Source organism: Tiliqua scincoides, chromosome 1, assembly GCF_035046505.1.
Source record: "Tiliqua scincoides isolate rTilSci1 chromosome 1, rTilSci1.hap2, whole genome shotgun sequence".
Lineage (NCBI taxonomy): Eukaryota > Metazoa > Chordata > Lepidosauria > Squamata > Scincidae > Tiliqua > Tiliqua scincoides.
The window spans coordinates 226,553,431-226,697,609 of NC_089821.1; the positions used below are offsets into that span (position 1 = coordinate 226,553,431).

The following is a 144,179-nucleotide window of genomic DNA, read 5'->3' on the forward strand; positions in this document are numbered from 1 at the left end:
ATGGAAAGGCAGAGGCCAATACGGTTGGTTCCAGCCGCGTCGCAGGAGTTGCCATGAACTGCCTCAGGGACTCCGGCTCCGGATTTTGCCTTGAGGTTGACTCCTGAAGCCTTTTCCATAACTGGATGTAGCCACAAGGCAGTGGAGGTTTGGGATCAGAGTTTTCCTTCTCTCAGATGAGCTGCCTTCCCAGGCTGAGGATTCCCATCAACCCGGTGGCTGTTTAGTTGCCTCTTATGACAAGTACAGCTAAACTGAGGGTCTATTCTTATCCCCAGCCCCCAGGGGAAATTGGTTATTTATGGGCATAAGCTCCCATGTTGCTTGGAATGAAAGATTAGTGTGGGTTCCATAACACCACCCAGCCCTATCACTTGCTCCAGGAACATGAGCTGTGATGGAGACTGGATCTAGGAGGCATGCATAAATGCCATGGTAGCATCAAGTCTAATATACTAAAAATATTGAAATGAATGGGGACCCACCGGAAATGGGCTCGCAACTCACCTAGTGGACTGCCTGGTCCCAACCCACAGTTTGAGAAATACTGGATCAAAGTACTGTAAAAGGGATGATGGAGGACCTAGGCATGGTTCCCATAACACAATAACAAATGGGTAAAAGGGAAACCTGAAAAATAAAAATCTCATGCAACTTTTTAAACTAGGCAATCCTATGGTTATTGACCTAGAAGTAGGTCCTGTTGAATTAATGTGTACTGAAGACTGTGCATATTAGTTTCCATGATAGGTTTTCACTGCTCTAGTTCTAGTCAAAATATTCTCTTCAGCAGTAAAGCCCATCAGTGTATCTCTCGAGGTACTAGGAAAATGCAAACCTAGATCAGTGGTATTCAGTTAGCAAGCTAACTTTAAAGCAAGCAGGATCCTCTGCCTAGAAATAGAATTATCTAGTTCTGTTCCTAGATTCTTGTACAAAAACCCATCTATGAGCCCATCTCTTTGCAATCCAGTGATAATAGCTTTCCTTTACTTTTTTAAATGAATAAAAAATAACTTGTGGTCAAATTGATCAAGGCCTTATAAATTTCAGCCAAGAAAACACAGGCAGTGCGCTGCTTACATCAGGAGGAGACAGAGCAAGGTTTTATTTGTCAGCTTACGTTTGCTGGCATTCTATATTGTAGCAATTTGTAAGGACAGAATTTCCAAAGTCCTCAGACTGAGTCAGTTGTATTATGTAACGACAAAGCAACTCTAGCTATATTTTTGTATACTTGTGGGAATTATGATCTGTTTGGGTTAACTTGATCAAAGTCTACCAAGTATTCAACAACTTTTGAGAGCAGCCAACAGCTGAGCACAAATGAAAGAAGCAAGACAAGATGGACAGGAGGAAATCAGCTCTCTATGAATGGCTTAGCGTGGTCCAGTGTACCTAGATAGCAGTACCCTTCCTTCATAGGGATCAGTACAGTGAAGGGAGGATTATAGAAAAATGCCCCATCATTTGAGACAGTGTTAGCACATGAACTCTCAAACATGCACTACGCATGTATGCATGCTCCTAAATATGTATGTCTATGGAACATGTCTTTGGTCATGATGCACACTCCCACAAACTCACCATAAGAAGTGACTCAGACTCTTGGGCAAGAGATGCTCCCTTTTATAGAGGGTGGGGGAATAAATTCCTATGGGATCTTTTTTGAGGTGAGCTAATCAAAGAACCTTTCTTTGTTATTTGATGGCCTTTGATGGCTTATCCCAAACATCACCAAACAGGATGTGGTGATGGTGACTGGCTTGGATGCCTTTAAAAGGGGATTGGACAAGTTTCTGGAGGAAAAATCCATTACGGGGTACAAGCCATGATGTGTATGCGCAACCTCCTGATTTTAGAAATGGGCTATGTCAGAATGCCAGATGCAAGGAAGGGCACCAGGATGAGGTCTCTTGTTATCTGGTGTGCTCCCTGGGGCATATGGTGGACCGCTGTGAGATACAGGAAGCTGGACTAGATGGGCCTATGGCCTGATCCAGTGGGGCTGTTCTTATGTTCTTAAAGGATCCTTCTTTTGGGCCTGGGCCTGGCTGATGGTATGGTAGCTGGCTCAGGAGGTTCATTGGTTTACTAGCCTGTCTCCTTGATTGAGTTTAGCCATGGAGTTGGTGAAGATAGCTAGTGTTGGAGATACTTCTTTTGTTAGCAACTTGTTTTTCCTAAATCAGGAAGGTGGCTTTTGTTATGGGGCTAAACCTGCTGTACAAATTGCCCATGGAGAAGACAAGACCATTTTTGATGATCAGACCAATCACCCCTACCCAACTCTTACAGCATATGTCACCCTGTGACAAAGCCATATCCTCAGAACTTGTTTTATCTTTAAACTTAGCAGGAAACCGAAGTTTGGTTGATAGGATCCAGCAGTCTAACCAGGGTCTTGCCTTTTCAGTGCTTTTTATATCATTATAAAACTCAATATTCTATTTGCTGTGCAAGCAGGAATGCCTTGGTGCTGAATGGTATTAAATTTGGCATGCAAAATCAGCTTGGGGAGGGGAGACACTGTGGTCAGATTTCACAAAAATAGCGGAGTATCAACAGTTTGCTTTGACCTGCAGGGTTTGCAATGCTTGCCAAATAGTTTTTTGCCCACAAAAACACTCCTTCAGTTTCTCGTTTTGCTTGTTTAGGTTATATCAAGATGCAAAAGTATTAAAAAGGTTCAGCTTTCCAGCTGTTTGGTGAAAGTTCAGTGTGGTTTTTGAAACTTATAAGGTTTTACCACCCCATTTTACATGGGTAGCACATCTATTTATTTCCCTTATATCCCATTTTCTTCCATCATAGAACTCAGGAAAGCATAATGGGATTCCCAGCCTATCTCTCATCCAGGGTGGACCTTGACCTGCCGAACTTCAGTAGTATATGTGCTTTTAGACCATAGTCTGGGCCAATCTGCTGGCAAATAGTACAGCACATGTCTGATAGGAGTTCTGTGGGCAGGACCAGAAGAGGGAGTCTAACAGGCCAATAGAATTTAGGAGACCTTCCAAGAGAAGGTGGAGGCTAAATAGTAAATAAGCACAACATGGAAGACTGTAGAATGCATTTATGGCTGACATGGCATGGGAATTAAGGTAGGTACTGCAATTTATAATAGCCATCTTTTTAGTGCATAAATGAATTTATGAACACCTTAACTCTTCTCTTAAACTGAAGTTTGTTTTTCAATCTTATAATTGCAGGTTTATGTGGAATATTTATTATTATTATTATTATTATTATTAACAACAGCATTTATATACCACTTTTCAACAAACACAAAGCGGTTTACAGAGAAAAATCAAATAACTATGTCTCAATAGGGCTATCAAATAATTCCTGTCCCAATAAAAAGATGCAAAAAACACCAGCAGGCAGCCACTAGAAAAGACAGTGCTGGGGTGAGGAGGGCCAGTTACTATTCCCCTGCTAAATAAAAGAGGAGCACCCACTTGAAAAGTGCCTCTTACTCAGTTAGCAGGGGTTTACCCTGCTATACAAGAATGCCCTGTACTTTGCTCTTTGGGTGGGTTGTGCAAAGTGGGAAGGAATGTGTCCAAAAGTCTTGCAGATTTCTTGGTCTCTTTGTCTTTCTAAAAACAATAGGGATGAACAGCTAATTCAAGTAATTGAATCATTAGCCGGAAAAGGCCACCTACGGTAGATACTCAGGTATAAGTCGCTCTCACAGATAAGTCAAGGGCAGGTTTTGAGCCAAAAAATCATGGAATTTTCTATGTCCCTCGGATAGGTCAGGGGTGGGGGGGGGGTTAAACTTAGGGGGTATCTGACTATAATTTTGACTGGTTTTACCCAAGGCCAGATCCACACAAATAACCTACCAGTAATTGTTATCTAAGAACTGAACAGTCTCCAATTTATTAAAAATATAGTAAAACATCATAAGATACTTTTATTCATTAACTTTTTAAATTCTGGTCTTCACAACCTTTTTGTAAACACTTTCAGTAAGTGCACTGTAAACAACATACCAGTAGAACCATTAATCAAATCCTTCTTTAAGGTGGTGTGTTAAGCCAGAGGCTTTACATGTAACATACAACACGTAACTGGGAGTGTGCAATTCAATTCACAGCAGAGAGACAAGCAACAAGGACTGAGCGTGGGCAAGCACATCTACACATAATTGCAACCTAATTTACTCAGAAGTAGACCCATTGCTTTTCATGGGTGTTATTCTTAAGTAATGGTGCACTGACTTGTAGCCTTGGACTTGGTTTCAGATGGAAATGAGGATGACGTCCTGGTGTTTTAAAAACCAGACTCTGCAATTTTCCATTGCAAAATGGAAGCAGGTTGCAGATGGGTTGGGTGTGATCCTGCCAAAGAGAATGAGGCTTGCTTGATTTAAATGGAAGTGTTGTGACCTGGCTTTTTTCTCAGGAGGAATGAAAAGGTTAACTTTGGCTACATGTTACAACCTCATTGTCTTGGAGGCTAATAGCTCTTAATTATCTCTGCATTGTCCTCTTGCTCTCCTCTGGGCGTCTCTTGATTGCCACATGTGCCTGAACATCCCTGATGCCTGAGTGACCCACAGATGAGGCAAGGATATATGATTTACACTTGATTTGTTGGCAGAAATTTCTCACCTTATAGGCGAGTATCTACGGCAGTGGTTCTCACACTTTTAGCATCAGGACCCACTTTTTAGAATGAGAATCTGTCAGGACCCACCGGAATGTCATGACCGGAAGTGATATCATCAAGCAGGAAATTTTTTAACAGACCTAGGCTACAATCCTAGCCACACTTTCCCAGGAATAAGTCCCGTTTACTATCATTGTTAAAAGCATATACAGAGTAACCTGTTAAAAGTACAGATCTGTAACATTTCTCCAATGTAGTCACATGCCATGGTAGCATCAAGTCTAATATATTAACATTGAAATGAATGGGGACCCACCTGAAATTGGCTTGCGACCCACCTAGTGGGTGCCAACCCACAGTTTGCAAAACACTGATCTACGGTATTTCTGTTGTCTGGTAAGTTACAGGACATATTTTGTATAAAAACACTCAGGAAAAAAAATTGCATAATCTCACTCAGTCTGAATGGCCCCAGCTGCATATGAAGAAACTGTGCTGCTTCCAAGCTATTAAATGGACTGTAGGACTGAAATAATATTTTAAAGGTTCATTTAGTTTCTATTTTTTGCTATTCAGCAACTTTAGAAATTTTTTCCCCCTCCTTTTTGGGCTCATTTTGCAAAGCCAACAAAAAACCACATTCATATCATCCCTTAGGGAGACCAAGTGTCAGCCAGATATAAACTGGAACTGTTAACATATTTTTTTTTAAAAAGGAGGAAAGTCCAGGACAGCCAATTTTTGAATGGAAAAAGCCATTCTATTTTAATACTACAATGGAGTCCTTTGATACACCATAAATCTGCAGTTGATTCCACTATTGGAAAAACTTTGAAAGGTGTGGGACTGTCCATCTGTCCGAAGAGATTGCCGAATGGTCTTGTGTGTGTGTGTGTGTGGGGGGGCTTTTGTTGCACTGAACTGTTGAGAAAAGGTATTTCTAAAGTATGGCTGAAGCCAAATCTCACATTCCCACCCCAAATTCTGCCCCTCTATCAGCACATCCCCTCCATGCTGGTGTGCATCATCTCAGCATCCACCATTTTTTTCTGCTGCCCCCACTTCTGCTAAGCCAGCTGGTTGGGGAGAATCTGGGAGCTGAACCACTCTTCCCCCCACTCCTCCCCATCTTGTCAGTTTGGGATATGCAGTGACAGAGGAGCGGCAGTGGAGGCTGCAGCCCTTTTCTCAGCAGCAGGAAAAGTTCACAGTGGCACTGCCATCCTTGATGGTAGCTCTTTTGTTTTCCAGTCACTCTCACACATACTCCAGTTATAATCACACTTATCCTCATTGCCAGTTGACTTAGGATCATCTCCTTTGATTCCTCATTTCAAATATGCTTGCAGATTACAATTTGAGGCCATTTCCCTCCTCCCAAGCTCCTACTATTATTCTAGTAACCGAGTTCTTTTGGCAACTTCCCAGAATGGAGATACATACAAAACAGACTTCACAATTGCATTATATAAGCACAAACAAAATTAAAACCAATGTTCACAGAATACTGGATTCTTTGGGGGCTGATGTGAATCCAGCCATAAAATTTCCTCTGTGAAGGAGAACAAGCAGGGAGAATGTTCTGTGTGCGGTGATGACAAAGAATGTACAAAGCTACGTTTTTAATGCGGCATCTGACCTTCTGAAGGGTGTATTGTTATTGGGGTGAAAACAGTTAACATCTCCCCAGGAATGTTTTCATTTCTCCCAGATACTAGAAATTTCAAGCAGGTAAAAGAGTCTTTCTTAGCTAAGGAGACCTGAGTTGCAAACGCTTGATCAAAAACAGGTGCAGGGTTACTGGCCTGAACAAAAGAGTTACAGTCCACTTTGGGTAAATACTTTGTGGGGATATGCGGGGTGGGGGACGGGGACAGTCAGGGAAATGTGTATATTCAGAGTAAAAGAAACACAAGTGCAGGGTTACGTTTGGAGAATTCAGAATTACGATTTCTGCCATGAGGTTTAACTGTGCTTGGAAAAGCTTTTGAAAAACTCTTGAACAATGTGCACCACTGTGAACTCAGGAGCAATGTGCATCACAGCAGTCTCTCACCCTCTGGCACAGAGACAGGCAGTGTCCCTCAAACAACTCAGAACAGGCAGTGTGCTGTCTTGCAGAAGATCACTACTACACAGTCATGGTGGATACACACGACCACCTTGTTGGTGGTAGCTCTTTGTTTTATTGAATTCGGCAGCTGCTCCCTCATTGTGGCAAATCCATCTCCACCATCAACAGAAGCTGCAGCTTTTCAGACTCTGTAAACTAAATGTAGCACCCCTTCTCCACAGTGCATGAACGGAGAGTGTGCCCCAGAATCCTTTGCATCACGAGAACTAATCATATGTCACATTCTAAACACGTGCAGGTGTGTGTATGATCAGTGGGGTGCACTCCTGAGTTCATGCTGGGTGTCTGCTGGCCATGCTCGATGGTGAGTAAGAGCCCTGATTCCACATTACTTCTGTGTGAAAGGCACATGATGCAGAATCTGGATACCCGTTTACAGACATCCCCCCCCTCAATTTGGTACAGTGCCAGGTAAATGTAACAATAATGTAGCTGAATTTGGGCTGCTGGAACTGAATAGTGGATAACTTGGATAGAATTTGACATAGTCACATTTTTGCAAAGCTTTCTGGCCCAAATCTCAACATCAGCTTTTGTCACATTTCAAATCTGGTTTTCCTTTGCTCTGTAGACTCTTGTTTTTGAAATATGGCCACTCAGAAGTTTCAGGTTTACGTATTTATTTATTTTTTACCCTGGGATAAGTATGTGCCCCTTTTATCCAACAATATCAACATATGGAGACTCTGATTCTGACATGCCCTGTTAATCCGACCTTTCTATTTCAGTCACGCTTGTCCTCTAGGAAATGAATCAGATCAGCATTACAAAGCCACTTCTTTCTGGCACCAGGCAATCTGTTTTCAACCTAAAATGTACTCAGCAAGGACAGTTTATCTGTCTGTGATCTGCATCTTGGGGGTCAGTTCATCAAGGCATAAAGACATTGTCAGGGTCCCCCTTGCCTGGGGGAGATCCGGGAGGAGCAGACTGTTTGCAGGGCAAGAGGGGGGCTTGAGAGAGGAGGAGGAGGCAGATCCTGAGGTCAGCTGTAGGAGGAACACTGACTGGGAGAGCCAGGAAAGGGAGGAAGGGGGAAGAGCACAAGGCCCCAACCTTTTAGCCATCCCAAGGAGGAGGGGAGGGGTTTGGAGGGGCCCTCACCAGCATAAAACCCAGCCAGGGTGTGGACTAGGCAGATGGCTGGAGCAGAAACTGGTCTGCCTGCGAGCCAGAACTCACTGGGAGCCCAGAAGCCCCAGCAGGTGGGGAAAAGGACCAGGGTGATGCAATCCCCTTCTCCTGAACTCCTTTCTGAGGCCCCAGTGGCCAGGTTGTTGCTGCTGAAGTTGGAAGCCCTGGTACCCCACTGCTTCCTCTCATGACTCAGAGGATTCCCCACAACCTGGGGCCCCACAGACATGTAGGTGAGGTAGCCCAAAGTGTCTAGTTTAATCTCTTTGAGCTCCATGAAGAAGATATATAGATAATATATCTTCAGTTTGCTATGTCATAGCATAGAAGTTTGCTTCAGTTTGCTATGTCATAGCATAGAAGGCCATGTCACTGCAATGTTGAATGTGGGGGTTCATGGATCAACTGAATGTGAGGCCCAGAAGAAGAGCACACCTTTTGATCACCCTGCAAAATGATTTTTAAAAGCAGATGGGTTTTCTGCCTTCCAACCAGCAAATTTCTGCAGTGTATTCTCAGTATTTGTGGAGTTGATTGGGGGAGGGGGGATTATTTGATATGATTGACAGGTTATTATAGAACCTGTTCATCCCTCCTCTCTTGCTAGGACAACAAAAGAATGCTGGGAAGAAGGAGTTGGGATCCAAAAACAAATGGGAGCTAATTTATTCTCTAACAGTGGTTTGGGAGTGCTGAAATTAACTCTCATCTTGATGCATGGATGGAAATCAGATGACTGTGTTCTGCTTCCAGACCTCTTGCACCATAATTATGGAATTAGAAGGGTCTGGCTGCCCTGATGTGAGCTCACTGCAAAGCACAACAGTACATCTAGAGAAGCCAGATGGACGGTCCTGCTGTACAATGTGTGTTTGTTTAGAAGGCGGAGCAGCAGAGCCTGCAGATATACAAGTAAGTACAGATGAGGTAATGAACTCAAGTTGGGTATAGGAAGGCAGTTGAGGATCTATTAACTATTCCTTTCTTTTTCTGTGTGTGTCAGGAACAGATAGACCCACAGGTAAATAGAACATTTCTGGTGGATTGATCAAGGCTAAGCCACATCCAATTCGTGAAAAGGTGCAGTGAAAGGCAACCACTGGAGCAATTCTCCTACAAGGGAAGATGTACATATTTAGGCCTAAGGAGGGACATAACTGAGGTTTATAAAATGATGCATGGTGTGGAGAAAGTGGATAGAGAACTTTTGCTCCCTCTCACAATACTAGACAGTAGGTCATCCAGTGAAATCCAGCAGATTCAGAACAAATTTAAGCACTTCAGGCCATTTTACAAAGTATGCTCAGCTTCAAGATGTGGTGGTGGCCACTATCTTAGATGGCTTGAAACAAGGGTCAGATACATTCAGGGAGGAGAGGTCCATCAGTGGCTACTTGTCATGATCACTGCATGGAAATGCCACATTCAGAGGAAAGATGCTAGTGGCTATGACTTACTGGGCTACTTGAAGGTATCTGGTTGGTCACTGTGCGAATGAGAAGGCTAGACTAGATGGCCCTTCAGTCTAACCTAGCAGAGCTCTTATGTGGTTACTCAACTGGGCTTGAGTCCAAATTTATATTACCATCAACACAAAACACTGCATGTTAAACTTGTTCTGTGTGGACTCTTCCTCCATCAGCAACAGACCCCCATGGCAAGCCGTGCCAGGTTCTTTCCTGGGCTAGTCTCCAGTTCATCTCTCTCTCTCTCTCTCTCTCTCTCTCTCTCTCTCTCTCTCTCATATGAACATCTGCACAAGGCAGGCAAAACAAAATATGGATACTATGGGAGACAATCATCAGTGTCGCAAGTTTGCTGGGAACTGAAATAATCATGTTACATTAAAAGGCAGTGATTGTTTAGGGCTACTGATATCAGAAAACCAAAGTGGCAGATAGTATTTCACTGCAATATGAATTCAAACCTTGCCTGGGTGCTAGGGGATAAGAATAGGCCCTCAGTTTGGCTGCACTTGTCATAAGAGGCAACTAAACAGCCACCGGGTAGATGGGACTCCTTAGCCTGGGAAAGCAGCTCATCTGAGAGAAGGAAAACTCTGATCCCAAACCTCCACTGCCTTGTGGCTACATCCAGTTATGGAAAAGGCTTCAGGAGTCAACCTCCAGGCAAAATCCGGAGCCAGAGTCCCTGAGGCAGTTCATGGCTGAACACAGTCACGTTGTGGCAACTCCTGCGACGCCGCTGGAACCAACCGTATTGGCCTCTGCCTTTCCATTGGACCATTTCAGCGACATGGAGAGGGGGAATTTGCTGCATGGGTAACAGCCTAGCCTCCATACCTACTTTACCCAGGCTTCGCGCACTGGAGAGGACACTCTGTTCCAGAACCACCATTCAGAGTGCGATACCATAGTCTTCCAATACTGAAGGATGCCAACATGGACAAATTCAAACTTACTGAATGGTTTACTGTATACATACAAATTAAGTACTTCTCAATGTGTGTGTTTGTGTGTGTGTGTGTTTTAATCACATTCTGTGTAGTTCTGTAATCAGGACGAAAATAACAAAGGACGAAAAAAATGTAAGAATCTCCCATTTGCAACAATGTAATTAAAACTTAAAGCTTGGGGTTTGAGTGGCACTTTGAGGGTTGGCTGCAAGGCACAGTGGATGTCTTCAGATGTTCATGGTCAAGTTGATAAACTAATAAAGGGGAGAAAAATGCCATGTTACAATCGATCAATCCATTCACACTCTAGAGACAAGACTGCAGCCTCTTCATATTCCGAATCAGTGATGGGAGGGGGAGCATTGTAATCAAACTAATTACACATTGGTTTGGGGTAGGTAGGAAAATACTGAAAGGTCTACAGTGCCCCCATCAGCAACTCAGCAGCAATGATGCATCGACAGAGGAGGTTCAGTGGGCTACTTTTGTCCACATGTGGCCTCTGGTCATTTGCCCTGGCAGCCATGGTCTGCCAAACCACAGAGCAGCTTTCCTGCCTTTGGTCCAAGTTTTATGCTGATGGATCACAAGATCTGTCAGCATAAACCCCAGATAGGGTTGGGCTGTTGTAATTACAACTTACTACAACTCAGTGTTGTAGTAACACTTAGTTTAGCTCTGACAAATTGCTGATTTACTCCAGAATAGAATTTCCCTACTTGCCTATGGCAACACAATGTCATTATTTTTAATCTGGGGAAAGATGGGCCTTCCTTGCATCTTGTCCTTTATTTGGCATTTAGCTGCAGCTTGGGCCAAAGGCCTGGTCAAAATTTTGTCAGGTGAAGAATTACCCAGTAGAACTCTAGGAAGCAAACCCCTTCAACTGGTTCCACTCATATGCTAGAAGTAAAATGTGTCCAGTGAAAAGTGAATGCAAGTTGGAAAAAGGGGGGTGGCAGAAGAGATAAAAGAGAACTGAACCGCAAAAATGAAGAATCATTTTGAGAATCCTGTACCTAATACTTTCTACAGACTTTCCGGTAAGTAAATTTCAGCCTTTTGCACTTGGGTGCTTACCTCACTTATATTCAGGGTAATGCTGTCTCTGTTCTTCACACTTAATGCTTGGAATACTCCTGAAAGAACAATCAAAACATGACAGATCAATTTTACCTTAATTTCAGTTAGGATCTCAAGGCCAAAACTCTGTAGCAGTAAGTGTCACAAACATAGGGCTAAACTGCATTGCATGTTAAATGAGTAGTTTGGTTTCTTGTAAATTTCTTTCTAACATCAACAGCATGTTGATGGGGGGAGGAGAATCAGGACTGGGACTGAAACAGGAGAGAATGCTTCCATCCCCACAGTCTCAATCTGGATGGGGGAGGGGGGTCCTTGATGACTGATACTTACCCAGGGGGAAGCTCCCAGTGACGCTGACAATGACAATTTTGCCATTGGAATATGGGAATTATGTTGTCAGAGAGTGCCAGAGATAAACCTTCTTTCAAAGGAGTACTGTAATGTTATAGTTACAAAACAGAAGAGTAGCTCCCATAGCTACAGAATGCCTTGGGGGGGGGAACGGGGGGGGGACGGGACAGATGGACTGACAGGCTTCCAAAGCAAATAATGAACCAAGCCAGATAGCAGCCAGGAATTGCACCTACTGTCCATCATATGTTAATGAGAATTATGAAGACAGGTTTTCAGAGACAATGAACAAAGGTACCAAGAAAGTGAAGATAACTCACGGCTTGCATTTTCTAGGCGAATGAGGCAGTTTAAGAAATCATCAAATTCAACCTGATACTGGTCATCAGAGTATCTAAGAACCATCAACTGAAGCAGATAATTGTTGAGCTGAAATCCTTAAAGAAACAGAAATAAGAATGTCTCAAATAACTTACTACAACTACTACTTGTCCACCCTCTACTACATGTGGGTTGTGGCATTGGTGTAGAATTTGGCATCTTAAGAACTCATTTTTAAAGTTATTTTTTTGTGCTCATGGTTATGAAGAATTGATTAGATTCAAGCTTAGTGAAAACTGAAGGAATGAAAGAGGGGCTTTGGATTGTGATTTCAGTGCCCTTTTAGACTCCTTGTTATATATCTGTTTCTCAGACTGTGGGTTGGCATCACTAGGTGGGTCACGAACCAATTTCAAGTGGGTCCCCATTCATTTCAATGTGTATTTTATTTTTAATATATTAGACTTGATGCTACCATGGTATGTGACTGCATGTGGGGAAGTGTTACAGATCTGTATTTTTAACAGGCTACTATGTACTGTATATGCTTATAACAATTAGCCAATGGGGCATTAGTGTGGACAGCATTAGTGTGGACAGGATTGCAGCCTTTGGGTTGCTCGGGGAATTATTTTTTAAACAGATCAGCAACTGCTTGGGAGCGTTATCTCTTTTTAATTTAAATAATTTTTTAAACTTATACTTATTGTAAACTTTTAATTTACTTATTTAATTAATTGATTTGATTTTACTTTGTCATATGGGGATGTTAAAAATTTTCCTGCTGATAATGTCACTTCTGGCCATAACATCACTTCTGGTGGGTCCAGACAGATTGTCATTCTAAAAAGTGGGTACTGGTGCTATAAAGTGTGAGAACCACTGCTCTATATACATTTTCCAGGGATGTCAATCTTATTTTATACAGAAGGCTGAAGTTATACTTTTTGGGCGCAATCCTAACCCATTTTCCAGCACTGGCATAGCTGTGCCAGTGGGGCAGGTGCTGCATCCTGCAGTTGGGGGGCAGTCACAGAGGCCTCCTCTAGGAAAGGGAACTATTGTTTCCTTAGCTCGAAGTTGCATTGCCCTTGTGTTGGTGCTGGAAAGTGGGTTAGGATTGAGCCCTTCTTTGGTTAAGCCTTAAAAGTAGCAAAGAGGAAGACCCCGGATTTGAAGTGGGGTTGCAGCACTTGGGGAGGAGTTAATCTTTTCATCTTTTCTCCTGTGGAATTTACCTGATGAAAATTGCTTCCCTCAAGCTGATATTAGCCATCGTGGCTTTTAAGAATAATACCATCATTATATACCATTTGATGCAAAATATCATCCATTGCTTGTGGGGCAATATTCACTGCATTTATTTTTCTGGCCATTATTATTATTCATTCCATGTCATGACTATTACTATCTCACCCACCTCACAGGGTTGTTGTGAGGACAAAATAAGGGGAGGAACCATGTACACCACCCTGAGCTGCTTAGAGGAAGGGTGGTATAAAGAGTGAATTAATTAATTAAACAATATAATTAATAATTTATTATTGTTATTGCTGCTGTTGTTGTTGTTGTTAATAATAATAATAATAATAATAATAATAAAGTCATATGAGGTGACAAAAATTTATGGGCCCCGGGTGTCAAATGACCTAGCTATGCTTCTGAAGAGATCCAATCATGGATCTCTCGCGTCACATGGGAACTGTTTGTCCTTCAGTGAGGCCAGCCTTCCAAGGCTGCCGCTCCCCTGGGCTCCTTGGAGGCGATTGTGTCCCTGCTGCTCTCCTTGTTGCATACAAAATGCTGTCCTATTCAGTGGGCCAGCCATTGACAAAATGCGTACCTGCTGCTTTTAAAGCAAGACGAAGTTCATAGGAAGACATGGTGCCGGACCGGTCAGAATCAAAATGCAGGAAGATACCCTGACCAAAACAGAGAGAAAGAGAGTGAGAGTTTGGCAAAAAATAAACATACATGCTATAAAGCACGAAACTAATTTCTAGGTTTCTTTCTTCAGAAGTAGTGAGTTTGCAAAATCATACAAGATACTTTGATTTACTCTGAATTGGTTTACTTCTGGATAAGAATATATAAAGCACCAGTTTTGTTCATTGCGACAGTGTAATTCTCACCAAAGCAAGTTCCATTTGTTTAAGGCACAGTAGATCTGGGACGATCTTTGTTGTGCCCTGGAAACCATGATGCAATGTGTGCATTCTGGAAGTACACTCATGAACCCATGTTTATGAGCCCATGTTTATGACGCATTTACTTGCTAAGGATTTGTCTGCACTGCTTGGTCACACGACATTTCAAGTGTCTTGCCCAAAGCTACATGCTCCAGTCTTAAACACTAATGGATTTAACTGGATCTGGACAAAAGAATGATAGTGATGCTTGCAGTCAGTATAGACACAATCAATAGGATGATTATATTATACAGAAACATGGTAATTATATTTGCAAAGCACACCCAAACCGCCCTTTTGCTGTGGTCAAAAGAAACCATGAGTAAACCATTTGTGACTCCTCGTGAAAAAGAAAGTGGTTACATGGGTCACGTAATGATTGCAGAAATCTAGATATGATATGCAAATGCTCCTGTATATTTGGGCTTCATTTTCTGGTGCGTTCTTACTGACCACAACAGATTCTATTTTCTGATTGGAGAAGATGAGCTTCAGATATAAGCAGTGGAAACTCAGTCACTCATCAAGAGTGTTTTCTCTTCATGAGTCAGGAGTTGTTTTTTGTTTGTACTAACAGCTGCATGTTATGTTCAAGATTTATTTTGCTTGGCCTCCTTCTAAGGAACATTTCTGACATGCATTCCCTCAAAAATAGTTTTTGTCCTACGTTTAAAAAGAAAAAAAAGAATGTCCCTGTAAATTATTGTGGTTTGCACTATAGAAAACAAAGAACGTTTCCTATAAATAACTAATTTTCGGAGAACATCCTTATTAAATCAAAATGTTATGCTTCTTAATAAATTGCTGCTCCCAAAACAAAAAAAAGCTTAATAAAACAGATAAAACAAGAATTATTGCATCTCAACTTACTATCCACTTCTTCAGTTTGTCCCAAAATATTTTGAACTCGTTGAATTCCAGTTTTCCATTGCCACTGGACTGATGCCGTCCACATTAAGGGAACATACTGATTACATATGTTAGCTTAGATTTATGAGTTATTTTCTTTATGCAAACTTATGTAACTTGGTCCTGTAGATCTGTGTTAGCTGCTGTACAGTACTTGGTGTCCTTCTGACAAAGCAGTAATGCTGTGTTCTATATCTGACTAGTGAGGTGGACATCCTATGGTGCTTCAGTTAGCCCAAGCTACTCTCCCTGACTACAAAGGAAAAGGGGCACAGAACCGCAGCAAGGCCTGGGTTTGGAATATGACTGGTGCAATTGAACATTATAGGCTAGCTCTAATTTGTCCTTCATTTTGGTCCTTGTGCCACTCCACTGTGAATGAGCCTCTGCTGTAATACACTGAGCCACAATGGTCAAAAGAAACAAGACTGGTGCCTGGACCTGTATTTCACATGAAACAGGGGCTTGTAGGCCAGAACTAGACATTATGGAGCATGTGCTCCTGCCACTGAAAGTAGCAGCCCAGCCCTGCATCTCCTCTGCCTCTCTCACCAGCAACACTGACTATTATACAAAACATATGACACCATCACATTGAAAGCTTCCCCACCCGCCTTGCTCTAAATCTTCAGAAACAGTGCAATGAATGAAACTGTGCAGCAAATCCTTGACTTCCCCCTTCATGAAAAAACTTTAACTTGTAGCACAATTACAGTAGAATGGAAACTTTTTAATGGAACTGCTGAATATTTGGGCTGGACCTGGATTCACAAAGTTTCCATCCTCCTCGAACATACGCTGGCATGCGGTTAGTGGATAGGATCTGTTTTTGATTATATCCGCAGTAATACCACTTTTAATACTGCTGATGTGGTCCTGGAAAATAGAGTGCTGTCAGGCAGCCCAATCCTGAGCTGCCCAGAGCGCAGGGCTGCCTCAGTGCCAAAAAGGCTACTGCAGCATCCTGAGCGCAACCAGGCAGCCCACAGCAGCTCCTCAGGGGAATTTCCGCAATGGAGCTACTCGATTCTGCAGCAGCTCCTGAGCCACAACAGAATCGGAGAGTCCTGTGTAGGGCTGCACAGCCTCAGGATCCAGTGGAGCCAATCTCCACCAGTCCCACCCTCCTCCTGCCCCACTTCCCTCCCCCTGCCACGCCTTCCCCTCCCCTTCTTCCCACCCTCCCCCTTCCTCCCCCTGCCCAGGAATGCCTCCTCCCCACCTTCCCCCCCCCCCACAACCCCAATCACCTCTCTGCCACCCAGCAATCTGGGCAACTGTCAGGCAGCGAACCACTGGCCACCCACGGGTGCTGGCCCAGTGCATGCTTGCGCTGGGCCAGCTGCAGCGCTTGGCTGGCCCTAACCCTTGCAAACATGCTTTACGACATGTTTGCGACAGTACGCACTGGCGACAAGCCGGCGCATCGAGTTCAGGATTGGGCTCTGAAACAGCACCATTGGAGGCAATTCCAACACTGTTGTAGAATAGATGTGTTCATATTTTCACACTCTGACTGCAGTGCAATAGGATGGAGCCTGATGTGTAATTGACCACTGCAACCATCATTCCTCCTACATGTCAGTGGTGGAAGATGATGGTAAGAGCATCTCCCACGAGGATGAGCCAGGTTGTGACTCTTCCTTTGAAACAAGAAGGACTCATCCTTCTTGTTGATGAAGGCATCTAGAGTAGATTGCCTTGCCTACTGTTTCATTTTCCATTCATTTCCTGGTAGTAAACAACTGGCTCCATGCTAGCCAGAACACATCATTGGCTTGTTGGCTCTGTGCTAGCTGGAATACACTGTTCTCATTGGTACAGAAAATTCTAGCCACAATATGCAACTCCTATTGGCTGAAAGCACAGTGCAGACAACTTTCTTTTGCACACCAAACTTCTGAATGCTTTTATAGATTTTCACCTTTTTTTATGGCATTGTAAAAATTGTATCTAGGATTTGAAGTGTGCTGTAATGAAACAGTGTTATAGGAAGCAACTTTATAGGAAGTGTACTATACGTGTTTATAATCAAACATGAAATGCAGTTAGAACTTCAGTGTCATGCCTCACTAACAGCCCAATCCTAGCCACACTTTCCTGGGAGTAAGCCCCATTGAATCTAATGGGACTTACTTCTGAGTAGACATGCATAGAATTGGGCTCTTAGAGCCCAATCCTATGTGTGTATACTCAGAAGTAATTCCCATTTTAGTCAAAGGGGCTTACTCTCAGGTAAGTATGGATAGGATTGTGCTGTAAGTATTCATCCAATGCATAATAATAGCCAGCATTTCTTTTAAGTCTGAGAAAACAAAGTCTTGTAGAGATGAATGGATAGTACAACTCTTTTGATGAAGGTTCCTTGTCCTGACAAAATTTGGAAAGGCAGAATAAAAAAAAATGTCTCCCAAGGAAATTCTCACACTCTGTTTTGAAGGATACGTCCATTAGGGAAATGATGTTTCGACATGAAAGGAGACATATTTTCTTGAATTTGATATTATTTGCTGCAAGAGAATTGCCATAACAGTTAAAAATTATATTCAGTGTCTTGTTCAGTCCTGTCCCCCAAGAACTTTCACTTCCCAGGTTTGAGAATAGAGCTACTATCCTCAGTTGTGCCAATGAAGCGAGATAAGAAATTAATTTTCAAATGGAACCAGAGGAGCTATAAATTTTGATGGTACTTGTCGTTATTCAGTGCTGTTTCTTCAAAACTGTCAGTATGGATCACTCCCAGCATGCCCATCTTTTAAAAGAAATGGCTCCGGAGGAGTGAGATAATCCCCCTCCAACTCCAAGAGAGTTGCCCATGTCCACCCAATCACCTTCTGCCCAGCTGCTGCTCTAATAGTGAGAACTGAGAAGAAGTTAGAGCAGCAACTGGGCAGAAGGTTATTGGGCAAGTATGGGCAGGTGCCAATTTCTACCTCTCACAACCTCCCATTTGCAGAAGTGATTGGGCCACCCCGGGGATTAACAGGCCTCAGCAGATTAGACAGCCAAGCACACCTGATCAGATTTCAGAGGGCCAGTAGGGTTGTAAACTGCCTAGTCAGGCAGATCAGTGGCATCGCTGAAGCCAGGTTTCTTAAGGTCATGCCCAAGGATTCCCCATGTGTTCCAGCCTGGCTCCCCCAGAGAATGCTTCAGTGTGTGCTCAAGTTCTTACCTGCCTCCCTGGGAGTCAGAGAGGTGTAACGGCCTCTGGAAGTCTGTGATTTCCAATAAGCACAGCTAGGGACCAGGGAAGGAGATGTGTTGGGGCATTTTATGTGACCTTATTGTTTGCCTGTAATGATGTGCTTATAGTTTTGCTAAAATCTGTACCTTAGCATTGCAACCACCTTCATTTTTTTCCAAAGTCCCTTGTTTGTTTATTTATTCCTTGATTTGAGCAACCCCCTTCCCATCCTATTTCAATACGCAGCATTTTTGTGTTTCAATCCTTCTTCTGCATGTTGTGTGGCTGAATACAGCCAGAATTTTGCCCCAGTCCCCCCTCCCTCATCTCTGCCTGACTTTGTCAGCATAGTTTTCCAGAAGTTGCTCTTGGCATGGGGTAGATCAGGAAAAGGAGAGAGATACTTTTCCCCCCACCCCATCACCACACACTTACTTTTTTTTAACACGGCATTCAGGATGTATTGAAGTTCTTCTGCACTGATCTCCATGTCCTAAAATTAAAGAAATAAAGACAGCTTTTAGACACACTAGGTTAGTGTGTTTAAAATGACATCTATTTTTATTTACATTGATCTTTTCTCCCCGTCCAAATTTGCTGTTAACAACCATTAAAAAATGCCATTAATCATAATTAATAACTAATTGGTCAACCATAATCAAATCAATCAAATCTAACAAAACAGAACTTTCTTATGTTCTTTTGGTAAGGAGGAGGGTCACTATCTGAGCGAACTCTGTGGTATCCTCACAGACACAGGCTCAGAATGAATTCAAAGGTGTTAAACATAAGAAGAGCCCTGCTGGATCAGGCCATAGGCCCATCTAGTCCAGCTTTCCGTATCTCACAGCGGCCCACCAGATGCCTCAGGGAGCACCCAAGACAACAAGAGACTTGCATTCTGGTACCCTCCCTCACATCTAGCCTTCTGAGGTAGCCTACTTCTCAAAACAGGAGGTTGCACATACCCATCATGGCTTGTAACCTGTGATGTACTTTTCCTTCAGAAATTTGTCCAATCCACTTTTAAAGGCATTCAGGCCAGATGCCATCACCACATCCTGTGGCAAGGAGTTCCACAGACTAATTTTACAGGCTGGGTAAAGAAATATTTTCTGTTTTCTGTCCTAACTCTCCCAATACTCAATTTTAGTGGATGTCCCCTGGTTCTGGTGTTGTGTGAGAGGGGGAAAAAAATCCCTTTATCCTCTCTATCCATCCCCTACATAATTTTGTATGTCTCAATCATGTCCCCCTCTCAGGTGCCTTTTTTCTAGACTGAAGAGCCCCAGACACTGTAGCCTTTACTCATAAGGGAAGTGCCCCAGCCCAGTAATCTTTTTGGTTGCTCACTTCTACACCTTTTCCATTTCCACTATATCCTTTTTGAGATGTGGCAGCCAAAACTGGATGAATTATTCCAGGTGTTGGGCTTGTAGTTCTCTCTGGAACTCCTTGTGTCTTTACAACACTCCTTGTATCTTCACAACACTCTTCTATCCAAAGTATAACTTTGGTCTCTCTTTTCTCTACCATACTATCACGTCAGGAACACATAGCCTTCTCCAAATGGTCTGAGCCCAGCATGAAATGACAGTATGTCCCAGAGCCCCTTCACCATGGGGTTAAGTTCAAAAGATGCCAAGGAGAGTTCTGCCTAAACAACAATGTTATTCTGCTCCCTCTTCAACACTGAAGTCACTTGTGCTCTTCCCCTCAAATTCAAGTATTGGGGAGGACCCTCCAGAACATTGTTGGGTGAAGAGTGGTGGTATCATAGGACACCAGAAATGCCTCCCACTTATGGGGCACAAGTGCCTTTCTATTTGTGCAAGGCACCTTTGGATACAACCCATTCTTTCCAACCCGACCATGGCCTTCCTGAATTCAGAGCACTCCCCTTGAGCCTTCTGCAACAGGACAGGAGGCTCTTGGATGCTGTCGGTTGGCATGTACTGCCTCTGGCCTAGATGTACCCCATGTAAAATGACAGACAAGGTGATGGTGCTGCCTCTGTGTGGGCCCATTAAAGGATTTGAACTCTGAGAAATACCTGGGATGTCAGTCCATCCTTAACTAGCATTATTTTTTTGGTACTACAAATCTAAGCACTTTAGCTAAGCTACTGGGTTGTCATGGAATATTAACAGACATTCTAGCTGCTCATCAAGAAGGTGTGGTTCACAGAACATGCAACTTCTGTGAAAGATATGAAGAGGCTGCACCAAAATGTGAGTGCCAACTGTTTAAATGTCTGTGTCAATGCGTGGATGAGACGGTGGTGTAGGGAGGAGGGGTTTAGATTCGTTAGGCACTGGGGAACGTTTTGGGACAAGCGGGGCCTGTACAAGAGGGACGGGCTCCATTTGAACCAGAATGGAACCAGACTGCTGGCGCATAACATTAAAAAGGTGGCAGAGCAGCTTTTAAACTGATCCCTGGGGGAAGGCCGACAGGAGCCGAGGGGCATCCGGTTCGGGACTCCTCATCCCTATGGGATGAGGATGGGGAGGTTAGAGAACAACAAGACAAAGGCAGGGTAGGAGAAGAAATTGGGAAAGGTAGGGTGATGGGATGTGATAGACGGTTTGGCACAATGAGAGGATGCGGGGACAAAGGAGCGAATAAGCAGCCCATCCTGGGGCATTCCGTGTATAAATGCTTTTATGCAAATGCCCGAAGTCTACGAGCAAAGGTGGGAGAACTGGAATGTCTGGTGACAAGGGAAAATATTGACATAGTGGGCATAACGGAAACCTGGTGGAATGCGGAGAATCAGTGGGATACCGCAATCCCGGGCTATAAACTCTACAGGAGGGACAGGCAGGGGCGTGTTGGAGGTGGGGTGGCCCTTTATGTTAAGGAAGGGATAGAATCCAGCAAAGTAGAGATTGAAGGTGGGTCCGACTCCACCGTAGAATCTCTGTGGGTTAAATTACCAGGCTTGTGCAGCAATGTAATACTGGGGGCGTGCTATCGTCCTCCAGACCAGAAATCTGATGGGGACCTTGAAATGAGGAAACAGATCAGGGAGGTGACAAGGAAGGACAGGGTTGTAATCATGGGGGACTTCAATTATCCTCATATTGACTGGGTCAATTTGTGTTCTGGTCACGATAAGGAAACCGGATTTCTTGACGTGCTGAATGACTGTGGCTTAGATCAGCTAGTCAAGGAGCCCACCAGAGGACAGGTGACTCTGGATTTAATTTTGTGCGGTACGCAGGACCTGGTTAGAGATGTAAACGTTACTGAGCCATTGGGGAACAGTGATCATGCTGCGATCCGTTTTGATGTGCACGTTGGGGGAAGAATACCAAGCAAATCTCTAACAAAAACCCTTGACTTCCGACGGGCGGACTTCCCTCAAATGAGGAGGCTGGTTAGAAGGAGGTTGAAAGGGAGGGTAAAAAGAGTCCAGTCTCTCCAGAGTGCATGGAGGCTGCTTAAAACAACAGTAATAGAGGCCCAGCAGAGGTGTATACCGCAAAGAAAGAAGGGTTCCACTAAATCCAGGAGAGTGCCCGCATGGCTAACCAGCCAAGTTAGAGAGGCTGTGAAGGGCAAGGAAGCTTCCTTCCGTAAATGGAAGTCTTGCCCTAATGAAGAGAATAAAAAGGAACATAAACTGTGGCAAAAGAAATGTAAGAAGGTGATAGGGGAGGCCAAGAGAGACTATGAGGAACGCATGGCCAGCAACATTAAGGGGAATAATAAAAGCTTCTTCAAATATGTTAGAAGCAGGAAACCCGCCAGAGAAGCGGTTGGCCCTCTGGATGGTGAGGGAGGGAAAGGGGAGATAAAAGGAGACTTAGAGATGGCAGAGAAATTAAATGAGTTCTTTGCATCTGTCTTCACGGCAGAAGACCTCGGGCAGATACCGCTGCCCGAACGGCCCCTCCTAACCGAGGAGTTAAGTCAGATAGAGGTTAAAAGAGAAGATGTTTCAGACCTCATTGATAAATTAAAGATCAATAAGTCACCGGGCCCTGATGGCATACACCCAAGGGTTATTAAGGAATTGAAGAATGAAGTTGCAGATCTCTTGACTAAGGTATGCAACTTGTCCCTCAAAACAGCCACGGTACCAGAAGATTGGAGGATAGCAAATGTCACGCCTATTTTTAAAAAGGGAAAGAGGGGGGACCCGGGAAACTATAGGCCGGTCAGCCTAACATCCATACCGGGTAAGATGGTGGAATGCCTCATCAAAGATAGGATCTCAAAACACATAGACGAACAGGCCTTGCTGAGGGAGAGTCAGCATGGCTTCTGTAAGGGTAAGTCTTGCCTCACGAACCTTATAGAATTCTTTGAAAAGGTCAACAGGCATGTGGATGCGGGAGAACCCGTGGACATTATATATCTGGACTTTCAGAAGGCATTTGACACGGTCCCTCACCAAAGGCTACTGAAAAAACTCCACAGTCAGGGAATTAGAGGACAGGTCCTCTCGTGGATTGAGAACTGGTTGGAGGCCAGGAAGCAGAGAGTGGGTGTCAATGGGCAATTTTCACAATGGAGAGAGGTGAAAAGCGGTGTGCCCCAAGGATCTGTCCTGGGACCGGTGCTTTTCAACCTCTTCATAAATGACCTGGAGACAGGGTTGAGCAGTGAAGTGGCTAAGTTTGCAGACGACACCAAACTTTTCCAAGTGGTAAAGACCAGAAGTGATTGTGAGGAGCTCCAGAAGGATCTCTCCAGACTGGCAGAATGGGCAGCAAAATGGCAGATGCGCTTCAATGTCAGTAAGTGTAAAGTCATGCACATTGGGGCAAAAAATCAAAACTTTAGATATAGGCTGATGGGTTCTGAGCTGTCTGTGACAGATCAGGAGAGAGATCTTGGGGTGGTGGTGGACAGGTCGATGAAAGTGTCCACCCAATGTGCGGCAGCAGTGAAGAAGGCCAATTCTATGCTTGGGATCATTAGGAAGGGTATTGAGAACAAAACGGCTAGTATTATAATGCCGTTGTACAAATCGATGGTAAGGCCACACCTGGAGTATTGTGTCCAGTTCTGGTCGCCGCATCTCAAAAAAGACATAGTGGAAATGGAAAAGGTGCAAAAGAGAGCAACTAAGATGATTACGGGGCTGGGGCAGCTTCCTTATGAGGAAAGGCTACGGCGTTTGGGCCTCTTCAGCCTAGAAAAGAGACGCTTGAGGGGGGACATGATTGAGACATACAAAATTATGCAGGGGATGGACAGAGTGGATAGGGAGATGCTCTTTACACTCTCACATAATACCAGAACCAGGGGACATCCACTAAAATTGAGTGTTGGGCGGGTTAGGACAGACAAAAGAAAATATTTCTTTACTCAGCGCGTGGTCGGTCTGTGGAACTCCTTGCCACAGGATGTGGTGCTGGCGTCTAGCCTTGACGCCTTTAAAAGGGGATTGGACGAGTTTCTGGAGGAAAAATCCATTATGGGGTACAAGCCATGATGTGTATGCGCAACCTCCTGATTTTAGGAATGGGTTAAGTCAGAATGCCAGATGTAGGGGAGGGCACCAGGATGAGGTCTCTTGTTATCTGGTGTGCTCCCTGGGGCATTTGGTGGGCCGCTGTGAGATACAGGAAGCTGGACTAGATGGGCCTATGGCCTGATCCAGTGGGGCTGTTCTTATGTTCTTATGTTCTTATGATAGAAGCAGAGCTCTCAGAACATCTAAGGTTTGAATAATATACTGCAGATTAGCATATCATTAACAAATAGGATGCTTGCCTTTCCATTTTCATTTGTTCTTATGAAACAGAAACATATTTGCCAGACATGGAGGCCTTAATCTTAATATTCTCAACTGCTGTAGTAGGTTTTGTGCATGTAGCTCTATGCAAAACTTTGTGAGCCATGGAGATGGTTGGCACTGCTAATTTTACCACGTTAATCCTATTGTAGGTTGAGGGGAGATGGTGTCTGGAGTCACTGACAGTGCTCATCATCAGTTCAGAGCTGGTGCACACAATCCAAATCCAGCAAGGAATATAGCACATTAAGGGCCCAATCCCATTCCCTGCCAAACCATAGCATGCAGCATCATCAATGGAGCACGTGCTGCATTCTATTGTGGGAGGGATGACCAGATGACTCAGGTAAGTAATAATCAAATTCACTTACCTTTTCATAGGCCGCCTGGCCTTCAATAGGTCTCCTCAGACCTATGCCTGGTCATCAATTTGGGGCATTACAGGGCGGGGAAAGAGTGATAGCATCTCTGTGTGCTCAGCTGCCACCATGATCCATCCCCGCCCCATCTGCAGCACCTTAACTGCTGCCACCTTAACTGTTCCAATGGGGCGTGAAGGAACTACTGTCACGTGCATGGGGCCATTGGCTGTTTGTGCTGGTGGCCCTGGCCTACATGACAGTGGCACGGCTTTCACACTGTCAACCCAGGCTTTACAGTGGCAGATCGCAAGATCTACCACCATAAGGGCCCACATAAGAATGGGATTTAAACAATAGATTTTGGTTGTAGGTTTGTGGTGTTTTGTTCACTGTGCATAGCACATCGCTTTTTGTTCTTGTGGACCACAGAGCAACTGAGGGTGCAATCCTAACCAGCTTTCCAGTACTGACATCCCTGTGCCAATGTGGTGTGCATGGCATTCTGCAGTGGAGAGGCAGTCAAGGAGGCCTCCTCAAGGTAACAGCATGTTTGTTACCTTACCTCGGGGCTGCATTGCAGCTAGGTCAGTGCTGGAAAGTTGATTAGGATTGCACCCTGAGTTGTATTTGCTACTGAACTGCATTTGCTACTGTACTAGTAGGATATGATTTTGCTTCTCATTTTTTTGTGTATTGTTACCTCTCCTGCAATCTGTTGGAACAACGTGCGGAACTGTTTCTCTTCTTCAGTTTCTTGCTGAGGTGCAGTTGGTTCAGGAAGCTAAAACAATTGGAAGATCATAAATGGAGAAATAAAAAAAGATGAACATTTAAATATACTTTAAATATACAGTTCCTTATGTCATTGCATTCTAATCCAATTGGAATTTGAAGAAGAAGCAAGCTCTCCAACATCTGCTGAACAGGCCAAGGTATGCTTTCTTTTCAACTGATGTCATAAATTCAAATGAAACGAAATAATCTCAGTTAATCTTGGTGCAAACATAATGTACCTGATCATGCTGATTTGACCACTCATTAATTTAACGTTGGCAACATACCTCTGGTAGATCAATGTTGACATTTCCATCCAATTCCCTGTGAGGAATAAACATAAATTCAATTTTTAAAAAATTTCCTATGACATTTCCTATGAAGACTTCCCATTTGGAACTTAAGAAAAAGATTGCAGACAATCAGTGACATTCATTAAATGGGGCAAATGCCCCAGGCACAGAGCCTCGCGTGCCTTTAGGACCCAGCAGAAGCCTCTCTGAGCATAGGGGAACCTCAGAGATGCTTCCCCAATGCGTCCTGGAGTTGCATGAGGCTCTATCATGTGGGGCGGCAACATGCCATGGGGGGTGCCACTACCGCGGGGGGCGCAGGGCTGAAGAGGTCTGCCATTGCATACAATCCAAGTTAAGTGTAACTAAGGCTTAGTTTTCACTAAGAGGTGTGAGAGAGGTGTGATTGCAGCAGGATTCTACTGATCAACAAAACCAATATCAGATGCTCGAATGGAACAAGATCATTTATGGTTTTTCTTTCCATGATGCCACAATTCTTCTCTGAAATCAATAAAAGTTAAGCAAATGAACCTGAGTGTGGGATATTACCATATTCTTTGTAATTTAATTTTTGCATGGAGAATGGAGTCATAGCTGAGTTAGGTACGATGACAGTATTTATACTGCACTGATTACAGTACAGTCATTGTAATAATTGATGCCTTTGTTTTCATGAACAAATTATTCATATAGGGGAGATATGCTGAGCCAAAGGTTGAAAGAGAGGCTGAAGACAGTTGGCTCTTTTCATGGCTATAACTATGTCCAGTGCTTCCTAATAAGACTGTAATTGTTGGTAGCGTATGGGGTCATAGCTGAGTATTAAAGCACACATGCCATTCCTTTCTTGCATCACTGGATAGGGCTAAGATAAAGTGACTGAAACAGTGGAGAGTTGCTGCCATCTAGCTTGGTACTGTAGAAAGTACTGAGTTAGATGGACCGCTGGCCTCTCATTACCAGGCAGTTTCATATGTTCATATAAGATATTAATCATCGTAATATAATGTAATTTTTGCATAGAGAATGCGGTAATAACTGATTGGTATGATTACAGTGTGTATACTGTGCTGATTGCTGTATTTGAGTCAGTGGTTCTCAAACTGTGGGTCCAAGACCCACCAATGAGTCGTGACCCAATTTTTGGTGGTTCACAAAACTGACAGGGCAGATAAGGCCTTGTGAATCAAGGGTTAAACAAGCTGCTACCTGGGAGGGCCGCTACTGTCCAATCCCCATTACATATAAATCAGGCAGCAGCCTCTAGGACCTCTATACAGTTTGAGAACCACTGATTTGAGTGGTAGTGGCTGTCAAACAGGGTATCACTAACCTGAAGTCTACAAACCCCTGGCCAGTTACTATTTTTAACAGTGCAACAGTTTGAAGAGCCAAGTCCAACTAGTTCCCTTTCCCTCTTCCATGAATAACACTGTCTACAGGGGAGGGCATATGTGGATCAGAGCACACCAAAAAGAATCTCCTCTCACTGGTATGCTCCAGCCCAATGTGCTTCATACATTACTTGAAAGTTGCCGTCTTGCAGTCTGCAAGATGTTTCCATGCTATTCCTAGTCTGCAGGTTTAACTCCTACAGTTTAGAGAGGATTGCATGGTGAACCTGTCACATTAGAGCAGGGGTATCCAAACTTTTTGGTAGGAGGGCCACATCATCTCTCTGATACTATGTCAGGGGCCGGGGAAAAATAAATTTACATTTCAAATTTGAATAAATTTACATAAATGGATATATATTAGAGATGGAACTTATATGAATGAATGAATGAAGGTCTTGCGATAGCTCAAGGCCTATAAAAGACCTTGCCCAAAACAAGGCCAGCCTTTCCTTTGCTGCTGCTGCTGAATCACAGGCATGAAACAGCAAGCAGTGGAGGGAGCCCTGGTTCCAAAACTCACGCGAGAGGTCAAACTGTTGGCCGTCATGCTGAGAGCAGTAGTGCTGGGCCAGTGCGGGCTCCAGCAAGTCTCTGGAGTGCCAGAGGCTCATTGGAGACTGGGGGCTCCCTGCGGGCCAGATTGGGAGTCCTCGAGGGCCGCGAGTGGCCCCAGGGCCGGGGTTTGGGCACCCCTGCATTAGAGGAACCCGGGCAACACTAGCTTGGCTCATAACCAAGCAATCTGTCCTTGCCACATGGGCAGACGTTTCAGATATCAATGGGAGTAGGATAAGAACAATCAGATGATGGTAGTAACTGCACAACTCCATGTAATATATGAAGCAGCCCTTAGTCCTCCTCAATGTACAGCTTCTTCAGAAGGAAGGAAGTTGGAAAATGTGGGGACTGAGCAAGCTGGAGTACTTTAAGTGAGAGGAGGACAATATCCAACTGTCTCCTTCACTTCAAGCTACCCAGGGGCTGCCAGGATGCAGGGGCTGAATTAGGCCGTGGGCCTCCAGGTGCCAACAGACTTTCGGTAGGAGGAAGTAGAAAACACTCATACCTTGAAAATGTCCCTCAGGCTGGATATGTTAGAAGGTCATACTTACTTAGTGACAGCTTTCTTCTCAGAAAAGATTCTCAGGGAGAAATCCGCCTCTTGATGTGGCTCAAATGTGGTAGGGATAATAACATAATCCCCAGGTGGTAGATGGAATCGGTCAGAGACTTCCCTTAAGTTTATATAAGTCTTGCTCCTGGCCTTGGAAGGATGGTAGCGGAAGAAATCCTTTGTCAAGTGTTCATCTTTACTGGGGCTCTGCAGTTGGATGTCAAATGAAGCCCTTAGTCATTTTGTCAGCTTGGCAGAAATATCAGATGCTCTCATTCGTACACACATCAGCTTGTAAACTTTGGCAGTCTAATTTGATGGAATGCTGGTCTACTACCCAGCCACTGAGGCCACTGGCTTATTCATGAGCTGTCATAATGCCAGATGCAAGGGAGCGCACCAGGATGTAGGTCTCTTGTTGTCATGTGTGCTCCCTGAGGCATCTGGTGGACCACTGTGCCATACAGGAAGTTGGACTAAATGGGCCTATGGCCTGATCCAGTGGGGCTTTTCTTATGTTCTTAAGTTTACTTCAGCTACAGCAAAATGAATACTACTCAAAGTCGTATAGAGACAGAATAGAAGAAAATCTATGGTACCAGTTCTATGCCATATCTCTGGTGAACTTTGTCAGTGGTATTTTTTTGTAAATATATGAGATAGTAACCTGACTGGTGTTTCCACCACCAGGAGCTGGTGAACAAAAGAAGTGTTCCGATTTTGTGTACAAGCAAAATACCCCTTCCATTTAGAGGGTGCTCCTGAAAGCAGGAGTGCTAGCCAGAAAACTACTCACAGCATTTTATGAATAAAACCACAGTGAACTTTAAGTGGCAGAGAGACAGCAAAAGAAGGATCCTTGTGTGTGCGCTCAGAGAAAAGCTGCATATAAGAGCCAGAGCCAGTGGGGAAGCTCATCTCAGATTTAAGCGGGAACCCAGTGAAAGAGGGCCAAGACCAGCACTTGTGGACTTTGAGCCATTGGCTGGATTGGGAGCCCAGGTCTACCCAACTGGTAGATCTGGGCTCCAAATCCAGACAGAAGCCCAGCTCAACCTGCCCACCAAACCTTGGTCAAAGAGGCTGCAAGTTAAATTGGGAGCCCAAGTCAACCTGGCTGGTAGATCTGGGTTCCAAGTTCAGGTGGGAGCACAGGTCTAAACAGCTGGTAGACCTAGGCTCCTGACTGAACTTTAAGCCATTGGCTGGAATGGGAGCCCAGGTCTACCCAGCAGGTAGATCTGGGCTCCAAGTCCAGGCAGGAGCTCAGGTCTACTCAGCTGGTAGACCTGGGCTTCTGCCTGGATTTGGAGCCCAGATCTACCATCTGGGTAGATCTGGACTCCCATTCCAGCCAAACTCACCGGCACCCTGCCCAGTGGGCGCTCCCCTTCCTGATTTTGCTCCCCAGCCCAGCAGGAGCCCTTTCTTGCTGCCAGACAGTTTGGGGGGGACACGCACCCATGACCCTCCTGGATCCACCCCTGTATCTCCCACACCAGGATGTGTCCTTTCAGGCATCTGGCATGACCCTTCCAGGGTAACCCTCACATTTTAACAGAGAGAAATACCTCATAGATAGCATAACCTATTGTTAGCATTTCGGCTCCCACTTTCTTCAGTCTACGGCGGTCCTTTTGCATCAGAGCGGCTATAAATGTGCATTCATCTTGACCATCATCCTTTTCTGTCAACTGGAGCTTGATCTGTGGATTTGTCCAAAATGTTTCTGGAAATTAGACAATTTTGAGAAAAAATTAAACATTTTTTTTTAATGAGCTGGCAGAGAAAATGCATCTTTCCCCTCAAGCACACTGTATTCTCTTTTTTCATGGTAATCACAAGCCCTTTAAAGAATGGACCTTTAATAATTACATTATAAGTAATAATTCTGTTTACTGCAGTGTGTTTGGAATATGCCAATTGAGAACCTGGTTATTCATTCTTAATTCCTTCTCCTGAAACAGCCTCCTGATCAAATCTTGTCCCTTGCTGTACCGCAAAGATCAAATCTTGTAGCCACCACAAATTAGTTTTCTGCCATTACCACTACTAGAATTTCATGTGGATTGCCAAAGTAGATCAGCTTTGCTGCCTTTCATCAGGACTAGGCAGTCTGAGGCTGGAGAGTAGAGATTTTCAGTGGGGCCTTAAGACACAGTCTCTTCCATGGGTACTGTGGACTAGTTTTCTTGAAAGGACTAGCACCACCACCATGTTTTTCTGATGTGAATAGCCCATGAGGGCTAGGGATTTCTATCTCTGCTTGAGTTCAATCAAAGATACGAATCTAAGACCACCTTGCAGATAATGAAGACACAGTGTAGCTTTCAGTGTTAAACAGGAACAGCAGCATCAAATCAACATTAATGTTTACATTTGCACATAAGAAGCAGTGTACAGAATATGTTTCTTGCCTGTGTGAGCAGACCTGGCCTTTCCCAGGTTCACACCTCCATGGACAAATGACTGGTGACTTAACTACATAATCCTGGATATGATTAGAAGTACATTTTGAGGTTATTCTTGTGATTTTTCCAGCTGCTACCATTTGGGAAATGGGTGCCAGCAATAAGCAAAAGCAATACTTTTGCTGACCTTTGTGTGAGTTTTCACCAGGGAAATCCCAAGCTTGAATGGGAACAAAATATACCCAAATTGATAAGGCATTTCAGCCCCAACAACTGGGTATAGGTCTCAGTTGAGCTACTGACTGCTTAAGGTGCTTGGTATGTTGGTCATGCAATTATGAAGAACAATGGGAAGGGGATCAGGTCTTGTAGGTGTCTCTTCTGAATTTTTCCCCAAGAGTACTAATCACAGCAAGTGGTATACACATGCATTATTATTATTATTATTATTATACTTTATTTTTACCCCGTCTTTCTCCTGGGAGGGACTCAGCAAGTGGTATACACATGCATGCACACACCTATGAAGTTTCTGCACCCTCCAGCAGTGGCACCCCTGACCCAGCTGCCTTGATGGACTGTCACCTCCCATTTATGGACAGCATTATCCTCAAGGGCATCAGGTGTGAGGTTGCAGATCTCAACTTTGTCAAAATGGGACTGGAAGTCATCAAACTTCATCCTATATAACATGGAGAGAGAACGTTCAATGGATTTCTGTAGCCCATGCACATATTATTCCCCAAATCATTTCTAAACTGTCACAGCACTGAATCTGAACTGTTTGATACAGTGTAACAATGACTTTTTAAATAAAATGACTGAAATTGACACCACTTCTGTGTTCTGATTCCCAAAATCTGTTAATTCTAGCATAATCTATAGCGTAGTTCTTAATAGTCAAAAACTGTTTTTTTCTTCTCCATTCCAGATTAATTCTAGATTAAAAAATTGCCCCTGCCTTCTGCACACACTGGACTTCCAGCCCAATTCTAGTTGTGACTTTCAACCATTTATCCTTTCCCCTTCTGCCCCTTTGCCCTCTCTCCCCTTAGGGCAGGAGGTCTGGTCTAGAGGGCAGAGCCTCTGTTAGCCTGAAGATAACATCAGAAGATCGCCAGTTTGAGGACACCGGCAGCTCCCTGAACGGCTGAGAATGGCGAAAACTTGAAGCAGCTGACAAGCCGAACTGAGTGATTCCACCTGCTCTTGGTGTGCGCAAGAAGCGTCTTGGCTGCCCTCCATGTGAGAGATGGAGCTGTTTGTCAGCCTGCCTGGGAGGCCAGAAGTGAGACCAAACCAGGAAGATCCATCTGAAATGTTGCTAGTTCTTGAAAGAGAGAACCTCTATGATTGTCAAAACTCCCTTGAGGGATTTAGAAACGCCTGCCTATGTAAACCACCTTGAATAAAGTCAGAGCAGTAATCCGATGACCAGAAAGGTGGTATATAAACACCTAGTTATTATTATTATTATTTGCCACCATTTTGTTTTTGAGGAACAAACCCTCAGCAGCAGATTTGTAGGGGATACAGGGAGCTGAAGAGAGGAGGGGGAATTGTTGAAAATCATGCCCCTCCTTCTCGTGCTAGCGAGAGACAATCATGTAAGTCTGGATTTTGGTTCAACCCACAGTAAGGGACTGAAAAATTGAATTGTGCCCGTCTTCTTTAGGTTAAAACAAATGTACATTATCCAATCAGAAGACACCCTTTTAATAAGAAGAATGTACATTTTTCTTTTGCTTTAGTAGTGCATTTTCAGTTTAAGAAGCATATTCATTTACCAGAACTCTCCATCATCTAGTGCTGTCTGACACAAACGCTTCTTCTCCGCTGGGCTGACGGAACGCCATTCTGGGGAACTTGAAGAGAAAGAGGCAATCCTAATTAGATACCTCAGTATTTAATTTAATTTCGCTCAAAGAATCTAGTGTTTCATATTAAAATATTCATCTTTAATATTTTAATCCAGTGATTGGAGTTTAACACTGTCACCATTTGTCCAACGGGCAAAATGTTAACTGATAAAAGCCGTATTAGAAGCCGGAGGAGTAGAAGAGCTGAAATCAGGAATTTTTTTTTAACAAAGCCCTTTTTTTTTTTTGCAAGGTTACAAAGAAATAAGCGGCCCAGTCCTATCCCTTGCCACTTTGTAACATGCAGGTGTGCCAACAAAGTGGTAGTCTGTCTGGTTGGCAATGTGACTCCTTAGACAAGCACCAAAGATTTTGCTAGTGTAAATCCAAGAAGAGGAAGGGCGTGTGTTAGGCAGCCCAAGTGGGATAGCATTTTGCTTTTGCTTCTGCTGCTGGGTTCCACCCTCTTCAGCCCCTGAACTGGCCCCTGGTCTCCCCCTCACCACCCCAAACCTCCCTGAACTGCCCCCAAATTGCCCACCACCCACCCCCTCCAGCACCTTACCTGGTCCATCGATGGTGGGTGCTTGGAGCTGCTGGCCACTTGCGTCAGTAGCTCTGATGCACCTGGCATCAGCATACATTTCTGCTACCACTGTCATAAAGGTCCAATAGGATTGGGCCAAAAGTCAATTAACAAAATTATTCTACTTAATCAAAGAATTCCATAGATATGGAAGCTTTGGGTCCTTACATTCTATGACAAGCTAGTGTTATTTGACATTTTGAGGTTATCTTTTGTTTAAATCCATTCCTGAATGTAAAAAAGAAATGACTTTAAAACCCCAAAAGGACCAAGTATGGTTTTCATAGTAATACATTTGGTTAGGGGTTTCTAAGTTTCAGGCAGTATGATCTGAACCATTAAGCCACTAAGAGATCCATTAAGCTCTCTGTTCTCTCAGATAACTGGTTACTACAGTCATCAATTCCTCAACTTTTGTCATCTGGTATTTTGTTGAAAAATCAATTTCAAGCAATTATTTGCATTGTGTGCATGTTTTCCAATATCCTGACACTTCTGTTACCCTGCCGATGCCCGATCTCATCTGAACTCGGAAACTGAGCAGGGTCAGGCCTGGTTAGTACTTGGATGGGAGACCGCCTGGGAATACTGGGTGCTTTAGGCTTACACCATAGTCTTTCAAGATTGAAGGTTGCCAACCATTATTAGACTTCTTTGGTACAGCCTGGAAATACAGCCTGTTTGGTCTGAAAAGTTTTTCAAACACAAAATACTCACTTGTCACTCCAAGCACCGTTCCATTCCACCTGACCCCATGGATTTCTAACTCGGATGAGCTTCACCTTCCGGCCTTGGTAGTTGACCTAGCAGAAATTGAAGCCGAAAAGAGAAAGTGGAATGACTTTTGCTTACTTACATATGTCCACGCCACCGTTCTGCCCACAAAGTTGACTCTCAAGGCAATTTTAACAACCAAGAGTTAAAAGCAGGATTTTAATTCTAGCAAAACCCTACTGAATTCAGCATGTATTGAGAATCTAGACATCCAGGGTCATCACAGTACTATAAACTGAGGAGTATTTTTTTTTCTGACCAGCTCAAATGATCTCTAGAAAGTACTTTGAGGAAGAATAGTTCCTAGGAGCCTTCTCTCTTCATAGCTGAACATAGTGTGACACATACAATTTCCATCTCTTTTTTTGGTACAGAATGATAGGATCTACAGAAAGCACATAAAATCAATGCAAGTGTGCAGCCCTATGCATAAGTTATTGGCTGGGTAATTAACAACAATTAATTGGCTGGGTAGGGGCTGAGAGCATGTGGTGCAGCCCCCTAGTTCTGATCATGGGGAGGGTACCACATTTATTGCAGTAGACACACTATATGGGTGGAATTGGAATAGGGCTTCTGAAGCACACTGGCATGAGGAAGGGCTTATTGGTAATTCTTGGCATCAATAACCACACAATCATGCAGATAATATCTGCGCACACCTTCTTTGTTGCTTGTATCATCTCAGCAAATCTACAGCATGCTGGATTACTTTCCTTATTTTATCACACTTATCCCTGAGGATGGAATAGCAAGCTTGGTTTAATAGCAAGCTTCCATTTAATTAAACGTACTTTCTCCCTTTTCTTCTACCAGCCCTCTTTCCTATACGGAGAAACCCAAAGCCACTTACCTCATCAACACCAGTTACTGAATATGCATGACCCTTTATAAGGCCATATGGGGTTCGAGCTTCTGTCTCTGCTGCACTGCTGATCTAAAACATGGAATTTTTTTTTACTTTGGCATAATTGAAATAATATGGCATATGTATTAAATTTATGTGTTGTTTAGGCATTGGAAGGGATCACCTACAAGATCACAGAAACCCACCTCATCCAAAGGCGGGCACTAATATTACCTTCTTAGTTCTACATACAATCCTAGACATATCCCTTTCCCAGTTTAGTCCAGAACCTCAGCATTCTGAATGCACTGATAAACTCTATGACTCAGGATTCTGCTATCGATATATAATTGTTGCATGATGAAACCAGGGTTAAGAACAGGGGGACTCAGAACAATTCTCATACGATTGCCTCTACAAATGGCTCATGACCCAGCTTCAATGAGGCATCAGAAGCATGGCCATAGGAACTGGTCCTCAGTAACCATAAGTACAAACTAAATCAGCATTTCTCAGCCAGTGGTACACAAGGTGGTATCCAGTGATACATGAAGAACCCCTGGACACTTCCTGCCTGGCAGCAAGACCAGGACATGATTCAGCAAAAATGGTTAGGAGGCTTTGCTTGATGGGCAGAGCTCCACCGTGTGGTATTCAACCATTTAAAAAGCCCTCCTGTCTGCTCTGAGCCTCTTGCCTGTGTTTGTTGCATCACGGCAGGCCTCCCAACCCAGAAATAACTGGTGATGATATAATCACCAGTTACTTCCAGTGGTACACAAGATAGGAGGACACACAGGAAGTGGTATGTCGTCTCAACAATGTTCAGTAATATTGAACTAGATGATGTCATGACATCATTCTGAAAGGTGTTATGAAATCCTAGAAGCAAGCTCTGTTTTTCTCCCTGCCTCATCATGTTTCGCTGAGATAGCCATAATATCCAGTGGCTTAGGAAAATTACCTACCACAACAAAACAAATAAATATATATTTCTGGGCACAAACTCAAACCAAACCTCAAACTCAGCTTCATTATTTTACTTACATCAATAGAACAGCCCACCATTGAACCTCTTTTAAGAGCTTTTTCTAAGATCTCGAACAAGTTTTCTGGAGCCTTTTTAACTTCATACATTTCTCCAACTCCTCCAGTAAAATCTTCCATGGCTTCTATTGTACTCCCTCCTTTTAGAGCTTCATAACTTCCATTCAACCTGGTTAACATTGACAATTAAACACACACACAAAATACTGCATAGTCAAATCTATTTAAGGACCCATTCAAGTATAATGGACAGTATTATTAGGTAGTGCTACTACAGGTATTCATTTTATATATCACTTCCAGTGTGCAAACTGCTATATGAATTTTGTTTGCGATCTACTAGAAAGCTCTACTACAGAAGCTCTGAATAAACAAAGAGATGCTACCTTAAGCAATATCCGAGCACTTGCAAAGACTATTCATTTTGAAAGGCTTCTGTCACATAGTCTCCAGTCATATTGGGCCTTGTGTCTTGTTCGTTCGCACAAGCACCCAGAGAGACAGAATGATGAAATGATGGCTAGTGTCAAAATCAAAAGGCACACTGCCCAAGTTGTGGTACACTAGTGTACACATCTGATATGTTGCAATGCATATAAAAACTTATTTTGCTCCCACTGAAATTTCTCCGATGTTCCAGAGGTTATTACCCTAAAACTACCCCAAGCTTAGAGGCAAATATGGGTCACAAGAGGATCTTTTCTTACATTGTTATTCCCACTGTTTCAAGGTTGTTAATGTTATTCAATACCAATTCCAGATAAGCAGAGAAATCTTTCCTGCCCCTCCTGAATTACTTCTTGGTGCTCTGTTGTTTCTCTTTACTAACACCTGACCTCCCTACTTTCCCTGGGGCCAAATCTGGGTCACTTTTGTGTATAAATGTGTGTTCAGCATGGTGTTGGTGATACATGGGAGGTAGTATGAGTAGTAGTAATGGGGTGAGGAGGAGGAACAACTTATTTTAAAACTTATTAGGTACTTTTCTGGAGTGACAACTCCAGGGTGGTATAAAATAGAAATCAATATAATGCAATAAAACATTAAGATCAAAGAAAAATCAGGACTGTTGTAAACTAGGAGTAGTAACAACAACAAAAGTGCTCCTAGCAGTGATTGGCTCCCTTGGTGCTATTCCAAAACACCTGAACAGCATTGGGGCCTAATAATAAAACTAACAAAGAATAGTAGTAGTAAATGATGTTATACCATGGAGAGACAAAATGCCAGGTAAAATGGGATCTGATCTAACTTCTTGTAGAATATTTTCATTGGCCATAGAGATAAATATATCCCAATGGCAAATTTAGACAGCAACAAGGTACAAGGGCAAAGAGCTGAGAAAATGGAGAACAATATCCAGATCACATTTGTGTAGCTTACTTGGCATAGGCTTTTTCCAACAACGCACTCCAGAATTCGTTGTGGTCAGCCGAGTGCAGGAAAACCAAGCGGTCCTTGAAAGTGGGCAGCCGGTCATCGATAACAATATCCAGCCACTCATTGTGCTGCCAGAACTGTACAGTAAAGGAAAATGGGAATATCTTGATGACCTGTAATGTGGACTGAGGTTGCAGAGCTCTCTGACCAATCTGTTTGTACATTCTCGCAGCAATTAGAAACACATATATTTTCACACAGGAGAACAAAAGGCAAATCTTGACTAGACTATAATCTGCATATCTAGCAATAACGTGTTCAACCTGCATGAATGTTCCTGCAGTACCAGCTGCGCATGCTGTGCTTCCTTCCTTGTACTCCTCGACAGGACACAGGGAAGAAAGTACCTATAGTGTTTTAGGCATGAGGGGCCCAAACCATTGAGGAATAAAGAATGTCAAATTGACATATGAATCCTGACCATCAGGTGATAGGCAGAGCTGCATAGGATCAATGGTCACCCCAGTGATTGTTTTCTTTACAGCAAAGAGGGCTCCTCAACTTTTGGAATGAGGTGTGTGTGTGGGGGGGGGGGATTAGGCAGTGATGGGCAGAAGGAAGCAGGATGCACTGAGAAAATACCCCAGAGTCTTCTCTAGGTCATGAGCTCTATCAAGGAACTTTAGGGTGCAATCCTAATCAACTTTCCAGCACTGACTTAGCCACAATGCAGCCCCCAATGTCAGGTAACAAGCATACCCTTACCTTGAGGAGGCCCCCTTGACTGCCTCCCCACTGCAGGGTGCAGTGCACGCCACATCGGCACAGCTATGTCAGTGCTGGAAAGTTGGTTAGGATTGCGCCCTTAGGCTATGATCGGACTTGGTACAGAGCCTTGCCAGATTGGAGATAGTCTGAGCTCTTGGCTGGACCCTTCCAAAATGGCAAGATGGAGAGAGCCAAGATGGCAGCATCAACTCTCAGTCTGTGGAGTTCTTAGACATGGGAACGACTCTAGTCTGCCAACCACTGGACCACATGTGTTTTCAGTGCTCAGGACTCTAAACACTGGGCCAAAGTCATCTAGATTCTCTGCATCAAGAAAAGATTTCTTCATCCTGTATAAATTAACTTTCTTAAGATAGCTTCTCTTTGATTGAATCATGCCCACTTGCTGCATCACCACATAGCTAAGTATAATTTACACATGTATAGGCTCTTGAAGATCTGCTGAAGGCATCTATGCCGTGGGACCAGAGGCCGTGAGCAGGCATGATCTGTTCCCCCCTCTACATGCATTCAGCATAACACATGAAAAGTGCTACAGAGAAATAAGCCTGCATAAACAAGCATTAGCAATCACCTTCAAGCATAGTCTGAAGGTTGGCCTCATTTTTCCCCCTAATAATAATGGGTTTGCAACCTAGGTAAAATATACCTGTTTTTTCTCTCTCTCTCCAAGCTTGGATTCTGGTAATGTCAGGCAGGGTCTCTGAGAGGAATTTCATCAGGGGGTACAAAGTTTCTTTTGGACCCCTTTGCAAAAGGGGAGGGGCGAAACAGAGCTGGGGAGGGTGTCGATGGGTGAGCAGAATGGGGACAAGGAGGGGTGAAACAGGATGAGGGGAGGGTGGAGACCGCTGGAAAGGTCTTTGGACCCCAGGTCTACACACCCATGTGGTATCAACAAGTAGGTACAGTAATACAGAAAACCCACTAAAATCTTTTAAATCTCTCTAAAAGCTTTTAAATATAGAAATTCATGCAGAAAATTAGCGTCATCATATTTAGGCTCCAACTAGAATGGACAGTGTTCTGTGTGGATCAAAACCAACTTCTGCAGCAGCTGTAAACTTGCAGCTGTGTCCCTGACCTCCTATATATCCCTTCATGGCAAGCTGATCCATAAGTCAAAGAGCCACTGTAGCAGTTTCCTCCCAGATTTGACACTGTGTTAAGGAATGCCATGTATGCATTCCTGGGCCAAACATATATGGCTTGCCAGTAGCTGCAGCTGCACTCTCTTGGTCACGTCCCCATCATTCCATGCAGGCAACAAGTCTGAGTAGATAGGAAATGTCAGATCCCAGGAACTTTCTGGGCCCCTTCCTTTGGCTCCTGGGTCCCCTTTTTGACCCTGGACCCGGGTACAAATTACCCCCTTTACCCCCCTCTCCTAGGCTCTGATGTCAGGTGTTGTAAGATTCCATCAGGTGCTTCAAACCACCACCCTATAAAGCTGTGTCTTCCTTAGAACATTTAGACTTTTTTTTTTACAAGAGCCAAGTTACCTGAAAATGAAATATCCCAGCATAACCTGGTCCAAAATTTTGATCCTGTGGCACAACTCTTGCTAATGTGTTTTCATTCAAGGTAAGAGATGCGATAGCGGCTAATAGCCAACAATCACCTGGAAACGGCAAAGAACAACCCAGATGTTACCTCATCCCAAATAAGTGGTATTATTTCCAATCCACACCTAGAAATGCAGATCAAAACTGCCCTGTGAAACAATTCCCATTAAACCTTTCTTGCTTGACTAACCTTCTGGTTATTCAGTTTTACTAATGCTTCTCCTTGTGGTGGCACAAACAAACAAAATCTTATTTAAGCAGCAACCTACCGGTAGTAGATCCATGCATTTTGGGCGTGCCTTGGAGAACATTTGCAAAGATGCACTGCCATGTTTACAATGGAGAAGGCAGCTCACACTTCTAATGTTGTTGGCTCTTTCCCCTTTGGAATATGAGCTCCTCTGCTCTGACCCCAACCTAGCAACCATCTTACAATTCTTCCATACATACATGTGCACAGTGGTTTTTACTGTGTTGGCCAAAATAAGGCAAATCCCCAAATCTGACCTCTCAATGTACAGGTCATGCTTGGAAGTGACTGCGCACAGGCAAACCAACTGACCCACATTGTTCCAAGTAAACCATATACACATAGCCATGTGCTTGCTAATGTATTATGTGCAATGTGACCTTGGCACCCTCCCCCCACAAGACAGAACCCACCTCTCCAACTCCCTTCCTCTTGGTACAGATTAAAATGCATAACAACTGATGACTGTGTCACAGTGTGTGGTTTTATTCTGTGTGGTACTAGTCATCTGGTGAGCCTTCTTGTTGCACACATTGAAAACACTGGAGTCAGAATCTGACATCAAATAGGAACATAATGATAAGAAATGTGGTTTTTTTTTCTGTTTTTTTCGAAGTGACTCTCCTTACCCTGCACAGTGGAAAAATACTTACCAAGATCCCCTTGACAAATGTCAGTTCTTGTGGCGCCTCCAAGAATAAACTGTGGGTCTTTAACAATGTCCTTGAAGAATATAGAACAGGAGATAAGTACTCTGAACAGTGTATATTGCGCTGACATGGTTGGAACTCTGTGTCTATCCTAACAGGAAGCAAGCAATCAATAGATATCAAGCTCTGCCAAGCTCTTCCCTTTTTCTCTATCGCTCTCAAAACAATATTCTAAACAATGTTGCCAAACATGTATATGGTGCTACCCCCTTCTTTTGCCTTAACCCCTTAATCCCCATTGTGAAATGATGTTATTCCTTCTACCCTAGCTTTTTATCTTGCTCCCTTTTTTTTTGCTGTCCCCCTCTTCCCCCCCCCATCTTAGGTCGTAAGCTCCTTGCAGCCAGGCAAGGTTGCCATGTCAACGACCTGGAGCAACACTGTGTCTTCAAATCAGCCAACGCTCACAACTGGGTGAGGTGGGATCATCAGTAGTGTTACTCAGGCACCAGAACTGAGAGTCGACCAAGGACAAAGTGGCTCCCATGTCCTGAATGGTGATCTTGTTGGAATTCAGTAGCACCCTGTGCAGGCATCTAGATGGGTATGGACACCAGTAGACTGGGCTATGCTGGATGCTGTCAGCTGGCTCAAGCTGTTGTGTTGCTTCTATGTCGCCTTCTGGAAAGGCTTTGAGCTTCCTTTTCCCTAAACACTCCCCCACCCCATGTCAGCCAGTTCAAGGGCAACACATTTCTCTAGGTCAGGGGTGCCCAAACCCCAGCCTGGGGGCCACTTGCGGCCCTCGGGGGTTCCCAATCCGGCCCGCAGGGAGCCCCCAGACTCCAATGAGTCTCTGGCCCTCCAGATACTTGCTGGAGCTCATGCTGGCCCGACACAACTGCTCTCAGCATAAGGATGGTTGTTCAACCTCTCACCTGAGCTGTGGGATGAGGGCTCCCTCCACTACTTGCTGTTTCACATCTGTGATGCAACAGTGGCAGCGAAGGAAAGGCTGGCCTTGCTTTGTGCAAGGCCTTTTATCGGCCTTGAGCTACTGCAAGACCTTCATTTATTCATATAAGTTCCATTTTTAATAAATTCATTTATGTAAATTTATTCAAATTTTAAATGTAAATTAATTCTTTTGGGGGGGCCCCGACACAGTGTCAGAGAGATGATGCGGCCCTCCTGCCAAAATATTTGGACACCCCTGCTCTAGGTTGTCATCAGGCATTCCTGGGTGGGGACCTGTTTATTTTTTTTTTTACTTTCAAACTCTGTAAGATATCATATACACTGATGATGGTGCATAAATAATACCTCCTCATAAAAGAACTTTATAAGCTGCTGTGATACATCCAAGCATTAACAACCAAATTTTGGAGATAAACCCTGCTGAGACCTGGGCTCAAATTAAGCCCTGAGTAAGGCATGAGACAGAACAAGCAAAACAAGACTTAAAAGACCAAAATACCCTTCCTCGGTCACTACAAGAACAGGCCTGTAGAGCAAAATCTTTTTCACAATGGGTGGTGGGAAGGCCAATCATTGGCTACACAGCAGGGAGAGTTGAGAAATATCCATTGGCAGTCAAGGCAATTAGCCTGCAGTAGCTACGCTTGCTATGGATCATTCTAAAATGAATACAGGGCAGAGATTGGCATTTTTTTTCCCCAGGGTATTTTGCTGCTTCAGAGGACAGAATGGTGGAGAGCAGGTGACCTGGCTGCATTCCTGCTGTTCAGAGCCTTTCCGTGGGTAGAACATGACTGAGGTCGGTGTGTCATGATCAGAGGAACAAAAGGCAAGTCAAAGCTGCACCACCTGCTTGTTCAACACAGCCGCTCACATGGAGCTTGTAACTGAACTGAAAAAGACAAAAGCACTTCTTGGCCCTTGGAGCATTATAGTGTAGGTGGACTGGAAAAGTAAGAGATTCTTCAGGAGCTGATACGGTTCCTTCCTCTAGTGTGTTTATGTGTATATTTATCTAAGGTAAGTAGGACACAGCACAGGGGGAGGTCCTCATATGCCCTCAGGACATACATACATACATACATACATACATACACTGCACTAAAATAGGAGGGGGGGAATCAAAGTTGTGTACCAGGATAATCCAGAGTCTATCCACACATCTGAGAGTAAACTCCATTAACTATAATGGACTTTACAGATATACGAGGATTGGGTACATAAGCTATGTACATAGGATATGTACAATCTATGTACATAGGATTATGTACATATGTACATAGTACATAAGCTCGTACATAGGATTGGGTTCTAAGCTATGAACTAGGAAGTTCCTGGTTTGAATGCCTGTCATACACTCACTAGCTAGCAAGCCTAGTTCAGCATCCTAACTGTAGTATGATAATAACAGGAACATCTCATAGGGGTACTGAATACTTCAAAGTGCTATACAAAGGCAAAATATTATTTAAAAAAGTGAAAGCCTTCCACCTGTGTAAGTGATGCAGATTAAATACACTTGCTCTCATTTACTTTTTTCCTCCATAATTTATTCTGCTATATTTAGTGATGGGGAGGATTAAAGTAGTATGTAGGGCAAAGTATGTAGGGCATTGAAGTATGTAGGGCACTACAGCCTGGCCCCCTGACCATGGCAAATCTTTTATCACCCTCATCCCCAGCCTCTGAACTTCTAGTAGGCATTGAGCCACAGGCTTTCAGATCTCTCTTTACAGCCTTAAAGGTTAGATGCCTGCTTTTAAAAAATGAAATCTGAGATTCTCAAGATGTGATTGTTTATATTCCTTAACCTTAACCACTTTAATACTTCTGTGTTACAACTGCAGAATCACAAGACACACACAGTCCTGCTTATCACCTAGGGAATCAGCTATGGACTAGATGGGGTGGGGATAGTGACAGTTCTGTTGTGGTGATGGGAAGTAATTAGGCTTGCCAAGTCATGACCCAGATATCTGCTCCATCATATCTTTACAATTCCCAATGCCGCAGGAGATGTTCACCTGGTGAAGAGGTGAATCAAAGACTATCCTGCCTGCCCACAAATATACATGTTAGCCATAATTTTTTTTTTTAAAGGACATTTGTCATACTCCCTTCCCCGTTTGCCTGCACAGAACAGAGGGCAAGAGGAGCAGAGAGTCAGGAAACATGACTGAAGGTTTATAGGTCACACAAGACACAAGCAGTCACACAAGACACAGGAACTCCACCCTCTTCTCATGAACACAGGACTTTCCTCAGCACTGCTTGAACCTTTTGTATGCTGGTCTCACCTTGAAAGAGAGAAACTTGCCTTTCAAAGAATGGCAAAATCTGATTCTGCACAACATTCTACTTGAAACCTTTTGTACTCACACCAGGTCTTTTCCACACAAAGGGGACAGGAGGCTTCTCACTGTAGAAAAGGGAAGAGTCGTTAGCTGGGAAGTCGCAGTCCTCAAAGAGCTTCCCTTTCTGCTGGCATTCCAGCTTCAGCTCCTTGTACGTCTGGCCAGTGGAGTGGGTGGCACGTGCACTCTGGGGTACGGGGGGAGCCCGTGGGCCTGAGTCCCGGTAGGTGTAAGGCATTGCTCTCTTTCACCTGTTGCAGGTATTTGAGATGGAGGAAGCAAAGCAGGAAAAAATTAACAAAAAAACTAAAAACCCAATTCCCACAAAATGACAACAAAAAAGGAGATAGAAACAACTTGCCCCTTGCAGCTAGCAAGAAGACCTTCAGGGAAGTGATAAAACCTTCTGTACAAGCAGGTTCCTCCTCTTTTCCACCTGTTTGAATGGCAGATTGACAGTCCCAGTCACCAAGAATAGTAAAGGAAGGAACACCCTGAGAACAAATAGAAAAGGAAACTTGTTTGGTTTCCTCAGAAGTTTCAGCTGCTCAATACCTGGTATGTTAACTCAGAAACCACAATGCATAGATGAGAGATAGCTCTCTGTTGACCATGGAATATGAATCTGCTCCACCCAGAAAAAGAGAAGGGGCACTCCCAAACCTGTTCACTTATGACCAAGTGATAAGGGGAGGGTGTGGAGGCATGGCCTCTGCAGGGTGGTAAATCTGTGAAATGTTACTAGGCACAACTTCCATAGACCCCCTGATTACAAATGAAAGGCCTTCTGAAAGTAAAGAGGTCCCACTCTCCCATAACACGTATCCAGAACACATTCACTTTGTCACAGTGCTACAGCTCTCAGTCTAGAACACCATTTCTCCACATTTGTCCCCTGCTGTACCACTTTGCATGGTCCACCTATTGGAAGTACCAACAGAAGTAACTGGTAATGGTGTCATTGCCAGTTACTTCTGAACTGGAAGACTGACACAAAGCAACAAACACTGGAAAGAGGCTTGGGGCAGACAGGAGAGCTTTTTTGAGTCCATGAAAATCATACACTGGAACTCTGTCCACCAAATCAAGCATCTTACTGCTACTTGTGGCATTGTGTTGCTGGTCTCACTGCCAGGCAGCAGGAGTCTGGGAGTCCTGTGCATATCACTGGACACCATCTCAAGTACCACTGGTAGTACAAGTACCACTGCTTGAGAAATGCTGGTCTAGAGACCATGTTTCTAGGTTGTCTCTTTTCATGTCCTGGTTCTGTTAATCAGGAGGAGCGTGAAGAGAACCCATTCAAATATGTGGCCCACTGAAATATTATGGCTTCAACAGATAGCTTCAGCCCACAGGAAGTGGTTTCTGGTGTGCTCTGTGTCAGGGCTGGAATTTATGAATATGAAGTGGTCCTCAGTAATGCAGAACAGAAAGAAAAGTGGAGTTGACAGAGGACTTAATTGTTAATTGGGGGGCTCTATGTAATTAATTAGTTAGGAGGCACAGTACATTTGGAGAGTGTGGGAGGCTCCTTGACAGTGAGAGGTTATAAAGATTTGCAGAAAAGCAGGCTGTTAACTGGCCTGATTTCATGGATTGAGTAAGGAGAGGATTTGTTTACATTCTGCAGAAATGGTTTCGGCATATACAGCAGATGTTTAATTGTTTTTGGTTAACCTTTTTCCATTCTTCCTTTGATCAAAACTGGATTTCATCTTTCTGTTTTCCCTTTCTCTGTTTATATTTACCATTAAATTAATAGCTGCATGCTTGTAGCAGAGAATACTTTTTCATAATTCTTCTGTGAGAGTAATTAAATTGTAGAGGGGCAATGAATAAGAAATGTAAAACTAGCATGCCCATTATCTTTGGCAGATAAATGAGTATGCAGAAAGACGAAGGACCCAATCCTACCCAACTTTCCAGCACCGTGCAGCTGCAATGCAGCCCTGAGATAAGGGAACAAATATCCCCTTAACTTGGGGAGGCCTCTGTGTTTGCCCCTGCACCGCAGGACGCAGCACATGCCCCATTGGCACAGCTGCTCTGGCACTGGAAAATTGGATGGGATTGGGCCCAAAAGCCCTTGATTCTTGTATATGCACTCAAATTCTCTCATAGCCAGCAACACTGGGCCCCAACCAGAGGCATCCTTATAAGGTAAAAGTAGCAAAAGGTCTCCAGCCTAGACTGATCTTGGCTTGCCAAACCAGGAATCGGTAAACTTGAAAAAAGCTAACCATGGCTTTTGATTTTAAACAATGTCCAGATATCTCTGATCCATATGGACTCAGGTTGAAAACAAGTGACTAGAAGACAGGGCAATGGTCAATGGCAAAGTTTGTTAGCTAGGAGTATAAGGGGTTGACACTAAAAGTCACTTAAGGACTGAAAAGGTACCATTGTTTGCTTGCAGGAAAAAGCAGTGAAGCCAGCTCTTGCAAAATTCTTCACTGGATGAAAACAAAAGAGGAGACTCATCCAGCCATGATCACTTTTCCTAACCACACACATTTCTGATAACATCATCACTATAGCTACATATTCTTACACATTGCTATTATTTTATCCGCCTAATTAACTATACTGAAGTGAGCAGAGGGAGCAGTTTCAAAATGCTTAGCGTAAAATAGATTTCTGCATCAGCTTTGCTTTCTGCAGCCCCGAACCTGTACCTGGAATAAATCTGACTGGATTCCCCTGTGTTTTCAAGACTTGAAATGATGAGGCATCATTCATTTGTGGTTGGAAATAACCATTTTTTCCTGCAATCCTTTGATTTCATTAACAATTTTTAAACAAGCAATATTACCTTGCTTCCAAATCAAGCAATGCCTCCCCCCCCAAGTACTTTAAAAGCTGCGTGGACCTAGAATATTTGTTATTTCTGACCACATCAAAAGTGAAAACAATTTTCATGAAAATTTTAACTGTGAATGGTCCTACCTATCAGTACTTAGAACCATCTTGGAGTAACTCCTGTAAATGTAGGACTTATGATTATGTCATAAGAAATAATTATACCTTGAGTTCACATTATCTGTGAATTTGCTATCTGTGAATTTGCTTATCTGCGAGGGGCAAAATTGCCATTTACCTCTTGTTATCTGCAGCTATGTTCTCATTATCCACAAATAGTGCCCTTGTGCCACATCAAACGGGCATTGGTATTGGCCTGTGGAGACTTGTCAGACACATTTGTGTCCGCCTCCAGACTTGCTCTGCCATTGTCCTCCTGGAGGATTGACAATTTAATATTCCAGCAAGTCAAATCCTTCAGATACTTAGGAATTATTTTTCATTATAGACATTCTTGGTTATACCACCGTAGATCCACCATCTCCTCAGCTCTGTTATCTCAGAATGTGATTGCTCGGTTTCATTTTCATGAAGGTAACCAGTATATTCCTGCTGCCATTCATGCTCTCCAAACACAAGTTTATCCCAAATTATTATATGGAGTAGCTGTCTGGATTGAAGCAGCTAATCAGGAGACAGATAAGGCAGTAGCTAAATTTCTGAGAAGAATTCTTGGAGTTCCAAACTTAATAAGGTTGTCCACTATGTCCTTGGAATTGGGCATTCATCTTCCCACTACTGTAGCTTGGACTTCCACTTTTAAGTTTTGGCTCAGACTCCATCTTAATATTCACCTGAATTCCATTCTCTTAGATTTATTAAAAGACCCTTTTTCATCTAATTGGTCCAAACTTATCCATGCCAAATTATCTTCCTTAGATCTTTCTCCTGAACTTTTAGCTGATATGGACCTTCAAAAAGCGCATCATCTCATTAAACTCAAACTCTGGGAGCAAGAATATGTAACATTACTGTCTAATTAGAATCCGACCTGCTCACCCCTTTTTTTCGGACTGTCCCCCCCCCTTGGCCACCCTGAGAATTATTTTGTCCAACTTATTAATCCGAGCAAAAGAAGGGCTTTCATGTTAGCGAGATTGAACATATTTCCATCTGCAATACACCAACGGAGATTTTCTAAGATCCCTTGTTCAAATAGATCATGTCTGTTTTGTTCACTTGAACCAGATACTTTGGATCATATTCTTCTTCGGTGTACTGCCCATCATAAACTCAGGTCCCACCTACTTGGCCTTCTTCTCTCTTCTCTTCCTGCTTCTCTTGTTGATCCTTTCCCAATCCTTCTTAGTGATTACTCCCCTTCCATCACCATTTTGGTGGTGGAATTTCTGGCAGCAGTTTCTATGGCAATGGCCAGAAGTTAATAGTTGATAAAGTTGTATCTCGTTGCCTTGTTATATTTATTATTATCGTTGGACTTTCTACATGCCAATAAAGGTTTACCAAAGTAAAGACTTGCTCTGCCATCTTGGGCACCATCTTGGGGACTCCAGCTAAACCTTCAGACCTTGGCAATGATGAGAGGCTGATGATGAGAGGACTCTGGAAGGCTACCTGATGGCTGCTCTGAGGCTGGACAATCCAAGGGATGGAGCCAAAAGACAGGTGGAGAAGGAAGACAGGTGAAGCAGTCCCCTTCCCACTGCTGATCTCTGAGGCCTCATTGTTGGGCCAGCAAGCTTCAACGAATTGAGAGATAGCCAGTACAGAGCAATCACCATCACATTTGCCACAAGCTTCAGCACATCAAGGGAAATCCAGCACAGCGAGGAAGCATCAGATGTTGGAGATGCAAATGAGCCCTATCACCCATATACTTCAGGTTAAGATTCAGCTTCAAAAAGTTCATAGAGTGTGTGGTGAAAAGAATCCCCTGGAACGAACCCAATTTTCTCCAAAGGCTCAATGATTCGGTATCTGCTAATTTGATATCCACTAGGCTTTTCAGGAACCTAACCCTAGCAGATAATAAGAACCGACTGTAACTGCCATATCAATTTGTGAGCATGATACAGAAAGTTTTTTTTTTAAACCCCCTGGTTTATCTTTTGATTTCTTTGTAACATTTAGATCAGCGATTTTCAACCACTGTACCATGGCGCATTGGTGTGTCGCTAATGGTCCGCTAGTGTGTTGTGGGAGTTTGGGGGAAGGCCCCCCGCCAGCAATGTGATGTGCCTTGTCAATTGTCAAAAAACAGATAGTGTGCCTTGACAATTTTGGAACCTTGTCAGTGTGCCATGAGATGAAAAGGACTAAAAATTGCTGATTTTGATGTTACAATAGCATTTTCCTGATTAAAAATGAGTTGCAATCTTGTAGTAGTTTTTTGTGGCCAAAGCCATACATACTTGTTTTTAAATACTAATTTTTAAACTCAGATTATCAGGACGATACAACATGCTACATAACACATAGCATCTAGAAGAGTTATTTTCTTACACCCATATGAAAGCTTATCTCCAAGAATTCCATGTACCATGCTGTCCTGGATGTCAGGGTAGTGGCTATTTTATGCAGAGCATACAAACCTACAAAACAAAACAATTCATATTTACACTTCATGCTCACAAGGGGGCAGACAGATGCAAGAGGAGGGAAATAATTGGATCCACAGCAGAGCAAAACTAGTTTATTATATTTTGTGTGTGAGCTTGGGGGTGGGGATGCTTTTGTGAATTTACATACGATTGTGGTAGTATGTGACAGTATGCATGTCTGTTTGTATGCAACTTAACATAGGGCCCCATCCTATGCAATGTGTGCTGGCTCACTGCCAGTGCGCACTGTTGCAAATGTGCCATAACGCACATTTGCGGGGGTTAGCGCCAGCCCAGTGCCCGCACTGGGACAGCACCCGTCAGAGGCCTGTGATCCGCCACCAGACACTCTGTGTGAAATGCCTGGTGGTGGAGAGGTAAGCTGGGGTGTGAGGTAGGTGGGGAGGAAGTGTTCTGGGACGAGCGGAGGGTGGGGAGAAGGCGTGGCAGGGGAAGGGAGCAAGGAATGAGGGGGCAGGACTGGTGGAGCTCAGCTTAGCTGGATCTGGAGCCCTGTGTTGGCCTGGCACAAGGCTTCTTGATTCTGCACTGGCTAAAGAGCCGCCGCAGAGTTGAGTAGCCCCATTGTGGAGTTACTTCCCATACTCGGGGGAACAAATGTCCCCATCTCCTGAGGAGCCACTGGTGGCTGCCTGGTTGCACTCAGGATGCTGCAGCAGTCATTTTTGATGCTGCGGCAGCCCCGCACACCAGGCAGTTGAGGATTGGGCTGTTAACTCTTTATGATATCCATGATGGGCAGCCCAATACTGAGCTGCCTGGGGCACGTGGCTGCAGCGGTGCCTCCGCATCCTCCGTGCCCAAGGCACTGCGGGCAGCACCTCAGGAGAGGGGGACTTCCACCCACTTCCCCGGGTAAGCACAGTAGCCTCACAATGGGGCTACTCAATTCATCACCAACCCAAAGGTGGGCTGTGAATCCTCCATGTAAGGTGGTGAGCCCTACACGGAGGCTCTGGATCCCGTGGAACTTCTCCTCCCCCTCCCCTCTCCCTCCCCCGGCCTCTCCCCGCCTTTTGCCTCCCCGACACCCCTCCTCTTTGCCCTCCACCCGCCCTCCGCTCACCTCCCCCCTCCCCGGAATGCCTTCTCCATGCCTCCCCCCATGCCCCTGCTTACCTCTCCGCCACTCGGCGGTCTGTGTGACCACCGAGCAGTGGCGATCGGGCGCCCGCCCAGCGGTAGCCCGGCGCCAGCCAACACTGAGCTACCACTGCCGCTCGCCCAGCAGTATGACCCGCAAACAGGCCTTATGGCACCTGTACGTTAGTGGTGGACCAGCACACTGAGCCCAGGATTGGGCTCTAAGGCTGCAATCTTATACACACTTACCTGGGAGTAAGTCCCAATGAACTCAGTGGAGTTTATTTCTGAGTAGATGCATAAAAGAATGTGCTGTTAGTTTACCTCTCTGCAATATTCATAATTCTGTTTAAATGTTATTTATATAGTGCATCCATTTTGGTCCACATGTTTGACATTCCCTCCCACTGGGTATACCATTGTCTTATTCACCATCCCCTTTTTCACTGACTGCATGTATGACTTGATAATACAGAAACCGGCCCAAAGGTCTCTAATGTATTATTTCATTGATTAGTTTTTTAAAATGTACACCTTCTCTTTTTGTGGAAAGGACTGGCTAATAATATAAATAAATCAATAAAACCATGCCATTAGTCAAATACATAGCAGCAACTGTTACCCTGCACATGCCCGATCTTGTTTGATCTTGGAAGCTAAGCAGGGTCAGGCCTGGTTAGTACTTGGATGGGAGACCACCTAGGAATACCGGGTGCTGTAGGCTTATACCATAGTCTTTCGAGACTGAAGGTTGCCAACCTATAGACCAGTTACACAGCAAAACAACCACCGGGTAGATGGGACTCATTAGCCTGGGAAGGCAGCTCATCTGAAAGAAGGAAAACTCTGATCCCAAACCTCCACTGCCTTGTGACTACATCCAGTTATGGAAAAGGCTTCAGGAGTCAACCTCGAGGCAAAATCCGTAGCCGGAGTCCCTGAGGCAGTTCATGGCTGAACACAGTCATGTTGTGGCAACTCCTGCGACGCCGCTGGAACCAACCATATTGGCCTCTACCTTTCGATTGGACCATTTCAGCGACGTGGAGAGGAGGGATTTGTTGCATGGGATATCTTCCATATCTACCTTACCCAGGCTTCGCGCACTGGAGAGGACACTGTTCTGGAGCCACTATTCAGAGCGCAATAACATAGTCTTCCAAGACTGAAGGATGCCAACAAGTACACAGCACAGGGAATCCCAATTCCTTTTGCTTGTGGATGGAACCCCTTACTGAGTATCTATAACGCTCTAAATATTTTGAAGGTGATGGAGAGACCAGCCTCCAGGAGAACACTCAATAAAAGTTATGTATAGTGTGTGTGCGCGTGAGAGAGAGAGAGATGTGCCACTTGAACAGGTGTGGGTAAGACTTGTAAACAGTATTGTGGGCTTATCTCCAAGGCTGACTTTTTAAAACACCAGTTCCATAGGGCCACCTCATCCATGAGGGAACCTGAAGCAGTCCTCTCAGGCAGCAGATTGGTGGGGGACGGGAACATCTATCTCTGTCTGCCTTCTATTTCCACTGCTCCTCTTTCTCCTTCCACCACCTGGAATGGAAAAGGAAGGAGGGATAGAGAGGAAGAAGAAATGTAGAGGGAAGACAGAGTTGAGCTAGAACATTGGGAAGTGGGAGACCGGGACATCGTTGGGTAAGGGGGAGTAGCATGCCGCCTCAGACGACAAGAGGTCTAGGCCAACCCTACAGCTCCATGACCCATTTCCTGCACATCAGCAACATTTTAACTTTGTTTCACCTGTCTTTGGTTCTCAGACAAGTAGATTTTAGTAGTAAAGAGAGTAAAAGTAGTGCGGAGCTGTTAAGAAATCACAATTGGCCTGGATCTGCACTCTTATGAAATCAAATGCAAGCCTAAACTGGTACAATGTGATCCACTGCCTTGACAAACTTGTTGGTTAGTACATTAGATTAGTATGTGAACAGTGCAGATTTCAGAGCTGTGCAGAAATGCAGATTTCAACATCCTGCAACCTTTCTCCAGGTGGCATATGACTTTACAAGCTTTCTACTCTCAAGGTTCTGTTGATTTAACAACACTGCCCTGCTGGTTCAGGGCAAAGGTCCAGTCAGTTGTCTGTGGGAAGCTCACAAGCAAAGCATGATCCATTATCCTTGAATATGGAGGTTGTATTTTGCTGCTGTGTCAAATAGCCTTTGATAGACAAAGCCTTCCTGAATTTGTTTTTAAACTGTAGGAAAAGTACTTAAGAAAAATAGGATGTTTAGGAGTTGTGGTCTGGAGGCTGAGCCCCTTGGCTGAAAAAGTAGGATCAGTTGCTTGGACGGGAGACCAGGAAGCCCCTGGTGTGTCTGTGCAGAGTAGTGGAGTATGGAGGAGTCAGCTGGCAAAAAAAAAAAAGCAGGTAACGTAATTGAGAAACTGGTCTCAAGCTTGGTTGCAGCTGGCTGCAAGAGCAGGGAAAGTGCAGCGCGGGCAGCCAGGATGATGGCTGCACTGCAATAGGCAACATGTGGAGAAATGGAGGTTCTATGAGATTGTCTCATGGAATAATACTTGGAAAAATATCATTCCAAATTTGGATTTATGTTCAGCCTGTTTGTAAACCTTCCTTGAGCCTATTGAGAAAGGTGGTAAACCAAAACATAAATGAGGGCCCAATCCAATCCAGCTTTCCAGGACAGATGCAATCATGCCAATGGGGCGTGCACTGCGCCCAGCAGTAGGGGGGCAGTCACACAGGCCTCCTCAAGGTAATGGAACATCTGTTCTCTTACCTCAGGGCTGCATTGTGGCTGCATCTGTGATGGAATGTTGGATAGGATTGGGACCTAAACCCCTATTCTGGGAGCATAATCAACAATAATGTAATTTAAAATATCAAGCAAGTATCTCTATTTGAGGTATAGGGAGTGGCTGTGGGGAAATCAGTAACTTATGGTAAGGGACACATAACCATAGATTTAAGACAGCTGGGTTTTAGTAGTTTGCCCTATCACAAGTTTATTTTTTCATCCTGATCATAGCCCCTGTGTGTCATTTCTAAATTAAAAAAAAAAAAAACTTCCATTGACTTTCAATAGGTTATTTTTAAAAAATTTAAAAATGGCACTGGGAAGGGGGGATTGCAATTAGGATGAAAACTGTGGTAGGAACAAACTTCATCTAGCAGCCTTCATCTACCAGATTTGGAGGACATCCTTACATCTCGATGTCTGCAGAAGTCATACAGTATTCTGAGAGACTCCTTCCATCCGGCTCATAAGTTTTTTGAACTGCTGCCTTCAGGTAGATGATACAGAACTATTAGAGCACACACCACATGATTCTTAGTTTTTATCCCACAGCTATAATTACATTGAATAAGGAACTTAAAATTACTACCAAAGGGGTGACTTAGTTGTTATCATGCTCCTAAGCAACATGGTCTTGTTAATATTGTTTTATATTATATGATGCATGTTGTACAGAATGTGTGGGTGAGTGTGCGGAGTGTGACTGATGTGATTGTTGTATATAGTTATTTATGTTGTACCTCAAAGATGCATCAATTTCGTTGTGCTGTAGCACAATGACAACTAACTAACTAACTAACTAACTAACTAACTAACTAACTAACTAACTAACTAACTAACTAACTAACTAACTAACTAAGTTCTAAAGCCCCCTACCCCTGCTGCAATTTTGACCCATTTCACACTGGGTCATTTCACCCATTTCGCACTACCTATTTATAAACAAACCTAAGCTCTGATCAAGGCAGGTTTCTCAGTTAAACATATGTGTAACTAGACCCTGAGGCTCACTCCCAGAGATTTTATAGGTGATGTATAGCACAAGACCATGATGCACTTTAGTCAGAATGTAATGTTGACATCACTGTTTATAATGCACTATGTGTTTCAAATATTTCATTAGGTGAAGTGCAAGCTGTAGGAAAAACAAAACACAAAGCTTGCACGTTGGTATGTATCCTCAAGAGTGAAGTGTCTCGATTCTGTACGCTCATGAAGAACTTGGACCCAGTTTCAATAAGTGAACACCCAACATAGTAGCTTGTGTGAACTTCACCTATGGTTTTTCCTTGCACTTGTATAGAAAACAAGTGCAAGTACTAAAAACCATAGGTGACGTTCATGTGAATTTATCTACATTCTTCATTTGATGTCAGTAATACTTTATCCTATAACTGAAGATCCAGAATAAAGATCAGAACTGACCCCAAGATTGCTATATATACAAAGGTCCAGTCTATGAATGTATTTAGTATTGGCAACCTTCAGTCTCGAAAGACTATGGTATCGCGCTCTGAAAGGTGGTTCTGGCACAGCGTCTAGTGTGGCTGAAAAGGCCAATCCGGGAGTGACAATCCCTTCCACACCGGGAGCAAGTGCAGTCTGTCCCTGGTCTGTCTCCCTGGCTATGGGCCTTCCTTCTTTGCCTCTTAGCCTCAGACTGTTGGCAAAGTGTCTCTTCAAACTGGGAAAGGCCATGCTGCACAGCCTGCCTCCAAGCGGGCCGCTCAGAGGCCAGGGTTTCCCACTTGTTGAGGTCCATCCCTAAGGCCTTCAGATCCCTCTTGCAGATGTCCTTGTATCGCAGCTGTGGTCTGCCTGTAGGGCGCTTTCCTTGCACGAGTTCTCCATAGAGGAGATCCTTTGGGATCCGGCCATCATCCATTCTCACGACATGACCAAGCCAACGCAGGCGTCTCTGTTTCAGCAGTGAATACATGCTAGGGATTCCAGCACGTTCCAGGACTGTGTTGTTTGGAACTTTGTCCTGCCAGGTGATGCCGAGGATGCGTCGGAGGCAGCGCATGTGGAACGCGCTCAGTTTCCTCTCCTGTTGTGAGCGAAGAGTCCATGACTCGCTGCAATACAGAAGTGTACTCAGGACGCAAGCTCTGTAGACCTGGATCTTGGTATGTTCCGTCAGCTTCTTGTTGGACCAGACTCTCTTTGTGAGTCTGGAAAACGTGGTAGCTGCTTTTGAGAATCTGCTGCTTGGGGAGCTGCTTGGGTAGCTGCTTGGGGAGAATCTGGGGTAGATTCTCCCCAAGATTGGATGTCCACCCAGGCTCCTCAGCATCATCAGATCTTTCCACAAGGACATGAAGGGCACTGTTGTCTTCGATGGCTCCACATCAGACCCTTTTGACATCCGAAGCGGAGTGAAGCAGGGCTGTGTTCTTGCACCAACCTTGTTTGGGATTTTCTTCGCTGTCCTGCTGAAGCAGGCCTTTGGAACTGCAACAGAAGGCATCTATCTCCGGACCAGATCAGACGGAAAGCTCTTCAACCTCTCCAGACTGAGAGCAAAATCCAAAGTCCAGCTGAAATGTCTGCATGACTTCCTCTTTGCCGACGATGCAGCTGTCACTACCCACTCTGCCAAAGATCTCCAGCAGCTCATGGATCGTTTTAGCAAGGCCTGCCAAGATTTTGGACTGACAATCAGCCTGAAGAAAACACAGGTCATGGTTCAGGATGTGGACTCACCTCCCTGCATTACAATCTCTGAGCATGAACTGGAGGTTGTCCATGACTTTGTGTACCTTGGCTCAACGATCTCCGACACTCATTCTCTCGATACCGAGCTAAACAAGTGCATCTATGAATGTATATGATTGCAAACTTGGGTTTTTGACCTAATGTACATGTGACAGAAAACTGCAGCCAGATTTGACTCTCTTATGAATATATCTGCAATGGTATAAAGTCCTGTTTCCAAAAATGTGTTTGTCCTACTTGAATATTACCTTTTAAGTTTAAACTCGCAAAAGTAACATGTGAAGTATCCCAGATCTGCATACTCACTTGCGCTTCTTGAATCCTGTGCTGTTTTTGAGTTAATTGATCTATTTTGAAGGGTACTAGAGGCTGCTCTGTTTTTCCCACATCTTTTCACAGACGGAGGCCTCAGTAACCTCTGAGATATCAAACAGCTAGTCCCTTTCATCATTTATACTTTGAGTGTTGCTCGAAAGCAGTTTTCCCTTATGTTTGCCAACTCTTACTGAACTTGTTCCTGTAGATTTTGTCCCCTCAGCGTGATGCAATGTCATTTAGCCAGGGAGGCCCTGTTAAAATCTCCAGGACTGCTATTAGTAGGCTCTTAGAAATTAAGCTCATTCCTAGAGACTTCAGGTGAATCCTGGAGAATTAGCAACCCAATTTCCTGCCTGCTTTGTTTTTTGGTGTGTGTGTGTCAAAGGGCACAATCCCAACCAGGTCTACTCAGAAGTAAGTCCTATTTTGTTCAATGGGGCTTACTCTCAGGAAAGTGTGGTTAGGATTGCAGTCAAAATTACACTGAAATCACTGCTGTATCTCATAATACATGCTCTTTTTGAAAGCAGAACAAAATACGGGACTTTTAAAACTATTTTCCCATCACCTGCACATGATAATATACCATTGCTACCTGGGTGGGATCTACCAAGGTAGCAATGTTCTTTGTTCAAAGTGGCATTTCTGATGTGGAGAAATCTCACTTTCCCACCTGAAACCAGCTGTGATTTGTCATTGGAAAATGCAATATTTGTTGTCCGGTTAATGCATCAGCTGTGGTAATAAGTGCTTTGTGGATTGTGAAACATACATGTGCTTGAGTCATTGCCACTTACTGAATACTGCCTGTGACATTACTGATGATGAATTACAACACTTTCCCCCCATTCCATGTCTGTGTTGGGCTGCCCATGTATGGAAGCGAAACACTTCAAGCACTTGAAAAATGCTGTATACATGCTAAGAGCATCATGGCTGAATTGATTGAATTTTACCAACTCCATTTTTTTAAAATGCCCAGAAAGTTTTTCCTTCAGTTTAAACTGGAAGAATCAAAAACAAAGAACTTCCAAGGAAACAGGAAGACATGGTGGGAAGAAAAAAACTACAAAAGTTTGTAGGACATAATGTCTTCTGATCTTCTGACTTTCAAGGCCTGAGCTTCTCTATCTGTCTTCCCCTCCACCCCAAATCTCATCATCTGTGTGTGCTGGTTACATTATGCAAAAGGTGTACCAGAGGCTCTTTACACAACTTTCAGTTAGATCACACCACCCATTGCTTGTACTGCCGGATTCAAACCTCATCTGCTTCCGTTTCAGATGAGCAAGAACAGACAACGAACAAGGACCTTGAAGAGATAACAAAGGCAGCACTGATGAAAATGTTCAGCCAGATCAGTGTTTGCTTTTCTCATGGGAAAGGAAAAAGCCACAGATTCAAATGGAAAAACACATGCTCCAGAAGACTGTGCCCAGAAGTCAGAGCAGAGGGGCCAGCTAATATGTAACTTAGGTTAGGCAATCAGGAGGATATAACATGAACCCAAATTGTCGCTTGGGATCAGACACTGAACATAGGAAACTGCGTGGAATCTCTTTCCAGAGGCAGCAAGTCAAGGAAAGGTGCGTGCTCATTTTTGCTCTTTCATGGTTGAGAGGAAATGGAACCCATTCCAGAACATACACATCACTTTTGATCATTATTTTCTCTTTCTAGTGACAGGACATATTTGCTAGCTTCTTTTGCTCACATGGTTCGTTGTTCCAGTTTGAACTTTGGCCTTTGTTTTAACAAAAATCTCCTCCTTGGAAAACACCATAAGGTCTTAAGCGTGTGTCTATTTTATGTCTAAAATTTAATAGTAAATTAAAATTAGTAAATTCTAATGCTCACAATTTAAGAAATTATCTGCATGAGGAAGGTGAAAAACAGATTAGCCTGTGTGATGTTTTTAATGTTCAGCATTCCTCAATTTGATCTCAACAAGGTTAAGAACTATGATGGTATGGTGCTTTGAGTGTCTGACTTAAAATGGTTGGCAACCTTCAGTCTCGAAAGACTATGGTATAAGCCTACAGCACCTGGCATTCCCAGGCGGTCTCCCATCCAAGTACTAACCAGGCCTGACCCTGCTTAGCTTCCAAGATCTCGTGTCTGACTTAGACTTGGATGTTCCTGGTTCAAATCCCTGTTAAGCTGTGAAGTTTCCTGGGTGATCTTGGGCCATCATTATCCCTTAGCCTAACCTACATCACAGGGTTGTTGTGAGGAAACAGGGGGAAAGGAGCTATGTACACTGCCCTGAGCTCCTTGGAGGAAGGGTGGTACAGAAATGTGAAAAATAGAGACTGGGATGCACCCATAGACTAAAAGAGCAAATCAATGTAAAATGAATTATTAAAAATGGGGAGTTATGATAGCGTTCCATTTGAAGCCTTCCAGCTATGAAGTTTGAGGGGGGACCTTGTGTCAGTTATCTGCTCTCAGCCTAAGCAACCACACAAGGGTCTTTTTGAGGATAAAAATGGGAGAGAGGAGAATCTGAGCTCCTTGGACAAATGGGATAAAAAAAAATTTAACAAGCAAATAATCCACTTATGCCTTTTCTTTTTATCTTCCTTAAATAGACATTGTTGACATTCCAGCTAAATATGAACTCCGTGGCAAATTTGCTCGGTGTCCTGGTGTGCATCATCGCTGCCAACTGTGATCGGGTGTATGTCCACCCCTTCTACCTGATTACCTTTGAAAACTCTAGAGGCTGTGAGGAGGTGGAAGCTCGGGGACAGCTGGAGAAGACTTTCAGTCCCATTTCAATAGAGAGTCACATTACGTCACCCTACAAAGTGGACTTCAGAAACGAGAGCGAAGAGCTTGGGGTGAAACCTTCTGGGGTAAACATCCTGAAAGGCAATGTTTATGTGCTTGGTGCACGTTTCTATAAAGAACTGAGGGACATACACAAGGGAGATAATATTTTTCTCTCCCCCTCAAATATCTATGAGTCCTTGTTGGCCTTCTACTTAGGGGCCTCTGGACAAACAGCAAGAGATCTGCAGTCTTTGTTGGGATTTCACACCCCATCTAGTGATCCAAACTGCACCTCCAAAATTGATGGGCGCAAAGTCCTTTCTACACTGAGGGTCATCAGTGGTCCACTCCACCCAGAGGAAGCTGATGGACTGGCCTTCTCTAAGCATTTCTACCTTTTCTCTGCCCCTGATATTCATTTATACGAGTCTTTTGTCTACGACTTGGCCTCTCCTGACATTAATTTCTATGTCCGAGCTGTTGATTTTTCAAACCCCAGACAGGCAGTGGAACAAATCAATGCATTTGTTGGAGACAAAAGCACCCACGGAACAAAAAGTCTGCTGACAGATATTGACCCAGACACAACATTACTATTTGCAGCTTACACCAAGTTCAAAGGTAAGGAGTGGAGGGGGAAACCCTCACATGGTCATTCTAATGGTGGTCTTAGAGGACAGCAAGTTCAGCTCATTCTTTCATCAGCTATAAATGAATTGCAGAATCACACTTGCTTCCAAACATATAGTATGGTGTGGGATATTCTCCAAAATGTAGGTAGAGATTTGTGGTATTAAACCTCTTGGTTTTCAGTAACCTGAAAAGGCAGGGATTCTCTTCTTCCAGCACTGATATTTTTAAGAGGGGCCCTGGATGTTCTGGCATAAAACATAGATGGTTTCAAAAGTATCAGTGCTCATTGTATATGCTGCAATAGAACTCCAAATTGTTTTAAATTTTACTGAAGTCCTTTGCTAAGATCTCCGTTTTACTTGAGAACTGAGCTTCACAGCGTACATTAATTCCCATACTGTCCTTGAAATCTTGATGGAACAGTTTGCAACTTTCCATCAACTTGCAAAGGCCAGTTTTGCAGATACTAATTCCATATGAACCTATCATCTTTTAGGTAATGTGCATTGTACAAAACGGAACACACACATTATACATAAATTAGATTCAGAAAGGTGCTGCTTTTGTCATAATGATGAGGCTGATGTATGGGGGAGCCATTTATAAGAACTATTAATTTTTGAAAAATTTTTGAAAAATAGAAACAGTTGGAAAGTTATCAAAAATACAAGGAATATAGGTGCCATTGGATTCACTAAATTTCTACATACGCACACGTCAGGCACAGTAGGCCCTCATTCTATGCAAGGGTTATGTTCCGAAGTTGGAGTGTACACCAAAATCATATATACTCAAAATTGCCTTGAAAATCCCTGACATCTGGAAACTGTGTACACAGGATGTGGGCCAAATATGTGTGTATGTATTTCTGGTGAAAATACGTTTTAGTTTTTGTGACATTTAAGGCCTTCCAGTGGCCTCAGGAGACCTTTGGAGGTCTGGAGAAGGTCACGTGCAACCTCCTCCAGCCTTCAGATGGCCCCTGGACATGGGGGGGGGCAGCATTCTGAAGTCCTGGCCCCAGGCGGCATAGGGGCCAGGATCAACAGTTTTATGCAAGATTTATTTTATATAAGATTTATTTCTATTAATTGTTACAATATATACCACTCTTCAGCAAAGATGTTTGCAAAGCAGTTTACATAGCAAAGTAAAGATTTAGGTCCTCTGTCTTTAGTATCTAATAAGTAGTACTAGAATTTTCTCCAACCTCTTGAAAAGCTTTTCACACTCTGTTGCCTCTCCGATAGCATAGCAGTTCCCATCTACATGTATGGGAAGCTGCTCTTAAAGGCACAGTAGAAGACATGTTCCCCTTCTTTCTTGGTCATTATTTCAGCATTGGAAATTACAGTATCACTCAAGTTCAGATCTTTGTCACCTTTTGACATCACTTACATTTTTCCGATTAACTAACAATACTTAAAGATTCAACTATAGGCTATAATGAGTAACAGCCAGCAGAGACTGAGGATGACATGTAATTTTCCTTACCCCTCTAAAATCAATGAAAGCATTTCCCAAATGCATATTGTAGTTTGCAGAATACCAGTCCAGTGATAGTTCTATGTATAATATGTGTAACTGATATCTTGTCTAAACAGGAAAAAAAAAATGCATGGCGAGATGGAATTTGCCATGTTGTTGCTCACTCCTTTAAAAGTAAATAGCGTGTGTAGATACATGCAGATGGGGAAGGGGTGGAGAGAAGAATAACCAGACCTCAAACAACTGTAGAGAGTGGGATATCCAAACTATCCCTTGGGCTTCTTACAGTAGGAACAAAAGAGCCATGAAAGTATAGAAAACAGTTTCTGGAGAAACATCTTGCCAGGTTCATGCCTCCACTGTGTCGGCATTCTTCAAGATTTTTTCTCATATATATGTGCCCGATTACCCCAAACTATTTATGTGCACAACATCAGGGTGCGCCATGTGCTCCCAGGGCCAGGTTTGAAGGCACATAAGAGAGCAACCTGACTGAAACTGAGCAAAAGTGGATCTGCCTATTGCCAGGATATACCCTGGGAATTTAATGGGTACCACCTTGAGATCTAGCACAGAAGAAAGTCAGGTTTTCATATAATAAACTAGTATCATTGTTATTCATTGATTAGTCAAATAATTATTAATCATCATGCGCCAACATAAGAGCCTTGCTGGATCAGGCCAAAGGCCCATCTAGTCCAGCTTCCTGTATCTCTCAGTGGCCCACCAAGAGCTTCGGGGAGCACACAAGACACAACCTGCATCCTGGTGCCCTCCCCTGCATCTGGAATTCTGAGGTAGCTTACCTCAGAAAAAAAGAAAAAAGAAATATTTTCTTTTGTCTGTCCAAACTCTCCCAACACTCAGATTTATTGGCTGTCCCCTGGTTCTGGTGTTATGTGAGAAGGAAAAAGAGCATCCCTCTATCCACTCCATCCCTGACATAATTTTGTATGTCTCAATCATGTCCCCCCTCAGGCACCTTTTTTCTAGACTAAAGAGCCCCAGATGCTGTAGCCTTTCTTCATAGGGACGGTGCCCCAGCCCAGTAATCATTTTGGTTGCTCTCTTCTGCACCTTTTCCATTTCCACTACATCATTTTTGAGATGTGGTGACCAGAACTGGATGTAATACTCCAGGTGCAGCCTTACCATCAATTTATACAACCGCATTATAATATTAGCTGTCTAATTCTCAATACCTTTTCTAATTATCCAAAGCATGGAATTAGCCTTCACCACCACCACACATTGGGTCGATACTTTCATTGAGCTGTCCACCAGTACCCCAAGATCTCTCTCTTGATCTGTCACAGACAGCTCAGAACCTATTAGCCTATATGTAAAGCTGTATATGTTGTATACAACCAAAGTTGTATACAGCCCCCTTTCTCTAACCCCAGTTCCTCTTTGTTTTCAGCCACAGTGAAGGAAGCCTCCCTGCTGAAAGAGCTTCAGGAATTCTGGCCCAGTCCAGACACAAAGATTTCTGTGCCTATGATGAGAGTAATGGGCACTTTTGAGTATAAATGCGATGATGACCTCAGCCTATCAGTCATCAAGATTCCTATCAGCAAGGATGTGTTTCTGCTGCTTTTACAGCCTGCTAATAGCAGTTACCTGTCCAGTGCCGAAGCCCAATATTCTTTGCAACCTTCTTCAGAATGGCTTCAAAAACTATCACCAAGGTACGTTTTATAAGAACATTAAGACAGTTGTTGGAATGTATGAATTATGTTTGAGTGAGAGTTATATTAGGGTACCTAACAGGTGCAATTGCTGGATGAACAATGCAGACCAGGTTTAGATTCACCAGGTTCAACCTTGGCATCTCAAATCAAATGTTGCTGACTCCCATCATTTAGCACATCAGTAAGTAGCTACAAATGCAAAACAAGAGTATTTGAGGGTTGGGGAAATGTTAGCTTTACAAACTTTGTATCCTTTCAGTTTCTTGAAGCAAGGCTGCCCATATTTGGACTCCTAAAAACTGTATTATAGCCCATTTCTTTGAAAGCACATGTCGGGGTGAAATTGGTTTTCAGGCAAGTAGTTTAAAGGATCCAGAGCAGGATTTTACATAATTAGGGTGTCAAATCAGATAAATTTGATCCAAAAAAAGAGAGTTTATTCTTTATTAAGGCCTGCATACACTAGACTTCTGTGGGAGAACAAGTTACTGTAATTAATATAGCTTCCTCAAGTCACTCAATCAGAAGTTCAAAATTGTTCAAGTTCGAAGGCAATCAAATTGTTCTTAAACCACTTTATGTATAGAAAATACCACCTGGTGATTTTAGAGGAAGGACCTTATCTAGCTCATGTGATTTTAGGCCAATCATACCATGTTTTAATAGAGATGGCTTGGATTCAAAAATGTAAATCACTATTTACACTGGAGCAACAATAGCTCAAGCATGTCTACCTGGCAAAGTGCTCTGATTAATAATAATTAATAATAATAAGTCTTAAATAAATGAGCCAAACCATGTTAAGAATATTTATTTAACACTTTTTAGCTAAAAGCAGTTCACAGAGAGTGGCTTACATTGCAAAATATTAGGCTGATGACCCTTTACTACCCAAGCAAGGAGGCATGATAGCGGGTAGCAATCACATGGCCTGAAAAAAACATCCAGCGTGGTTGAAATGTAGTTCTCAAAAATGCACGTTGTCATGTAGAATGATGATTATTATGACACAATTCTTCAACAAAAGAAGTCCTCAAAGCAGTTTCCATAGCAAAAGAAATGAGAACAGGGTTCCTTGCCCCAAGGGAGCTTACAATTCGAGGTGAAATAACAAGGGAGTCACCAGCAAATAGCTGCTTGGAGGAATGCTGTACTGGGTGGAACAGAGCAGTTACTTTCTTGCTGCTAAATGTAAAACTGGGCAGCATTTTTGCCCAGTTACACCAGACTATGTACCTAAAGCAGCTTATCAACCTTTCTTTATACTGCACCTCTCCTCCCCCTCTTGAAGAAATCATCTGGCAATGCAATGAAAAGTCCTCTATCTTCTCCCGGCACCTCACATTTCAGTGGGTCCCTCTGAGGCACGCTAGGTTGTCCAATACAGCAGAGTACTGTAAACTCATCAACAATGCTGAAGAATGTTTTGCTCAAGGGCCTAAAGACCTGGTGTCAGGAATAACTATGTATGTACTATAATTTTCTTTTTTCCTCTCTGCAGACAAATCCGTTTGACTCTGCCAACTATTTCCTTTGAAAGCATTTATAACCTGCAGGAGCCTCTTGAGATGCTGAAGCTGCCTGAACTGCTGGGAAATAAAGCCAACCTCACTATGCTAAGTGACTCTAACGTGACCATTGGAAAGGTACAATCCCTTTATGCACCAAGCACAACTTCTTCCCATAATATTTTATACACTTAGTCCATGTAAACTATAGAATAAAGTTCAGGACAAAATGAACAGCTGATATGGACAGTGACTTTGAGAAGAAAAATGGCTCTCAGGTACAAGGTTAAGCACATACTGTAAGAACGTAAGAAGAGCCCCACTGAATCAGGCCAAAGGTCCATCTAGTCCAGCTTCCTGCATCTCACAGTGGCCCACCAAATGCTTCAGGGAGCACACAAGACAACAAGACACATTCGCGTCCTGGTACCCTCTCCTGCATCTGGCAATCTGAGGTAGCCTACCTCTAAAACCAGGAGCTTGCACATACCTACCATGACTTATAACCCATGATGAACTTTTCCACCAGAAATTTCTCCAATCCCCTCTTAAAGGCATCTAGGCAAGATGCCATCACTACTTCCTGTGGCAAGGAGTTCCACAGGTTATATTACACGCTGGGTAAAGAAATATTTTGTCTGTCCTAACTCTCCCAACAGTGGATGTCCCCAAGTTCTGATGTTATGTGAGGGGGAAAAGAGCGTCTCTCTATCCACTATCCATACCATGCATAATTTTGTATGTCTCAATCACGTCCCCCCTCAGGCGCCTCTTTTCTATAGTGAAGAACCTGTAAATCCTTTCCATCCATGTAACTCCTTTCTGTCCTTTCCATCTCCTTTCCATGTTTGATGTGGATTCAATGTGAAACATACATGTATGACTAGAAAACAATGTTGCCAGCCTGGGATTTCACAATTCATAATCTAAAAAGTATGCAATAGCAGGAACCATTATCAATATGGAGACAGTTTAGCTAATGCAACACAACTGAACCACATTTTCTGTAATACTTTGTTTTTTACCTCATTGGCTTATATAAACATGATTACTAAGAATATTTAGATTCTATTTTTTCAACAGAGTTTATAAAGTAGTTTACGTAGCTTTTTAGATTAAGAGTTCACATTTTAGGGGTGTTTCACGCTGATCTCAAAGTCCTCTTGATTAGAACTTTTTAATACCTTTTTATTTACTTGAACACTCATTTGTCATGCTCTGGTGGAATCTCAGATTAATTCATTGTGTCCATTTGTACTTGCAGATTATAAATCAGCAATGCTTTGAGCTGAATCCCAGCAGAACTGATCAAGATGACAACCCTTCTGGACAAAATGAAGATGCCGAGACACTCAAAATAACACTGAGCGAGCCCTTCCTGATAGCTATATACGAAGAGCAGTCAAACACATTGCTTTATTTTGGTAGAGTAACAAATCCCCTGAAAGGAGTGTAACTTCACAGAAAAAAAAAAAAATGGTTTCCCAGATTTCCTTTGGAGTGGTCTGTACTTAGCAACTGTTTTCATGGTCCTATTGGGTTATCAGGTGAAGTTTTGAAAATGGATCTTTCTTTCAAACATAAAACCAATACAAGTTACCACTAGCATTTCAAAATCTTTGTGAGTGAACAGAACTCCTGCTATACCAGTACGCACATGTACAGGCCCACGCAAACAACTTACAGTGGTGTGCTGGTAATCACTTGCCATGCCGGTAAGGCCACAATAAAGCATTGTGAATACAAGTGGCTGTTGAAGACAACGAGCTTGCGACTCGCATGGTCATCGGTATTGTCTTGCCAAGTGGGAAAGTAAACTTACCACACTTTAGCACCTGATCTGAAATCTAGAGAAGTGGTGTGGTTGATGTTGTCAGGACATGGGTAGTCTCTACTATAAGCTATGAGGCTAAGAAGGAACTCTGCAGATACCACATAATAAACATGACATCTAATCTGACTCAAAAGACCAGCTCTTGAAACTTGTCAGTAAATAAAGATAGTCTTTTCCTACAAAGCTGTTTTTCTTGGAGATTTTTTTTAAAGCTGTTTAACTCTGTATGGCGAAGTTGGAGTGTCCTCACCAGTGCGCAAAGCCTGGGTAAAGTAGGTATGGAGGATAGGCTGTTACACATGCAGCAAATCCCCCCTCTCCACGTCGCTGGAATGGTCCACTGAAAAGGCAGAAGCCAATACGGTTCGTTCCAGCAGCGTCTCAGGAGTTGCCAGACTGTGACTATATACAGCCATGAACTGCCTCAGGGACTCTGGTTCCAGGTTTTACCTCGATGTTGACTCCTAAAGCCTTTTCCATAACTGGATATAGCCACAAGGCAGTGGAGGTTTGAGGTCAGAGTTTCCTTCTATTAGATGAGCTGCCTTCCCAGGCTAACGAGTCCCATCTACCCAGTGTTTAACTCTACTGCTTTCGTTTTACATATGACCATTAACATATGACCATGCATAGCACATATAACTTTGTGCCATTTTCTGAATGGAAAACATCAGCAGTTGGGCAGCATTTAGCTCGGGCTAAATTACTCCCAAGGGATGAGGGCATAAACATTGTAGATCATCCAGAAAGAAAAAAGGTTCAATTTTGAAGTGATAATGCAGTAGGACAGGGCAGACAGTCAAAGAGTAAAAGGCCCCAGGGGAAAAAGCACATGTGAAGAAGACACAGTGTATACATGTTTATATGCAAATACCAGAATCCTCTGAGTCAAGACAGGGGAGCTTCTTGGTCGCAAAGAAGAACATAGTGGCATTCAGTATAATGGGCATCACAGAAACTTGGTAGAACAGAGAGAACTCATGGGATGCAATTATTCCAGGATACAAGCTTTAAAGAAAGATCAGGAAGGAGCATCTTTGGGGTGGTGTAACTCTGTATGCCAAAGAGGGTATTAGAATCCAGCAAACTAGAAAATGTGGGTAGATTGGACTCTTTCACAGAATCAGTGTGAGTGAAAGTACTAGGTCCAAATAATCATTTAGTACTGGGAACCGAGTATTGCCCTTCTCAAAATGTTGAGGAGGATCTTGACTTGGAGAAAAAAAATCAGGAAGGCATTGAAAAGGAGAAAGTGTTGCAGTACTCGGTGATTTCATTAACTCTCACATAAACAGGACAAATTTATGTTCAGGCCTGGACAAAGAGAGAACATATCCAGATACACTAACAGCACACTCCTATTCATGTTTTCTTGGAAGTAAATCCCACTATGTTCATTTCCAGAATCACCCAAATGTAGGAACCAGAATCAACCAGATCAGTGGTGTAGCTAATGAAAGTGTAGCCTGGTGCGAAGTGCAAAATGGTGTCCCAGAAGTGAAAAATGGGGCAATGGCATAATTGAGGCATCTGCTATCCAGAGTCAAAGATTTTGTACCCCTGCCCAACAAAGAAATCAAATTTAATTTATTAAGTAAATAAATACATTAAAAGTTTTCTGGTTAATTGGTCTTAACTTTGGATAGAATATAGATATTCCAGCAGTTTTTCATTGCATTCAGCATTAAATTACTTTTCCAATGATATATAATATGATTATATTATTTGTATATACCAAGGTTTTCACAATTTTGGCTACTAGTGTCAAGCTCAGTGGTGCAGTTGCTACCTACTGCACTCCCTTAGCTACGCCACTGACCCAGAAGTAATTTTATGCAATGCATGGACCTAGTGCAATTCAGATACAATTGTTTAAGCAAGGGAACAGTGACCATGGTGTTACCCAATTCAACCAATATGTAATTGGAAAGCTTATAAGGATATCTGACACCAACACATTTGCTTTCAAAAGGTGTGTACACACACACACACACACACACACACACACACGTAGGACCTACAGAAAGGCATGAAGACTTCCTTTAGAAAATGAAAAGTCTTACCCAAATGAGAACAAAAAGGAACACAAACTCTGATAAAGGAAATGTAAATAGATTTAAGGGATGCTAGGGATAAATAGTGAGGTGGCCAACTTTCCGGATGACACCAGGAATGGTAAAAACTAAAGCAGATTGTGAAGTGCTCCTAAAGATCCTCTTCAGACTGGCTGAATGGGCAACTAAATGGCAAATGGTTCCATGTAAAGCCATGTAAAGCAGTGGTTCCCAATGTATTTGCACTTGCGTATCCCTTGGTTGCCCATTTCCATAAATTGTACTCCTCATATTAGCAAAATGTTTGTGATTTTTATAGTTGCTGTTATTTCAGATTCCTATGTTGTCAGCTACTGATCCATATCTGATAAGATACAAATTGATGATCAGAAACTAGCAGTTGCTGGGGCTGTTGCAGCCAGCTAGCTGCTTTCCATCCTGCCCTGCCAACCACACAAGGCATTATAACACAGACCTGCCTTTTCCCTCCATTATTCAGTTCTTTTTCAAGTACCCCTAAAGGCCCTGGCAAGAACCGCTGGGGGTACCACTGCTATAAAGTGACACATCCTGGGACAAAAAAACTCCAATTTCACAAAAAGACTGATGGGATGAAATGTGGGTGATGAACTAAGAAAGAACTTGGGGTCGTGGAGAGCTCAATGAAAAGGCCAAGCCAGGGGGTACAAGTGGGGAAGACTGCAAATTTCCTAGCGTTAGGGACCACTAGGAAAGGATCCAGAATAAGATTGTTGTTATAATAATGTCCCTATACAAGTGCAGACACTGGAATATTGCATACAGCCACATCTTAAGAAGGACAGTGTAGAACGAAAGAGCGCAACCAAAATTACCAGAGGGCTGGAGTACGTTGTTTCTGAGGAAAGGCAACATTTGTGGCTTTTTAGCTTGAGAAAACAATTGGGGACAAGATTGAAACTCAATAGATTGTGCTGGGTGTGGAGATGGAGTTCTTCTTCCTCTCTTACAGCACTAGAATCAGGTGTCATCCAATGGTTCTGTCTGGTGGAAGTTGAGGACAGACAAAGGAGGCACCTCACACCATGCCTAACTAGTCTGTTGAAAGTGTTGCCATAAGATGTGATGACTGGGTGGCTAAAGCTTGGATGGCTTTAAAAGGGAACTGGATAGGCTACTACTCCTGATGGCTATGCACTGACACCAGGCTCAGTCTAAGTATGTGTTTATATTCTAATTGCAGGGGAGCAATGGTGGGAGAGAAGGACACCTTTCTCCCCTGTTTTGGGCTTTCCAGAAGCAGCTTGTTGTCCAATGAAGAAATAGAATGTTGGGACTAGATGGGCTTTTGATTGGATTCCAGAAGCCCTTTCTTAAGTTCTTTTGTGAGCAAATCCCTAGTGAAAGCCTTGTTTTAGGTTGTTTTGTATATTTATGGAAACAAGCATGCAGAGTGATGAATTTCTTTTCCCCAGTGCATTTTCTTCTTTTTCATAATTTCCTGTTCACTTATCAAGATAGACACTACTGCAGATGCTTTTCAGTCTCAACATTTAATAACTTTGGGCATTCCTTTTTTATTATAATTTTTACAACCTTTGCACTTACACAATAACCATGTTAGGTGTATATCATATTGCAAGATTAATTTGCATGGGGTCTTCTTGTCTGAAATGCCATTGAATTTCCAGGGGAGAAAATTTGATTTTTTTTTTTTTTACTGTATCAAATGAACTAGAAAGTTGGAGAAGGTTCTACTTGAATCATTACTTATATGCAGTGAAAACCAAATAGTAACAAAATAGTTACATTAACAATAGTGAATATAATGACACCCACCCCGCCCAGAAAACTAGCATTTGAAAATATTTGTCCATTCTTGTACTTCTGTCACAGAAGGCAAGGCTGAAAAACCTCGTCCATATCAGGACATATGAGGTGGTTCTGCCCCCACTTAAGATGTAGTTTCAGCTACTTGGAATCTCTGGAACACCTTAGAAGCTGCTAACTTGTCCCCAATGGCAATTAACTTGCTCCCAATGGCAATCATATATATAGTCAGGCATCAGGGCACAAAGGAAAAAGGGTTAAATAGGAAGAGACAGACATCCCAGGACTTTTTAATAACCAAACATCCTAGAAAGCATGCTGCAACCTCAAAGGACACTGTAGATATCACCGAGTAGACCAGACTCACTTCGAAACAAGCTGTTCAGAGATGATTTTCCTTTTTCAGGATATAGGTCTAGTAGGGTTTCTGCACCCTCGTAGGCCAGAGGGGTGGGCAGGCCTCAGGTTTGTGGAACCTATATTGTGTCATGCATTATGTAAATAAAAAGGAGCAGAGAAAGTGCAAACTAAGTAATCAAAGAACAAGTCAAACATGTGGGCTTGACTTTGGATGTGCATCTCGCTCTAACCCAAGGAAGTCATTTTAGATTCACTATACAGTCAGTAAGTGTAACGCCAATTGTCTCCAATTGTTGCTAGTAACCTCCCATTCCAAACATACACACCCTCTGCCACCTCCATCTTAGTTCCTTAGGCAGACATTGCAATAGTTGCCCTCATTCCTTCCCTGCCCAACAAGGGGCATCTTTTTGGCTGCGTTTTCCCATCTCTCTTTGAGACCTGAAGCTATACAATCCAGTCTTGCTTCACAGAAGGACTGTGTACCCGTTTACCTAGCAGACAAAGGATAGGTAATTTCCCTTCTCTCTCCACTATTTTCAATTACCTTCCATTCACAACCACTAAATCTCTAAGCAACTGGTTTCATATAGACATTGCCTTGTCCTTATCTTTCTGCATCTTTCAATAAAATCTATATTATTTAGGAAAACTCCGTCGTGGTTACGTTTACAGACGCTTTGAGGTGGTGTGTCACAGGTTTGGTCCAATGGTTGAGCTGTTGCATTGCCTGAAGAGCTAAACAGGAACAATTTGGTTGTGTTTTTGAAGGGGGAACTCAAAGACTAGCTGATAAAATTGCAATAACCTTTTGTGAGAGAAGGGAGTCGCTGATGAGTCACCACGGTGAGAGTGGGGGAGTGTGGGAGAGGCCAGCTGGCTAGAACAGATAAGAGCTTAAGAACCCATTTGGGCTTGATATATAGTTACCTGAGGATGCTTGATGGAACACGGCCAAAAGAGATAACCACACCATGAAGGAAGACATCCAGTGAACTGAGGGTTCCGTGAATTCCTCTTACAGAACAATACTGTAAAATCCCATTGAAAAATGGTGGTTTAGAATTTGCCTGCCTATGTAAACTACCTTGCTGTGTAAAAAACTGAGAAAGGCAGTAAATCACCACTGACATGGCTACTGTCCATGCAGGGCTATAATCAATGCCCGAGTTATATCTGTATGCATGGGTAAGCTTTGAATGCAGAATGTGAAATCTGTGCACATACTTTGTCCAACAAAGATAGATTTCAAAGAATCCAAATATTGGCCTTAAGGTTTGGGAAGACGGAAGACAAATGCAAGACGCAATTCCCCATTGTCAAATGAACTTTTGATACTACTGACCTTTGCTATATGATTGCGTTGCAAGTTTAGTTCCATACAAGTCTTCTTTACTTTAGCATGAAAGTTTTGAAATCTGTGCTTTGAAATCCCTAGTATAGTATTCAAAAAATTAGGCAAAAGATGCCTTGTGCTTAATTCTTCCAGAGCTGGAAGCCTGGATAATATTCAACTATTCTGTTTTCATGGTTTACATTCTGTGTTATACTGATAGACCTGGTGGCTCTATGTGAGAACTGCAAAGGCATACAGCACAGTACTAAGCAAATGTACCTTCATTTATTCTAGTACTTTATCAGCATGATACATTTCAGTCTAGAAAACATGTCTGCCTGCGTGTGTTTCCCAATCTCAGATGGAAAGCAAGACATTCCCCCATTTTATTACTCCAGGTAATGGTGTGGCTGGAGCTTCTTGAGCAAAAAAGAAAGGTGCTTCTGAAGTTGCTTTCATACAGGCATCCTGAAGACTTTATACTAGCATGTATACCACCACAGTATAGATTCAGACAATGGCTTCCAAGTAGCCATGGAAATGAGGAAAGCACATAGGGGCACACAGACTGTGGGTCAATTCACTGCAACATATTTGTACACAATATCACACAATATACAGGTAGTTGCATACCTGCCATAGTATGGGTATGGGCAAAAGCCCCAGGCACCAGCTACTAGGACCCCATGGAAGACTCCCTGAGGCTCCCAACAGATGCGGAAACTGTGCTTCCAGAAAACCAGAAGTACAGTTTATAGCATTGGGAAACCTCAGAGAGGCTTCTCCAATGTGGGCGGAGGTCGTGCGAGGCTCTATGAGCCTCTGGTTAGTGGGGGGGGGAGGATTTCTGCACGGGGGGGCGCCCTTGTGGAGCTTTGCCCTGGGCACGGGGCTGCGGAGGTCCATGGCTGCATACAGGCTTGGTGTATGTTTGAAATCACACAAACATACAAGTACACAGATTCACCTTCTGAACTCAACCCACATTTGAAAGAGGTGAACTACTTACCTCATCCTCAGGGTGAGGAAAAAAATGTCCTGCTATGAATTTTCATTCACTGTAACTCTGGGCATTCCAAATCACTGGGATCAAACCTCTCCATGGAAAAAAGGCAAGGCCAAGCATACCCTGTCTTCCCAAACCAGAAACAACAGTAACCCTCTGAACCTTCAGTTTGAAAATGAGAGTGACAACACTGCAAAACAAGCTTTAAATCTGATATTAAAATTTCCATAGTGGTGCAAAACATATTGAACAGGAACATGGAACTCTCCTAGGAGTCCATACTTCCTGATTCTAGTACAATAAAGCAGAGCCTGGATGCGTGAATGAAAACTCAAAACCCTAAGTGGCCCTAAGTTTTACCTGAGAGAGACGGCTAAATGCTTGAAAAACCTAGACAAAAACAGCATAAGTGATACTTTTCATTTTCTTCACAGTCTACAAAAAAAACTTTCCTGATGTAGAAAAAACCCATGTGACATTTTTGGAAAAAAAATGCAAGAGGATGCATTTTCTTGTTAGTTTTAAAATTCAAGAAGGGTACTCCTTTGTTTTACTCTTAATACAGCTCAAATTTCTACGTCAAACATATGCCTAGATACCATACATGACTATTCTTGCTGTCTGCAGACATTAGCAGCAACAAAAAAGTCACATGACCTGTCTTCAATACATCTTGCTCTCCCCTCCCCCCATGACAAACATTTAGAAAGGAAGGCAATGCTTTTTCTTGTTTATTGTAATCATATTAAATCAGTTTCCCTGCATGATAAGATTTACAATAAAAATTAAAAGACTCCCATCGCTCTGTGGTAGAATATTTAGAAATATATAAACTGTCTTCCATACAATGGAAAACTAGAGTCAATGCTTTCCTGTAAGGTTCTCCTTTTTGGTGAAACAAGTCTTTGCACATCTTGAGGTTAGACACATTTAATGTTGCTGAAGCTGCAGTAGGAAGCACTTCGTTGCTACATAGTATTTGGGGAGAGAAAATCGACAAATAATCCCCTCCCTTTTGAAAGCCAGACCTGCCCTCATCACGCAGCTGGAAATCACGTTATGTTTGTTCTGCTGAGATCTGATCTTTGGCAGCATTAACAAGCTCCGAAAGAGCTGAAAAGCTTTTGATGTTGCTCAGCTGCAATCCCATCTTCTGCATCTAAAAAACAAATGAAACTGCTTTACTATTTTCATAGGCAAAAGCAGAAACCTTACTTAGATCTCTGTACAATCAGAAGAACTATATGACAGGCGTGTAGAGTCCTGCCTTGTGGTGACAACCATTCCTTTCATTTACTATGCATTTGATGAGCTATTTTTAGGCAGCTGGAATAATCCTATATTCTTGATTACCTGAGAATCAGACTCGATTAATATTCCAATCATTTATTTCTTAGGTCCTGGGGATTTATTTTGATATTCATTTAAGCATGAAGTATTGTGTGGAAAACTGACAATATCTGATGAAGCATTCTGCGATGCCTGAATGTTTGCAAAGCAAGCCTTGAAAATAACCACTGATGAATTAAGAATATTGAAAATAACTAAATAATAATGGCAGTCTCCTGCTTCGTGTCCCCTCCCCCCCCAGTGTTCTGTGGCACTCTTCCAGATGCCCATCTAGGACTAGTAGTGGGAATAGAGCTATATAGGCAGCAACCAGAATGCTGCCTTGTTAACATATGGCAATAGTGACTGAGGCTATATATGCTACTGTCATTGTTCCTTCTGAACATAGAGAACCGATAGTGAGAATGAGACAACCAGGCACGCATTCACAATTGGATTACTGTACCCAGGATCACTCAATCTCTGTGGCAGAAGCATCTGGATACCTGAAGCCAATATTTTAGAAACACATTTGGAACATTTTTTCATTTCAAAGTGAATGTGGGTTGTGCTAAGAGTTAGGCAACACCATTGAAGATGAGTATTTTAAGAATGGAATTATCTTAAAGTCTGCTTTTTTGCCTGTCATTAAGGCTTATGCATGGAGAAGTATATATACTATACATTCACACCAAGAAATGAGGAAGGTGAAGAGTTGTTATACGTTTGCTGAACTACTTATGGAGGTCCCTCTTAATCACAGTACAGGGAAAATAGTAACTGTTCTCATAAACATTATGGTCTGTGTGTAGCAACAAAGGTCCCACTCCTGCCCCCAAATACTGCACATGGTTTAATCTGATACTATAAAAGTAGAGAGTCAGAGACATCCTGCTTCATATAAAATTAAAGTACAAATTACAGCCTTTATGAATTTGCCGCTTGACACACTCAAGCCTATCCCTTCCAAAACCTAGCAGCTGCTATACAAAAGATGCTTCTAGGGAATTAGTTATAAGTGGGCATTTTGTCATTTTGTTCAGACAAAACGTGGGGGGGGGGGGGGAGGAAGGAAAGGACTCAAGTAGCCTGAGGCTGCCATTTTTGATTACATCTTGAAAGAGAAGTTGCTACGACTACAAGTTACTGAATAAAAATACTGTGCCTTTCTATCTGTTTAATTACACAATCTGAAAAACCCTCTTATGTAACTGAAGAAGGAGCAGCCTTATTAGTTTTAATCTGGATTGTGGCATCTCCTACAACCCTGGAGAAGTAATTACAGAGGTTTCAGTAGTAGAGGCGGGTGGGGACAGAGCTGTAAGTGTAAGCTGCCCTTCCCCCTTGCTATCGGAACCTGTCTGGGGGGGGGGGTGAAAGCAACATGGAAGAGATGACTCCACATTGCTTTTGCTCCTTGGAATGGCCCTGAGAATGAGGGGGCAGCTTACATGGCGAGTTTTGGAGCTATGCAGCACTTTCAGCTCTGCCCCCTGCCGGCTGTGCTACTGGAGGGTTTTGTATTTGCAGACAGAAGCATATATGTACCTTACCAGTGGTTCTCAAACTTTTAGCACTGGAATCCACTTCTTAGAATAAGAATCTGTCAGGACTCAACATAAGTGATGTCATGACCGGAAGTGACATCATCAAGCAGGAAATTTTTTTAACAATCCTAGGCTGAAATTCTACTCACACTTACTCAGGAGTACGTCCCATTTACTATCATTGTCAAAAGCATATGCATAGTAGCCTGTTAAAAGTTTCCCCAAATGCAGTCACATACCATGGTATCATCAAGACTAATATGTTAAAAATAAAATACTGAAATGAAGGGGAACCCACCTGAAATTGGCTCCGGACCCACCTAGTGGATCCTGACCCATAGTTTGAGAAACTGCCTTATACTGAATATATACTGATTTTTTTTAAGCCTAGAAGCTGCCAGAAAAAGCAATATGGAAACAGGGTAACAGCAGAGTTACACAATCAGATGTTTGATTGGTTGTTCCGGACAGGAAACAAAGCCCCTCAGGAGAATAGGCAAGCAGCAGACAAAGGAATTCTGGGTTGGAAAGAACTGCAAGCATTTAAGGCCACATTTTCCAGGGTTCCATTATCCTTATTCATCAAAAAAATTACCTGGACTCCAAAGTACTCAACATCCAGGGCCAACTGCAAGCGGATTTTATTATCGTCACTCATGCCTACATTTGGAGAGGCACTATTTGCAGTCACAGTCTTTCTAGCCTGCTTCAGCCTTTTCAAACTCTCTTCCATTTTCTTTACAGAATTCAGAATATCAGATATTGTCTCATAGTACCTGAACAAAAATATTAATGAATGAAGAACTAATTCTTACACAAGTCAGATAGCATTCAGTTTTACACTGCAAAAACTCCCTAACACTGTACTCTGAAAAGTCAGTCTCCACAGAAATTCCAGGGACTATACAAATGTGCAACACTTAACCACTCTCTGATCCTGTTGTTATGCGATTAGGTCGTTAAGTGAACATTCAGTTCAATCTAGTGCCTTTGTTGTGTAAACCATCACTCCCTGCCAGACACTAGTTGGCTGCACAGGCTACTGGAGATAGACTGCCTCTTCTTTGCATTAAGAGCTTCTTTATTGTGTAATCAGAAATTCTGCTGCAGGCTATGGGAGACCCGATTGCCTCATTAAAAGTTTCTTTGCTGTGCTTTGACCACAGTCCTATATACAGTCTGTTGTTAAATAGATGGCAGTTAAACGGTGCACACCTGTATTTTGGGAAATTATCCACAAAATCTAACCAAAGAGATGTGCTTTTAAGCAAAACTGATTTCAATAGGACAGTTAAGCACATATTCCAAGGCGAACTCAATGGGACTTAAAAGTGCTGAATTGTGGTTGGAATATGGCCCTAACCTGTTATAGTTACAGCCCCCTTTTATCAACAGTAAGATCAACATTAAGATATCAGATCCTAAAGAATAGCTAAGACTGGATATTTTGTAGCTCAGTCCAAAAGTCCTTCTGTTTCTCCTCATCTTCCTTACTGCACAGCTGTGGAGATGAGGGCGTAAGAAAGAAGACCATCTGTACCATCAAGGGCTTGTAGCAGAAGCAGCTGCCCAAAACAAAGGAGGAAGAGGTCGAGTGCCACTTCAACCTCCTATGAGTTTTCCTGCTACTGTGTATTATATGCAAAGAACCCTGAAATTAGTCTTGCTAGCAAAGCCCTCCTGCTATGCCTCAAAATTACAATTTTGACAGTGGGGCCACACTAAACAGTGGAAAAGTGAACAGTGTTGTAAAGTTATCACATAAATGAGTCATCACAAATATATAGCTCCTACTCACATTGTGGGGATCATGAGATAAAAAAACCTGACTGCTATCATAGGTCAACTCCCTCTGAGTTAGCTACAATTTCTGCCAGGTTTCTAATACTGAAATAGCTCTATAGAATTGCATTACATTATTGCTTACTTCTGTGTGCTTTTACAGAGGGCTCCTTCAAACCACTGCTCAATTATTGCAGGCTTCAATGTATCTTTGTATTCATTCTTCACCTGGTAGAAAGTTTTCAGGGCACTGTCAACATAGGGCAATGCTCTGGTTGGTACTTCCTGGTTAATGACATAGGAGACAAAGAGAAAACCAGAAAGTAAATAGCTTGTTTTGGTGTTCAGAGCAAGCAAACCTTAGCATGCTCATGAGTTGGACATGACAACTGATAAATGTTATTGTTTATTTGCTCACACATAGCAGGATTATTCAACATTAGGAGAAACTTATTGTCTGATAGATAACTTGTGATAAGCCTCAAGGCCACCCAGACTTCTCGAGAAACAAGGCTCAGCAGCACCACCCATACTACCTCCAAATTAAGCCAAGATTACATTTATCCTCCTCCGCCTCTCCCAACAGAATCAGCATAATCACACTGCATAAAACAAGAAATAAGGTTGTTGAAATGGTTAGGTGATTGTCTTTTTTTTTAGTCTATTACATTTGAACATCTTTGCATACCACCCAAATCTTAATTTAGATTTCTTTTTCAGTCCACAAATGTGATCCCTTTAAAAATGAGAATGTCTCTGTTGAGATTCTCATCATACCTGATATTAACATGCATTGGAAAGATTGGGAAGAGGGGACCAGCCCCTGCTGCCACTTCAAGTATGTTTATGGGTGGTTAACTTGCATTAAATGAATATGATAGGAACAAAGAGAGCGCGATACCATAGTCTTTCGAGACTGAAGGTTGCCAACTGTAAGTAGATCACTGCTGGCTGGACAAAAACACATTTTGGGAAGGTGCTAATATTCTTCCATCCCTCAGATGCAAGTGTTGGCAGGTTGGACTCAATCCCTGACATTTATTTAAATCTGAGTCTGTCCCTATCACATATTTCCCTTACCATTTTAGAGCACACATTTTAGCGTAAACAGCTGGCGGGAGCCCTAATGTTCACCTCACTCACCGCTTACCTTCTTGCAGCCTGTCATCCCAGGTGCTTGTCCCCTCAGCCAAGCTCCAATATCAGAAGCAAGCTGGTCTGGAAGAACAAGCCCTGGGGAAGTGGAAGAAGTGACAGTAAGCGATGAGCACAGGGTGGATTCAGCTCCCCTTTGTCACATATCCCATTTTGTGCTAAAACAGGGCGCCCACCACCACTCAATACATGATTGTTTAAATCTGCATCTGCCACAAACACATATAAACTGTGGAAAGTAGGATGACTGTTCCGATTTTTGGACACAAAGTCTGTGCAAAAGAGCTGACCCCACCCTGCACTCTCCACTTATCTCCAGGAAGCCAACCCTCCCCCACACCCCAACAAAGGTGCTTTCTTTCAACCAGCCTGACTTCCAGCATCAGAACTCTGTAGAGGAGACAGGTGACTGAAACAGACTGCAGGGAGATAGGCTGCCAATGAGTGGGGGGAGTGTTTAGCATTCCCCCACCAGTACATCCCTTTTGCACTAAAAATGGGAGAGGGAATATGTAAATATAAATATGCACACCCAATTTTAAACAAACGAGACTGCTACTGACAGTCTTTAGCAAAATCATATACCACACCATATCCAATACTCTGGTTTCTGTGGAATCTTAAAAAAAGGAGCAGAGGCAGAAGAAATGAGATTTATACATTGTAAATGGAGCTAGGAAAAGCTGCACAGGCTTAACTTTGCTGCAGATGTGGTAGATCATCAGCAGAAACATAAAGCTGAAGACACAATATCCCTCCATTTTAAGTAGTTCCTATGCAGTACAATGGCGTTCCAGTGGAGGGTGCAAAGCACTGGATTTTTCAGGAGCTTGACCCACTGTTCAAAGTGCCCCCTCCCCTTCAGAGGCATTTGCGCCTGAAAACTTTGTGCATTGCCCCCACTCTGGGAATGCCACTGCTGCTATGTCTCAAATAAGAGAGACAATATTGTAAATTCAGTTCAACTGAAAGGAGCACTTAATCAGTAACAAATGAATTGCCAGAAGGTTGCAAAGGCAAGTTTCTTTCAGTGGTTTGTTTTCTATAAATTAACAATATGACTGAACTGTCCCTGCAAACAGAACTGCTCTTAATGCCAACTGCTCATAAGCCAACAGCCTTCTTTACCAGCTACAGAATATTTTAACACTTCTGAAATAAAAATGCTTGATAGTCAAGGGAACTAAAAACATCTACAAGTCACTTAGAACTGGCTGGAGTAATCCAATAGCTTCCTTGAGGTCCCTTTGTTGATGTATTGTCAGACTCTCTTTACTGTTCAAACTTTGGGAACAGAAGGGAACAACTGTTTCTTCATCTCTACATCTCCCCCTCAGTGCTCAAGAAGCCAACAGGGTGGGTGAAGAGAAACATATTTTTGTGGGGTGGATTGCTATTTGTGACTGTATGAAGGCTTCAAGGACCAGTTTTTCTTTGGGGAGAATGATAAGAGTTTTGTGAGACTTGCAGCCCAATCCACAGTGTCTGGGAGGGGAGAGGCATGGCAGAGAGGCTGCCGCTGAATTGTATCCCCATTTCCAAGCCTCCTTGGTTCGGCAGCAGCTAAATAGCTGGGGTAAGGGAACCATGCTCACTTAACCCAAGGAGACCTCCAGCCCCGCAGGATACAGTGGTGGTCATTCTGGCACCGCTGTACCACAGGCAGCAGCCAGGGATAAGACTGTGCCCTCAAAGTTGTTAATTCTTGCCAATGTAGGCCGATTCAATAAAAGATGGGGAGCAGAAGGGGTTTTTTAAGTATGCTGTACAGATATGTAAAGGGCGTGTAGTGGGAGGGTTGGCTGGGATTGTGTAAACTAGGTTTGAATATAGAAATGGAAAGTACCAATGAGAAGCATGGACAATATTATCAGGGAGGGATTGTCCTGACCACAGAAAAGTTAAAAGAGAATAGACAAATGAGGCTACTGTGCACCATCAGATTTTTTTGGAGGGTGGGGGGCATCAGTTGTCAGTAAGCAGTCTCCATCGCTTACACAAATATTTATGTAAAACACACTGACCTTATTGGTTCTTCTATAAAGCCTTGGAACTTCTAGAGCGCTTTTCAGGCAACTAAAGCAAGAGTCGCTTAAATCCTGAATAATCTTATTGTTTAAGGTTGGCCAGCAACCCAGTAAAGAATCCTTTGAATCTTCCAGGGCTCCTGTTAAGGAAAAATAGTCTTCATTGTAAAATCATAGTTTCTCAGATCAGATCCAGATATATGCATTTTTCCTCTTTTCTTTGACAAAATATAATGAAACAAATGAAAGACCTTGTTGATTGTGCAATGCCATGTTCTCAACTTAGAATTCATCTACTTTACAATATTACATTACATACGCACACACAGGCTTGGTGCAGTCACTAACAAAACATGTTAGTCCTAATCATCATTAGACTACCTGGAGACATGGAATCATATACTTCCCCCCTCCCCTTTCTTATGCAGTTGCCTACCCGTTTCATTTTCAGAGTTAACTACAGTGTACCAGAGTTGGCCAAGACCTCCTGGTACCTGAAACAGAGTGCCAAATGCTACCCTTGCCCTTACCAGGTGATATGCCAAACTCTGTCCTCCGAGTGGAAGTGAGTGGAAATGACAACAGAGGTAAGTGCTGCTTGCCAATCTGCAGCCTGCGATGACTGCTTCAGGTGGCCTCATGGATGGGGCTGGCCTTGAATATTATGCTTTCCAGGCATTTTTGCTAACCATGGTTTGCAACCATAGTCAGAAGTGGATTTGCAAGTTGTGGTTGAGAGCCAACCACAAGTAGTGAAAATGCAAGTGCAAACTGGTTGGTAGATCTGAAAATGAAAGGGGGGGGAAGAATCCCACACAAGCAGGGAGGAGACACAGACGAGCACTCCATAGGCACTACAGATTGATTACACCTAAAAAGGTATTGGTAGTTATGTACAAAAAATGTAGTATCATTTAGAAATGATGGGGAAGAAAAGAGTCACAATCATGTCTTCAAATTCATTCTCTGTAATTCTAGTGCAGTGATTTTCAACCTTTGTCATCTCACAGCACACTGACAAGGCACAAATTGTCAAGGCACACCATCAGTTTTTTGACAATTGACAAGATGACAGTGGGGAGCTCACATCCCCCAACGGCCCTACTTATACTTGTCCCTGAATTCCCACATCACACCTGTTGACCATTTGTGGCACATCAGTGTGCCACGGCACAGTGGTTGGAAATGGCAGTTCTAATGAATTCTCTACTCTGTTAAGTTTTCTACTCTTTTAGATTTTTAAAAAAATCTCTATTATACTGTTGCAAAAATATACTGCCCAGTAGAATATGCTTATCAGAACACAATATATATATGCAATAAGAATATATGCAGATAACTGAACTCACTTTTACCTGAGATGCAGGCTATATTCTTGAAGCCAATTGTTTCAAGTTTCAGTCTGATAATTTCCAACAGTTCAGGAAGCTGAATGAAAATTAATATGAAAATCATTTGAATACATTTTCTCAAGGGCAAATTTCCCACATAAGGGATTATAGAATCCCTTGTGCTGAATTGCAATGTATCATTATAGTATCAAAAAACCCCTCAAAAACACTGAGAATCAACCAAGCACAAGTTACACATATGAATAAAGGAGTCTGTATTCAATGCTTAAGAGCAGGGGTCAGCTACCTTAATACATTTTATGTGAGATGCCCAGAACACCCATCGTAATTCTTAGATGCCCCAAAGACTAAAAAAGAGAACTGTTACTGAACTAGAGTCCTATGCTGTTCAAAGCTCCTGCACAGGATCAGCAACAGAGGAAGGACCCTTACACCTAATTCAGTACTGAACATGTAATCAAGAGTACTAACCCAGGACTGAAGCTTATCCAAATCTGCAGCAATAAGAACAAGTTGAGTAGTAGATATGGATGGTAAGGGCTGTGCTTCTGGTAAAGAGGAGTTTCCTTTGTCTTCAATAGAGTTTGGATTCAGGGAGGACTCCTTGCCACTAGTTAGCAAGGCTTTTTTATTGTCCTTCGTACTTTCATTGGAGATGGGCCTGAGTAAAAGCTGTTACATCAAAAAAAAAATAGGGATAAAGAGGTTTGTTAGAGACATACACAGCATGATGTGTCTCATTCTATCAAGAGAACGGTGTCTAATTTGATAAATTTATAATCAAACTTTATTGGGCACATCACAAAGATTTAGGCAATTTCTTAAACTGAGCAGCAGAGTCATAAAACAGTGAGATAAGCCTGTGGTTTTCCTCACCTCACTAATAAAAAAAGAATAGCGTGCTATAATCTGCAGCGAGAGCTTCCACAGACGATCCGTCAGCAATGGTAGAAACATTTGATCTGACCAACATTTCTGCAGACTTATCCATGTCATGTGCGTAGCCAAGAGGCAATATGGACTTCCAGCTGAAAAGAACAGAACAGCTATTACTAGGTACATGGATTTTATACACACATTTCTATTTGAGTTATTTTCAAACTACCCTCATATCAGACAAAACACATTACCAATATACAACTAATCAATTTTGACAGCTTATTTCTCAATCATTGTCTAGAGCTGCTGTACAATCGCCATACATTTTAGTGGGGATTGTGCAGAGATTTTGTAAAGGCTTCACCAAAATGAATGCATGGCTCAGCAGCAATGCTGGAAGGAATTGTACTTGGCTTTCACTAATGTATCTTATATGAAGACTTACTTTGGTAAACCTTTATTGGCATATTGAAGGTCCACAGACAATAATAAATATAACACAGCAAATAGATACACTTTACCGGGTATTAGCTTCTGGCCTTTGCCATAGAGACTACCTCTAAAAATTCCACCACCAAGTTGGTGATGGGGGGGGGGGGAATAATCGCTAAGAAGAATTGGGAAAGGATCAACAAGGGAAACAGGAAGAGATGAAAGAAAAGGGCCAAGTAGGTGGGACCTGAGATTATGATGGACGGGGCACCGAAGAAGGATGTGGTCCAGGGTATCTGGTTCAGCAGAACAAAACAAACATAATCTATTTGAACGGTTTTGTTTTTTTTATAAAATCTCCCTTGGTGTATTGCCGATGGAAATATGTTCAGTCTCGCCAACATGAAAGCCCTTCTTTTGCTCGGATTAGTGAGTTGGACAAAATAATTCGCAGGGCGGCCAAGGGAGGGGGACAATCCAAAGAAAAGGGGTAAACAAGTCGGATTTAAATTTGACAGTAGTGTTACATATTCTTGCTCCCAGAGTTTGAGTTTGATGAGATGATGTGCTTTTTGAAGGTCCATATCTGCTAAAAGTTCAGGAGAAAGATCTAAGGAAGATAATTTGGCATGAATAAGTTTAGACCAATTAGATAAAAGAGGGTCTTTTAATAAATCTAAGAAAATGGAATTAGGATGAATATTAAGATGGAGTCTGAGCCAAAACGTAAAAGTGAAAGTCCAAGCTACAGTGGTGGGAAGATGAATACCCAATTCCAAAATCATAGTGGACAACCTAATTAAGTTTGGGACTCCAATAATTCTTCTCAAAAATTTATCAGCTGCCTTATCTATCTCCTGATTAGCTGTTTCAATCCAAACAGCTACTCCATATAATAGTTGAGGATAAACTTGTATTTGGAGAGCATGAATGGCAGCAGGGATATACTGGTTACCTTTATAGAAGTGGAACCGAGCAATCGCATTCTGAGATAACAGGGCTGAGGAGATGGCAGATCTACGGTGGAACAACCAAGAATGTCTATAATGAAAAATAATTCCTAAATATTTGAAGGATTTAACTTGCTGAAATGTTAAATTGTCAATCCTCCAGGAGGTCAATGTCCAAGATTTAGAAAAAACTAAAATCTTTGTTTTTTCGGAATTAATAGACAGAAGATTAGAAACACAGTATTCTTGGAAGGAGCTCAGCAATTTGCGAAGACCCAATTTGGTGATACATAGTAATACAGCATCATCTGCGTATAGGAGAATCGGGATAGAGGAACCATTTAGGGAGGGGGCAGAAATTCCTAAGGTAGGAAGAAAAGAGGGGAGATCAGCAAGATAAAGATTGAACAAAAAGGGAGCCAGAATACATCCTTGCAGGACACCGGTATACTGTCAGACATGACACCTGAACGATCCAAACGGATACGGCAGGTGTTAAAGGAATGCAATTGTTGGATCAGGAAGAGGAGGCGGGGGTCAATCCTCCATTTAGTCAGTTTCCTCCACAGAATATTTCTATTAATAGAATCAAAGGTGCCTTTAAGATCAATAAAAGCAGAATATAATTTGGTGCCATAACGCACTGAATACTTGCTAGCTAAAAAAGAAAGAGTAAATATATGATCTATAGTGGAGGCTCCCGGGTGGAAGTCTCTTCTTCTTATATGAAGATAAACAACAGGAGGTGAAAATTAAGGATCCTGTTTCTGGCTAATGTTCCAGTTGCTGCTGGACTAGAAAATTTTCATGAATTCTGATGACAATAGTAGACATCTTCCACCGATGCTAATAAAGGCAAATGTAGCCTGTGGCTTCTGTCTGTGGAGGAAGGGTCCAGGTAGGAGGTAATGGTTTATTTAGTGGTTGATGTCTTCCTTTGGGAGGTCTGTTTCTCACACGTATATGTCCATGGTTAAAATTAAAATAATGCCAAGATGGAGATGACAAACATTTTGTCTCTTACTTTATAAATGCTAACAAGATGCTACAATTCTGCTTATAGCCAGGTGGTAGCCTTGCCATTAACTGAAACCCCAGTATATAAATGTTTAAGGCCCAAATCCTAACCAAATTTCCAGCACTGGCATAGCAGTGCCAATGGGGCATGTGCTGCATCCTGCAGCTGGGTGGCACTCATGGAGGCCTCCTCAAAGTAAGGAAACGTTTGTTCCCTTATCTCGGAGCTGCATTTCCCTTATGTCGGTCTGGAAAATGGGTTAAGACTGCACCCTAAGACTCTATACATTTTAAATTTTACAATGCCATGCCTTTTTCTTCACTCCAAGCTACTATGTTCTGCTTTCTAATGACTCTTGCTACACATGAATTCATCACTGCTACCCAATTATTGGACAGCACAGCAGACCAAGTTCCTTCTGCAGTTATTGTCATCTGCCAACAGCAGAATATGCTGTTTCTGATAAGGAATAAGTATTCTTTTGTGCTCTTTAGGGACCCTACAAGCAAAGGCACTGCACAATTATTTTTTAGAATCAGTGCAGTAACCAAGGTCCCATTACATAACAGACACAATTGTGAGGACTTAGTAATGGAAAGTTAATGTTTGCTTTTCATCATCAAAATTTAAATCAATTTGATATTCCTGCTAATTAGAGTGAAGAACTTTACCTGGAGCCTCTTCTAGGTCATTGGAAAGAGCTGCTTCTAAGGCCCCTGCTATTTCTCTAAACCTGAAACACACAATATGGCACTATAGATCAACTTCCCCAAATACTTTCAACTGGAATACCACATAAGATTCTATAATATAACCATTGTAATAAATGTAAGTATATTATAAGCAAATTCTACCATGCCTCTCATTTACACATTTTCTGACCACCTAAAGTGCTGTGGGTCAGTGGGAGACTGCCTGCTCTGCAGGGTTTGAAGTTCCCAGGTTCAAACCTTAGCATATCTAGGCAGGGCAGAGAAAAATTCGCATCTGAACACCTGCAGAGCTGCTGCTAATCAATGTCAACAACGCTGTGATATATGGACCAACGGTCAGATTTGGTATACAGCGGGTTCTCATGATCCTATCATTATATAATTATACCAAGTCCCATCTTCTAGGGGTGGGGTTTGGAATACATACAGAAAGGATAGTCAGAGCATAAGAGGTTTCAAAGATGAATTTGAAGCCAACATGAAGGCATACCCAAGACATTCACATATATCACAGGAGCAGCTTTTAGGGCCAGGAGAGGCAGGGAGAAGTCTGAAATAACTGAAGCATCATGACCTGTTTGCACGGCAACTGTGCATTCACTCAATACCTGCTTGCACATACTGGCTGTTAATGTACATGTTTGCTGATGAGGCTAAAAAGGAGAGCCAGCATATTCTGGTATAAGGAGAACTGGGTCTGTCCCAGATGATAGGATGGGACTAGTGGAAAGCAAGGAGGAATGCCCAACCTTATGAGGACATTTGAGACTCCTGGCCAGTCTTTTAAAAAGACTGACAATGCAGGAGAGGAGACTATAAGCTTTCCTAGCCACTGTAGTTCACTTCAAACCTTTCTGCACCTAATTTAAAACAAAAGCTCTGGGATTTTGTGAGTTGGAACCAAGTTTACATTCTACAGGAGTATTGTTAAAACTGACATTGAAAAAAAGTCTTAATTTCTACATATGTTTCTAAAATTTTATATCCCACTAAATTTTATTTGTTCTGTGCTGGAGAAGAAAAAGCAGCACAGAGATATGGTCAAGTTCTTAGATTTGTTTTAGATGACCTATGGGTGGGTCTCATGACCGTGGCACCAACAGTTTTCTACATATTTGCTAATGGACACGAGCACAAGGTTCTGCAAACAGTTCTAGAAGATAAAAATCAATAGTTCTTTCTGATACCTTGAACATTTTTGTTTAGACAAAGATAAACTTCCGAAAGAACCATCCCTCTCTGCCAAGTTTTTACACATATATTTCTTCAACATAAACACTTCATAAGCGGTTACTTCTGTTTAACCAAAGAGGTGATCATCACTACCACTTTCTTTGGATCAATGACTCTCTGATTGCAAAGAACCCAAGATTTCCAGTCACTGCTGCAGGAGGCTTGGTTACCCTTGCTGCTTCGATTTACCTATTTATTAACAGCTTCTTGTCATAGGTGTTGCTTCATTTTTGCATATAAGGTTTTGCTATACAAATCCAAATTACTGTTGTATGCAAGGACATATAAATGTTGTTATATATATATATATATATGTTATATATATATATATAACATATATATATATATATGTATATATATATATATATATATATATATATATATATATATATATATGTTATATATATATATATAACATATATATATATATGTTATATATATATATATATATATATATATATATATATATATATATATATATATATATATAAGCGCTTGAGGAATCTCTTCCAGGCCCGGCCGACGCAAACGCATCCAGCAGATGGGAACATTTCAAGAATACCGTTTACAACACCGCCTTGTCCATATTCGGCAAGAAGACCAACAAGGCGGCAGACTGGTTTGAAGCCCACTCTGAGGAGTTGACACCAGTCATTGAGGAAAAGAGGAGAGCTCAAGCAGCATACAAGGTCTGTCCCAGTGAGCGCAACCTGCAGGTCCTCCGAACTGCTCGCAGCAAAGTCCAACAGACTGCCAGGAGATGTGCTAACGACTACTGGCTCCAGCTCTGTTCCGAGATACAGATAGCAGCTGACACGGGCAACATCAAGGGGATGTATGATGGTATCAAGCAGGCCCTAGGTCCAACACAGAAGAAAATTGCCCCTCTGAAGTCTGCCACAGGCGAGGTCATCCAGGATCAGGCGCAGCAGATGGAACGCTGGGTGCAGCACTACTCTGAGCTATATTCCAGAGAAAATGTAGTCACCGAAGAAGCACTGAACAACATTGAGTGCCTGCCTGTGCTGGAAGAGCTTGACAGTGAACCAACCCTAGAAGAACTTCACGTGGCCCTGGACTCCCTTGCCTTTGGCAAGGCACCTGGAAAAGACAGCATCCCTGCTGAAGTCCTAAAATGCTGCAAAGAGATCATCGTCACTGAGCTGCATGAAATCCTCTGTCTCTGCTGGAGAGAAGGTGGAGTACCTCAAGACATGAGGGATGCAAACATCATCACGCTGTACAAGAACAAAGGTGACAGGGGTGACTGCAACAACTACCGCGGCATCTCTCTCCTTAGCGTTGTAGGAAAGCTGTTTGCCCGAGTTGTACTAAAGAGGCTCCAGGTACTTGCAGAGAGCGTCTATCCAGAATCGCAGTGTGGATTCCGAGCCAACAGGTCCACCACTGATATGGTATTCTCCCTTAGACAACTGCAGGAGAAATGCAGGGAACAACGACAGCCACTCTTTATAGCCTTCATAGATCTCACAAAGGCTTTCGACCTGGTCAGCAGAGACGGCCTCTTCAAGATTCTCCCCAAGATTGGATGTCCACCCAGGCTCCTCAGCATCATCAGATCCTTCCACAAGGACATGAAGGGCACTGTTGTCTTCGATGGCTCCACATCAGACCCTTTTGACATCCGAAGCGGAGTGAAGCAGGGCTGTGTTCTTGCACCAACCTTGTTTGGGATTTTCTTCGCTGTCCTGCTGAAGCAGGCCTTTGGAACTGCAACAGAAGGCATCTATCTCCGGACCAGATCAGACGGAAAGCTCTTCAACCTCTCCAGACTGAGAGCAAAATCCAAAGTCCAGCTGAAATGTCTGCGTGACTTCCTCTTTGCCGACGATGCAGCTGTCACTACCCACTCTGCCAAAGATCTCCAGCAGCTCATGGATCGTTTTAGCAAGGCCTGCCAAGATTTTGGACTGACAATCAGCCTGAAGAAAACACAGGTCATGGTTCAGGATGTGGACTCACCTCCCTGCATTACAATCTCTGAGCATGAACTGGAGGTTGTCCATGACTTTGTGTACCTTGGCTCAACGATCTCCGACACTCATTCTCTCGATGCCGAGCTAAACAGGCGCATCGGTAAAGCAGCTACCACGTTTTCCAGACTCACAAAGAGAGTCTGGTCCAACAAGAAGCTGACGGAACATACCAAGATCCAGGTCTACAGAGCTTGCGTCCTGAGTACACTTCTGTACTGCAGCGAGTCATGGACTCTTCGCCCACAACAGGAGAGGAAACTGAGCGCTTTCCACATGCGCTGCCTCCGACGCATCCTCGGCATCACCTGGCAGGACAAAGTTCCAAACAACACAGTCCTGGAACGTGCTGGAATCCCTAGCATGTATTCACTGCTGAAACAGAGACGCCTGCGTTGGCTTGGTCATGTCGTGAGAATGGATGATGGCCGGATCCCAAAGGATCTCCTCTATGGAGAACTCGTGCAAGGAAAGCGCCCTACAGGTAGACCACAGCTGCGATACAAGGACATCTGCAAGAGGGATCTGAAGGCCTTAGGGATGGACCTCAACAAGTGGGAAACCCTGGCCTCTGAGCGGCCCGCTTGGAGGCAGGCTGTGCAGCATGGCCTTTCCCAGTTTGAAGAGACACTTTGCCAACAGTCTGAGGCTAAGAGGCAAAGAAGGAAGGCCCATAGCCAGGGAGACAGACCAGGGACAGACTGCACTTGCTCCCGGTGTGGAAGGGATTGTCACTCCCGGATTGGCCTTTTCAGCCACACTAGACGCTGTGCCAGAACCACCTTTCAGAGCGCGATACCATAGTCTTTCGAGACTGAAGGTTGCCAATACAATATAATCAACATAATCAGACAGATATTACAACCCCTTTTAGGTTATGCATCTATCTCCCGATACAGTATTTGCCTATACAGACAAGCTCTGTACCCAGGAGAGCAGGGATGGGGGAAGGCTATGGGGCATGTCAGTGCCAGGAAGAAAAGCTTGCTAGGGCACTGTCCATTTAAGCTGTGACTGTGCATATTGTACCCAGCTAATGGAAGCTGAACAGGGTTAAGTTCTCTTTAACAATATCATGTCATCTCAAAGCAATAAACTGTACTAATAAACTTAACTTTGGTTAAGTTACCAAAGTAATTATTACTGTTCTATCAACATACTCCTTACAGCTGACAGAGCAAAGAACTGCAAAGAAGATGTACATTATTTGAAAACTGGTCTACACCAGCCCTACTCAGTCTTATCAGCAGTGAGATAGTGAAGTACAAGTTCACTGCACCTAAAACAGGGATCTCTTTGCCTGCTATTCTGTTCTGATGAAAAGTAGGCTGCACTTGCCATGACCCTGAAGGGCATTTATCCTGTTGTCTTGTTCATTTTAGCTTCTACTACGTGGTCAGCAGACAGTGAGCAGGGGCATCTTTCAAACACGAGGGATCTGTTTACTGTAGATGAAGTTTTCAAATTGTGATGTGTCTTTGCACATCCACTTGAAGCAAACTCTCAATGTTTGCAAAATGTAAAATAATGGTATGCTTACCTAATTTGGAAATAAACAGGCAAATTCCACTTTTCATTAAAACTGTGATAGGAGGGATGCAACCGCAGCCTTTTCACGCTGGCTTGAGAACCACACTGGCGTTCAAACTTCCTTACAAAATCCATGCTAATAGTGTATTTCTGTAGGATGGAAAGTGTATATGAAGGCTGCATTTCATAATAACTTAACAGATAAATATTGAAATAACATGGTTAAATGAGTGGGTTGCTTAATGTAAAGTTAGAATGGAGACATTCCTTTAGAGTGCCCTGGTGGGCCAGCAGTTCAGAGGGAATACTGTAAAGTGTGGAAGGCAGCTCAGAAAGAGTGGTGTGTGTGTATGAAAGTTTCATTAAGTGCAACATTCAGGTAAGCAGTAAAGCCTGTTCCCTGTGTGTGTCAGACAATGCAACATTTACTGTATTATGTTCCAGATCATTCTATTTCCACTATCATAAGAACATAAGAACAGCCCCACTGGATCAGGCCATAGGCCCATCTAGTCCAGCTTCCTGTATCTCACAGCGGCCCACCAAATACCCCAGGGAGCACACCAGATAACAATTATTTCTACTGCACTTCACCATCAGTTTATGCATATTTATTCAACATGCAATTTTAAAAATCAATACTGTTGCCAGTAGTGTGACACATAGCTGACATGTGTTTGTCTTTGTTTCCCTTGACTAGTCTAGTCTCCTCTGTCTCTCCACACCTTCGTTCATTTTTCTTCTGCAAACCTTTCTGGTTTTGCACAGCTATCTGCGATGTCTTTGGAAGTGTTCAATGAACACAAAAGATGCACCTTCTAAATTCAGCAGAATGGGGACTGTTAGTCAAGAGTGTCAGAGACCACAGGCGCTGAAATCTATGGACCTCAATGATTGTTAGAATATATTGGAACATATTGCATTGGAAATTATCTACTGTTCTAAAGGTTGCCACCCCCTCGGTTAGGGTTCATTGTGTCAAAGACATGGCAAGAGCACGTTTAGATTACCTCGTGAAACGCATCTGGGTTTCCAGGATTAAACAACGATGGCAACTTTTCTTCTATACCATGAACTATTTGTGGCCACACGGAATTTACCAAAAAATCATATCCAGGAACTGTATTTCCCTTTTCGCTGAAAGATTAAATTGATATTTTTCTTAGAAGTAATTCTCTTAGAGGTAATTTCTCTTTATTTTAAAAAAATCAATATTTAAACTAATGAAACTCACACCATGTACAGAACTGTAACATAGAATTGAAAAAGTATGAATATTTCCACCTAGTCGAAGGCATCACGTTCACAGTTTCTAATAACTTTAATATCTATGACACTTTGCTACTATCATGTTCAAACCAATTCTGAGCTCTTTAGTGCTGGAAGTACAAGTGCACCACTGGCACTGGGTGTCACAAATGTGCTGTAAGGCTTGTCTGCGGCACCTGGAGAGGAGGAGTTGCGCCAGCAGAAATCAGCGCTGAACCTCAGCGCTGCTTGGAGGGCTGGCTGATGCTTCATTGGTAGTACTGGGGCAGGGGAAGGCAGGGAGTGGGTGGAACAGGTTGGCGAGAAGGCTGTGTGAGGGAGGAACTGGAGGGAGAGGGTGAAAGGCCCAACCCTGAATCTCTCAAGTCTGAGCCAGCAAAATAGCCAGTGCAGACTTGAGAAGCTCCCCTGCAGGGTTAGGGGCTTTCCCTAGGGGGAAGGAGATGAAAGTTGCCTTTGAGAAAATATACAAGCATTTAAACTATGCATATTGTTTTTATAAAACAATATAGATTTTGTTTATCTGGAAAATATACCCCCAAATCACTTTTTGCTTAGCTTTCAGTTGGCATTTGGAGCTCATGGACACTGGGAGTCAAACTAACCACATCTGTTGCTCATATTTCTTTCCCATTCATACATAAGATGGTGTATATGTGCATGTATCTCATTATAACATCAAGAGGAACAAGGTTAGAGGGAGCTGGACAATCTGCCCTTCTTGCAGACTGTCTCAGGCACTGTCTTCTCAGCCCACATCACTTTGGACTGGGAAAGGAGACTGTGGGAAGCGAAAGCAGGGGAGCAGTAAATGTTCCGCTCCTTTTAAATGTGTGTCATTTTAAGTGATAAAGTCACTCACATTGACTACACATGAACAGGGCACACATATGAGCGAAAGAGGGATTGCCTGAGTTATTTCTAGTCTGGCCTCGGAAGGTAGAACTAAATTTGTTGTATTCTTCCAAATGTTCTAAGTGTAATTAGCATTAAAAAAACAGAATAGAATTTATCTTGTAAATGCTAGCTTAAGAGCCTAGGGGGCAGGATGAGAAAAAAAAAATTCTTTATAGTTCTAATTTATCATACGACAATAAATATGAACAATTTCCTTCTATGAAAGAAAGGATTAAGCCTGTTGAGTGATTAAGAAAATTGAAACGTTAGCAAAATATAAATCATAAAAAGTACCATGTCGTCTGGCTAATTAGAAAAGTATTTCTACAGTCTCTAGAACTAAATCCTAAGCACTCATAATTGCAATAGGCTACTATGTTAACTGGTCTGTTAAGAAAGAAACAAATGGATCCAATTTAGCTGATCTGAATTCTATTCAGGAAATTTAATTGCAAAATGAATTAAGCAATTGTTTGAGAAGAGAGCAGTACAAATTAATATGCAAATCAATCAAACATGAAGTTCAACTAGACAGATTTATGATTTCTTAGGAAAAGCAAATCATTTTTGTTTGTTTTACAATCAAATTAGAAATCTGCACTTTCTAGTAAGGCGCTATTAAGAAACTGCCACTGAAGATTCAAATGTAATTTTAACAAGTAAAAGAGAGATAGCAAGCTCATGTAAGTTACTATTTATGCAAGTATGCTGCAAGTCAATATAGCTGTGCCCCGGTAGCCACAGAGGTTCTGTTCTGGAACCCCCCATGATTAACTGAAACCACAGATATCTGGGGATCCTCCCACAGATACCTGGGGAGCCCTCCGAACACAACTGGAACCCTCCGGTCGAGTCCGGAAGCTTTTCTGAGGCCTGCAGAGGCTGCATGCATCTGTCCGCGGCCTTTGCAGAGCTCAGAATGACAATTTCAGTTAAAAAAAATGACTTTCAGTTTGTGACTGACTGAGGCCCACCTCATTCAACCCTCGCCCTGCCTTCCTCCAACTCCTGCTGTATGGGTTGGCAGAGGCTGCTTTGTGAATGCCATAAAACAGACTCCACCTGCATAATGCTAGTCACACCAGTGGGAAAGGTGAATAAGATTGGGTCATAAAATGCTGTTCACAATTTAATGCTGTTCTCACTACTGGAATCAGAATCCTGCTCATATCATTTGAAACATGCAGTTATTGAACAACAAATAAAGCTAACAACCATATACATTTATATAAAAAGTTCTTGTTACCTTGAAATGCCTCCCCCTGTTACTTCACGCAAAAGACGGCAATGAAGAGGAACAAACTCTAGCAATTTATTGTACATGGTCTGGAGGCCATTAGGATGCGACTGAACAAACTGTTCCACAATCACCTGTCAAAGAGCATTTAGCATCAGTTTCACACAGCATGGAAGAGAAGAATTCCGATGCAAGAAATGGAAAAGCACATACACTAAAAACCCTTTCTAGCTACAATTTTAAGTCTATAACTTCTGCATTATAAAATTGCAATGCTCAGATTTTGGGGGTTTTCTAAAAATAGGAATCTTTACAACTATGTACAGGTGGAACCTTTTTATGCGCAGGGGCTTCGTTCCCTGAAACTCCACGATTGGGAAAATTGATGTGCAGCCAAATTGGAACTGGAAATGACGTGATTTTACACAAATTACATAGTTACACAAAATGCATACAGTTAAGCAAATAGCCCTACAGCCTGACACTTTGTGATGGAAGAAAACTAAGGCAGCGATTCTCAGTTGCCTGCCCCCTCACCACATCCCGCTCCCATACTCAGCCCTCCCCTGTTGCTCGCTGTCCCTGCTTGTTTCACAGGTGGGACGCTGACCTTTGAAGAGCCCAGTCCTATACTTGTCTACTCAGAAGTAAGCCCCATTGTAGTCAATGGGGCTTACTCCCAGAAAACTGAGGACAGGATTGTAGCCTAAATCTAATGCTTCAAATTGCTCAGAAGACTTGCTTGCTGGGCTGTTTTGCTTATGTAGGCTGAAGCACAGAGAGCCTGCAGCAACTCAGTCTGAAGGAGGAGGGAATTCAGCAAAGAGGGTGTCTGCTTTTCCTTCTCATTTTCTCAGAAAGGCAAACAAAACAAGCTGGAGGAAAACACTCTGTAGGTTTTTTAAAGCAATTCGTTAACACCACTTTCCCACCTGCCCTGTGTGTTCGCACAAGCAAACAAGCGAGTTCCTCTTTGCTGCACCTGTTCTGGCTACATAGGTTTTTCCCTTGGCTTCTCCTCTTCCAGTACCAACAAGATTCTCATTGATTCTTGCTGAGTTTGCTGCGCTTCAGAACATAAGAAAAGCCCTGCTAGATCAGGCCATAGGCCCATCTAGTCCAGCTTCCTGTATCTCACAGTGGCCCACCAAATGCCCCAGGAAGCACACTAGACAACAAGAGATCTGCATCCTAGTGCCCTCCCTTGCAAGCCTCTTTGATGGCTCAGGGGCTACAAGGAATCTTACCGTTCCTTTGCAATCTTACGGAGCGTCTTCCAAGGCTCCAGGGGCTATTTCTTTGCCTTTGCAAGGCGCAGCCTTTTTTCAATGTTTTGGGTTGCCTTGAAATGGAGCGAGACACCAGCGCGGGACAAAGGAGGTAAAGGTGTGTGTGACTTTGAACCCCCCCATTCGTGTTGAGATAAAGCCAAATAAAAAATTCATGTATAAAAAGGTTGCACCTGTACGATGATATAATCAACATTAGATTTTCGAAACAATTTGTGAGCAGTGCTGATTGGAAATGGCTTCCAATCACTGATCAGTGCTTTTCAGCAGCAGGGAGACCCACAGAAAGAACTGCGAGCCTCCCAGACCCTCCTGGAGGCAGGGCCACCCCTCCAGGTAAGTGTTACAGACCCTTGGTCCCCACAGCACTGTAATCATGGCGCTTCAGCACTATTGGGGAACTAATTTATGGGCCACACCCCATAAGGGGGAATGGCCCTCTTCTGGTTTCCCACCAGTTTGGAAACCACTAGATTAAGTGCAGTGGCTTGCTAGAGGAGTGCAGGCTGCACCAGGTGACACGCACGGGGGGGTGATGCACTAAAATCACGGTAGTTAGGGGTAATACCGTCATGTTATATACTGTTGGATACGGAAATTAGAGGAGAATGCAGTGCCAAAAACCAGAGTTAAATATCTCCTTACTATCAAATGTTATGGCCAAAAAACCAGAGAACAAAAAATGCATGGAGCCCTATGGAAAGTGAAACTGAGTCATACAGCACGTTTACTTGCGGGTAGGGGAAGTTGCCTTAGTTTGTTGGAAAGGGCAGGCTGAGAGGAATCCAATGACACCAGAATGGTCCTGATCCAATGAATGCAGTCCCCCAAAACAGCTGAGAAGGAAGTCCCTCCCTCCAAGCAGACGAATGTACTGAGCCCTATGGAAAGCAAAACTAATCCAAATGGTCTCGTTTACTAACAAGTAAACAAACATGCCTTGGCTGGTAGTCAGGCCAGTCAAAGGGGAATGCGAAGCCACCAGAATCGTCCTGATCTGATGGAAATGGAGCTCAACAAATGCTCCAGAAAGCAGCCTCCCCCCCCCCCCACTAGAAAGGAACAAAACAGAGGCTTCAGCTGATAAAGTGAACTTTTTTTGAGACTTTCGAAGCCAGGTGGATCCTGACAGTGATCTGGTTTAAACAGAAGTTCTTAAATTGAACTGGGCACTGGGTAGGGCTGAAAACCTTCCTGATTTTGGGGGGGAGGGTTGCAGGCGGGCTACAGAGGAAATTCACTTGGTAGAATAGGGCTGGCTTCTGCTTATTTAATTATTTATTTTACTTTATTTATACTTATTTATTTTAATTTGCCTGATGATGTTACTTCCACCATGACATCACTTTTGGTGGGTCTTGGACAGATTGTCGTTCTAAAAAGTGGGTCCCAGTGCAAAACGTTTGAGAACTGCTGCAGTAAGGTGCAGCAGTTGACACCCTGGGGGTGGTGGTGACAACCCTGGGGGGGTGACACCACTAGCGACCAAAATCACTAAAATCACAGTCTGGAGGAATGATACCATCATGTTATATATCAATCAATGCATAATTTCATGCAGAATGTATTCTATCTTTGTTCTATAAAAAGGTACAGCCGAAAAACCAGTGGGGGCAGAGCAATGGTACATCACCACGCCCACCTCCTGGGGTATTGCCCCACCCACTGCATGGGGGGTGAAGGGCTTGCACCCGCACCAGGTGATGCGAACCGAAGTGACGCCACTGATTAAGTGGTAACGCCTATTACCCATGGATGATAGTTAACCAGGCTTCACTTACCTCATCTACGTATGGTTTCACAAGTACTTGGCCAACTAATGCCTCTGCATCTCGTGTTTTGTCTATTGTTGCATAGGTTCGCAAGCAATGACGTATTATATCAACATTAGAAGTTTGAAGGCCTTCTAAAAGCAGCCCTTCCAGAGACTGTTGCAACATCGCTGTTATTCCTGCTATACGCTATATTTTCAAAAAAGAATTAAGAGAATTGTTAGCAAGATCCACAAATTTTATCTTAGCAATCAATGATATATCATTGAGAATCACCAGTGTCAGATTCACGTAATCCCTTCTAACATGCAATTTAGGTAGACCAATGCCTATTCGTGCAGCAGTGAAATGGGACCAGATAAAAATAAGGGAGCGGTTTTGGCATAATTTGGGAGTGTCCCAGGTAAAGAGAAATATATTCATTTAATTTTTTTTTTTAAAAGGCATTTGAAAACAATGTAGTTCAGCAAGGACCTGTGGAACTTTGAAAATACCAGGCATGTGATGGATATAGGTCTGCTCAAGCTCTAACTGTAACCAGCTGGTGGGGATTAGGATTAGAGGAATGCATGTCATAAGGACAAAAATTCTCTTCCTGAACTATATAAGGATATTTCAAGAAAGAGGAAATGAAAACAGGAAAAGTGTTTTTCTTTCCCTCACTCCTAAGCCCCCAGCCCATCCTTTCCTTCTTGTGAGCCCCAAACAATGCTACAAAGTTCCTGTGACAGGCCGGCTGTAGCCTTGATCATGAGCATTTCTGTTAAGTACTGGGGATATGCTGTAACGTTTCACTACAGCTCCCCATAATCCAAGTTTACAATAAAATCAAGCCATTTTTATCTTTATGATTTATTATCTTTAATGCATACATAAAAGATTTATTATATTTATGAATCATCATTTTAGATCTCTATAAAATGAAATTACTGTTTTTAACAGAAATTAAAAGAAAATTCTCATGTATTTTGCTAAGTCAATTAAGTAAAGCTTACGAAGCCTGCCCTTTACGAAAAGAAACAATTGAACCTCTAGCACTCATGCCCTGAAAAAAGGCACCTGACAACTACCAACAGAAGTGCTTAATCAGTAGCCAGGAGTTAACATAATGATGGAATTTTCCTTGCATACTGAATTCACTGAGCTGGGAGACAGTTCTTGGGTTGAAACTACGGTAGCCTCTATACAACAATAGGTCCGAGGCAATATTAACATGGAAACGAAGGAAAGCTTCAATGCAGACGCTTGTCTTTTGCAAGACAAGTTGGAAGGGCACTGCCAGAATCTGCCACATACTGCTTCCTCTGCTAATGCATGCTCACACACAACCCTGCTATGGATGGCAGGTGGGTGAATAAGAGGGGGTGCTCTCTTTCCGTTTACTTACAGTGATTACTGCATGTAGCCTCCTTAGTCCACACCTCTTCTGTTTGAAATGAACAGGCAAGGGAGACAACAGGCAACAGTCTTGCCTCACAAACCTTTTAGAATTCTCTGAAAAGGTCAACAGACATGTGGATGGGGGAGAACCGGTGGACATTATATATCTGGACTATCAGAAGGCGTTTGATACGGTCCCTCACCAAAGTGTGGAGTGTACTGAAAACACTCCACAGTCAGGGAATTAGAGGGCAGGTCCTCTCCTGGATTGAGACCTGATTGAAGACCAGGAAACAGGAGTAGGTGTCAATGGGCAATTTTCACAATAAAGAGAGGAGAAAAGCATTGTGCCCCAAGGATCTGTCCTGGGACGGGTGCTTTTCAACCTCTTCATAAATGACCTGGAGACAGAGTTGAGCAGTGAGTTGGCTAAGCTTGCAGACAACACCAAACTTTTCCGAGTGGTGAAGACCAGAAGCGATTGTGAGGAGCTCCAGAAGGATCTCTCCAAACTGACAGAATGGGCAGCAAAATGGCAGATGCGTTTCAGTGTAAGTAAGTGTAAAGTCATGCACATTGGGGCAAAAAACCCAAAACTTCACATATAGGCTGATGGGTTCTCAGCTGTCTGTGACAGATCAGGACAGAAATCCTGGGGTGGTGGTGGACAGGTCGATGAAAGTGTCGACCCAATGTGTGGCGGCAGTGAAGAAGGCCAATTCTATGCTTGGGATCATTAGAAAAGGTATTGAGAACAAAACGGTTAATATTATAAAGCCATTGTGCAAATCGATGGTAAGGCCACACCTGGAGTATTGTGTCCAGTTCTGGTCGCCGCATCTCAAAAAGGATATAGTGGAAATGGAAAAGATGCAAAAGTGAGCGACTAAGATGATTACTGGGCTGGGGCACCTTCCTTATGAGGAAAGGCTATGGTGTTTGGGCCTCTTCAGCCTAGAAAAGAGGCGCCTGAGGGGGGACATGATTGAGACATACAAAATTATGCATGGCAAGGATAAAGTGGATAGAGAGATGCTCTTTACACTCTCACATAACACCAGAACCAGGGGACATCCACTCAAACTGAGTGTTGGGAGAGTTAGAACAGACAAAAGAAAATATTTCTTTACTCAGCATGTGGTTGGTCTGTGGAACTCCTTGCTGCAGGATGTGGTGATGGCGTCTGGCCTGGATGCCTTTAAAAGGGGATTGGACAAGTTTCTGGAGGAAAAATCCATTACGGGTTACAAGCCATGATGTGTATGTGCAACCTCCTGATTTTAGAAATAGGCTATGTCAGATGCAAGGGAGGGCACCAGGATGAGGTCTCTTGTTATCTGGTGTGGTCCCTGGGGCATTTGGTGGGCCGCTGTGAGATACAGGAAGCTGAACAAGATGGGCCTATGGCCTGATCAGTGGGGCCGTTCTTATGAGGAAGATTTCAAGCTAACATGCTTACTAGCAGCAGCAAAGGTATATCAGTGCAACTTGAGGATGGGAAACCACTAAACAAGCAGGTTAAAAATGTCCACATAAATTTGTTAAAAGGAGGAATTTATTTGTTGCAAATTGAGGCTGCAATCCTAACCACACTTTCCTGAAAGTAAGCCTCATTGAACAAATTAGGACTTACTTCTGAGTAGACCTGCTTAGGATTGTGCCCTGAGATAATAAGTATCACTGTAATAAACAACTTTATATATTGCTTTCACTGTACTAAGTGATCTATTTGTTTTAATAACCACTATATTTTTTAAAGGGATCAGGGGCAGGGAGGGTTAAACTGCTGACCCAACAAGTTCATTGACCACATGGTTGGCAGTCCAAATCCATGGGATGGGGTGAGCTCCCATTTCTTGTCCCAGCTCCTGCCAACCTAGCAGTTTGAAAGCATGTAAAAATTTGAGCAGATTAATAGGTACCACCTTGGTGGGAAGGTAACGGCGTACCGTGCACTTAGGCATCTAATCATGTCAGCCACATGACCATGGAATCTGTCTACAGACAAAAGCTGGCTCTTCGGCTTAGAAATGGAGATGAGCATTGCCCCTAGTGTTGGACATGACTAGGCATAAAGGCGGGGGGGGGGGAGGAACCTTTAGCTTTTTATCCTTTATATTTTTTAAAAGTGTCAGCTGAGATGCTTTTGGTATGAGCAGGCACAAAGCAAACAGAAGCTTAAGCAATTCAGTGCCATACAGCAAACAAGATCTCAGACCCCAAGGAGAAGGAAGTCTGTTACATGGCAAGCCATTTCATAATCAAGGTTTAATATTTGTATTCTTCTGTTGCCTGTTTGTCTTGAACATGCTTGAGAACAAAAGCATGAACCCTCAAACAGAAAGCACCGCTGAAGCCTATTAAGGTAAGTTGATTAGTTGAACAATGCTTTTGAGCACGGGTGTCCAGACTTCTTGGCAAGAGGGCCACATGTATTGGAATCGCGGACGATCTGGTGAGGAGGTAGATGTGGTGTCAGCAGTGGCCCCTTTAAGGGTAAGGCCTGGGCATCCAGCAGAGTGTGCTGCACAGCTGCAGCCACCTGAAGGCAATAGGGCCCTCAGGGATATAAGGAGCACCTGAGGCAGGAAGGGTTTTGTGGATTGTAGAAGGAGTGCAGGTTGGAGGTAGGAGAGGAGACTGACTGACTTGGCTTATTGACTTTGGAATCTGACCTTGGACTGTGACTTGGCTTATTGACTTTGGACTTTGCCCTGGATACTCTGACTGACTTTGTGACTAACGGACTGACTAACAGACTACTCAACCAGGCTGTAGAGAGCTAGAGAGCTGAGGTATGCTGCTATACCAGGAAGGACTGGGTCCCTGCAGTTTAAACAGGCAAGCTACCCTGGTGGTGGAGTCTAGCAGTGCTGCTGTAGAGGACTGGGGCCATTGTTGGGAAAAGAAAGGGGAGCTAATTAGCTTAGCGTGGGCATAAGTTTCCTAAGTGAGGCTTGGAGTGGGAATCTGGCAGAACACCACATCATCTCTCTGACACTTTCAGGGGCCGGGGCCCCCTGAATTTACAATTTACATAAATGAATATATTAGAGATGGAACTTATATGAATGAATGAAGGTCCTGCAATAACTCAAGGCTTATAAAAGGCCTTGCACAAAGCAAGGCCAGCCTTTCCTTTGCTGCTGCTGCCGCCTCACAGATGTGAAACAACAAGCAGTAGATGGAGCCCTCATTCCACAGCTCATGTGAGAGGCTGAACAGTTGACCGTCACACTGAGAGCAGTTGCATTGAGCCAGGATGGGCTCCAGCAAGTCTCCGGAGGGCCAGAGGCTCATTGGAGACTGGGGACTCCCCGTGGGCTGGATTGGGAGTCTTCAAGGGCCACAAGTGGCCCCAGTGGGGTTTGGGCACCCCTGTTTTTGAGAAGCAAGGCAATATACTTACTGGTCTCAGCTTGTCCAAAAGAGGCATTCCTTTGCTCTGTACTGCATGAAACTGTAACTGGTTGAATTCTGTGGCAATTCGCTCTAAAATCTGCCCAGTCAGAAGTGGACTTGCAAAAGAATTGGTACAGAGAAGAATATATTTTAATACACAGTGGCAATTTTCCAACACTAATACTAATCCCGCCCCCATTTATTATTACAACTCGTATATTGATCATTTGGTTAACAGACATCTTACACTTTAGTATAACCACAAAACAAAGCACAGAATGCAATTCTGCCATTCAGAGAAGGTTTGAATTTTACTGACAGAAGTCATTGGGGCAGGGAGGAGGTTTAGACCCTGTCCCCAACTGTCTCCTTTGCTTTCTCACAAATAAATGAATGGCAATTCACTTCTATATGAAAAAAATAAAGTACTGCACTTGAAGAAAATGTTGCAGGGAGGGCAAAACATGCTAGAATTAATGAGAATCACATGAATTGTGCAAAGTGTCTATGGCTGGTCACATGCATTCAGATGAGTTTGGGAGAAACCGATACACATGGTGACGCACAATCAAAAGATATTAAGATTGTGCAAAAATAAGACAACCAACATTTTCAGACATCTGCGCTTTCTAAATTTGAAGATGAAGCAAGTTTCAAAGGTTATGAAAACATTCTAGCCTCAAGTCTATTTCACACATGATATCACAACATGCACTTCCTAAACGGGAAAAATGCATACAAGTACATTTCACTGAGGACTGCATCCTCCCATCACATATACAGGTAACAAAATAGATACTTGTGCATTCTTTATGCATGATAATATACAACCACACACATACACCATCCATATAGTCCCTGAAAAGAAAACAAATTCCATGTAGGGAAAACATTATGAATATATTGATAGCCATGAGATGAAAACAACCATCTATAGCTAGTTTTCTCCAGAGCAACCCTAAGAAAGCAGTGGACTGGACTGCTCCACAAAAGGCTTGTAAATGGCAGCCTAAGTGCTCTCTTGACTATTAAAAAAAAGGTCACTATACCATCATGGTATTAGGGACAAGAAAAATTAAGAAATTAACACTTTACTGTTCAGCTAAGACATAAACAAAACAAGATGCTGAAATGAATAATTCAAAAGTCAGTGCCATACCTGCTTGCTTCTAGTGATGGCATATCTTTAGTATTTTGGGACTGTAGAATTTTCTCAATTTTCTCAACTGATTTAATAACTTGAATAAGTCTCAAGACACACATCTATTTAAAAAGAAAAAAAACGTTTCATCTTAAATCTATGTTTGTACTTAACCAATTTGAAGGAGTTTTTTGGGGGGTGGGGGTGGTAGTAAACCACTCAACCCAAAGATGAAGGAAGGCCTTCTCTCATTTTCTAAACATGGAAGTTGAAAAGCGTACTGTGTTGTGGTGATGTAACCTTAAAGTACATCACTGCTGAAGTGAGCCTTGCTTCTCTGCAGGCAGAGGAGGCAGAACAAATTCTAACATTCATAAGAGCTAGACAACATGTTGTTTACCATTACCATTAGTGCTCCTTGCTGCCAGCTAGAGATCAGTAAGTATATCCAGTTTCCAGGCATGCCTGGCATTCATTGGGTAGAGGCAGGTGTATCAAGCAGCATCTTTTGAAGACAGCTCCCTCAGTAAGCACATTCAAAGAAGTATACAAGGAAGCATCACAATCACAAAAAAATGCTATGCTTTATTCTAAGAATAAAATATTTTTCTCCAGGTTCACCAAATATAAAGGCACTTTGTACAGTTCAAGCAGGATATGTGATAGAAGTAGTAATGACCTGATTATCTAATGAGACAAATCTAAAGTTAAAATTAAGAGAACTCTCATTTTGCTGTGATTATATGCCAGCACAATGGAATACATATTCAGGTTTTACAAAAAGGATATTTACATATTTTGCACATAATAAATATGCAAATAGGTAAATTTGCTTACTGTACCTTTTTTCTTCTGATATCTTCTTGTTTAGCAACACGTTCATCAATAGCACGAATTCCTTCACTGACACATGACTTAAGACTCTGAGGAAAAAATGGGATAACTTTTCAACGTTCTGTTTCACAAAAAGAGAAACAGGTTCAGCTATTTTAAGTCAGTAGTTGTCTTAGCTGATGTGTAAGGAGAGCAGCAAGAAAAGGAAAAATCACTTCATGTCACCTTTCTTTCCAAATAAATCAAACAATTCTTGAACGTAAGAGTGAATACCACTTTCAGTTTGAGTACTTTTCTGTAATGCAACTTTAAAATGCATGAGGAAAACATGTTCAGGATACCAAAGTACTCAAAAACATTAGCTAAAGCCTAATCTCTGGAGAAAGAAACTTTCAATATATGCTTAGCCTGAACTTTTCCCCCTAGCCAAATATGAAGTCCAGGGAAATCCTTAGTGGCAGACTATGGTAGATTGACTGGAATCCTACCTAGCATACCTATTATGTGGGTTGGCACCAAAAAGGCACCAGGAAAGATTCACAGTTATAAAGAAGGGTGGACATAGCTGGAGAAGTTACAGTGCTAGCTGGTCCTGGAAATTTCTAGAAGGCATGGTCAAAGACAAAGTTTGAAATAGTGGTGATCTCTCACTATTGATATCACTTCTGATATCACAAAATGAATCTGTTCAACTAAAGAAATCCGTAGGAGTATTTTTAAGCCAAATAATTGCTTCCTATTAATAGCATTCTGGTTTCTGTTCATGATAAAAGAGGGTCGTGAAACAATCTTTAAAATTATTCTGTGGAAAAATTTGTTTTTTACTCTGGAGAATCCCCATATTCAAGTCCCAAGTCTGAGCACAGCCTTGGGGCCCAATCCTATCCAACTTCCCAGTGCCCAGTGCAAAGCAAACATTCCCTTACCTTGAGGTGGCCTCCCTGACTATCCCCCTCATCACAGGATGCAGCACATGGCTGCATCAGTGTTGTACAGCTGGATAGGAATGAACTCTTGGTTCTGTAAAATTTTTTAAACCAAAAACTATTCTGCAAAATACCTTATGCCTGCGGTTTTCAAACTCTCCAGGAGTTTGAAAACTGTGGTAAGTGCTTAAAGGGAAGGGAGGCAGTGGGGGTGGGGGGAAGGCAGTGACGCAATCCCCAGGGTAGCATCGCTAACGGGGCTGCAGGGACTGGGATGCACTCACCAGTCCCTGCAGCAGCCGTTCTGGGGTGTGGGGAGCCCTGCATCAGAGTCTGCAGGGCTCCCCAGTCGTCAGAAAGTGAAAGTGGAGCGATCGTGCTTCACTTCTGGTTTTGCAGAGGTGGAGCGCAATCGCTCCACTTTCACTTTTGGAAGGCTGGGGAACCCTGCAGACGCTCGCACAGGGCTTCCCACACCCAGAACTGCTGCTGTAGGGACTGGTGAGTGCATCCCAATCCCTGCAGCTCCATTAGCAACGCGATCCTGGGGACTGCCTCCTCCCTGCCTCCTCCCTGCCTTCTCCTCTTAAGGGAGTAGAGGTCAGGGCTTTCAGGCTGGGGTGTCGCAACACCCCAGTTTGAATAACACTGCCTTATGCAAATGCCGTCTATTCCAATAAGAGATGTTATTACAGTACATACCATAACTTCTTCTCGCAGCTGTCCCAAAGGCACTGAAAGCTGATTCAGGGCTTTGTCCATGCCAACCTAAAGAAAATACCAAAATGTGTTACTTTTAATGAACAGTTGTAACAAACTGAGCAGAAGGTAATGCATGAGTATACGTAAAACAGAATTTGTTAAAAAACCAAACCTACTGAAAACAAGTGTAAAAATAAAATAGGGTGGATAAAAGTAAATGTTTTGGGGTCCAATCCAGAGCAGTGTGCACTGGCTCACTGTTGGTGTGCACTGTTGCAAATGTGCCATAAAGCACATTTGCAGGCATTATGGCCGGCCCAGCATGGTTGCTGGCCCAGTGCAAGCCTGCGCTGGGACAGCACCAGTTGGAGGCTGGTGGTCTGCCACCTGGTACTTGCTTGGAGTGCTGGGTGGCAGAGAGGTAAGTCGAGGTGGTGGGGCATTCTGGAGCGGGCAGAGGAAAGGCATGGTAGGGGAAGGAAGAGGGGCGGGACCGCTGGAGCTGAGCTCTGTCGAATCCAGAGCCTTGTATCGGGCCTTGCAACTCTAAATAGCCAACACAGAGCCAAGTAGCCCCACTACAGGGCTGCTTCCTTTACTCAGGAGAAGGGGAAGAATGTTCCCTTCTCCCGAGGAGCCGCTGTAGCTGTTTGATTCTGGGCAAACTGTTCACCTCTGAAGCAGACATAAACAGTAGGCAATTGAGTTCTAGGTGCAAAACAGTTTAAATTATGCTCCTTCTTTCTCCTCAGATTAATTTGCTTCAAGCCAGGAACTTTGTAGATGCTGTATCGTTTGCATGCCCTGCCTGTCTTGCAAATAAGATTTGCAACTTACTGAATGGCTCAGAAGGGTGGTAATTCTGCCAAGTTGCTATTGAATTTTTTCTGGATTGGGGTCAGCAAATTTACTTATCACACTGAAATTAATAGGGAAAAAATCAGACACTTAAATCTCAGTGGTTTGGGATTTCATAACTAATTTAACAACAACTTTCTTTAGATTTGGACTGCTTCCAAATACTAGTAACCCCTGCAACGAGAGAGTATTGGCCTTGAATCAAGAAAGTCAAGCTTAAATTGTAACAGACAGAAAATTCAACAGGACTCCATTCATTTCATTTGTCTTAACCCACCTCAACCCTTGGAGGACAGCTACCTATTCGCAACCGTGCAGTCTCTCTGTTCTCCATGGCCACCCCCTACTACAGTACAACTTTCTACTTTGCACTGCAGGGAACCTGAACCTTCAAATGCTTCCAGTGTCAGGTGGCTTTATAATATAGTAATCTGTATTTAATTAAATATTTCTTTAAGCACACACAGAGTAGTCAATATGAACACTTACCAGATTGGTGGAAAGATTAACAAAATCTGCATAATCCTTGTTTATGAGCTCTACCATGGCAGTTTTAAGAAGTTTGTAGTAGAGCTCAAGATCATCCCGAAGCTCTTCCAACTGAACACGTTTCCTGCATTCGGACACAAAATGATCGACATCGAAGTCCGGCTGCATGTGAAACAGATAAAAACACAGGGATTTTCTTTTCAGAAAGTCTCCATCATAGAAGATGTATGCTTAATGAACTCCTCTGTGTACCTGACATGAAAGAATACGACTGGCACATGACAAAAAGCAAAGAATTGGGTCCATACCAAATCCCCTGGACTAGGAGCACTTCCCAATTCAAATACAATGCTAAAAGAAAATAAATTCCCTGAAAAAACTTTCAAAGTTTGTCATTTAAAGGTATTTTGTCTGCAGAGCCTTAATAACTGGTCGTATTAAAATATCATATTCCTATTTTAGAATATTCTACGCAATGCCAATATTTCTAGAAATAAATTAAGAGGACACAGGAATTGTTGGAGTGACTCCGATTCTAATTCTTGAACATTTAAATAGTGCAGATTTCAATGGACAGTATGGGCAGGTATATCAAGTGTTTATTCAACCTCATCTAAGTATACAGGTGGGACCTCGTTATCCACTGATTTGACTCACCACTGATACAGAGGTCCACCTTTAAATGCCTTGTAACAAGGAGAAAACTACCAAAATCTAATTGGTAACAGCACCTTTGTGCTGTTAAATAATTATAATTTCATTGCATTCCATTATTTACCCTCTCTAGTGGCTGAATGTGGTATAGTATCTATACCAATGCATTCTGGGGCAACAACAGAGGAGCGAGAAACTTGGAATTGGCTGTTTAAAGCTATTTTTCCACTGATTTGGTATCCACTGATTCTTTTTTTGTCCACTGGGGTACCAGAACCCTCAGTAGTAATTTCAACTACATTCCACTAAAATCCCTAAGACTGCACTGTCACATCAATATCTTTAAGATAGGATGTTGGAATTTCTTGCTTGACATGCTGATACTCATACAAAATTAACCCCTGCATGACAAAATATGAATAGAGAGCATTGGAATAGGAACCCACACATCAGTAGAAAATATTCACAGCCAGTTTCTACTTTATTAAGAAATACAGAATTTGCCTTTGGAAAATCTCTTCAGATAGATTTTTTTTTAAAATTGTCATTGGAAGAAACAAGATAGATGATCATTTCTTTTTACCAGATTACTTCTTGCATCTTTCTGAAACATCTTTTATTTATTTAGTTGGTGTGATATGCCACTGAAATACTAACTTCTGACAGTTCTACAGCGACCCATCTTCCATAAAGATTACCACAGGTCACTCAATATCTCTAAAGCAATACAACTCCCATGATTATTATGAAGATATCTTAAAATGATTTTGAAATGGTTCTTAAGAGATTAACATCATCTTCAATACCTAGTAATTTTACAGAATTTTGACAATTACTTTAATAATTTGATTTGACACTTTTCTTGAAAGAGATACCTCATGAAAAACAGGTATCGACAATTTTCTCAAAATCATACCTGTTTTCATGACTCTCTCAGAGCCTTTAAGTTAACTGAAACCTAGAAAATTGTAATTATGCATCTGTTTTCTAATTATTTGTTAAGCTACACTTCATCTTTTAATTATAATTAGGGCACAATCCTAACCAGGTCAACACATAAGTAAGTCCTATTTTGCTCAGTGGTGCTTACTCTCAGGAAAGTGTGGTTAGGATTGCAGCTGAGCAGCCCAATCCAGAGTTGCCTGGGGCACCAAGAATGGCTGCCGCCAGATCCTGTGCGCCTCGGGCTACCGCAGATAAAGCAAGGGAGGTTGTGAGCCCTTTGCAACAGGGATCTCTCTGCTCACTTCTTGTAAAGCACCATGTGCTTTACAGGCAATAATATAAATTATATCTAAAATAATATAAATTACTATATAGAAATATTGCAATAATATTTATTATTATTTATTTTTATATTATTATATTTATTATTATTACTAAGAATAATAATTATTCTTATTATTCTTAAATATTCTTTTTATTCTTAAGAATAATATTTGTAATAATAATACCTGCAATATATAAATAAGCAATAATACCCTGAAGGAAGCTATTATCCTCAGGAAAGAAGCTTCCACTGGCACCAATGGGAGTTACTTCTTCTGAGGCTGACAGCAACTTTGCAATAAGACAATTTTTGTCAAGACCATGATGTGAGAATAACAGGTTCAATGCTCCTTATAAACACTATACCATCTCAAATCTTATCAGGTTGCTATTTAAGTGGGGGGGGGGGTGAGACAGCCGGTAAAACTATAACATAACAAATAGTTTGACCCCTAGAGAGCAAGTGTAGTGGCAAAAAGATTTTAGCTGTGAATTGCCTTTTGAATGAACTCACTTTAGACCTTCACAGCAGAATCGTATCATTGCGCTGTGCCAGCACAGCACTCACTGTGCCAGTGCAAGCAGTCATAAAAACGACATAAAGTGTGTTTTTGCCATCTCATGAGCAAGCAGTGCCAGCGAGAAGGCCTGCGCTGGCCTGCCAGCACTGCATCTGGAGCCCCAGTCACCAGTGCAAAGAGGTAAAGTATGAAGAGCCCTGCTGGATCAGGCCAAAGGCCCATCTAGTCGAGCTTCCTGTATCTCAAAGTGGCCCACCAAATGCCCCAGGGAGCACACAAGACAACAAGACACAACCTGTGCCCTGGTGCCCTCCCTGCATGTGTCGTTCTCAGGTAGCCTACTCCTAAAACCAGGAGCTTGCACATACCTATCATGACTTGTAACCTGTGATGCACAGAGCGATGGCAAGCTCCAGTGTCCAGGTCTGCCAAAGTGTGTGGAGCAACATCCACAGAGCTGATGGGTAAGCTACCACACGGTACAGGGATGGTTCATACAGCCAAATCACACACAGACATCGATTACCTCTTCAGCGTTAGTCCCATAGGTGTGGGGCAGCACAGACACTGACAGCGCATAAGAAATACCCTTATACTCTACTCGCATGGGTGGACCACATGACAAGCCTCTATAGATGTGCACACAGTACTGCAATGTACACACACACAGACACACAAAAGATCGTCATGTGGACAACGTGATGGAATTGTGTGATTTTTTGATTCTTGGAAGGAATCTGCTGATGTGCGGAGCAGGCAACACCAAGATACACACTGTACCTACGGCTTTAAAAGGAGATTATACCTCCCTCCTCCAAAACACAAGCTGGAGGTTACCAACACACACACACACAGGCTGGTGGTTAACACACACACACACACACACACACACACACACACACACACACACACACAGAGGCTGGAGCCCCAGCAGGGCGAGGGAGGGGCAGGGGCAGCCTGGCGAGCGAGGCCGTGGCGGGGCCTGCCTCTCTCCCAGGCCGGTCAGTGCCCCCGCCCCCGCCCGAGCGGCCCCTGAGGGGCGCCTCCCGCCCTCCAGGCCCGCGGCCTCCCTCCGCGCTCACCCTCATGAAGGCGTCCTTGTCGAAGCAGAGGCTGTCGGGGCCGCGGGGCAGGCTCATGCTGCGGGGGTCCATCGCGGCCCGGCCCGGCCACGTCGCCTTCGGGCTCCCTCCGCCGCTGACACAAAATGTACGCGCGCCGCACTTCCGCCAGAGCCGGCATCGGCCGTCCCCGCGCTCCAGGGCGGCCTCTGCTGGCCGCCGCCTGCCGCTGTCACGGGGAGCGGCCGCAGACCCTGGGAGGAGGGCGGCGCGGGGAGCCCTTCCCGCTCCTTTCGCGGCAAGGCTCGCACCTTCCCGGGAGGAAGCCCCGCTGAACGCAAGGGGCTTACTCCTGAGTAGGCACGCGTAGGACGCCCTCCCATTCCTGTCACGCTCCCAAACAAAGGACACGAGCCTGACCGGGTCTACTCAGAAGCAAGTCCTGTTTTGTTCAGTGGGGCTTCCTCTCGGGGAAAGTGCGGTTAGGATGGCAGCCAGAGTAGTCCTACACACACTTTCCTGGGAGGAAGCCCCGCTGAACACAATGGGACTTACTTCTGAGTAGGCATGCCTAGGATTGCACCATTATTCTCACAGGAAGGACAAAGACAATAGAAATAGTGAAACTACTACTACTGGCACATACTACTGGCACATATTCTACTACTACTATTACTACTACTGGCACATATTCTGCTACTACTACTACTGGCACATATTCTACTACTACTACTACTACTACTACTACTACTGGCACATATTCTACTACTACTATTACTACTACCAGCACATATTCTGCTACTACTACTACTGGCACATATTCTACTACTACTACTACTACTACTACTACTACTGGCACATATTCTACTACTACTATTACTACTACCAGCACATATTCTGCTACTACTACTACTGGCACATATTCTACTACTACTATTACTACTACCAGCACATATTCTGCTACTACTACTACTGGCACATATTCTACTACTACTACTACTACTACTACTACTACTACTACTACTGGCACATATTCTACTACTACTATTACTACTACCAGCACATATTCTGCTACTACTACTACTGGCACATATTCTACTACTACTACTACTACTACTACTACTACTACTACTGGCACATATTCTACTACTACTGGCACATATTCACAGGCAACAGAAAACTCATTAAACATAAAAGTCTTGCACCAAGGGCCCAATCCCATCCAACTTTCCATTATATATAATATATAAACACAAAAATTTAGGCTGCAATCCTATCCTCGCTTACCTGGGTGTAAGCCCCATTGGCTATTATGGGGCCTGGCCTAAACTAGCATACTGTACTTAGCTTCTGCCTAAATCTGGCCCTTGGGCTGAGGGATCAAAGATGTGAAGAAGGTCACTTCCCCTGAGCAAAGCCCAGAATCTGTGGTCCCGACTCCAAGCTCAGCTCCAAGACACCTGAAGAGGAAACGTGCACAGCCTTTAGCTTGGACAGCTGCAGACCGGCTGGAAAGGAGGAAACCTTCTCAGACCATGTGCAAGTGTGTTGTCAAAGTCTTGCCATTTAGTCACAAATCCACCTCCTCCCCCATGTACCTATTGTGAATTATAGCTGCTTCTACAACTGAGGGCGCAATCCTAACCCACTTTCTAGCACCATAAGATCAATGCAGCTCTGAGGGGAGGGAACAAACATTCCCTTACTTTGAGGAGGCATCCGTGAGTGACACCCAACTGCAGGATACACGTCCCATTGGCACCGCTATGCCAGTGCTGGAAAGTTGGTTAGGATTTGGGCCTTAAGCTACTGCTTAGAGCTGCAGCTACTATTATAAATGAAGCATGACCAGGCTTAGGGCTGCATAGCAAATGTTACCTGAATGCCTCTAACTGAGGAACTGCTCCCTGGAGCTTGGTAAAAGTGAAGAAAAACCAAAGTGCATCACAAGTCTTTTACGCCTGACGGATTATTTTATCTCTATCAGTACTATATAATATAGAAAAGACATTATTGAATTTGGCAACTGTTTCACAATACTGTACAGACACAATGGGGTCCTAGGCAGTGTGTGGTGAGTGATAAAGAAAGAAAGTGCCCCCACCTCCAGACAAGCAACTTGCTTTCCTGCTGTCCCTGCCCCATTGCTTGGGCCCTATAGTAACACGAATGGCACTTTTCATAATACATGGCCTATCACTATAATGAGCAATTCCCTGTGCTATGGATTCACTTCCATTTATGTGTAAGATGGACTATTAATGAGGAATTAAGAACATAAGCCCTGCAGGATCAGGCCAAGGGCTTATCTAAACCAGCTTCATATATCTCACAGTGGCCCACCAGATGCCTCTGGGAGCACACAAGACAAGAAGGTACCTGTTACTGACACAATACAAAAATGCCTCCTTTTCATTTGACATTCAGAGATAGGCTTCATCTAAAATCTGGAAGTTGCATACAGTCATCATGACTTGTAATGTGTGATGGATCTTTCCTCCAAAAATCTGTCCACTCTCCTTTTAAAGGCATCAGTGCCAAGTGCCATCACATCATCCTGGGACAAGGAGTTCTACATATTAATTAGTTACTTGGTAAAGAAATATTTCCTTTTGTCTCTTCTGACTCTCCCACCAGTCAATTTTAGTGGATGATCCCCAGTTCTGTTATTATGTGAGAGGGAAAATAATTCTTTTTCCTTCTGAAATCTAACATGTGGGACAAAATGTATTGCCATTATTGTTGTTGTTGCCTATAAAAATTGCCCTTTTGCCCTCTTGTGCTTTGCTCCCCGATAGTTTTTCTTGGTGTTGCCACTGCTTGGGGATGTTGAACAAGAACATCAGTTATATAGCCTCTATAGGGCTACAGTGGGGAGCCAAACAGGTTTGTTGGCCTTGCATATTTCTTTCAGAGCAAGCAGATTTGGACCCAAAGTTATTCTGAATTTTAGACCGGTGCTTATATATACATTTGGACGTGGTGGGCCTAGATGAGCAAGAAGAAGTTGGCTCGAAAGCAGCAGAGTGAGGCAGCACATGCCAGGTGACAGATTTTGGGTGACAATCCAAAAAGCAACAAGGCTGGCAGATGGGGTACCCATTCTATATCCAACCAATTATATACATTCCACTGCCTGGACTGACTTTTCCTCCACTTTGGGAAACTGGATTCAATATTTCATTCCTTAAGCTTACATTCTTAGAGGCTTTTATTCCCCCTATCGTGATATATTTCTAATTTTCCCCGCAGGGGCAAGCCCTTTGCGCTCTGAACATTGCAGTTGTTTACGTTCTCATTGGTAGGCACAGCTGCACTCTTTGGAGAGATCTCTGTTTCATACAATCCCTTCAGATGTGTGAGAAAAATGTGTTTTTCATTACCCCTTAAGGGACCTTCTAAGTGCAGTCTATGGGTGACACCGGATTAATTGATACCTGTCCTTTTGGATGCCCTTGGGAAGACACAGGTGGAGCATCCAAAAGTCATTAAAAATGATTTTCTGGTAGCAGAGCTGTTTTTGAAAAGGAGGTGAATGACAGGAGAGATTTGTAAACAATCTGTAGACTGCTAGTTTTTAAAAGCTGAATTCTTCTTGAACAAAATATTACTCTACTCACCAGATTCCTATGATAAAGTCACCCTTTGCTTGATAATTGACGGCCCAATCCTAATCAATCATTGCACCAGCGGAACAGTGGAACATAAAGTACTTTGTGACAGCAGTGCAGTGAGCTGGTGAACCAGTGAAAGGCCAGAGCCTTCCACCACATGCCAGTGGCCATGGTGACTTACTTACCAGGTAAGTACAGAGCATGGGGGAGGGGAAAGTGAGGGAGGGCAAGGAGGTAGTGGAAAGGTAGAGAATGGAGACAGGGTTGGTAGATCAGCCCCAGGAGGAGGGTGGGTTCAGCAGTGCAAGCACCATATTCTAACCCCTTGAGGGTCCCAATTCGTCTGCACAGATAACTCAAACTTGCCCCAGTGATATACCAGGTTGCAGCTACTGTGGCTTACCCTGGGGCAAGGGGACCATGTTCCCTAAGGAAACCTCCAGCGGCCCAAAATCCCCCATGGGATACAGTGCTAGCTATACAGGAGCATCAATGTGCAGGGATTTAGATAGGATTAGGCTGTGAGTCATCCTTCTCTGGAGGGCTCCCAGTGACTAATCCTCTGTTTTTTATGTTGACTAATTCCAATGCAACATAGTTAAATCAGGACTCAAAGAACCATTCTTTTGCCTCTGCTCTCATTCATAAAGTTTTGTTGTGATGTGCCTTCTTTCCTAAAGAGCAATTTTTGATTTCAGTAGTAGGCCAAAAATATACCAGCACAGAGCATGAAAGGTTAATGATATTAACCTAAATATATAAGAGCTGACTTTATTACACCAAGCATTTGACAGAAGTAAAGGTGGCTTGAAACATTATCCTATGATCACTGGAGTGAAGATGCTTCACATGACTGGGCTGGTCTGTGGAGAAAGTAGCTTACAGAGTTTTGGTCACTGTGCAGCTCTATCACTAAATGCAACAATTCTTTCTCAGCAAGGACTGTACCATTTGTATGGACCTTTTAAGTTGAAAGCAAAAAAGGTTGTACCGAAACATTATTGGAAAGAAGATTGTGTGCATGCATGCGCGTGTGAACTAAAAGCAACTTTGGTACTGTGCTGAATCTCGAGGACATGTTCAGATTTCAGCTAACAGAAAGTTTTAAAAATACAGGCAAGAAACTCTGAAGATAGGACCTCAGCCATAGGTTCTGTGCTTCTGAGAGATTCTCACATCACAAAAAGGTTTCCAGATAGACAAGGTCACTGAAGCATAATTACAAATAAATCTCTCTTCCTCTCAACCAGAATTTCTCTACACCAGGGATTGCCAACCTTTCAACTTTAGGACTCCTGAACCTTTAACAATTGTGTAGAAAAGGGAATTCTACATAACAATTGTGTACAAACCTGCCTCCTGGGCCCAGTCCACCAACCCTGCCCCCATTCACTCCCTGTTCTACCTCCTCCTTACCCTCCCCCACCTTCCCTTTCCATCCCCTCCCCAACAATTTCCTCTTCTACACAAGGATCATCTAGAACAGGGGTGCCCAAACCTGGGCCCAGGGGCCACTTGTGGCCCTTGGGGACTCCCAATCCCAATCCTTGGGGACTCTTTGTGCAAGGCCTTTTATAGGCCTTGAGCTATTGCAAGACCTTCATTCATTCATGTAAGTTCCATCTCTAATCATTTTTGTAAATTTATTCAAATTTTAAATGTAAATAAATTCTTCTTTTGCTGGCCGCCAACACAATGTCAGAGAGATGATGTGGCCCTCCTGCCAAAATGTTTGGACACCCCTGGTCTAGAAGAGGGAATTTCAGCAGGTGCAGTCACTACATTGTACATGCTTCTACTGCTTTGTAATTAACATGCATATGAGCTGAAGCTCCATGTACTGTGCTCTCTCTCTCTCTCTCTCACAGAGAGAGAGAGAGAGAGAGAGACCATTCTCCTGACTGTAAACCCCAGGAAGAAGATCACATAGTTTTGAAAGAAGACTTGAATCTGAAAGGAAAGAAAAATCTGAGGCATCTCAGAGAGGCATTGGAAGAAATAAAATATTCAGTGGAGGACTGGAAGGGGCACTGGGATGCACAAGGGTGGGGGAACCAATTGACAGAAAGGGTCTTGAACGGTTGGTATTGGGGGAAAAAGACTGAAATGGGGGAGGAAATATAACAAATGACTTCTGTAGGGTGCAGGAATCATTGGTGTAGTGAGAGGCTTAGACCACTTTGTATAGTTACATCCCATGCATAGTATTTGGGTGTGTCTGCTTCATCCTTGTCCCTATGTTTAAACAAGCTGCCCTCTCACAAGTCTGGTAATAGGCCATACCTTAGTACTTCTGAACCCTGCAACCCACATGTCCAGGTTGCTTTGATATATGCTACTCCCTAATTCAGGGCTGGTTCAGGACCTTCTGACACCTGAGGTGGCATGCCAAATGTTGGCCTCCTTGCCTAATGATGTGCCAGCCTCTGCTCCTTCCATTCTCCAAAGCCCTAGCCAGTAGCCGACTTGCCCTCATTGTGACCCAGGACAGGTCTGCAACATGCCACCCCCCTCCCCAGGATACTCACAGATGCTCACGGAGCCTCGCACGACATTCTGCAGTGGTTCAGAAGCCTTCTGAGGCTTCTCCCACTGTTTTAAACAATACTTCTGGTTTCCCAATGGCAAGCACAGTGCCCAGGGCATTCCTCCCCCCCCCACCTTGGTCCAAGTCTACCACTGGTCCTAGACCAGCACTCTTCACCCCTCAACATTTCCTCTTCCTCTCTGTTCACCTCTTCTTTTTCCGAAATAAGGAGTGGAAAGAGAAGGAGGATCAGTGGAGACAACAATTTCATTTGGCCTCATGGATGGGCCAGCTGTGCCCCAATTAGTTACTACTGCTGATAGAGAAGCAGGTACTGCACAGCTGGGTTCCTAGACTCCCCAGGGTGTGTCCAAGCACAAAACCCATTTTGTAGCATGGGGAATCGCTACTTGAAAATGCCACTCAAAATTACTCACCACATATCAGATTCCTACCTAGCCATTAACTGATTATAACAAATTAAAGTCTTAACACACTTTAACCACTGGGAGGGGGGCTAAGGAGTGCTAAAAGCCTGAACATTCCTCACTTTTTCAATGCGTGTTCATTAGTGGAGAATGATTGGTAATGGTAATGTGAATCCAAGTGCAAAGAGTGATTATTTAAAAAAAAAAAAATCAAAAACTACCATCTGATAATATCTTTATTCAAGCAAATAAATGCTAACTGCTAAGCAAGCTCTTGAATTCTCTAGAGCACTTAACCATCTGGATGTAAAACAAAGCAATAAGGGGCTAGACAGGCAGTATCATGTGTTCCTTGCAACAATGGGGCCACCTGCCATATTGTGAAGTACCACCACTGATATTTCATTCATTAATTCATTTGATTTTTACCTGGACTTTCTCACTGAAGGGCACCCAAGGTGGCTACCACTAGTTGAAAAGCACTGATTTGAGGTGGTGCATTTGTAAGTTGACAGTCAATAGAAGCAAGGTTAGTGGCAGTGGAGTCACTAGGGAGGTATGGGGGGTGCGGGTCACACCAGGTGACATGCTTAGGGGGTGACGCACACTAGTGACCAAAATCACTAAAATCATGGTTATTATGAATAATACCATCATACTATATACCACCCAATGCATAATTTACAGTGGAATGTAATGAAAAAGCCAGAGTGAAATATCTCTATTCTATCAAAAGTTATGGCCAAAAAACCAGAAAGCAACTGTCTTATGTAACAAAAAAAAAGTGCATTTCCTTAATTCAAAACAGACCAATGAGACTGATTGTTTGAAGACCCAATGAGATGTTATTATGACACAGCATAGAACCAGTAAGATTCCTGGGGGGAGGGGGGTTACACCACGTGACCAAAATTGTTAAAATTGAGGTTATTAGGAATAATACCATTATGTTATATACCATTTGATGCATAATTTACAGCAGAATGCAATGAAAAAAGCCACATTGAAATCGATGGCCAGATCCCAAAGGATCTCCTCTATGAACTCATGCAGAGAAAGTGCCCTACAGGTAGACCACAGCTGCGATACAAGGATATCTGCAAGAGGGATCTGAAGGCCTTAGGAGTGGACCTCAACAAGTGGGAAACACTGGCCTCTGAGAGGCCTGCTTGGAGGCAGGCTGTGCAGCATGGCCTTTTCCAGTTTGAAGAGACACTTGCCCAACAGACTGAGGTAAAGAGGCAAAGAAGGATGGCCCATAGCCAGGGAGACACACCAGGAACATACTATATTTGCTCTCAGTGTGGAAGAGATTATCACTCTTGAATCTGCCTTTTCAGCCACACTAGATGCTGTTCCAGAACCACCATTCAGAGCGTGAAACCATAGTCTTCCAAGACTGAAGGATGCCAATGATGATCAAAAGATATAGCCAAAAAATCAATGGGACAATGGTACATAACCACGTCCACCACCTGGATCATTGCCCCATGCACTGCATGGGAGGAGGTCCATCATGCACTGGAGGTGTTGTGCTGGCCTCTTGCACTGGGTGATGCAAATCCTAGTGTGAAGCCACTGCCCTGAAGGCCCAGATGCCTTTTAAAGTGGGTTGAACAGACAGGGGTGCTGGATGGGAAGGCTGGACAGGGGCTGCTAGCTCTGATTGGTCTGTGGAACTCCTTGTCACAGGAGGTGGTGGTGATGGCACCTGATGGCCTAGATCAGTGGTGTCCAAAGTTTTTGGCAGGAGGGCCACATCATCTCTCTGACACTTTGTCGGGGGCCGAATTAATTTACATTTCCAATTTGAATAAATTTACGTAAATGAATATATTAGAGATGGAATTTGTATGAATGAATGAAGGTCTTGCAATAGCTCAAGGCCTATAAAAATCCTTGCACAAAGCAAGGCTAGCCTTTCCTTCACTGCCACTGCTACATCACAGATGTGAAACAGCAAGCAGTGGAGGGAACCCTTGTCCCACAGCTCATTCGAGAGGTCAAACAGTCATCTTCACACTGAGAGCAATTGTGTCAGGCCAGCATGGGCTCCAGCAAGTCTCCAGAGGGCCAGATGCTCATTGGAGACTGGGGGCTCCCCGCGGGCCAGATTGTGAGTCCCCGAGGGCCACAAGTGGCCCCCGGGCCAGGGTTTGGGCACCCCTGGCCTAGATGTTTTTCAAAGGGGGTTGGACACAAAGGAGGTTGGCTGGCTGGCGGACTCTCTGCCCTTGAATCTCAGGGTCAGGGGAGGGCTTTTGTGGTGTTGCACAGGTGGTGTGCGCTTGTGGGCCTTCTCGTGGCCAGCTCTCTGGAGCTGTGAGGCACCCTTCTGGGTCTCCCTGAGTGTCTGGAGCCCAGCCCAGGTGCCATCATTCCAGGGACTGGAAGTACCCAACAGTCTGCAAAGAGGCGAAGAGTGGGGAACCGGTGCCACCAGGTGGGCGCCCAGATGGAGTGTGCGGGAGCTCCTGGGGGCGAGCCTGGCAAGAGCGCGGGGCAAGTGGGGCTAGCTGCCGGCACCACCTGGGGAGGCTGCGGGCATTCCCAGCAGTCTTCCGGGCAAGGGTCACCGAGCTCCAGGACCCCGAGGCACCCGCGCTGCCCCTTTTCCCCCTTGGCCCCCCAGTCCTGGGAAGACTGGGCAGGGAGAGAAAAGGGCCAGCACCGAGAAGACCCTGCAGGCAGCGGCGCACTTGGGCAGGGACGACACCTCGTCCTGGGAGCTCAGCCACCCCCACCCCCTGCAGGAGAGGATCCCCCTCGCAAAGCAGGCACCATGCGCCACTCCTCCAGGAGGGGTTTGGGCTGGGATGCAATTCAGCCACTGGCATGACTCGCACATCCATCTGTCCCTTCCCCATCCATCCCTTCAACCCTCTCCCCACCCATCTCCCATCCCTCCCCATCCCTCCCTGCATCCCTCTCCCCATCCATCCATCCACCCCTCCCCATCCATCCCTCTCCCCATCTATTCATCCCTCCCCATCCATCCATCCCTCCCTCCCTCCCTTCCCCATCCATCCATTCCATGAGAGCTAATACTAGAATTCTTCTTCAGTTGTGTGAGTGTCATCAAGTTGGCCACAGATTTTTTTTTTTAGTTACCACTTTGTTGGGTGACATGTACTGTTATATAATGAACTTTATTTAAATAAATAAGTGAAGTTAATGGGGGTGACACCAACCCTAATGGTGCCACTGCATTTAGGCTGCGCATGTGATATCGTCATTTATTCTGGATGGTCTGGTATGGTAGGAGGTCCATCAGGAGGTTGACTCAATGAGCTCTCACACCAGGTGACACAAACCTTAGTGCTGCCACTGGTTGGTGGCATTACCTAGTATTTGGAAAAGTTTTTTTTAAGTCCCCCAAGATAAAGTCTTGTCTGAAGGTGGTAGATATTATTTTCTTCAAAAATTGTCTTTTGTGTTGTTCCTTAAAAAAAAAAAACCAGAAAGCCACAGTCGTTCTACTGTTCCTAAGAGCAACCAAATAAATGCAAAATCTTATGCCAGCTTTTGAGTTTTTATTAAGCAGAACAAATTTTTAAAAAATATTACCAATTAATCTATTTCGGGAAAGAGAATAATTTTGTATTTTTCCCTAGGTTCCAATCTCTGTTAAACCCTAGCTTCAGTGATAAGATGAAAAGAGAAAAAATGACTAATCTGCAGTTAATACACTGTATCATAATAACTTCATGTTTTTTAATTACCTTTCTTATACTAGATTATTTTCTCAATCAACCAATGTACATCTTGCCTTTCAGTCTGAATCAGAACCACAAGGCAATTCAGGTTTTAATTTATGCTGACAGTTACCTGCACATCAGTAAAGCAAAGGGGGGGGGGAGAGAGAGAGAGAGAGAGAGAGAGAGAGAGAGAGAGAGATGGAAAACAATTGCATTTTGTATTTGATTTTATTTGGATCAACCCAATTCTTTTATCTTATTTTTATTCCCTTTTAAGAGATAAGTATATGGTTCACTACTCTGTAGTTACAAATACAATTCCAAAACTAATTAATTTATTCAAAATCCTTGCTATTGTACTTTATGTTTTATGCACAGTAAGCATTCACTGGAATGCTGCCATTGTACAGAAATAAATCCTATTAATTTCAATGAAATGTGTTTGTAATAAAAAGTGGGACTAGGGAGTGCAATATTTTGCAATGGACAAGCTTAGAATTAAGCCCACCTGGTCCATAACAAATCAATAATAAGAAAAAGGTAGACATGGCTTCAATCCAATACAGACTTACCTGGAACTCACTCTATGGGGCTTATTTCTGGATGGACATGTGTAGGACTGAACTGTTGGAAGGGGTAAAAGAGCCTACCTATTCTACAAATAGAAGCACTACAAAAACACATTCGAACTCCTTTGAACATTATGCTTGATTAAAGGATTGGTACAATCCCTGTCTGGCAGAAGTTAGAACACAAGAAATTAAGAGCCCTGCTGGATCAGGCCCAAAGGCCCATCTAGTCCAGCTTCATATATCTCACAATGGCCCACCAAATGCCGCAAAGAGCACACAAGACCATGAGAGACCTACATCCTGGTGCCACGCCATTGCATCTGGCCTTCTGAGGTAACTTACTACTAAAATCAGGAGGTTGCACAATACCCGTCATGGCTTGTAGCCTGTGATGGACTTTTCCTCCAGAAATCTGTCTGATCCCTTTTTAAAGGCATCTAGGCCTGACGCTATCACCACATCTTGTGGCAAGGAGTTGCACAGACTAATTACATGCTGGGTAAAAATATTTTTCTTTAAGTTGTCCCAGCGAAAACTAACTTTAGCTGGATTGAGACCATTTCATTCAGTGTTACACAGTAACATATTTCAACTGAGTTGAGTGTATGGAGCTGTTATCTAGAAGAGTGTTTTTCTGATCATACAGATGGAAGATAATAATAAACACCATCTGGTGTAAGTGAAGTTAGTTTCTTAGAAACTGGATTTAAAATTTTTCCTGTTTTCCCAGAGCTAAGTGACTACCAGCAGTTTAGTCCTTACAACATTGTTAATGTTAGTGATAGGAAATGGAGGCACACACATAAAATAAAAGATAAAAGATATTAAATCCAAATAACTCAAGCAGTGGAAGAGTTGCAGTGACTATAGGTTTACTTGCAAAGACAAGCTCTTCACCCTTGTCTCTGATTCATGTTTTCTCGCTGCTCTTCCTCTGTTCCTTCCACTTTACCCTTTCTTCATTTCATCTCTTTCCCTTTGTGTTTTCCTTTCAGCAATTCTATTGATTTCTAATCTTGCCGTCTTTCTCCAGAATATTTTCCCCACCACGCTGTCCTTTATTACATTACTATTCTTGATATTTTTCACTTTCCCTTTAGACTTTATGTCTGTTTTATTAGACATAACCTCTTTTCCTGACTGTTCTTCCTTGTTCCTCTTTTCCACTCTGTGTTTTCTTCCTTCTTTCTGTCATCCTCATTTAGACTTTTCTTTTCTTCTTTGTATTTACTGTTTTCCTCCTTTGTCTCCATCAGTCTTCCCCATAAGCAGGGCTTAACTCTGATTCACAGTCAAAGCCTGAGCATGTCTACATAGAAGCAAGTCCCACTGTATTCAATGGGACTTACTCTCAGGTTAGTGTGCAAAGGATTACAGTCTCAAAGGTCTCCAGGACACAGCTCAAGAATTTTTCATAATTAAGAATATTTACATACCAACAAAAAGTCCGGCAAAAAAAAACAAAGCGTGTGCAGTATGAAGCAAAAGGAATGCAAAAATGGTTCCATGTCCCAAAGGGATTTGCACCCCAGGAAAACCACAAGAGCACCAGCAATAGCCACTGGGAGAGATGCCATGCTGGGATTAATGAGAACAGTTGTTCTCCTGCTGCTCAGTATAATAGAGTCACCACCTGGACAGATGTCTCTTTGCCCTGCTAGCAGGGGTTCTATGTATGCTGACTGTGGTCTAGTTAAGACTTGTTTGACCTACCGCGTTCAGGAAAAGAACATTTTTCCAGTTACTGAAAGGGCGCATCAGCTACTCTGTTGGTCAGAGTTCAGAAGCCTCAGTGTACAAGAAAGCACATTACGCTTGTTAGGCAAAAGCAGAGAAAGACAGAATGCATTCAGAAGATAGAAAAGATCCATCTTGATGGATGAGCTGGCATTTTCTAAAGGGCATTGTACTCTGGAAATTTTTATCTTGCAAAGAGGCCACAACTCTTTTCCTTCCAGCTTTTATTATGAAGTTCTGATGCCAAACGGTTGACGACATGTTCTACTGGTATTGACTAAAACTGAAATGTTGGCTATGATACATCACATGCAGAATTGATGCAGCTTGGTGGACCGTGTCCCAGAGGGAGGCAGCAGGCAAACATGGAGTTTGGGGCACCCCTCATCTGTTTACCACTCCCTCCCCCAACTTGTCACTCGAAGTGTGTGCTTCATGGTTAGCCAGCCCTGTGCTAATAACACAGTCTGAATTTTTTTCTATAGTCTTGGCTAAGAATCTCAGAAATATTTCTTCAGGACCAACAGGATGACGGACCACCCCGGCCATTCTAATAGCTAACAAATCTGCTCATTTCCCATTTAATTTGAAATATGGCTTGAGAATTGTGGACACTTTTGGAGGAGAGCTGTAAAATAATTTTACTTCATTTGCTAACTATGATTTTTTTCGACAGCCTCTCTATTTGCTCTTTTGATGTACGAGAGATTCCTTGACTCCTGATAGATGTGATTAGCATTTCCTGCAGTTAGGTCACTGAGAAAGCTACTACATTATTAAATTGAAGATAAGCTTTTATGTTCCAGGCATGTCTGCAATGCTTCCTCTGCCATAAACAGGGATACAAAAGAGCCTAACCTGAGAACGTTTGGCTTTGGGACCAAAAGCAAGAGTAATGCAGAAGCTTGTGTGAGAGTGCTTACACACTCTTGGGAAATCTGCAATAAGCTTATTTTTGTACTGGTGGTGCTGGGGGATTTCAATGTCCCTGCTAAGGCCCTTTGTGTAGGTGCAGCTCAGGATTTCATAGCTGTCATGGTCCTGTTTCAATTAATTATGACCCTGACACATGTTGCTGGATAAGTGGATGGGATCTGGTTGTGGAGGAAATTAAGGGCCAGATCCAGAGCCCTGTGCACCGGCTCACCGCTGGTGCATACTGTTGCAAATGTGCCATAAGGCACATTTGTGAGTCTTACCACAGGCTAGTGGTGGACCTCCCATTCATTCGATGGGGCAAATGCTTCTGTTTTTTGGGAAGCACCGTTTAAAGCATTGGGGAACATCAGAGAGGCTTTCCTGATGCGTCATGGAGTCGTGCAAGGCTACGTCGTGCTCCAGGTAAGTGGGGGGGGGGGAATTTGTGTGAGGGGGCCAGCGACATCCTGCTGAGGGGTGCCATCGGGGCCATCGGGTGCCACCATTGCTCTGGGGTGCAGGGCTGGGGAGTTCCACCACTGCCGCAGGTCTAGCACTGCAGTTCGTGCTGGGCCAGCTCCAGTGCTGGGCCCACATTCCACCCCCGGACCTCCTAGCAGAGAAGAGGTGGGGGTTTAGGGGGAGGTGGGGAGGAGGTGTTCTGGGGCAGAGGGAGATGGGGAAGGCGAGTGGAGGGTGGGGAGTAGGTGTGGCGGGGAGGGAACGGGGCGGGAGGAGAGCAGGACTGGTGGAGCTCAGCTCCCATGGATCCTGAGCCCTGTGTGGAACTGCACAGTCCGACACGGGACTTTCTGATTCTGCAATAGCTCCAGAGCTGCCGTAGAATTGAGTAGCCCCATTGTGAGGGACAAAAGGAGCCGCTCTCTCAAAGGAGCCGCTAGCAGCTGCCTGATTGTGTGCTGGATACTGTGGCAGACATTTTGGCGCTACAGCAGCCCCGCACATCAGGCAGCTCAGAATTGGGCTCCTATGCTTCCCTAGGGCCCAGGACTACAGTGGCACCAAAATGGCTACTGCTCAGGTTAAGGTTACCCCATGTTGAGCATTGGCAGCTCCAATGAGTCTCTTCAGATCTGTGCCTGTTACTGAGCAGGAGGGATAGAGCATTGGATTCAGCAGCAGAGTCTGCTGCTGTCTTCACCCCCCCCCCTTTCTAGGCCCAGTTCGCCCCGTGGTCTGACAATGAAGCAAGTAGGCATTTGTGTTGAATGACAGTGAAGGAAAACTCATGACAAGTCCAACTAAACATGGACTACAGTGTGTATTTGAGTCTACTCTGTGATGGTGATGGCAGTGAAGACAGGTTTTTTTCTCTGCCAACATTGCATCTGTGGAGTGTGATCCAGTTTAGCTTTCCCATGCAATACAGGGCTTATTGCATCTGCCCTCCCCCAGGGGAGTCTTGAAGACCGTTCTGCGGCTTACTTCAATGAATTTGCTAGACACTTCACAGATAAAATCACTTGCATCCATAATGACTTGGACTCTACATTGACAATGTCAGTTGATGCCTTCTGGGTAACTTTTGTCTCATTTTTGGGGTTCTTTTCGGTTCATGCAACCTGAGAATGGGGACAGGATCCTCTGTAGTATGAGGCTGTCCACCTGCCTGTTACATAAGAACATAAGAACAGCCCCACTGGATCAGGCCATAGGCCCATCTAGTCCAGCTTCCTGTATCTCACAGCGGCCCACCAAATGCCCCAGGGAGCACACCAGATAACAAGAGACCTCATCCTGGTGCCCTCCCCTACATCTGGCATTCTGACTTAACCCGAGTGGTAAAGACCAGAAGTGATTGTGAGGAGCTCCAGAAGGATCTCTCCAGACTGGCAGAATGGGCAGCAAAATGGCAGATGCGCTTCAATGTCAGTAAGTGTAAAGTCATGCACATTGGGGCAAAAAATCAAAACTTTAGATATAGGCTGATGGGTTCTGAGCTGTCTGTGACAGATCAGGAGAGAGATCTTGGGGTGGTGGTGGACAGGTCGATGAAAGTGTCGACCCAATGTGCGGTGGCAGTGAAGAAGGCCAATTCTATGCTTGGGATCATTAGGAAGGGTATTGAGAACAAAACGGTTAGTATTATAATGCCGTTGTACAAATCGATGGTAAGGCCACACCTGGAGTATTGTGTCCAGTTCTGGTCGCCGCATCTCAAAAAAGACATAGTGGAAATGGAAAAGGTGCAAAAGAGAGCGACTAAGATGATTACGGGGCTGGGGCACCTTCCTTATGAGGAAAGGCTACGGCGTTTGGGCCTCTTCAGCCTAGAAAAGAGACGCTTGAGGGGGGACATGATTGAGACATACAAAATTATGCAGGGGATGGACAGAGTGGATAGGGAGATGCTCTTTACACTCTCACATAATACCAGAACTCTTTACACTCTCACATAATACCAGAACCAGAGGACCTGTCCTCTAATTCCCTGACTGTGGAGTTTTTTCAGTAGCCTTTGGTGAGGGACCGTGTCAAACGCCTTCTGAAAGTCCAGATATATAATGTCCACGGGTTCTCCCGCATCCACATGCCTGTTGACCTTTTCAAAGAATTCTATAAGGTTCGTGAGGCAAGACTTACCCTTACAGAAGCCATGCTGACTCTCCCTCAGCAAGGCCTGTTCGTCTATGTGTTTTGAGATCCTATCTTTGATGAGGCATTCCACCATCTTACCCGGTATGGATGTTAGGCTGACCGGCCTATAGTTTCCCGGGTCCCCCCTCTTTTCCTTTTTAAAAATAGGCGTGACATTTGCTATCCTCCAATCTTCTGGCACCGTGGCCGTTTTGAGGGACAAGTTGCATACCTTAGTCAAGAGATCTGCAACTTCATTCTTCAATTCCTTAATAACCCTTGGGTGTATGCCATCAGGGCCCGGTGACTTATTGATCTTTAATTTATCAATGAGGTCTGAAACATCTTCTCTTTTAACCTCTATCTGACTTAACTCCTCGGTTAGGAGGGGCCGTTCGGGCAGCGGTATCTGCCCGAGGTCTTCTGCCGTGAAGACAGATGCAAAGAACTCATTTAATTTCTCTGCCATCTCTAAGTCTCCTTTTATCTCCCCTTTCCCTCCCTCCCCATCCAGAGGGCCAACCGCTTCTCTGGCGGGTTTCCTGCTTCTAACATATTTGAAGAAGCTTTTATTATTCCCCTTAATGTTGCTGGCCATGCATTCCTCATAGTCTCGCTTGGCCTCCCGTATCACCTTCTTACATTTCTTTTGCCACAGTTTATGTTCCTTTTTATTCTCCTCATTAGGGCAAGACTTCCATTTACGGAAGGAAGCTTCCTTGCCCTTCACAGCCTCTCTAACTTGGCTGGTTAGCCATGCGGGCACCCTCCTGGATTTAGTGGAACCCTTCTTTCTTTGCAGTATACACCTCTGCTGGGCCTCTATTACTGTTGTTTTAAGCAGCCTCCATGCACTCTGTTGTTTGTCCCTTGCCCAGTGTGACTCATAAGGGGCCTTCTCAGTGGCGGTACCACAGTCCTGGATCTCCCTCCCTTATGATTTATACCCTATAGTTACTACACTTGGAAGCCATGCTCCTTTGCTCCTTTGTGGAACTGGATCAAACAACTTACACAGAATTATAGAATTTGCTCCATTCATAAAAACTGAAATCGTTTCTCGTGCTTTCGATCGGAACTACCTGCAATGCTCTCATTTGCTTGGCATAGTTTATGGTTGGCAACCTTCAGTCTCGAAAGACTATGGTATAAGCCTATAGCACCCGGTATTCCCAGGCAGTCTCCCATCCAAGTACTAACCAGACCTGACCCTGCTTCAATCCAAGAAGCATATTTTATATAATTCTGTTTATAGTGAGAGAAGTGTAATTTATTTTCCAAGCAGAGGGAGAGAGGAAGGAAGGAATAGAAACCAAGACTCTACTGCCCGAGGGATTGGTAGCAGGGGAGGACAGAGTGGACAGGATGCACTGTATCCTCAGCTCCTTAGGCTGCCTCAGCAGCTCTCTCCCAATGTACCACTGGTGGCTGACAAAAACCACTGAGGCAGTTCTTCACAACACTGACATTTCCATCAACATGTATTTTTGACACCAGTTAGTTTAGAGTTACCTGGGGGCTAATGCGCATGAGCAGCCATGACACTTTTGGCATGTGTGAGGCCCAAGTGTGACTGACTGATTCAGATGATTCCTTACTGCATGTATTCCCACTCCTTCATTTTTAATAAAACAGTAGGGCACCATTCTTGTAATTAAGCAGTGTATATTTTTTATCTTGGCAGCGGCTTAACTATTATTTTTCCCTACAGTATCTTTGCACTGAAGATGGACATAAATCACAAGTGATGCAGTAAGTATTGCATTGAAAACCCATCCTACAAGGCATCAAAGGGAAGGCAATTATTAGAGGAATCGCTATGGGGAGTCAAGGGAACTCAACTTTGCATGGCAATCGTAGGCTTCCTGACAAGTGATTAATATTATGATAGCAAAATCGTTGTTTTTCCCCCCTTTAATCTCCTTTCTTACTTAGTGAGTCCATTGATTTTTGCAGAACAATGCTTACCCTAATATGAACAGATTCAGATGCAGAAGTAAAAGGGACATAAAAGAAAAATGTAGAAAGAGCAGATGAAAGCACAGAAGTGCAAGGATGAAATAGCAAGCCAGCCCAAGATACTTTTGTCTCTTGCTGCTGCAATGCAGAGTCTTTTAGTCCTTCTAACAAACTTTGGGTAAGTGACCCCAAAGATGCTTAAAGGCCTAGCGGAGGCGGTAAACCTATGTCTGGGTTGTACCACTTCATACTGCAGGTGGGGGAGGGGGCTCACATGAAGGAATGTTCTGCCATAATAAAAAACAACACCCCCCCCCCCAACCTTAAAATAAAATACTACCATATGGGGGAGATGTGGGAAACTAATACTTCCTCCCACAGTTAAAAAAAACAAATCGGGAAGGATGAATTGGAGCTGGGAAAGGACCAGAGAGGAATGGGTTTTAAGCAGCCTCTCTGAGCATCTTTCCTCCATTCAGACTCATACAGCCCACGCAAGCTGCTTTGGATTTAAAAAAAAAAGCATCCGCAGAGGAACGCATCATGAAACTATGCCTATCACAGAGCCGGAGAACTAGGCCAAAGAGCAAAAGGCTGATAAAGAAAAATGTAAAAAAGCACTTAATAAAAACTTTTTTGCAGCATATGTTCAGGCTCTATAAGAAACGTGAAATAAAAAGTTTAGAGATCAGATTGAACGTCTTATGCAACACACATGTATTTGCATAGGATTGTGGTGGAAACCCTATACAGTATTTTGTGCCCCCTTTTTCTGCCTGTGACCCCTCTAGTTCCCTGTGAGGCCTCTGTGATGTCACAGCATTGTTTTATACTTGTCATCACTGTTTGGATCCAACTTAGACAATATCTCCTAGCACCTGAGACCTCTGGACCAGGTCAAAGGATTGGTGGGGCTGCCCAGGTAGTTATAAACCATTCAGTAGGATGAACCCATGAAATCATCAGCCCAAGATCCAACACAAGAATGTGTTCATGTCCATTGTTAATGGCAGCTACTGCTCTGTGAAAGGCATGACCTCTCACTGTGTGGGTGAAGGGACCAGACTCCTGGGATAGCATCAGTAAACAGACTAATAGCCTAATCCTATGCATGCCTAGTCAAAAGTAGGTCGGTCCCATTATAGTCAATGGGGCTTACTCCCAGGTAAGTGTGGCTAGGATTGCCACTTAGGGCCAATGTTCAGTATATCTCATCAGAGAATCAATTTCACTTGCCACTTGCTTTTAATCTCCTTGCCAGCCAAACCACTTTTTGTTGTTTCTGTTTGCTTTCTGATACAAGCCCCTTTATCTCTCCCACTATGGCTCCCCACCCCCAGCCTTCTAATAAACATCTTCTATTTTTACTGCTTTACCAGCATGGTCTCTGTTTGCTTGGGAGGGAGGGAGTTTGCCACACCTCTCAGAGCATCATGTCCTGCCATTGCTTATTTTCTAAAGAAGGGAATTCTCCTTGGACTTGAGAGTTTCTAGTAACCGGAGGGGGGGGGGAGGCTTCCCTAAGACAGCCTTCTTCTATCTGGGCTTCCTAACCTTGGTAGTCGCAGCAGGAAGGCTACCAATTTCACAGTAAATCCCAGCTTGACCAGTAAGAGGAATGAAGAGGAGAGCAAGGATGACAAGGCCGCTGTTAACTGCTAGGCACTGTGCCTATTTTGGCATTTGTCCCTCATCCTTCACTACATATTATGCTTCATTTAGTCTGTGCATGGCATTCCAGCTATTCAGCAGGGAATTCTCTGGCAGAAGGAAAAAAGGAAGAGCATGAATTAGACAAAGTGGTTGGGTAACTTATGGCCCAATACTGTGGGGTCTTTATGATGTTTCACCACCCTAAAGGCCACAGTGGTGCCATAGATGATGAGGTATTGCATGTCGGAGCTTCTGGGACAAATGGCTGGCAGCTCCACTGACAGGTCCAGCAAGCACCGGGGCAGGTAAGGTTGTGGAGGGAATGGGTCGTGGGTGGTTTGAGACAGGGAGGTGGCGGGCAGGGGCAGTGGATCTCAGTGGCAAACAGTATGCCCTAGGATCCCCTTCACATTTTCCCAACCTGCCCCACCCCTTTCTCTCCTCGTATTTACATCAGTAAAATAGCAGGCATGGGTCCAAGGAAACCTATCGGTGACTAAGCAACCTACCAGGAGGTAATTAAAAGATATTTTTATTTACCTCTTGCTGACCATCTGATTCCCCCCTCCACACACACACACTGCATGCAGTGTATACACATTGCATGCAGTATACAAAGTGCAGCTGCATGGTGGAAGATGGTGGGGGATAGGTTGGGCCATAAGAGACGGGAAATAGCCATAGGAGGGACAGATGTGGAACAACTCGTCTCTGAGTCTTTGAGGTGCCACTCACTCCATCCCAAGTTGCTCTATGTAAACATGAGAAGTAGAAGTGTAAGTCAAGGAGAGCTGTGATTGTTTTAAAAAGGATGTAAAATATAAGCATAGATAAAACAAAGGAAGATCACTGTGTTTTCTTTAGCGTTAGATGTCAAGAGACAATGTGCAACTCCGTGACACTGAAGAGGAGGAAGTGGCAGGACTTAATAAGGGTCTGGATTTGGGAGACTAAAAGGGAAGAGTTCAAGGTGGTTTCATGGCTGCATTTCTGAGATAAACAGGAGGTAGCAGCTTCCCAAATGCCATTTTTAGAGAAAGTTTATGTAGTAGAGGGAGAGTTGGAGCTGAAACAGAAATCCCTTCATCCTGAATGTCCTCATTTTTTTTTTAAAGTGGGAAACTGAGTCTGAAAAGTAATGGTCCACCAAGACAATGCAGAGTTTCTGGGGTTAAGCGGAGGAGAGGCCAAGTCTTCAAAGTCTACACACTGCTGATATGGAATACTGGGGAACAAGAGATCAATGGATAGAAATTTGGAAGCCTGATTACCCTTCAATTTGAGTATAGTCTTGATTTATACTAGCATAGATTTGACCTGTCATATTTCTCTAGCTTAGTTCATCACAGCATTCTCCCCCCCCCACACACATACATAATACCCAGCCTCATTCACAATCATGTGATGTTATGTATTTAAAGTGCTTCAATTTTATTTATAGCTCCTCTGAAACCAGCATCAGCTCATCATTTCAGCATAGAATGGAATATTTGATCACTGAAGCTAGTTTAAACATTTCCACTGCGTTTCTGCCTTGACTGAGAATATGGAGAAACGGTCTCCCTCCCTCACTCCCTCCTTCATACCTACACACAGACACACCATATCCATATAGACATAATCAGATCTCGTTTTTAATTTGCTCTTGTTCCCACTGGATAGAGATTTTTATATCTAAAACTAGGCTTTTTAACTTTTGAAAGTCTCATATCTGAGACTAGGCTTTAGCCTACATGTCAAAGCTAAACATGAACTAAGAGTGGCAGCATGTGAATATGTAACTTACAAAATGTGCATATCCACTACTGGAAGAGGTGACCCAAAATCATCAAAAGAAATAGCTTGAGGGTTCCATTCCAAATCTGTCATGATTGGAGAGATCATTGGTATATCCTATGCTGTGGCTACATTTTGTCAGATTGTCTTTTTTTTTTTTTAAGCCTGATGACTTTCACTATTCATGCCCTTGCACACTCTCAGTGTGTGATGTGATTTCTCATATTGGGTCACACCATTCTGTGTGGAGTATTTAACAAGCCTGGAAAAAAAAACTGGCCCAGATTGTTTAGATGCAGTCTCCTCATTTCTACTTTTATATTGAAAAAAAAAACCAGAAATTTTCAAAAACAGACATTAGCCTAGATCCAAAGAATTATGCAACTAGTTTCACATGTACAAAGAAATTCTGAACATGTATTTCTCAAGACACAATTAGATGAGATGAAGGCACTGATGTGATTTTACTCTACTACAGTCTTTTCAAATACAAATACAACCGCAGGGTAATTCAGATCTCTTTTTCTAGTTGAAATGACCTCCCCAGTTGCTATTTGCCCCATGGTGTCAAACACTCAAGTACTTGAATAATATCAACACATTTTTACCCCATAGGACATACAGCAGTTTTGGTGGGATTGCAACTGGAAAAATGGTATGGAAGAAAATTATTAACAGCCCAATCCTATGCATGTCTACTCAGATGTAAGTCCCATTAGAGTTAGTGGGGCTTACTCCCAGGAAAGTGTGGATAGGAATGGGCTGTCACTCCCCTTTCAGCTAGTTTGTGCTCCCATCTAGATCACTCCTCTTCCCCTCCATGCTACTTTTGCCAATTGAACAAATCATGGAAGAACTGATCCAGAATTTTTCACTGTCTCTAATCCAGTGCTCAGACTGTAGCTCCCAAGGCCACATGACAAATGTTCCTTGTTAAATACTGCAGCTGTTCAGTGGGCAGGACTTCCACATGGGTCCATTCTGCAGTGGGACTGTATCACAACCGCATGGGTGAAATTAATTGTAACACAAAATCATTGAAGATTCACATAAAGAGCACATGCCTTGCCCTTGCTCACATGGTTGCAAGCCACACTGTGGGATGAACCAACAGCAAAACAGCTTTCCATAGCAAGGCTGTAGCCTTGGCAAACTCTCCTGAAACTGACAAGAAGTTCCAAAAAGGATAAAGCAGGTGGGGAGAAGGTGTCCATTGGTCAAAAAGTCACAGTTCCATTGGGCATGCCCAAGCCCTTCTGTTGAGCACTAGAGCAGCACTTTGGATCAGGGCCATCACTTGCACAAAAACAGATCAAATCCTCGCATTCACGTCTCTCTGGCCTGTAGTTGTTATGCCATTTTGCTTCTCCCAAAGAAATGATGCAAGCCACTTAGACGGAATGTGTTCAGCTCATAACAGCTGAAATATTTTTGGGGAGAAACTCACTTGGAACATTCCTTTTTGCTTGGCATTATCACGAAGCAATATCTTTCCTCAAGCCTGACCTCTGGGTGTGTCGATGATTCAGATTGCCAGTCTGTTCGACAGGTTTGATGCTCATCTACTCATACTGTGAAGGAAAATGCATCTCATATCATGCTTCATTCTTCGAGAATGCTTTCCTACCAGCAGACAGAAAGGGTGTGGCTCATTGGAGATGCCGCAGCTGAAAACCCATGACAATAATTGTTATTCCAATCCCATGGTTAGGCTGCCTTTTTAGCAGGGGGTAATTCACTGATTCTGGCTCTCATTTGACTGGCTGCAAACTGAAAGAATCACACAAATAAACCTGTTTCATGAAGCAACTAATAAAATGTCTTTTCTAAGTGTGAGATCCATTGAACGCTGAATCCTGCATCCCAAATTGGACTCAGTGCCACCACCCAGTGTTCCTGCTTCCCTGAAGACAGTGGTGCACATATTGACCACCCTTATTTTGAAAAGTAACTAGGTTACCGTTGCAATACTTCCAGTCCTTACTAACAGCCCAATCCTATTTAAACTGTGCACCAGTGGAACATGTGTTCCGCCAGAACAGGCTGACATGAAACAGTTATAAAGTGCTTTGTGGCACTGCAAGCTGCTGACATGCCAGCAGGAAAACTGGATTGACAGAGACCCACCAGCAGACGTAAGCCCATGGAGCAGGGGTGGACAGTGTTGGGGGCGTGGAAAGGGAGGGAGTTGAATGGGGTGGGGATGGGCAGAATGAAATAGTGACAGGGACTGGAGGCGGGGGCAAGTTTGGCAGTGGCAGCGTACGCTGAATCTTGCCCCCCTTCCTGGGCCTGATCTGCCAGCACAGTTCAACTCAGACTTGTGCCAGCAGTATTGCTGGTGCAGATCCAAGTCAGCCCATAGTGGCTGCTGGGGCTTACCCTGGGGCAAGGGGACACCACTGCACCACCACACAAGGAGTCCGGTAGGATTGGTCTGTAATACTATTAAATTGCCTCACCTCTCTACTTTTGATTAGACTTTCTTATTTAGCCTGCCACCCTTCCTTACACTTCCATTCTGCAGTGTCATTTCCTGTTTGTTCCCCTCTCTGTCCTCTCCTTCTCCCATGTCTTGCCCTTGACCACACAGCTGTTCTTTGTGTCAGGATGGCCTTCCTCTTCTTGCTGATTAACAGCCACTTGATGATGCAGATATGCATGCATTCTTTTTCCTAAGACCCACAATTTGTCTGTATATTTTAAAAAATTGCAGGTGGGTGGAAGTGACTGCTGCATCACTTCTCTGAGAACAAGTTTTCTTAAAAGTTCTTTTTGCTACGGCTAATTGCCTATTAATCAGCTTGCATTGTCTCCATCAGCTTGTGGGTTGCATCATGCTCAAGGGAGAGGATTTTTCCACTCTGCTTCATATGGTAGAAGCCCTTAACAGTGTGAAACAACAAGGTTCCCAAGGAGGAAGGGCAGGCAGTTGCTAAAGGTAGTGAGCATTTCTTCCTGATCTCTCTGACCAGATCCAACACTGTTCCATCTTCGAAAAGCCCAGGTTACGGAACTCTTTATTTATAAAGAAAAATAACACAACACGCTGTCTGCTCTGATGAATGGAAGTCGGTATCAGACCTAATCAAGCCTCCCTCTGCTTTCTTTTGGACTCATTACCCTGAACTGGGCTGCAAAGTTCCATAGTACATTTGCTTCACCATCATCTTCCCCAGAAGAAGATCTCAAATCTCTCTTCCTCAACATAATATTGACCTACTTTACAGTGTTATCGTGAAAACAACTGTGATAAGGAAAGTTTCTTATCTGCTTTTAAGGATATAGGTCATCCTATCTACATAGCTATGAATACTCTGCATCTTAAATACACGCAACAAATCATCAAATACTGTGCCAACATAACCCAGATTTTACAAACTGTGTAAATGATGCAAATTAAAGCGTGCTTGCACTTTATTGTACATAAATGTGAACCCCTGGAATAATCACCGTCCACCTCACATTGTCTCCTCTTCAGTGCTAGTGCATTCATTAGGCCACCCAAAGCAGATGCCTCAGGCAGCATATTGGTGGGGGAGCGCCCAACTCTATCTGCCTGCTTGTCTCCACTGCTCCTCCTTCCACTTCCTGGATTGGAAGAGGAAGAGGAGGACAGAGAGGAATAGGAACTGTGGAGGGGAAGAGAATGCTGAGCTAGAACATTGGAGAGTGGGGCAGAGGCTGGCACATCAAGCAGCAGACTATGGCATGCCCCCTCAGGTGACAGGAGGTCATTGGCGGGTCCTGCTCTGACTTCCAGTGATATTCAGGCAGCCTGAAGAAGTCTGGAAGATACACGCAACCAATTCAGATGCTCCAACACTTTCCCCATGGAGCAGTCCTGTGGATGCAACTATGTGGAGAACGCAACACAGGAGTGGAGCTGACCCAGCTGCCCGTAGGAACAGGTACTATGGCTTCCCTATAGGGATTTGCGTATGTACGGTAGAATTTTTTTCCCCTCACCCTGTTCACATGACTTGTCACCATGAGGAAACGCGCTGCTCTGTACACCAAATTTCCATTGGTAAACATGTGGAACAAGCCCTTTGGGGTGGCGATGTCCAGGCTGCGAAAGGCACTCCTTCCCTCATGTTGGCCCTTCCCTTCTGGGACTTTTGATGGTTTCCCATCCCTTATTCTGCTGGACGATGAAACTGGGAGTCTTCTTCCACTTCTTCTGAATTCATGTTCCTCCTCCTCCTCCTCCTCCTCCACCTCCTCTCTCTCTCTCTCTCTCTTTGTGTGTGTTTAAAACCTGTTTCTATTGGATTATGTCCTAAGAAAGTTAGTCATAAGCAAGGGCCCAGTCTTCTCCAACTTTCCAGCACTGATGCAGCCGCAATGCAGCCCTGAGATAAGGGAACAAACATACCTTACCTTGAGGGGGCCTCCATGACTGCCTCCCCCCCCCCACTGCAGGATGCAGCACACATTGTGTTGGCATGGCTACATCGGTGCTGGAAGGTTGGATAGGATTGGGCCCGCAGGGAACAAACCAGAGCACCCTTTTGGCTGGTGCAAGTCTTTTGCGCCAGCCAAAGAGTGTCGCAAAAGTGCCATAAAACGGATGTGTGCCAGCCTCCCCATACCAATGTGAACCCCAGGGCCCAGTAAGTTGGCACTGGCTGAGCTCAGCTGGCACAAGGGTCTGGGGAGGTGTGGGGAGGGCGGAGAAGAGGCATTTCAGGGCTGGCAGCAGGTGATCCTGGGGGCGTATCCAGGACAAGGACCAGGAGGCAGGTCCAGGATCTGGCACTTTGTCCTCTTTCCCTGGCAGCCCGGGGCTGCTCCTGGCTGCTCGGATTTGCGCCACCAGTTTAGGTGGCACAGATCCAAGTAGCCCCATTGGGGCTATTGCAGCTGTCCCAGGGGTAAGGGGAAAAGTTTCTCCTTGCTTCAGGTCAAGCCACAGACAGCCCCAAACTTGCGCTGGATAGAGCGCAGGCCCACTGGCCCTGCCTGTTCCAGCGTAAGTTAGAATTGTGCTGCTAGTCTCATTTGCATTAAGGGATTTAAGTTACAACTAATTTGTTTTATTGATTTCATAAATTTCTGCCAGCAGCCTGACTGGACCCAGGTGATTTCGAGCGCAATCCTGGAGTGAAGCCAATGCAAATTGCTTGTGCTGGCTTCTGGGTGCCATTCTGGGTGCCGTAAAGCACATTCATGTCACCACAGGACTTGGGGAGGCCTATGCAAGGACATGTGCCTGCCTCCCCCCACCACATTGATCCCTGGCAGAGGTAAGTTTGCACTGGCAGCAGGCCGGTGGCACAGGGGTTTGGGGAGGCAATTTTGGGGTGGGGAAGGGTGGGTGGCAGGTGGGCCGGGCCCGGGAGGGGGTTGGGACTGACCTCCAGCACTTAGATCCTATCCCCCCCACCACCTGAGCAGCCTGGCCATATTCTGGGCTGCTCGGATCTGTGCCAGCGATTTAGCTGGCCGGCCGGTTCCAGCACAGGTTAGGATTAGCCTGCCCGTTGATTTTCAATGCTTTAATCAGGGCCAAGTTCCTTAGGATACAAAACCCACTGTATTTACAATTTGGTAGCTACTTTGTGTTCGTAGCTACTTTGATGCTTGGTGCAAAAAGTGGCATCCATATTAAAAAGAAAAAGAAAAAGAAAAGAAAAATGTATCGGCTCATAGGTTGCTTGTTCCATCCAGTTACATTCATAGGGCTATTCTGCAGAAAGGATTTTAGACAGAGGGTGTGAACCAGCCCTTAGTCTCGGAATTTGGAAAAATCCCCTGGGAAAGGCTATTGGACAATGGATAGCCCCTGAAAATATACAATGTTTTTAGCCTTATTAAATATTGAAAGAATTGAACTTGGTGCACAGATGGGAAACTTAAGAAGGCAATCCTGGGAATCACTACATGTTATGTGAAAATCCCGCTTTCCCTTCCAAGTTGTGTTTTTATATCTGGTTATGTATTTTGGACTAAAATGCAGGCATAAAATGTCTCTTACAGGCCACAAAAGGAGTCAAATCATAAGCTCACTCATTTCTCATGTTGTTGGCCACCTTCAGTCTGGGAAGACTCATTTTCTCTAGAGACACTGGAAATGTCTTTATTGTTTAAGTCAATCACTGAATATGCAAACACCTTAAAGGAGAAGGACTTTGGCAGCAAAGTCTATCACCTATTGTTAACTAAATCACAGCCATTAAGCCACCTCCAGACTCCAAAATCCAGTAGCAACAGGAAGCAAGCTACTCCCCCCTCCCCCAGAGTCAGGCTTTGCTGATAGCTGATTTCTGGACCTTTCTACCCTTTGTTCTATATACTCCACGTGTACCTGTGTGTATACTGAGCATGTGCACAGCTCTGGGATCCGGTCATTCTAGATCAGCTTCCAGGTCAAACACAACCCTTTTAAGAGAGAACTCAGAGTACATGCCTCTCCCTCTCTCTCTCTCTCTCTCTCTCTCTCTCTCTCTCTCTCTCTGGCTGCCCTCCCACGGGAGTGGCCCTTCCTAAGACTCTTCCCCCAACTGCTCCCCCGGACAGGTAAATATATCTTGCGTCTAAACTCTCTCCCTTCCATCCTATCTATTCCTCCCTTCTTCCCCATCTTTAGTTAGCAAACTGGATTTGGCAGATTAAGGAACCCCTAAAATACTTCCCTACACCCTATCCATTTCTGATTCCTTTTCGGATGCACCCAAATACATAGCACATGCAGCCACCATAAGCTAGGTACACTAGACACAAGTACTAGAAATCTATACTTATCAATTCTCCATGTGTATTATGTTTACCTTTGTGTGTTTTTGCAATAAAAGTATAATCCTTTGATTGAAAGTTACCTTTCTCCCAGTCTCCTCTTTAAGCTAGACAAGGGATCTCTTTGCTTTACGCTATCTTGTTATCCAGCCTGCGATCCTAAGAGTTTCCAAAAGGCTAATATACTAATTCTCCTAAACAAAACAGCCTTTTTGGTAACATACAAGCTGTGGGCGTGGGAGATCTCTTCAGTCAAAGCCATTTAATATTCTTAAAGTGATTACCAGCTGCCTAAACTGAGTCCAAAAGGGAGAAAGGACCCAGTGCTGAAGCTGCTTTCCTTCTGCATGCACACATCATTAATTTTCCCCATGTCAGGGAATGCTTTTTCCCCCAGCTAGCCTTGTACTCACTCCTCAAAAAGACTGCCGAAACATCTCCTCACCTGATCTGCACTCTCCTTAGCCAGATGGGGATTGATGGCAGTACACGTACACTATGCACTGATAAAACTCCTTCTCTCCTCCTTCACTTCTCCTCAGCATAATTTGCTTCTGTCCTTGGCTACTCAGGAGTGTGTTCTGCAGCTAAATCTGCTTCATTCTAGTTTTTTCATATTCTGGCATAATCTCAACATAATCACCACAATATCTTCATCTTCTAATACAGGCCACGTTATACTTGATTCAATAACATATCATTCTAAAGCTTCGTTAATCTGATAGTACATGAAGCTGTTTCATTTCAACAACAGGCCACTGTTAGGTTTGTTTGCTTTTTATACACTGGTTGCTTTTAGTATTGAACAATGGCAAAAGCTAACCTCCCATTCCTTGAAGTCACTTTATTACAATGTTGACTGTCAATTCTGCCTATATTCTTTTGGCCTGCAAGGATCATATTGCATTCAAATACGCCAAAGGTCAGAGCAATGGTCCAATCTTTGTCAAGTGTCCTAGAGCAATCTGACATTGGCTATTTTGAAAGCTATAGGGGAAGTACAAAAGAACAGTTGCTAAAAATAGATTACTTCATTCTATCCAGTTTCTGGAATTCTCGAGTTCAGAGACTCTCATAGCCAGTGACAACCTTAAAGTGCAGTCCCAAATGCATTTGGACCTGGTTCACACTTGCATGTGATTGAAGTTCCACTGGAACTGACTTATAAGTAAATGTAAGCAGGAAGTTATATAAGCAATGTAACCTTTTATATCCATGACATAGCAGGGAATCAAACTGAATCAGAATCTTAACCCAAAAACTAGTTCTAAGCGATTTAAGTGAAATGCAGCTGGACCCAAATGGAACATCATGGGCAGCTCAATCCTAACTGCACTCATGCAGTCGGGTTGCATGGCCTGCTTTGTATTCAGCGCAGGTTAGGAGGAGGCTGGAGGTGTACTCGAACTAAGGGGACATTTGTCCCCTAACGCTGGGTAAAGCCCCAGCCTCCCCAATGGAGCTTCTCAGATCTGTGCCACCATATCGCAGTGCAAATCTGGGAAGCCCAATGTAAAGCCAGCAGGTCTGGAAAAGGGGTTAGGATCCACTGCCAATCCCACCTTCCTCCCAGGTCTGTTCCACCCACCCACTGTCTCACCTCCTCCCACCACCCTCTCCCAGCCCCAGGACCAGTTGGCAGTTTACTTACCTCCACTGATACCTAGGGGATCAGATTCAGCACTCTGGAGCTTTGCGGCAGCTTTTAGGCTGCCGCAGCGGCCACTGTATCAACAGAGCCTTATATTAGGATTGCAGTCTCAGTTGTGTTGAATCTGAACAAAAATAACTAGTAACAGGTTAAAAATAAGAGTTTTGGTCATCAGGCAGTTAGCTGTCATTATATGATCAATACCTGTACTGTATTTTCCACATGCTTGATTTTGTCTGATCTTGGAAGCTAAGCAGGGTCAGGCCTGGTTAGTATTTGGATGGGAGACCGCCTGGGAATACCTGGTGCTGTAGGCTTATACCACAGTCTTTCGAGACTGAAGGTTGCCAACCATCCTGGCATACATAATTTGTTTTTAAAGCCTTTCAGAAATAAAACAATAAAAATACTTTTCCCCCTCAAGTTAAAATTTCTCATGCTAAATAATTATTTTATAGACACACACTGCAAGTGAGAGTATTTTAATATTGTTCCATATGCAATGTATCTAACACGGTATTCAAAGTTTCCAGCAGAGAAATCCAATGCATGTCTACTCAGAAGTAAGTCCCATTGTGCTAAGCAGGGCTTACTCCCAGGAAATTGTGCATAGGATTGCAGCCTAAACCATTTTTTAATTAGTGTCTGAACCAGAAAGTGAAAAAAAGTACTGGTGAGTCCAAACTGGAATTGAATCAAATGTTTCATGGAACACCTCCCTGTTCCCAGAAATAGGAAAGGGGGATGGAGAATAATATTTTTTGCTTGTCATGCTTTTCCAGAGAGAAAAAGAATTTTTTTTTTAAAAGATCATTGCATCCTTTGGCTAAGAAACTATATGCAGTAGCTCTTGTTAGTATAATTGTGTATGTTGAAAAGCTTCATTATGAAAGAACAGAGAGTACTCGGTGAGCAACAGGAACATTTTAGCAAAGTGCTAATTTTCAGATGGCAGCCTGTTGGCATCTTTTATGGTTCATATGGCCTGGTACCAGTTTTGACCAGTTGTGGACCTTTAAATAACTCTTGGCCACGGATGCCTGTATTATCCCAACATTGTTGAGAAAAACAAAGTTGAATTGTATTGATGAAAGTCACTTCAAATGGTCTTACTAATGTTTCAAGCTAAAGGGAAGAAATGGTGTATCTCGAAATGAAAGAGCTTTCATTCAGGTCCATGAACTCTGTTTGAAGTAAGTTCATGTTACTGTTACTCTGAAGTAAGTGTCACCAGTGATGCCAGCCACCATTGGTTCTTATGCGTATGAGGATCGCAAAAAGAACGTGTTGGCTCAGCACAGCTGGTGAACCTAAGAATAAAGGGTAGTTTACCAGCCCTTCACACATAACCGACTCCTGTGTGATATTAATTGAAGACCTAATAAGGAATTCTGAAAAGGCTGTATCACTGAAGCCACCAATACAGAAAAACCTTTTGTCAGTGCCGAATTATAGTGCCTGGTCATGTTAGGATATGCTAAAAGAAGGCTCAGAAGCCTTTACTATGTAGGTACACCAACTCCCCAAAGCATCTGCAGCGTAATCGCTAAGAGACCAAGCTGAGAATCAGGAAGTGCCTGTTTGAATCTTGTCTTATGCCAGATGCTCCACAGCTGCAATATGGGGCTAATCAGACCTGCTCACCTTACAGCAGTGTTTCCCAGACTGTGGATTGGGGCCCACCAGTGGGTCATGAGCTGATTTTTGATGGGTTGCAAAATGTTTTTGAAATATATTTTTTTAAAACTTTGCAAGCACCTATGCCCAGTTTGCAGGAGAAAATTGTTAGCTGGTATGAGGTAATCTTCATACCCCCTTCCCCAATTAGAAAGTCACATTTTCCAATTTTCTTAGTAATTGTTATGCCACAGATTACGTTTGAACTCGGTTTCAGCCTTTTATCTGGCCTGGAAGTCCCTAACTGCACATCTTGCTACCCTGGAATGACTGTAAAGGTTTAAGGGAACAGTTCTTGAACTCCATTTCGAGAGAGAGTCAATCAAACTCCTAATAATAATAATAATAATAATAATAATAATAATAATAATAATAACAACAACAACAACAACAACAACAACAACAACAACAACAACAACAACAACAACAACAACTTTATTTTTACCCCACCTTTCTCCTCGAAGGGACTCAAGGCGGCTTACAACAGGTTAAAACAGATTAAAAACATAATTTAAAACAGATAAAAGCATATTAACACATATCATAAAAATAGCAGTCAGGTAAAAAGAGCATGGAGCAGCAAATCATAAAAGAATCAGGCCTGTAAAAATTATTAAAAGATGTTGAAAAGATGTTAAAAAGGCCGAGAACTCATAAGGCTTGTTTAAACAGAAGGGTCTTCAGGCCTCACCGAAAAGTCTCAAGAGAGGGAGCCATTTTTAAGTCAAGGTTGAAGGGAATTCCATAGTGTTGGTGCGACTACTGAGAAGGCCCTATTTCTTGCCGCCGCCCCACATACCTCCCTAGGCGGTGGCACTTGTAAAAAGGCCTTCTCTGATGACCTAAGAGGACAAGCCGAATTGTATGGAAGTAGGCGATCTCTAAGATACCCTGGCCCAGAGCAGTATAGGGCTTTAAAGGTCAAAACCAGCACCTTGAATTGGGCCCAGAAACGAATGGGCAGCCAATGCAGCCGCTGGAGAAGCGTACTGACAGAGTTAAACTGCCTACCTCTAGTAACTACATGGGCTGCCACATTCTGCACTAGTTACAGTTTCCGAACCGTCTACAAGGGCAGCCCCACATAGAGCGCGTTACAATAATCTAACCTCGATGTCACCGTGGCATACATCAACGTGGCCAGGTCTGCATGATTCAAGTACGGCCGCAGCTGGCGCACCAGCCGAAGCTGAGCGAAGGCCCCCCCTAGCCACAGCTGCCACCTGGGAATCCAGGAGCAACTGCGAGTCCAGGTGGACCCCCAAGCTGAGGACCTGCTCCTTCAGGGGGAGTGCAACCCCATTCAGCGCAAGCCGATAGTCCAGCACCTGCATCGAGGATTTCCGAACCAGGAGAGCCTCTGTCTTATCCGGATTTAATTTCAGCTTGTTAGCCCCCATCCAGATCCTCACTGCCTCCAGGCAGTGCTCCAGGCCCTCAACCGCCACCCTGGAGACTGGAGTAAAGGAGAGATAGAGCTGGGTGTCATCGGCATATTGATGGCACCCCACTCCAAACCTCAGGATGACCTCTCCCAGCGGTTTTATGTAGATGTTAAATAGCATGGGGGACAGAATTGAACTGTGTGGCACCCTGCACCTCAAGGGCCAGGGTGTTGAACAGACATTCCCCAGCACCACCATCTGGGACCGATCCTCCAAGTTGGAGCGGAACCACCGCAAAACAGTGCCTCCAACTCCCAACTCGGTCAATCAGCCCAGAAGGATACCATGGTCGATGGTATCGAAAGCCGCTGAGAGGTCCAGCAGGACCAACAGGGACGCACTCACCCTGTCCAGTCCCCGGCGTAGGTCATCCACCAAGGTGACCAAGGCAGTTTCCATCCCAAAGGCCGGTCTGAAACCAGACTGAAAAGGATCCAGATCATCCGCTTCATCCAAGATCCTCTGGAGTTGAGACACCACCACCCGCTCAATTACCTTGCCCAGAAACGGGATGTTGGAGACTGGCCGGTAGTTGTCCAACACAGTGGAATCCAGGGAGGGCCTCTTCAGGAGGCGGCGAACCATAGCCTGTTTCAAAGCACAGGAAACCTTCAGGATAAATTAGACCTCAGGAAACCTTCAGGATCCATTAGCCTCTGGGGGCGGACAATAGAAGATGGTCCCCCACCTCTGCGGAGGTAGGAAGTTACAACAAACCTAAACCTTACCAGGAAGTGATCTGTCCATGACAACAGAGTGATCTTGATCTCCTCTACATCCAGATCACTACCCCCATGCCCAGCTGTAAACACCAGGTCCAGCAAGTGTCCTGCAGTATGTGTTGGGGCCAAGATCTTCTGGGACAGGCACATGGTTGTCATGGTGGCCATGAAATCCTGAGCTGCACCTGCTGCAGGGGCCTCGGCATGAACATTGAAGTCCCACAGCACTAGTAGGCGGGGGGACTCCAATGCTACCCCCGAGATCACCCTGGTCAGCTCAGGCAGGGAGACTGTTGGGCAGCAGGGCAGGCGGTACACCAACAGAATCCCAATCCTGTCCGGCCCACTCAACACAACATGCAGGCACTCGAACCCAGCAAACTGCTGGACAGGGCACCTGGCAAGGGAGATGGACTCACGTTAGACCATTGCAACTCCCCCTCCCTGTCCCTGCA

At 43.6% G+C, this 144,179-nt stretch overlaps 3 protein-coding genes and 1 pseudogene across 8 annotated transcripts; 2 read left to right on the forward strand and 2 right to left on the reverse strand.

Moving 5' to 3' along the window:
- Positions 1–10,531: 10,531 nt before the first annotated feature.
- CAPN9 (calpain 9) lies at positions 10,532–43,770 on the reverse strand. 3 transcript variants are annotated; one of them, XM_066611408.1, is made up of 20 exons: positions 43,558–43,770; positions 40,204–40,273; positions 39,238–39,356; positions 36,950–37,083; positions 35,567–35,735; positions 34,526–34,609; positions 33,616–33,701; positions 32,241–32,318; positions 30,975–31,135; positions 29,614–29,771; positions 28,041–28,249; positions 25,523–25,559; positions 25,162–25,242; positions 18,783–18,840; positions 17,606–17,670; positions 15,122–15,190; positions 13,906–13,984; positions 12,062–12,178; positions 11,385–11,443; positions 10,532–10,558 (listed from the first exon to the last, which is right to left on the reverse strand). In XM_066611408.1, exons 1-20 carry the CDS (start codon positions 43,768–43,770, stop codon positions 10,532–10,534), a joined length of 2,073 nt encoding a protein of 690 aa, XP_066467505.1. The 3 variants fall into 3 exon arrangements, with proteins under 3 accessions (XP_066467505.1, XP_066467506.1, XP_066467508.1); XM_066611409.1 differs by lacking the exon at positions 32,241–32,318; XM_066611411.1 differs by lacking the exons at positions 39,238–39,356; positions 40,204–40,273.
- On the forward strand, positions 33,384–33,501 carry LOC136637839 (5S ribosomal RNA; annotated as a pseudogene).
- Positions 43,771–57,438: 13,668 nt separating the features above from the next.
- Positions 57,439–65,909, forward strand: AGT (angiotensinogen). The gene is made up of 5 exons (XM_066611412.1): positions 57,439–57,461; positions 58,467–59,271; positions 62,192–62,459; positions 63,964–64,108; positions 65,235–65,909. Exons 2-5 carry the CDS (start codon positions 58,491–58,493, stop codon positions 65,424–65,426), a joined length of 1,386 nt encoding a protein of 461 aa, XP_066467509.1. The 5' UTR covers positions 57,439–57,461; positions 58,467–58,490; the 3' UTR covers positions 65,427–65,909.
- Positions 65,910–73,069: 7,160 nt separating this feature from the next.
- COG2 (component of oligomeric golgi complex 2) lies at positions 73,070–110,140 on the reverse strand. 4 transcript variants are annotated; one of them, XM_066611413.1, is made up of 18 exons: positions 110,033–110,140; positions 106,507–106,668; positions 105,160–105,225; positions 103,540–103,620; positions 102,716–102,819; positions 101,564–101,672; positions 96,784–96,963; positions 93,723–93,847; positions 91,321–91,447; positions 90,321–90,460; positions 85,512–85,573; positions 82,438–82,589; positions 82,033–82,233; positions 81,559–81,637; positions 80,207–80,349; positions 77,173–77,312; positions 75,841–76,021; positions 73,070–73,528 (listed from the first exon to the last, which is right to left on the reverse strand). In XM_066611413.1, the coding sequence occupies exons 1-18, from the start codon at positions 110,102–110,104 to the stop codon at positions 73,427–73,429; spliced, it is 2,226 nt and encodes a 741-aa protein (XP_066467510.1). In that variant the 5' UTR covers positions 110,105–110,140; the 3' UTR covers positions 73,070–73,426. The 4 variants fall into 4 exon arrangements, with proteins under 4 accessions (XP_066467510.1, XP_066467511.1, XP_066467512.1 ...); XM_066611414.1 differs by having other exon boundaries at positions 73,071–73,528; positions 81,565–81,637; XM_066611416.1 differs by lacking the exons at positions 73,070–73,528; positions 75,841–76,021 and adding an exon at positions 78,178–78,260 and having other exon boundaries at positions 77,246–77,312.
- Positions 110,141–144,179: the final 34,039 nt, after the last annotated feature.

What these genes read in the sequence shown, in the direction of transcription:
- COG2 (XM_066611413.1), bottom strand. Translation starts at nt 110,104, where the DNA reads ATGGACCCCCGCAGCATGAGCCTGCCCCGCGGCCCCGACAGCCTCTGC. An exon ending in TTAATCTTTCCACCAATCTG is followed by an intron (nt 105,226 to 106,506) that starts GTAAGTGTTCAT and finishes TATTTTCTTTAG; the next exon opens with GTTGGCATGGACAAAGCCCT. An exon ending in CCTGTTTATTTCCAAATTAG is followed by an intron (nt 85,574 to 90,320) that starts GTAAGCATACCA and finishes TGTGTGTTTCAG; the next exon opens with GTTTAGAGAAATAGCAGGGG.
- CAPN9 (XM_066611408.1), bottom strand. Translation starts at nt 43,770, where the DNA reads ATGCCTTACACCTACCGGGACTCAGGCCCACGGGCTCCCCCCGTACCC. An exon ending in CATTTGTCAAGGGGATCTTG is followed by an intron (nt 39,357 to 40,203) that starts GTAAGTATTTTT and finishes TGCCGTTTCCAG; the next exon opens with GTGATTGTTGGCTATTAGCC. An exon ending in TTGGAAAAAGCCTATGCCAA is followed by an intron (nt 35,736 to 36,949) that starts GTAAGCTACACA and finishes AATGTTAACCAG; the next exon opens with GTTGAATGGAAGTTATGAAG.
- AGT (XM_066611412.1), top strand. Translation starts at nt 58,491, where the DNA reads ATGAACTCCGTGGCAAATTTGCTCGGTGTCCTGGTGTGCATCATCGCT. An exon ending in AGCTTACACCAAGTTCAAAG is followed by an intron (nt 59,272 to 62,191) that starts GTAAGGAGTGGA and finishes CTTTGTTTTCAG; the next exon opens with CCACAGTGAAGGAAGCCTCC. An exon ending in CTAACGTGACCATTGGAAAG is followed by an intron (nt 64,109 to 65,234) that starts GTACAATCCCTT and finishes TTGTACTTGCAG; the next exon opens with ATTATAAATCAGCAATGCTT.